This window comes from Tasmannia lanceolata, unplaced genomic scaffold (genome assembly GCF_043159265.1).
Source record: "Tasmannia lanceolata isolate RefF3 unplaced genomic scaffold, GAP_Taslan_0.1 ptg000002l, whole genome shotgun sequence".
Classification (NCBI taxonomy): Eukaryota; Viridiplantae; Streptophyta; class Magnoliopsida; order Canellales; family Winteraceae; genus Tasmannia; species Tasmannia lanceolata.
Genome location: NW_027518679.1, coordinates 45,670,972 through 45,815,150, shown reverse-complemented (window position 1 = coordinate 45,815,150; position 144,179 = coordinate 45,670,972). Strand labels below are relative to the sequence as shown.

The following is a 144,179-nucleotide window of genomic DNA, read 5'->3' as shown; positions in this document are numbered from 1 at the left end:
GCAGATCGCACATGTTACTCTCCTCCGATTTGCAGTGAGCACATTCCTTGCATTCCCCTGTGAAAACAGGGAGGACATGGTCTCCAGGTTCAAGCTCTGTCACACCCTCTCCAACGCTTTCCACAATTCTATATTCATAAGAACACATAAATGAAGGAAATAAGTTGTTTTTTCTAGGAAAAGAAATAATTGGGGACAAGTCTGGACTACATACTGCAGTTTATGAAATTAAGAATTTAAGACCCTGTTTCTTTTGGATTTTGATAACCAATTGGGAATTCTAAACTGATTATTGGACACAAAATTAAATAATCAGTTTCGGACTGACAATCGTGCTCTCAAAATCCGAAAGACAGAGCCTAAAAGTATAATTTAGTGGGATAAGTATAAAAGAGTGACGCTTACGCCCTGTTTTTCTAAGATTATTACAACCTATTGCGAGTGCGAAACCTATTATTGGCCTCAGAATTACGTTCAAATTTGAGTCCAATAATCGCTTTAGCATGCACAATCGTTGTCATATTCTTAAACGAACAGGGCCTTATTGGATTAGCAATAATCACTTAAAAAATCCTGTCATTCTCCCTCAACATGATTTTATCTTTACATTTGCTTCTCAATGCATCTTCATTAGTATCATTTTTATCTTTTTAATTAATATCTATGTAATTTTTATCTTCTTAATTAATATTTTTTTATTTTTGAATTAATGTCTATGTAAATAATTAAAAATAGTAATGGGGACTCAAATATTCATTTCTGTAAATTTAAAAGGAGTTTTGACTGAATAAAAACTGGTAGGAATTTTGATATGTCCTGATCTAAAACGAGAAATTTATGTGACAAAATAATATCAGTAACATTAAGAATAGAAATCCTAAAATTAACAGAAGAAATCCAGCATTCTGCACAGAGACCAATCTTTTCGTTTAAAACATTAGGGACTGATCACGAGTAATACCAACATAGCTAAAACAATCCAAAAAAGTAGCCAAAAAGAAGAAAAATACATGAAAGTGAGAATTTGATAAACACTTAAAAATATCATACCCTCCTGCTTCATGGCCAAAGATGCGAGGAAACATGGGCGTCTGACCCTGCAAAATTCAAAACCAATTTTTTCAGTCATCTAAGCCACAACACAGTAAATCAAACAAAATCAGAGAAATCAAATAGTTTTTTTTTTTTTTTGGTTATACCTTTGCTTCCCAGAAATAGACATCAGTGTGACAGAGAGAGGTGTAGAGGATCTTCAAACGGACCTCCATGGCCTGTGGTGGTGCCACCTCAACCTCCTCTATCACCAATGGCTTCCCTGCCTCCCAAGCAACAGCAGCTATATATGCCACCCACAAAATTACAAAATTACAATATAGAATCAATGGATTGAGGAAAAATATCCATGAGGTAAACAAAACAAAAAACATTAACATGTGAGGACCACTAAGTTGCTTCATAATCGCCACCTTTTCTTACTTGGGACAGCCCCATCTAGTGTAGTTATGAGTCTTATGACTTATGACAATGGTTTGAAATTTCGGTTTCCGCATATATTTCGCCATTTCGGACCTAGCCGAAACCGAAATTTCGGTCGAAATTAGGTAAAGATGCTCGAAATGCCGTTTTGTTAGGCAGAATTTACCGAATTTCGATCGGCTGAAATTTTGTAAAGGAATAAAAAATTAATATTTTATATGAAACTTCTTCTGAAACGACCGAAATTTTGTAAATTTCGGATATTTTGGATTTCAGTCGTTTCGGTGTCGGTGTTGACCGAAATTTCGGATAACGGTCGAAATTTCAAACCATGCTTATGACTACTCCTTTACACTAGAGGGGAAAGGGGCTAATATATCATTTCCTTTTTTTCCCATCTTTCTGTTTGGAAATAAATGGATAGAATCCCATCAATAGAACCCATTTTCAAATGTACCCAAGAAGTAAGTAACATACCCAAACAAATAGAACCCTATTTAAAATGAGAAAACGGTTCCTACACATATGTGTAGAGAGTTCTCTATATACTAGCTTAAAATACAGTGGGGGCCCACATTGTTTGGGTGATCCAAGCCATCCATTTTAAAGGCCCTCACATAGATAGGGTGTCTACGAAAAATCAGATCTATAGGATCATCCCAACCCTACGATTTGTGGAGGTAAAATGGATGTCTTTAAACCTTCACAAATTAGTCCATTTTTTGCCTACACAATTCGAATGGTGAGGATGATCCTATGGATCTGATTTTTTGTGGACACCCTATCTATGAGAGGGCCTTAAAAATGAATGGTTTGGATCACCCACATAATGTGGCCCCCACTGTATTTTAAGCTAGTGTGCAGATAACTTATCTACACATGTGTAGGAACCGTTTTCTCATTTAAAATATGAAGTACCAAATACTAATCCTTCTAAAAATAAAGGGAAATGTTATCAGCACTACTGTATTTTGATGAGGGCACTCCTCACTTTATTCAAAGTACGGTATAGCCCACACCATAGGATGATCCAAGCCGTCCATTAGATGGGCCACAGCCTAAATAGGTTGTGTCCCAAAAATCATTTCCATACGTTGATCCTAACCCTCCGATCTATAGAGGGTTGATCCTAACCCTCCGGTCTATAGAGGGTTGATCCTAACCCTCCGATCTACAGAGGGTTAGGATCAACCTATGTAACTGATTTTTGGGGGACAACCTATTTAGGCTGTGGCCCATCTAATGGACGGTTTGGATCATCCTATGGTGCAGGCCATATCGTACATTTAAAAAGTGAGGAGTATCTATTCGATATACTAACCAAACAAATAGAACCCTAGTTAAAATATGAAGTATCAAATACTAATGAACAATAACAGAAATAGAAACAGAGAAATTGTGCATAAGATTAAAAACCCAAATTAGAAACGATCAACAAAGTAGAGAAAAAAAAAACCTGAAAGTAAAAAACCCATTTTCTTTTGTTTCTCTCACCTCTGCATCGTATCACCTGACCAGCTGTGCTCGACATTTCTTTTGCTTTCTCTTTAGTACTTGTCCTTAATCAGTTCCTAAAAAAATACCTTCAATTTCTCAACTCGAATTCCAGATGAAGATGGATAGAATCCTAGGATATATTTATACTAGAAGCACGAGCTAGAGAATAGCAAATCCGGCACTCTCATACAGCGGCGTTGGGAAAACCATCCCGGTTTTGGAGCCTCCCCGGATTGGGGAGTCCCAGTTTTGTTCTGTTTGTTTTGAAAGTCAAAACCAGTTTTGGTTTTCTCTGTTTGAAAAATTCTCCCTATCCTCGGATTGGGATTCCAATTCCGATTCTTCTTTAAATGGAATGAAAAAATTATTAAAATTAAAGTGTTAACGAAAAAAAACAGATAAACATTCAATTCCTGCTGGGGCGGAATCAGAATACCATCTCTTGAAGTGGGAAATAGATTCCGGCATTTTCCACCCTCTGATTCTGTCCCGATGTCAATTCTGCCTAGATGTCAATTTCCCCCTCCTGATTTTGCTCTTTGTTAGCGAAATACTTGAGTTGGACGGATTGGAATCAGATCATGATTCCAATTCTGACATCGGCAATCCAAACGCACCTGAAGGCCCTGTTCGTTTTGGATTTTGAGCATTGATTTGTTGTGGGGTCCAGCCTCATGATGCGGACCCCACATCCACTCACAATTAGAATCGTATGAAGTATAGGTGTTTACACCCATTTTGGGTTTTACCGGTCATAAATGACCGGATCAATGGGTGACAGTCCACGTAGACCGGGTCAATAGAATTATGTGCCACGATGGCACTTAATGGACACGTAGGGAAATGTGCACAACCCAAAATGCGTAAGTAGGCAGTTGTTGAAGATATTTGGTAGAACATGTTCACCCTAGACGAGACAATCGGTCAAATGGGACTGAATCGGCACAATGCTATCTGTTTGAATGACTCAACGACGTGGCATGTTTGTTGCCATTCATGAGAAGGTGGAAGATGGGCACTTGGGCTATGGAAGACGTGGAAATAAGGTAACCCATCATGGGTAGTTACCAAAAAGTTTCCCTCCAAGAAGAACGTGGTGTGATGAGGAGCGGTTACCAAAATAAAGCTATATAAGGAGGCATATGTCTCCAAGGAATATGTCCCAGAACCAAAAATCAAAACATGTATTAGCATTTTATCATTCCCGTACAAGTACCTTTGACTTTTCCGTAGCTGTAGCTGTAGCTATAACTCAAATTAAGGAAGCAATGGATTCATCTCCCAGGCCAGTCTCTCTCTTTAGTTCGTTTTATCCCCTGCACTGGCGCTGGGTTTGTGCTCGTTTTATCACTTGGTTAGAGTCGGACAGTCTCTCAACCCTGAGGGTCTTCCACGCCTTTTGTGTGTAGGGGCACCCCCCGCCACTTCACTCTCGAATTCCTTTTGTTTTCTTTTGCATTGCATAAGTAGAAAAATGTTGTGTTTCCCACATAAAAAGTCATTTTCATATGTGTAAAGGCAGTCGAACCCAAGGAAGAAGTGTTGTTCCCCTCTTCTTCTCAGTCGCTTGAAATCCAATCACATGGGATGGAAAGGTTTTGGTCTTTTGACCACCCTTCAAATTGAATTTCTTATCCTTGCCGGGAGAGGCTGGCACGCCCGTACATACATGCACACACGATCACACACAAACCCTAGCTCACACCCCGGATCGAAGGAGGCCAAAACCGCGTGCCAACAATAGGAAATCAGAGTTTTTTTTCAAATTGGTGAAAAGGAAACAAGTGAGTGAGTCGGTGGCATCTGTGTGAAGTGAAAAATGCAAAAACATAAAAAGAACAAAAAGAAAAGAAAGTGAAAAAAGAAAGAAAGAGAGAGAGAGAGGGAGACAAGAAGAAGACAGAAGGGTTTTCTTGTGTTTGGGGTTTTGATTTGGGATTCTTAGGATCAAAACTATTGCCTCTGTCTTTGAGAGGGTACTTGTTGTAACTGTCCACTTTCGTTTTGAATTATTCATGTTCCCCTGTTTGAGAATAATTGTTGCCTCCATATTCTGGAAAAATGATAGCGGGCATGCAACTACTTTGATTCCAATGAACAAGTCATTAGTCGATATCTTTCGAAAGAATCCTGGGACACAGAATCCATGCACATCGGACTCAAGTCCACTAGGCCACGATAATGAAAGTTGCAACCACCAAAGAGAGTCGACTGAATTAGGACCGCTTGAGGGAGTCGTTGGATTAAAGGAAGGTTGGGGTTGTTGCGATGAAAGTAGGCTTGAGCACCCATGACCTTGGCTTTTTAGAGAATCCCACCTCACATGACCAATTTTAAAGTAAAAAATGGGTGTAAACATTGCCCTCTACATTTCTTCGATTTATAAAAGGAATCGATGGAATGTCTTCTAAATTGAAATTTAATTGTGCAGGTTGATACACACCAACCTTCACTTAAACTTTTAGGAGCATGAACACGTAGGCCTAATTATTATTCTAGCATTTACATTTATCTCCCTTAATCTTTGAAATTAAAAATCTCCAATGTCCACCCGATCATGCCGTTCTGTATTTAGATTTTGGCAGTATACCCAGAACACTTGTCGTCATGGGATTCAACATGTATCTTCAGAACCTGCAATATATGCTTAGAAGACGAGAAAAATGGAGGAAATCATCATCTTCTTCCTCCAAACCGTGTGTAGCGCTGGTGGGATTCAGTTAGGGTCTCTTTGATTCCAACTTTCGTCAGCCAACATTCCTTTCATCTTATCAATGACACCCTCTTCCCTAGAGAAGGGTGACTCTTTGAAGGACATTGGAATTTATGATGCCGTACATTTATCAAAAACCAAGAAAATTGAAAATTGTCCTCTGTTATCTGCACCTTGTATTTTTGGTGTTCGACCACAAATTCTTTTTAGTTCAAAATTTGTCCAATGAGTACCACACTATTAGATATAGCCGATTTATCCATCCTTCCTACTCACGGTGAGGACTTCTCTGCAAATTTTGATATTGCCAAAAATACACATGGCTTAGAATTTAACAAAAAAATCCTTCTATTCTAGTTTTGCTTCCTTTTATCGGAAATTCAGTGGCTCCATCACCGACCAATAGTATCTCGCCTTCCTCTTAATTTGGGTGTGTAAGTATCTTTTATGCACCAAATCTTGCAAAGTTATCAAAGCAAATTTGAAGATGACATCTCGTTTAATGGTATCTTATATGAAAAAGAGATTTGCCTTTAAAGGAAAAAGGAAGATTATAAAAAAGGAGAAGAGAGAAGGAGGTGGAGTTCTGTCCGGAGATAGGAGTGGTAGAGTAATAAGTATAGTCATCTGAGAGAGAGAGACAGAAGAGATGATTTGAAAAAAAAAGAGGGACGGAGTTTGTTTTTGTCACGCCTCGACACCACTGTGTAAATATTCTTCTGTTCTAGGTTTTCCCACCCTCCCCAGTTTTGTTTTCCATTAGCACTAACTGTGCCAGAACCCTTCCATGGGATCCACCCCTTGGAGATGTTGAAAACACGTCTACACAAGGAGAAGGAGAGTTCACATATATAGACAAGGAACTTTCTCTCGCTTTCTGGTGTGGGATCTTACAATCCACCCGCTTAGGGCACAATGCCCTTGGTGGCACACCGTACCGCGGGACTTACGACTATGATACAATTCTATCACACCTGGCCCCTACTGTGTAAATATTGCCCAATTCTAGGTTTTCCCACCCTCGCTGATTTTGTTCTCCAGTTGCACTAACCGTGACCTATGCATTCTGCTGGACCCGCCCCTTGGAGATGCTGAAAACACTTCCACACAGAGAGAAGGAGAGTTCACATATAGCCCACAAACTTTCTCTCCCTTTTCAATGTGGGATCTTACTGTTTTCACTTCAGTATTGATAAAGTCACCCACTACTTTGTCTCTTACTACAAGGTCAAGTTTTGAGCCACTTTCTAATCGGTTTTTGGACTCTCATCGACAAGACCCTTCGAGGACTCTACCATGGCCTACTTGGGAGGCAGCCAAATGGGGCTAGGTACTGCCAAGTTAACATGTGGAATCTAAGGTGCACCGTTACTTCCTTGGCCCGAACTGACCCAAGGAAATGGCGGGCATGTGTTTCGGGTAAAAATAAGCACCCAATCAGAGGTGGACATGTGGCACGCACGGCTCAAATGTGCAAGGGGTAAAAGGCAAATTTCGCACCTCATGTGAAACTCTTAGAAACCCTGAACTTGAAAGCTGCAACTCTAGAAGGCAGTGACCAAAGGATAAACTTAGAAACTCGTATTTTCAGGAAATTCAATCAATCATGAAAGAGTCCCAAGAGGTAACTTTCCCAAGTCACCAGGACTCTCACTCTATAATAGGAGAACTAAGGCTCTAAGGTACGGATTCTGAATCCATTCTTTGCTTTCGTTGGGGCATCTGAGAGCTTAGCCTACATATCTGTTGCCATTGCTAACTTAAGCATTGGAGAGTTTCTTTGGATTCGAAACTCCAGCTAGTTTTCTGACGATTCGTTGTATTGCGCAGGTTGCTGATCTTCGCCTTAGGGGCCGACCCATCTTCATTCCAGATTTCAGTGGCAACAGAGTGAAAAGTGAAGTTAATGATCGCCTCTCACTAGGCTGTTGCACACTTGAAGAACTCTCCACAACACTCAAAATAGATTACAAAAGAGGCCAAATCCAATCTCTCAAATGGGTTTGCAGGCATGGCACTTGAGATTGAAAGTGAGTGTGCTTTGCACTTAAAAATTGATTCTCAATTGAAAACTTAGAGCTCTTGGGTGTTTGGAAGTGTCAAAGGTTGATTGCAAAAGATCCCAATGCTTAAATTTACAGAAAAAGCCCAAAACTAGCCATTTGAGGTGTTTAATGGTTAGGACGGATGAACCACAGTCGGCCATCAAACTAGTCGTTAGTGATCACACCAATGCAGGAAATCCCTGGCCAGTCGACCGATCTTGGACACATTCGACCGTGTTAGTCGACGCGCGAGAATTGAGAAGGTGCTGCTCATATGGCCTTTATTAGAACTCAAGAAATTGATTAGGGGCTGACAAGCGGCGAATAGTAAACTCAATAAGGTGGGGCTTAAATAATCAGAATAGGGGTTTTCGCGTAAGCAACTAAGCAGGAATAGGAATCGGCCATTCAGGCTAGCCCGAGCAGCAACCCTCCAGTAATCCCCTCCCATCTCTGAATGAAAGGCCCGATTCGCCAAGTCCGGACTGGCCTAACAACAAAGGAAAGTCAGATGGTCAAAGGTAAACCAGTGATGCATTATGAGTCAGATGTCAGAGTCACAGATTAGTTTGATGAGGAAATACATCAGCATGATCAGCGGGTTATGATACATGGACCAATCCGACGTAGATCCAAGATATTTCATCGAATCGTGTGATGAAGGAATTCAACTCGTACCCCGAACCTAATTCTTATAGAAAAGAAAAACTTTCGATCATTTCTCCTCACAGTCGACTTCTCAATTCGACAGTCGTCCATGATGGCCATTCTTGGATTTTTTTTTTTTCTTTCTTCTTTTTCCACAACTTATTGTTGGGTCCACTCTGATTGGTCAGGGTCGATCAGCAGGAATGCCAAATGTGTCCTTAAATATTCTGACTCCTCTTTTGCCTTCAGACTCTTGTGCAAATGATTTTAAGTGTACTTTAGAAGTTTTTACCCATTTTTTGAACTGTGTGTGGTGCCATTAACTTGCAAGGGCACTTGAGAAACTAGTTTACAATATAAAATCTAGGGATCTGCTAGCATCCATCCCAAAAGGCATTTTGCAGATGGTCTGTTGCATGTGACAGCAGCCAAAAAGGCTCACTTATCAGCAAATTTTGTCTTCATTCACAAGGTGGCTGCTGTCACATGGAACAGACCATCCCGCGAAATGCCTTTCGTGATAGACGCTAGCAAGTCCCTAAATCCTTCAAGGATTCTTCACATTTGGACAAGTCTCACTCTTACGCTTCTGTAAAAAGTCTTATTCCATACGTAAGGAGATGACCCATAAGATCGTTAAATATGAGACCCACTGATCTACAGGGTTAACTGATAATGTCACTAAACCTGTAGGAGGTGAATAGGGAGAATTTTCAGAACCGCTCTAGACTTTCAAAACAGACAAAACAAAACCGGAAAAGACAAAACTGAACGCCCCAATTTCGGAGGCTCCAAAACTGGGATGGTTTTCCTAACGCCGCTGTATAAGAGGGCAGGATTTCAACTGAAAATGACAGTATCAGCTGTATTTTCTAGTATAAATATACCCCAAAGAGTCTATCTATCTTCATCTGGAATTCGAGTCGATAAATTGAAGGAAGTAAAGGAGGAGAAACAGGTAAAGAGAATGCAAGAGATGTCGAGTACAGCTGGTCAGGTTATACGATGCAGAGGTAAGAAATACAAAAGAAAATACATTGGTTTTCGTCTGTTAGGCATTGTAATAAGTTTCTTTTACTTTTAGCCTTTTTTCTGTATTTTGTTGATTGTTTCTGAATTGGGTTCTTAATTTTCTTGATGGGTTTTTAATCTTATGCACATTTTTTCCAAAAACTGATCATTTATTCAGTCCTTACACTTTCGTGGACTCTGTTCATTAGTGACTTCATATTTTGACAATGGTTCTATTTTTTTGATGGGATGTTACTTGTGTACTCCTGGTTTTTCTTCTATAAATTTTATCCATTTACTTATTGGTCCTCATGTTACTCTTTTTCTCTTCTTTGCCCCTATGGTTTTTTCCCCTCAATTCAATGAAATGAATGTATTCTGCAATTTTTAGCAAGCAACATGATTTGGGTTCTTAATTTCCTTGATGGGTTTTTAATCTTATGCACATTTTTGCCAAAAAAAGGATCATTTATTCAGTTCTTACACTTTCTTGGACTGTGTTCATTAGAATTTGGGACTTCATATTTTAACAAAGGTTCTATTTGTTTGATATATGACTTATGTACTTCTGGTTTGTCTTTGATGGGTTTTATCCATTTACTTATTGGTCCTCATGTTACTTTTTTTTTCTCTTGTTTGCCCCTATGGATTTTCCCCCCTCAATTCATTGATTGTATTCTATAATTTTGTGGGTGCATATATATAGCTGCGGTTGCTTGGGAGGCAGGGAAGCCATTGGTGATAGAGGAGGTTGAGGTGGCACCACCACAGGCCATGGAGGTCCGTTTGAAGATACTCTATACCTCTCTTTGCCACACTGATGTCTATTTCTGGGAAGCCAAGGTATAACAAAAAAAAAACTATTTCATCTCTCTGATTTTGTTTGATTTACTATGGTGTTGTGCATCATTGGATGACTGAAAATGAAATTGGTTTTGAATTTTACAGGGTCAGACACCCATGTTTCCTCGCATCTTTGGCCATGAAGCAGGAGGGTATGATAGTTTTTACCAATCTATTTAATTTTAATTGTTTTTAAATTTTTCACTTTGATGTATTGTTCTTCTTTTCGGCTCCTTTTTTGGATTGTTTTACGTATGTTGGTATTACTCATGCTCGGTCCATGATGTTTCGATGGAAAATATTGGTTTTTAAATAGGCTGTTGGATTTATACATTAATTTTTAGATTTCTACTGTTAATGCTACTGATATGAATCGTCTGTTTCTTTTCCTATTAATTTTTAACATAAATTTCTTGTTTTAGATCAAAATTGCTGCTGGTTTTTATGCACAGGAAGCTCTTTTTAAATTTACCGAAATGAATATTTGAGTTCCCATTACTATTTTTAATTATTTACATCGATATTAAAGAAAAAGATAAAAATGATAATCATTGCTGTTAATTACTCTGCATGACGAAGATGCTTTGAGAAGTAAATCTAAAGATAAAATCATAGTCACTGTTCAAAAAAAAGAAGATAAAATCATAGTTGAGGGAGAGTTACAGCATTTTTTTTGAAGTGATTATTTCTAATCCAATACAAGTCACTCTTTTATACTTATCCCACAAAAAGAACTTTCAGGCTCTGTTTGTTTTAGATTTTGAGAATGCGATTGTGACTCCAAAACTAATTATTTAATTTTGAGTCCAATAATCAGTTTAGGATTCACAATTAGTTGTCAAAAATCAAAACAAACAGGGCCTTAAATTCATAAATTCTTATAGTAGCTAGTACAGGCTTGTTCCCAATTATTTCTTTGCCTAGAAAATAACTTATTCATTAATTTATTTGTTCTTATGAACTTAGAATTGTTGAAAGCGTTGGAGAGGGTGTGACAGAACTTCAACCCGGAGACCATGTCCTCCCTGTTTTCACAGGGGAATGCAAAGAATGTGCCCACTGCAAATCTGAGGAGAGCAACATGTGCAATCTGCTAAGGATAAACACAGACAGGGGAGTTATGATCGGTGACGGTCAATCGAGATTTTCGATCAAAGGAAAACCCATTTACCATTTTGTTGGCACCTCTACTTTCAGCGAGTACACTGTCCTCCATGTCGGTTGTGTTGCCAAGATCAATCCTTTAGCTCCTCTTGATAAAGTTTGTGTTCTTAGCTGTGGGATCTCAACAGGTGAGAAGCCATTTCATCTCACACCATTTGCTAAATTTCTCTCCCAAATCAAAGCTTTCCATTGAATTGCTTTTTTTTAGGTCTTGGTGCCACTTTGAACGTTGCAAAACCCACAAAGGGTTCAACCGTGGCTGTTTTTGGATTGGGAGCTGTAGGCCTTGCTGTGAGTTTCTCTCTTTCCTCTCTCTCTTATTTATTGCAGACAAACTTATATTTGTATTCATTTCCCTAATATGAAACAATATGTTATGGGATTAAACATGATTAGGCCGCTGAAGGAGCGAGGATAGCAGGAGCTTCTAGGATTATTGGTGTTGATTTGAACCCTAAGCGGTTTGAGGAAGGTAAAATTCTACTACCAATCAATTCCCACTTCAACTATAATTTTTGTGTGTGTGTGTGTGTGTGTGTGTGTGTGTTTGTTTATTCAATATATATTACTAATTATCAATAATTCTCTCTGCGACCAGCCAAGAAGTTTGGTGTTACTGAGTTCGTCAACCCAAAAGATCATCACAAACCAGTTCAAGAGGTTTGCTTCACAACACTGCATTGATAAGAAATATTGTTTCTAATTAGTTTGTGTTAAATGGGTTTTTACCAAAATACATTCAGAACTTGTTTTAGTTTTCTAGATTTTATTAGGTGTATAGAGCGTGATTCTAGGTCCCTATATCAAAAAGGCAATATTTCAGTTATTTGAAGAAGTCTTGGTTTTCATCAGGTGCTTGCGGAGATGACTGATGGAGGAGTGGACCGCAGCATCGAGTGTACTGGCAACATTGACGCTATGATATCTGCATTTGAATGTGTTCATGATGTAACTTTCTACTCTTCCCACAACTTCCCATTAGTTTAAAAACAATCCACAATATATAAGATTTGTTGATGATATTCTCAGGGCTGGGGTGTTGCTGTTCTAGTCGGTGTGCCTCACAAAGACGCCGTGTTCAAGACCCACCCTATGAACGTATTGAATGAGAGGACTCTCAAAGGGACCTTCTTCGGAAACTACAAACCACGCTCCGATCTTCCTTCAGTCGTGGAAAAGTACATGAACAAGGTATACGTTCTATTGAATTTAATAGAATCGCACCGTAATCCACCTCACAAACTTCAGTTAACTAGTTAAATTAAGAGAATAATAGATATTTAATCTTTGCTTTGTTTGCTGGTTGCATGGTGCAGGAGCTAGAGCTGGAAAAATTCATCACCCACCAAGTCCCTTTCTCTGAAATCAATAAGGCCTTTGAGTACATGCTTCAAGGGGTTGGCCTTCGCTGCATTATTCGCATGGATGGATAAGGAAGGTGGAATCAATCTCAGATTGCCATTGAAAGAAATGAAAAAAAAGAGTAGATATAGAATAAGTCTGTATGGATTTTGATATGCTTGTTTTATGTAGATATATAAGCTCTTCATTTGCTGTCTGGAAAGAGGATGTTTGCGCAACATTCAGTGTGTCTTGTGTATAAGAAGAATGCTTAATGACATGTATTTTTTATTAACTACAGTTCCTTTGGTTTCTTCATACTATGGATGCACATATTTCTTCAAATTATTCGCATGGTTGGATAGGAAGGACTACCTCTTTCTCATCCGCTTTTTAGCAGTGTGGAAGAAATGGAATCAATCTCAGATTTCCATTGAATGAAAAGGGGAAAAAGCAGATATGGAATAAAGTCTATACTGATTTTGATGCTTGTTACATGTAAATTTAGAAGCTCTCCCGAAAGAGGTTGTTTGGGCAACATTCAGTTTTTCTTGTGTATTAGGTAGAAGAATGTTTAGAGATTGTAAGTTCCTTCTCCAACTATGACAGTTGGTCAACGGTTAACAAATCATATTTTAGATCATTGATGACAACAACGAGTTAGCATCGTGGTTTTAAATTTCGGATTTAGGTGAGTACCGAAACCAAAATTCCCGAAATTTACCAAATTTTATTCGAAATTTAGGGAATTTCGTTGAAATTGATATTAAAATAATAATATTTTATTGCGTTAAAGTATTTCGAACGAAATGACCGAAATTTTGGGCAAAATTTCGGTGATTTCTATGGAAATTTCGTCCTAAAAAACTGGAATTTCATGAGGGTGTACCAAATTTCGCTAAAATTTCGGTTTCAGATAAGCCCGAAATTTTAGCCGAAACCGAAATTTAAAACCATGGTTAGCATGCTATTCACATCTTCTTAAAGAAATTGCTCATGCCCTACCTTTGAGTTTTTTAAAGTATAAACTAGTAATAAACTCCGAGCGATACGGGAAAGAAAAAGTAAACAATTAATAAAAAAGATGCTTTGAAACGATTGGAAATGGATAAAATAAAGTAGGTGATATGATTGCTTATTCATGTGAAAAGTATAGTCTCGATTTCCTATTGCATATATGGTCAAGTAGCCTCAAACCTATCAATCACTCTAAAAATTTTATTTCATAAGATGTTAATATATTTCAACCAACAAATAGAGAAAGTCTGGCAACAATCTTGTAATATTGGATAATATTAGATAACTTGCAGAAACAAATCATAAAGTTACAAACAGATTTGGACACTGATATAACATCTGGTTGAAGCACTTGTTAGTTTATTCAGCATGAGAGCCTCTACAAATCGGACGGTTAGGATCGCCCAATGAGGATTCTGCTCCTTGGCCCACTCCCAGCAAGGCCTATAAATAAGGGAAATGGTACTGGAAAGTGATAAATTTGCCTTTTTTTTAACTTGAGGCAGCTGTCTCTTGTGTATTTATGACTACTCTTTTACACTAGAGGGGCTGTCCCAAGTAAAATAAAAGGGACAAATATATCATTTAGTATAAAACAAAGGTAGTGCCCCACTTTAACTTTTCCCTCAACTTGAAAAACTTGTGCATCTAATCATCTATCATGTAAGAACCCACTGCACCCTTAATTAGTATGCAAGGAACAACTGGCTTTTATGGGTACATAATATATGCAATCGAGTACGTTCTTTTATGGTAGTTTTTAAGAAGTTATCTTAATAATCAACCATAGTTCCCACGGCTGTAGGCTCCCTACCGGGAGGAAATCTTCAGAGTTAGTGGACCATCTCTCTGGAAAAGAGTCACCACCAAGGTTAAGGCCTATGATTGATTCACATATAAATTCTATGTGCTAATATTCATGCTTCGGCCTTGTTTATTTGAGAGTATGACAACCGATTGTGAGTGCTAAACCAAATATTGGACTGAAATTTAGATGCAATTTCGAGTCCAATAATCGGTTTGCCACTCACAATCTGTTGCCATAATCTTTGTTGAGAAAAATTTGCCGGGCAAATCCAATCCGATCGTACACAAATATCACGGAAAAGTAAAATAAACAAGCCACAAGATGAACACCAAGATTTTACGTGGTTCGGCAAAGCCTACTCCACGGGCGAGAAACACGATCTTTCACTATGAGAAAAACAATATACAAGGATTACAATGGATTTAACTCAAACTCATAAACCCGCAATCATTTCCTTGCTTCTCAAACCCAAGACCGTACACCGAGAGAAACCCGAGAAAAAACCCACAAGAGAATACCCAAGAGAACGCCAAGAGAAAATCCAAGAAGAAAACCCTCTTCTTTCTCCTCTCTTTTCCTCACCTCTCTTTTTCTCACTCTCTATGCCTCACTTTCACACGAGAACCCATTATCTTTTGGTATTTAGGTTTTCCCCAAAACCTAAAAACGTAGCTTTCCTTTTTTACCTCTTGCCTTCCCACCCAAGCAAGCTACGGTGGGTGGGAAATAAGGCAACTTTCCAACAATCTTAAACAATCAGGGCCTTCAATTTTACTTATAATTGTCCAATTATGAGAAACATAGGAAGTTCGTTTGTAATAAATGATGTAACATGCACTTGCCACTATTAAACCTAATTAGAGTCAATGCATAAGAGAAAGTGGTGGCATAATCTATTATCTTGCTTCATGCATTCGACCTCTTAGAGACTGCAATTCGAACTAGAGTTTTCTAATTTTACTACTACATCATCTATTCTCTTGCTTCATTCAAGTGTATCACTCGAAGGAATGAATCCAATACAAGCACTCGGGCTGACAATCACCAAAGCCAAAGAACTGTGGAATGAATGGAAGCTCCATTGGTATGAGAACAACCACAACTCAACTTGTGGCTTCTTGATGCTCAAAATATTGGCCGGAATCAAAGATAACCAAAATCAATCCCAAGAACTAAATTTCAAACCTTAGAAGAAACTTTAGTCAATAGGATCCTTCAGTCGATCAAAGAATTCTAGTGAAACATAGGATAGGGCCTCTTCAATAGGCTGTTAGCACTAGCCACAAGTAATGGAAACTCAGAAATTGGTGGCTAAGCTTTGAGTTAATTCTTGAGGAATTCTCATATCAAACTATCTACTGTAGAAAGAGAGCTTCTCCAAAGAAACTGACCTTACCCATGAACCAAGAACAAGAAGAAAATTTGCAACAACGAACTTCCTACTGCATACACTAATCTGCTGCAATAAATTCCCACTTCAACCTCTAGAAAATAATCCCAATCATCAAAGAAACACCAGACCTTATGTTTAAAGATGCAACAACAACTAGTTCTCTATTTAGCTAAAAAATCACCCAATTAAAACCCTATGAAGGAACGAATAAGATTATCCGTCAAATCTATGTAGTTTTTTAATACAACTCCTCAAATGGACATAAAATAGCAAATTAGTGGTGGGGTCCATTGTTTAGATGGGGTCACCTACACGAACCATCTGGGACCCGAGTTGCACCCCTAGACTGCAAACACAGGTGCTGTTTTTTTTTTTTTTTAAAGCAGGCAGAGACCACTAAATAATGAGGATTAATTTTTCCTTTCCCTGTTTTTCTCTTCTTTAGGCTCTGTTCACTTCTTTTCCCTGGTGCTGTTTTCCCTGGAAAACAACCTCTTTTTCCCTGACAAGACCTTGACAAGACAGAATTTCTGTATTCACTTCTTTTCCAGAGAAAAATATTATCAGATGTGGAATTTCTCATTTAAAAGCTGAAAATGATGTGGAATTGACTTTTTCCCTGTTACTCCAGATTTGGTTTCCGATTAAATATATCGGAAAGAGGCTTTCCAAGGAAAACGAAACCTTTTCCTTGATAATTTCCCTGGATTCCTTTTCCTTCTGCCATGTCACCTGGAAAGGATTTCATTTTCCTTTCCGGGAACTCTGTTCTTTTTTCTTTCTCTGCCTGCATATGTTGAACAGTATCCTAGAGGTTTGTGATGAGTATCATTTTGTTTGATGCTCAGTAGGGGGTATTCCTTTCTTGTTTTGTTTTCTATTATCATTTTTGTTTGATGCTCAATAGTGAGTATTCCTTTCTTGTTTTGTTTTCTACTTGTGGGTAGGGCTTTTGTTTCTTATGGGAAAACTTTTAAGGCTCTATGTTAATTTTCCTCCCCAATTTCTCATGACTGGTCTAATCTTTCATTGTTTTCCATTTTTCACAGATTTTGAGCCAACTGCCTAGCAATTAGTTGGAAAGTTTGATGTAGAACCGATTACAGGAAAGCATAAACTTCCTGGGTACACCTCTTAAGGCTCTTCTCTCCACAACTAAAAAACACACAATAGCAGAAAATCAATCCAGTTTCTTATTTAAGTAAGGACATTGAACGAAGCAAAACATAGAAGCAGAACAGATTAAACAAACACTAAAGGACCGTTTGGATACACGGATTTTAGAATCTTGGATTTCTTCAAAATCATGAATGGGAGACATGAGAAGAAGGAGACCGTCCATTTTGCTTCTTTTTTAGAATCATGGATTTTAAGTAAGAAATCCAGGTTTTAGAAATCTCTCCCCCGTCGAGAGATTTCTAAAACTTGGAAACATGGGATGATCTCCTACTCTCTTGCTGACGGAATGATGGATGAGAAATCAGAAAACGATCTTCTCTCGTCTTCCATCCAGGATTTTGAAAAAATCGAAGATTATAAAGTAAAATCCATGTATCCAAACAGCGCCTAAATCTATGTTTTACTTGTTCTGCTTCAAGGACCGATCTCATGTCCAGGATCTCTCAAAATTGACGCCCACAAAAAAAAACCAACTTCAAAGAGCAGAATTTTCTGTTCCTACGTATAACAAATCATAAAACGCAAGAAGCAAAGGCCAAGTATCAAAGCTTCAACATCTCATCCACCTGGAACCCATGAAATTCATGCTCATCTCTATCGAATCTTCAAAACCCGTAAGAAAAAGATTCATAAAAAACAGTAAAAGCAAATGTAAAAACGTAATAGGACCTTATGTCACATTGCCTCAGATGAATTAAATGAATAAGACAAAATCTGCTAAAAAGTGAGCCTTTGCTGCTGTTCTCTCCTGCAAAAGTGAGCCGTGAAATGGCTTCCCGCAAAATTGCCTAGCAAATCCCTTGTTATAAAACTTTAAAGAACAGGCCACATTGACATTCCTACAAAAATACAAAGCAGCCCATGTAGCGCATATCTTTAAACATGCCACTGTTGATTGAAGCTGAACCTCATGTAGTGCATTTGGATGCCGGAATCAGCAGTCGGAATAAACATCATATTTCGATTCCCCCTTAATGGAATGTAAAAAAAATAATAATAATTTTAATTCCAAAAAATCTAATAGAAATTCCATTCTGACCAAGGCATCATTACAGTACCACCTCCTGGGGCGGGAAACCAATTCCGACATTTGCCCCCCTTTAATTCCGTTCCGGGTTTTATGATGATTCCTGTAATCCAAACACTCCCATGATGTGCTTGGAGTGACCTTCATCATTGCTAAACTAATTTTGCATCCTAACCCATTGAGCTTAATTTGATTCAGAAAGCAAAGAAGTCATGCAGCATCATAAAACCTACTGATCATGAGACCTGCATTTCCACCAAACTAACCTTATTTGCCAATTTATATTGATAAAACTATCAAGATTTTGATTTTTAGCAAGAATTCAAAAGCTATTCCAACATCCAAGGTTTGAAAGCAAGATGGGCTTGCCGGAAAATGGAGCTGAACTAACTTGATTATGTTATGATCAAAGACCAGCTTCAAAAACTCTGTTTTTGAAGGATACTAGAATCTGGGTACTTCCAAAGGCAGATGACTCATTTAATGCAAGTTTAAGAGGAGATTTTAATAGTAATTCAAACATCACCTCTATTCTGAAATATTCCATTCATATAATCCACAAATACATGTCAAGAACAACGATATGCAGATCTTGGAGGAATGTAATAGAAAACAACAATGAAATAGAAAGATAGGATAGAGTTACACAAGGTGTTTGAATACATCTGCATCAGAAAATTGAAAAGAAAAGAATCAAAATCAAAATAGAAATGCAGAGGTTTCATTCTAGTTTTGAGGTTACTCGAGGTTTGTGTGCATTCCATTGAAGCAGCATCCATATTATCGACGTGCCTGATCAAAACAGAAACAAAGTTAGGTGAGCCGGGATCAATATACCCAGAAGAATAAAGTCTATTATATGCAGACACTCGGTAAGCTAGTTATTTCGGCAAAGAAGGATTCCCTCATGGGGAGAAAATCGAGTATTTAGTAGGGTTCCCTGAAGGGTGCAAGTCCAGAGTGTGATAGTGAAGATTAGCTCAATGAACAATTAGTTTGATGAAAATAAAATCACTATTTTTAATGCTAGTGCAAAAGAAGCCCTTCTCATGTGGTAGATCTCGCATGTAAGCTGAGATTGAACCAGTGTACATGCTAACCTTGAAAGGAGATGAGGGGATATTTCTATGTTCTGATATAAAGAGAGATCATATCTGGATTTAACATTGCTTTAATACCATAAGAAGAAATTAAAGATGGAGAAGATGTAGTATGCAAGAGGGGACATCAGAGATGTGAGAAGCCACACAATTCGTGTGGGTTGTCTTGTATTCAATGGTGAATCAAATCACATTGCAGCATATATATACTAATGACATACAAAATTATAAGAATGAACTTCATGGCTATTAATGTTGTCTCTAACAATGAGAATGTTTGTGTTTAATCTGGAATAGAGAATCCTTCATGAGCTAATAGAAGTAGTTGTAACTCAAAAAGGTAACAAAAGAGAATTTATATTTGTGATGAATACTTTATATTCATCACCAAGCCCACCCAGTAGATATTTTACTTGTCATCACCAGTTGGATGAAAGCAAAATTGGGCGAAGACCTTTGGGATGATTGAGGTAGTCTTATACATATGAGATCTCTCGTTGGCAGTTTGGGAGTTTAATAAGGAGGTGTATCATGCAGGCTTTAGACTAACACACATCTTTCATAATATGCTATCCAGAGATCACGAGCAGAGTCAACATATTCAATACTCAGCTAAAATTTCAAGAGAAATGGTAGACTCTCCAAGCTATGATGGTTTGATCCTTGGCTGCCTCCAAAGATGAAATTGAGGATTTCAAATCCATGAAAGCTCTTGTTTTATCCTTATCCATGAACTCCTGCATATTTCTAGACCCACGCGACAATGGTTGATCCACTCAATGGTTGGTTCAAACTGAATTTCAATGGAAGTTCCTTGGGAAATCCAGGTTTGGCAGGTATTGGTAGTGTTGTCCAGGACGCAAATGGCATCATCATCATGTCCTTTTCCGGGCCGGCTATGTTTTGCAATGCTAATGAGGTGGAGGCGAAAGTTCTTCTATTTAGCTTGGTATTTACATCATAATCTTGGCCCTTTGATTATCGAAGGTGACTCTGCCATCGCTATTGCCTGGGCTACGAATCGGAGTTCTTGCCCATGGAGGCTGGCCGGGACTGTGGATGAGATTAGAGATTGGGTTCGCATCATACGCCCGTCGCTAATGCATGTGCGAAGATTCGTAAATTCTTTGGCAGACGGCTTAGCGAAGGACAGTGTTCACCGTGACAATACTGTGATCGTTTTTTATGAGTCCAATATGGTTGTGGCATAGGTCCATCTTTTTATTGTATATGTGATCTGACTGGACATGAGGACATCTTGACCCCCCTGGTTTTGGGATAGTAATTTCCGGATCATTAATTAATCGTTACTTTTCAAAAAAAATAAAATAGAGAGGCACCATCAATACTGTCAGGGGTACCTTGTCATTGAGCTATTGGTAAGATTTGTCCTTTACAAATAATAAAATCATCACTAGGTAGCTTGATTGAAACAAGATGACGTAAGAAAGAGAATGAAGCGAAATAAGAGTGAAGATTAAAAAGATGCTATTGAAAGAAAAGATAAAGAAAGTGAGAGGGTGAGGAAAACAAGGAGGAGGAGAAGATCCATTCTTAATTAGATGAACAAGAGAGAAATGAAGGGAGAGATGTAGAAGCACTAGAGCACAAACAATCTCAGGCACTGTTTAGTGTTTTAGGAAAAAAAGAATGAAGGGGCAAAAATGAAGGAGAAGATAAGAGATTTTTGAAACGGAGAAAAAGTATTTGATGAATGAAATCAAATAGATTATAGGGAGATGGAAAGGAGTGCCTCTATATTAAGATGTGACTTCTGTAGGCTCAAAAAATGCACTGTGACTATGATAGACTACGAATATGAATATGGAAGAAGGTAAAATAGGAGAAGTCTGAGAGGATATTCATTCGTCGCCAAAACATAGGTCATTTAAAGAAAAGTACAGCAATTATATTAGAAATGACACAAATATCATTACATAAGTAAGCACTTTCATTCCAACAAACCAGACAAACCTTAATCAGTTAGTCGAGTTGACTAGGAAGTACAAATAATTTAAATTATCAAAATGAGAATATCAGCCAAACTGTCATGAATATTCATCAAAGAGAACACATTCTTCATAGGTGGACATTTAAAACGAGCTATCTTCATAGAAATGACTAAATCTATTGCCCATATGTTCAACTACGAAGCAAAATAAAAAATAAATAAAGGAGCCTCAAAATAACACGTCAAATAATAGCGGGAAAACTAATACCTGCAAAGATGCCAACAGTCGTCAGATTGGCAAGACTCATTGTCTTATATATGAAGTGTTCACTAAGAAAATGACCAAAGGCATAGATGAATGATAAAAAGGTTGCGATATAAAGTGGCCTGTTCTCGAGGTTGAATGCACACAGAAAGCAGAGAGTGCATGTCAAAAGTGTCCAAACACCAAATGTTCGGCCATGAACTTCGGTCACTGCAAAGGAAAAACATGCTTTAGTTAGAAATGCAACCTCACAAAACACAATATGCCACACGAAAAAAAAACTAAGTGAATTCAGTCAAGCTATTATGGCCGCAAATAAGAAAATCTGTTTTGACATTAGGTAGAGTAGTTGCTCATATGAGAATACAAATAAATCTGCACCACGAATGTGGAATATGCCAGATTTCCAAGGAAATGTCTATAGAGACGAGGTGTGTGTTATGTTGTTTGATATTACAACTGTAATATATGGATAATAATTGATTATGATTAATTTTAACTTGGTCTGTATGATTATTAGTTGGGCAAGAATGTCATTCACCAATCTTATGTTCTCTAAGCAGTATCAACAATGTGGCTGAAGATATCTATATAGATATATCTATCTACATATAGAGAATTTATATGGTGTAAGCCCTTACAGTCCCGTATTTTTCAAAAAGTACTGTAGGGACCACATTATAGGATGATCCAAACCGTCCATGTTATGGGCCACAACATAAATATGGTTGTGCCTAAAAAATCAGTTCCATAGGATGATCCCAACCCTCCGATCTATAGAGGAACTGCATATTATGATTGAGGAGATGATGCGAAGTAGCAGAAAAATATAAGGAAAACAAAAACTCTTTTGAATATATATTTTCTTTCCTCTATTTTTCAACCACTTCTTAACTTCTCGCCACTCATGGCCTCTCAATTCCCTTCCTTGCACACCCTCCTTGCCCCTCTCCCACCACTTGATAACAATATTCCATGGAAAAAAAATATTCATGGCTAAATGACATGACCTAGGGGATGAGTGTACTTTTCCACATAAGTCCCCCTTTACTCCAGTCTTCTTGTTGTAGTTAGATGGGGATTCAATCCTAGGGAGAGGGGAAGAATTAAGAGAACATGATTGAGGAGATGATGCGAAGTAGCAGAAAAATAAGGAAATTTTTTTTTTGAAAGATGGGGGATCCAATGTTTGTTCCTGCAGGGCCCACCATGGGCCCCATTGTAATCTCACGCAATATTGAAAAATAAGGAAAATAAAAACTCTATTTTGAATATAGTTTTTATTTCCCCTATTTTTCAACCACTTCTCACCTTATCGCCACTCATGCCCTCTCAATTCTCTTCCTTGCCCACCCTCCTTGCCCCCCTCCCACCACTTGACAACCCAATAGTCCATGGAAAAAAACTTTCATGGCTGCGAGACATGAACTAAGGGATGAGTGTACTTTTCCACATAATTCCCCCTTTACTCCAGTCTTCTTGTTGTAGTTACATGGGGATTCAATCCTTCAAATGTGTGTTACTGAATAACGAAATAAATCACCTTCTCCATAGTGGAAAGATGGGAGCAAAGAACTTCCACCATCTTCAACACTTGAATCTTCTCTTGTTCTTTATGTTGCTGTATCATTCTTGTTTGTTTTGCATCCATTTAATTTGTGATTTTTGTTCTTATATCACACTCATTTCTCTAAACAAACTCATTTCCAACAACAACCCCATGGTCTCTAAGTCATTCATACTGTTGAGAAAATCTGCAGGGTAAATCCGATCTGATCATGCATGAATAAATGAAAATGTAGAAAATAAAAGCAAGCCACAAGATGAACACCGATATTTTACGTGGATCGGCCAAGATGCCTACATCCACGGGTGAGAACACGATCTTCACTATGAGATAGGAGTATTATAAGGATTACAATGGATTAACCCGAAACCCACAAACCCACCTTTCCCTTGCTTCTCAACAAAGATTGTACATATAAGAGCAACCCGAGAGAAACTCCAAGAGAAAACCCCAAGAAGAACCTTTCTCTCTCTCTCTCCTCTCTTTTTTCTATTACCTCTTTTCTCGTCTCTCTCTTTCTCTTACCACACAGACTTAGCCTCCACACACTGTTCACATGAACAGCATATTCTTATCTTAGGTTTTCCAAAAACCTAAACTAATACTATTCTTTTGATTTTGCCTTCCCACCACAAAACACAATCCTAATTAAAATAGGAAAGTGGTGGTCGGAAGCAAGGCAACTTTTCCAACAATCTCCACCTAGTCTTGTTTTCCAGCCACCTAAAGATTTTCCGTGGATGTTGCCACCGGCCCGTTGCTGCCGCAAACCACCATTGGCCTTCCAAAGTACCATCTACACACCCTCGAATCATCTTGGTTCTAACTTCACCTGATTCGATCAACACTGTCAATGCACATTTGCAGCTACCAACCCGTTGACTCAACCACTCAACATTGGAGAGGGATCACTATCCCTCCTCTCCGTCACAGGTACCGTCACCTCCTCAACATCGTCTAAAACCTGGAAACCCGTCTCTGCACCAACTGCGAAAGAGATCTTAGGAACACTAGTCATTGTATCACCGAGTAGATGATATAACCCCAACACCCAACCCAACCCCCCTCCACACACACACTTCTCTCTTTTCATAAGAACCATATAACCACGTTTGATTTTTATGGCTCCACCAGCAGTTGAATACTAGCAACCCTTGGAGTCCAACAGGTCAAGCAACACAAGATTCTTCTGTATCTTCGGGACATACGCCACACTACCTAAAGTATAAACCACTCTGTCTAACATCTTGGCATACATGAACAGAGCACTCTGAATCTAGAATTCACTCATCATGAAGAGAAGTGTGATTACCTGTGGAGACTGTGAGAACATCTTAAACCGTTTTGCTCTATTCATCTGTTACGGCCACAACCATATTTGTAGGACCAGTGTTCGACTGGTCAGCTCGATTCAAACAAATCCCACTTGATGTGTCAGTATTCCTTGCAACGGTAACATTGTATACTAATGCGAGTGCTTAAGAGAGAAGAAGAAGCAATCAACACACAAGAACACAACAAGAGAAGAAGAACGAAAATGGGAGCAATGTTCAACGTAATTGATGTATCATCAATCACATAAGTTTATCAAAATCCAAAATCCCCTTCTACAGCTAATTTCTATCCCTTTAAATGAAAAACTACAAGACAAAATTCGGGCAAGGTCATCCACTACTAGCTTAGGGGCTTACATATCATAAATTACATTGGAACTCACAAAATTTGACTAGCTTGGGAACCCACAAACAGAATCCATTAAAATTGCCATATCTCTCCAACCACTTGTCTGATTTTCGAGCTGTTATATTCAAAGGACACATCACAAAAAGACCTACACCTTTCTAGTTTACCACTTTTCAAGATTTTACTATTTAGAAGTTCAATAATCAGGTTCAAAATCAAGATGCAACATTATGGCGGGAAACATAGGCATGACATGGCTGCCATGTTGGCACTGCATCATGCACCCTTTCCGTTGACGCTGGATCTTGACTTGCCTTTTCCTGATCCCTTGTCAAACGACCTTCCTATTTGATTCTCTCCACGAACAATCTACGCTTGCTCTTGACCAACATCTTGATTAAGCCTCATTTTAGTCTCATTTGATAAGAGTGTCATCGTGACTTCTTCCATCTTCATGGTATCCTTACCTAATATTAATGTAATCACCAGATTGTGGTATGAATCGGGAAGCAAAGGCCCTTGTCTTCTTTCTTCATCTTTTCTTCAACCTTGTGGAGCCAATCCACAAGCACGTTGAATAGAGTAATGTGTTCCAGAAGATTCTCACCTTCTTGCATCTTCAGCCAGTACAACTACAGCTTCAGATACAATTGGTTGGCCAAGCTTTTTGACATGTAAAGCTTTTCCAATTTCTCCCATAATTTAGGCACTTCTTTTCTTCTATAACGTTGAACATAATGTTAACTGCCAGACATAGCCGAATCATATTGACCGCCTTCGAACCAATATCTTCCCACTCGACATGCATCATCCTCTCCAGCTTTCCATTATTTCCTTTCAACGCCTTAGATAGGCCCTGATGAACAAGAATGTCCTTCACCCTCAGTTGCCATAGGGTGAAATTGCCTTTTACGTTGAACTTGTCGATGTTGAACTCGGTAGGACAAGAATTTACCATCATTTCAAACACTACCTTCTTGTTGTAGGGCTCCACCTTGAACAAGAATCACTTAGATAATCTTTCCACCCTTCGGCGATCACTGTAACCGGAATCCAATCACAATACGCACGATCACTCTATCCGGCCTCAATGATCGCTCCAACCATAGCTCTGATAGCACTTGTTGAGAAAGTCCACTGGGTAAATTTGAACAAATCGTGCACAAATAAATGGGAAAGTAGAAAATAAAATCAAGCCACAAGATGAACACCGAGATTTTACATGGTTTGGCCAAGATGGCTACGTCCACATGCGAGAGCACAATCTTGACTATGAGAAAGCAAAATTGCAAGGATTACAATGGATTAACCCGAAACCCACAAACCAACAACCCTTTCCCTTGCTTCACAACCAAGACCATACACACAAGAGCAATCCGAGAAAAAACCCAAGAGAAACAGCCCCAGAAATCCCCAAGAAGAACCTCTCTCACCTCTTTTCTCTTCACTATTTCTATCACTTCACAGCCCTAGCCGCCACACAAAGTTCACATGATGAAGAGCATCTAACTAACACTATTCTTTCTATTTTTTTCTTGCCATTCAAAAAAAAAGACTGCTCTTTCTATTTTGCCTTCCCACAAGAAAGCACAATCCTAATTAAAATAGGAAAATGTTGGTGGGAAACAAGGCAACTTTCCCAACACAGACATTAAGCAATCAAAAGCAGAGCATGAATTTCACAGCAAAGGTCTTAAATGACATACATTACTAATCATTATCACTGTAAAAAAATATATTTGTTAATTGATATCCGGTCCCCTTACCTCACAAAACTACATTGTTAACATCTGTGGAACAAAAATAACAAAGACAATAACTAAACTAAAACATCAAGGTGAGAGAAAATTGATGAAAACTCACTTGTAGAGTTGGAGAAAACAGCAAGCCTTAATGCCCATATGTCAAAGAATCCGAACCAAACAGAAGAGAGACGAAGCAAACCGAGTAGAATTAGCCACCATCCCAAAGCCTTCATTTCCAGATCAAAAATGCTTTTTTTTCAAGGATGTTTGTCACAGTTTTAAATCAATAAGCAGAAAAATTGAGAGGAGGGTATTATCATTGAATGATAGAAAATATAAAACCCAAGCTGGTGAAAAAAAAAAAAACCCAGTTCAGATGAAAGATCAAAAACCCAAAACCATATCAGAACAAACTAAATAATAGCATGTAAATCCAGAGAGTCTGGTTCTTTTTTGATGAATTAAAACACCCAAATGAACAGATCTTCAAAAATGGTAGCAACCAAATAGAGATTGTGGGGAAGAGAAAGACAGAAAACCAAAAGAAAAGATTGGGAAATGAGGTGAACAAAAGAGTTGGGAGAAATCAGTTTTTTTGGTGTTGATTGGTTTATTGGAATCGGCAGCTGATATCTGTACAACCTTGTTTTGATACTTGCACTAACTCACCTTGTCCTTTTGTTTTCAAATAGTATGAAAGAGCCTTTTGGGAATCGTTAAAACCTTTGACGGCTACCCAGATAATAAAATACAAGGTCAGTTATTGTAATTATTAAAACATGGTAGTGCGGATATCAGAAGCGTGAATGTTTATTCACTAGTAAAAAAAAGTATTCTCTAGGGCGTATGATAATAGAGAAAAGAGAAGGTACTCCCAACCTTAAAATAACAGTTTGAGCTGCATTGTTTGGGTGATCCAAAGCATTCATTTGATGCGCCCTCACATAGATAAGGTGTACCCAAAAAATCCGCTCGATAGTATCATCCTAACCCTATGAACTGTGGCGGCAAAAATGGACAGATTTGTGCAGGTTTATACACGTCAATTTTTGCCCCCACAGCTGTCCATTTTTGCCCCCACAGTTCATAGGGTTAGGATGATCCTATCGAGCTGATTTTTTTGGGCACACCCTGTCTATGTGAGGGCCCATCAAATGAATGCTTTAGATCACCCAAACAATGTGGCCCCAACTGTTATTTTAAAGTATGGAGTAGATAAGTTACTATTCCCTGGGTCAACAAGTAATATTATCTAAACCATTCATTTGTTGACACCTGTCATGGATAGGCCACTTCAAAAAATAGGCCACAAAAAGATAATCCTGACAGTTCAATTTATGGATTTTTTACACTGTACTCTCCATTTTAAAACTTAATTAAAGCGTTACGATCATCCTATCCAGACGTTTTTCATATACGAAGCATCTATGGTGGGACCAACACATGAATGGTTCAGATCATTCATTCATATAGGCCCCACTACTTTTTCCTGTGAGTGTAGCTGTTTACTGTTGGTAAGTGGGTCTCACTATGGCTAGTGGACGCCCCCTAAATCATTCTCATATGGAGATTCTAATCATTAAATTATTGACTTACAGCCAATGAATGGTTATAGGTAGAGATTTAGTATAATCAAGCATGGGTCCTACATGGCACACATGTTCGCAATTGGGACCGTTGAGACGAACAACACGGTTTGGGCCCCACATGCAAAATGCAGTTTCAGCTTCGAAGACATAATACAGATCAAGAGGCTAGATTATCTGATCAAGGTGGGACTAGGACCAGTAAGAATGGATGAGCCTAAGGTTCAGCCAATGGCCCGATTGTGTACAAGTGGGCAGGGGCGATGCCAGAAATTTTGCACAAGGGGGGCAAAAATTATAGTAATATTTTTTCTCCAAACAAATTAAAGCAATATTATAATTTCCAAGAAAAACCCCTCATATATATTCCATCACCAACATACATTGAGGTAAACAAATATGACATCTTACGATAGTAAAATTAAAATTTCAAACTTATTTTCTATCTTAGGAATGATCGGAAAGGGGGGCATATTTTTTAAAAAGGCAGTAAATATAAAAAGTATTAAAAAATAAAGGTATTTTTTTTTCCCAAAAAATTAAGGAGGGAATTGTCCCCCTTCCCTTTCAAGTGCCATCGCCCTTGCAAATGGGAGCCCAGATTTAATTGTTTGACAACTATCTCTATTTAGCTAGTTTCTTTTAAGAGGATTGCTAGCAACAAGCGGTTATACTGCCTTTTGAAGCTACTCAGGTAGTCATTGGCTGCTAAACGCCATGCTAGCGTTCCTTTCTTTCAATACGTTAAATAAATCGTAGTGAATAATCGGGCATTTCCTTTGATGATAATCTATTGTAATATAGCTGGATGGGGGTTTCACTGTTCACGCCCACGTGGACAGCCTCCCCATCCGGCTTAAGATCTACGTGGCAATCTCCCTAAGAAACGCAAAACTCTATTAACCGAGTTTAGAGGGATTTTGGAAACAATATGAGTTTCCTAACAAATTAAATTATGTCCACTTATTACTCTATAAAACTCATACTGGGACCTAATTGTTGCAATATTAAGCGTTGGCAAATAAAAGTTTCCACCTCGTTTCCTAAATGTATGGTTTATAACATATGTTTTATTTATATGACATTTAGATTTGTCGATATTCAACAATTTAAAGACAAGTATATATATTCTTTGATGCTTCTTTTTTTTTTTTGCATCTTCAAAAAATAATAATTATATCATTCTATTTTTCTCGCGCCATGCATCGCACGGGTGTCCCGCTAGTATAATATAGAAAGGAACGCTTTCTGTTTAAATGCCTTCAATAGAATCTCCAAGTAATTGGCAGTTTTTCCTTAATGGCCACTTTCCTATCTCGCAAATCGGTGTTGATTACTAATTCTAAAATTGAAAACTATAGATTCAAAGAAGACGACGATAGAGGAACCAAAGTCGAAGATTTTATGGTTGTTTCAAGGATTTTTACGCCCCCGCTATAATCAGGGGCGATGCCACATGAGAGGAAAGGGGGACAATTGCCCCCCTTAATTTTTTGGAAAAAAAAAATATTCCTTTATTTTTTAATATTTTTTATACTTACCCCCCTTTTTTTAAAATTACGCCCCCCTTTCCAATAGTCCCTAAGATAGAAAATAAGTTTAAAATTTAAATTTTACCATTTTTATCTCCATTTTTTGTGCAAAATTTACTATAATTTTTGCCCCCTTATGCAAGATAGAAATTTTTTCTATCTTAATTTTAAGATAGATAAAAAATTACTATAATTTTGCCCCCCTTGTGCAAAATTTCTGGCATCGCCCCTGGCTATAATAATTACATATTGATCTCTGATTTTTGGGTTTGAGTCATCGTCTTTGTTCTATCCCGTTTAGAAACTACTAAGCAATGGAAATTTTACAATGGATGTAAATAATTACAAGGCCTTCATCACGAAAAATCTTCTTCATAGCCAAATATTCAATCAACAACTGTTGGAGACCTGTACACAAAATGGTACAATCACATTAGGCTGGAGAATTCTCAGAGTGTTTTTTAATGGTATCAAAGCCATACCCAAGTAATTAGTGTTTTCTTTTCATAACTAAGTGGATTCTTTTTTAGCCGAGTAAAACAGGATTAACATTTCGAAAATGCTTTAATCTTACTTTCTTGCATTAGGGATTCTTTTTTTCATAACTAAGTGGATTCTTTTTTGCCCATTACTAAAACTAAACCCTTCTTAGCAGGCAACCATTGTTAAGATGAATCCTAGCAATCAATTTTGGGTCTAACATAAGGACATCCATATGCAATCGTGGTCTTGTAGTCCATCAAGAGACGACCCGCATGGTGTTGGTCCTATGTTGAAAGGACATACGGGTTTAACATTTATACCATCTATAGGCTAGGTTCATCCAATCAAGGTGGGTGCCATAGAAGTAGGCCATGTCAGATGTAGGGTGGCGGGGGTGTATTTTCTTGACTGTGTGAGAGAGAGAGAGAGAGTATTTTAGGTTGCTGTGTTTTTTTGAGAAATGTTATCAGCACTACTGTATTTTGACGAGGGCACTCCCCACTTTAATAAAAGTACAGTATGGCTCACACCATAGGATGATCCAAACCATCCATTAGTTGGGCCACAGCCTAAGTAGGTTGTGCCTCAAAAATTATTTCCGTAGGTTGATCCTATGGGCCACAGCCTAAATAGGATGTGCCTCAAAAATCATTTCCATAGGTTGATCATAACCTTCCGATCTGAATGTTAGAGGGTTGATCCTAACCTTCGAAGATCAGAGGGTTAGAATCAACCTGTGGAAATAATTTTTGGGACACAACATATTAAGGCTTTTGCCCATCTAATGGACAGTTTGGATCATCTTATGGTGCGGGCCATACCGTACTTTTATTAAAGTGAGGAGTGCCCTCATCAAAATACAGTAGTGATGATAATTTCCCGTTTTTTTTTGTTGACTAAGAGAGAGAAGGCGTGTTAGATTAGATAGATGTGTTTTTTTACTGAAATAGCCCCAACAAGTTCACACGTGATAGTGAAAGGAAGAAACTAACTATATATTTATTTCGTCAGTAGGTCCCTCCCAAGGATAACAATGCAACTGGAAAAGCGCAATTCACGCCCGGCAAAAGCGATAGCTACAGTTACGGCCTATTATTCACTACGATTTATTTAGGGCGCTGATATTCCCCACGACCCCCCCCACCCCTTCCCCAAAATTGTAGGCTATTCCCCGCCAGACGCCTGGCAAACGTTTAACGTTAGGATTCAACGTATATGTCACTTTCTCATTATTTGACCGTTCTCTCTCTCTCTCTCTCTCTCCACTAAGGGTGTCAATTTTGGCTTGGGCTGGGAAGCTCGCTCGAGCTCGGCTCGAATCCTTAACGAGCCGAGCCGAGCCGAGCCGGCTTGCAAGGCTCGTTAAGCTTAACGAGCTGAGCCCGATTTTGGCCAGGCTCGGCTCGGCTCGTTAAGACTCGTTAAGAATTTAATATATTTAAATATATATATTATATATTAATATATACACTAAAAGGGTTATTCAGGGAGTGAAAGGGGGAGGCAAAATATGTCACTTTATTTTTGGAACCCCATTTGTTACTTGGACCACCCCCCATAGTGTAAAAAAAGTAGTCAAATTACACTAGATAGGGCTGTCCGAGGAAGATGAGGGTTGTGAACTTAATATAACCCGAGCTCGGTAAGGCTCGCTAGCCTGGCCGAGCCTGACCGAGTCGAGCCGAGCCCGAGCCGAGCTTTTGAGCTTAACGAGCCGAGCCGAGCCTGGCCAAGCTCGGCCCGGCTCCGCTCGTTTACACCCCTACTCTCCACACACACACACAACAGGAACAATTGATGGGCCCAACAGAAACCGTTGGTGGAATGGTGGGCCATCTTTGAACAACGTAGGCCCCGCCCATACCACACCATAGGATAATCCAAACCGTCCATTTGATGGGCCATAAACGTAAATAGGTTGCGTCCCAAAATATCATTTCCATAGGCTGATCCTAGCCCTCCGATCTAAATAGAAACTACATCTTATACAACCTCTATAGATTGTAGGGTTGTGATCATCCTATGGAAATGATTTTTGGGGCACAACCTATTTACATTGTGGCCCATCAAATGAATGATTTGGATCATTCTATGGAGTTGGTCGTAAAGTAACATTAAGGCCTGTCCACAACATAGGACGATCCAAGTCGTCCATGGTTTGGATAATCCTATGGAGTTGGTCGTATAGTAACATTAAGGCCCAATCGTAGGCCCCACCGATATTTTTTCAAATTGAAGCGTACCGTCCACAGCATAGGATGATCCAAGCCGTCCATGGTTTGGATCATCCTATGGTGTGGTTCGTACAGTAACATTAAGGCCCAATTTAGGCCCCACCCATATTTTTGAAAATGAAGTGTACCGTCCAGACCATGGGATGATCCGAGCCGTCCATTTGATGGGCCATAACGTAAATGTGTTGTGCCCCCAAAAGGGTTGGCCCATCAAATGAATGGTTTGGATCATCCTGTGGTCGTATAGTAGCATTAAGGCCCGTCCACAACATAGGATGATCCAAGCTGTCCATGGTTTGGATATTCCTATGGAGTTGGTCGTACACTAACATTAAGGCCCAATCGTAGACCCCACTGATATTTTTCAAATTGAAGCGTACCGTCCACAACATAGGATGATCCAAGCCGTCCATGGTTTGGATCATCCTATGGTGTGGTTCGTACCAATTTAGGCCCCACCCATATTTTTGAAAATGAAGTGTACCGTCCAGGCCATAGGATGATCCGAACCGTCCATTTGATAGGCCACAACGTAAATAGGTTGTGCCCCAAAAATCATTTCCGTAGGATGATCACAACCCTACAATCTTTAGAGGTTGCATGAGATGTAGTTTCTATTTAGATCGGAGGGCTAGGATCAGCCTATGTAAATAATATTTTGGGACGCAACCTATTTACGTTTATGGCCCATCAAATGGACGGTTTGCATTATCCTATGGTGTGGTATGGGCGGGGCCTGCGTTGTTCAAAGATGGGCCTACCATTCCACCAATGGTTTCTGTTGGGCCCACCAAATGTTCCTGTTGTGTGTGTGGAGGGAGAGAGAGAGAGCGGTCAAATGGTGGGAAAACGTTAGCCAGCCGTCGCCGGTGGGGGGGGGGGGGGGGGGGGGGTGGGCGCGGTATCAGCGCCCTTTATTTAACGTATTGAAAGAAAGGAACGCCATCAACATCATGGCATTTAGCAGCCAATGAGTACCCGAGTAGCTTCAAGCGGCAGTATAATCTCTTGTTGCTAGCAATCCTCAATTATATTTCTATTTACCAATCCTTAATTTTGTAGAATATATTTCAATTAGATACCTAAAATCTAGGCCTGCAACATGGGTCGCGTGACCAGGGTCGTCTAGAACCCTGCATTACCCTAGAAACGATCTTGGGTCGGGTCGGGTTTTTTTTTAATTTTTTTCAAACCCTGAGATTCTTAAACCCGACAATTGTTGAACCATCCGTGCAGTACTTTCCTCGATCATCAGATCAGCCTTACACGTGGCGCGGCCTCAACCGTTAAATTGTTGTCAATTTCGTCAACAAACAAGGAGAAATATGGAAGAGAGCAGAGGTTTCTCAAGGAGCTAAATGTTAAATTTTCTTTGTTTGTCTAGAAAAAACGTACACATTGTCATTCAAAATTTCAACTGTGTGCCCTTTTATCTTTTAGTGGAGAATGTATGATATGTCACTTAGTAGAAATGGATATTGCCAAATTAGTGACAGTTTCTCTGTTTACCATGACATTAGAAGGTTTCTATCTTTTGGATCCATTCCGAAGTTTATAATATCTTGGTTCCAGGTGTTAGGGGAAAAATCCATCCTCCATTAAGCACGCAACACTTAGCTCCGCACGTTGGAAGGTTGAACTTGCCAATTATAAATCAGAGTCAAAGAGGTCCATTCACCCCGGCGGTGAAAGGACATTGGCCCTGTCAACTTGTAATCTGAGAAGCACCTCCAACATTGTAGTACTTTGGCACCTACTACAATGTTGGTGTAGTTCGGTACACTAGTCATCTGGTAAGTACGTTGGTACCCATGACTACTGATTCGATCGTATGATCTAAGCCATGCACATGAAATTATTGAAATCTGCAACATTATGCTTGGTTCTATTTTATTTGTAGTATCTGGTTCGACGGAAGATGAGAATTTCTAGAAATATACGTTTTGATCGACACCCATTCTGCTTGGTGCTCAGCTTGAATATTTGTTTTTGCATGTTTTACACTTAATCCCGCTCTGGTATATTTGCATTGTAAAAAGTGAGAAAATCTAAATATACATTTTAGGACCAGCATTCTTGATTCGGCTTTACTCGAATAGCCTGTTATAGCCTCTCTGTTTTTGGCAAGCTTAGACTCAACTAAGGTAGCACCATATTATTTGCTGAGCGTTAAGCTCACTCCGTTATTATCTTATGTGTTTTTTTAGATCCGAGCTAAGAGGAGTAAGACGATAGTGTTGTAGAATTGGGGCTCAAATCAGCCGTCCACGGTGACCCTTTAACGATCCGAACACGAAAGTGTGTTTCCGGATTTACGTGTTAACAATACGCAACGTTTCCGAAGTCAATTTGCAAAGAACGAAATAATAAAGCGCAAGCCAAACCACAAATAAAGCACACAAAAACACCAAGATTTAACGTGGTTCACCACATGATGTGTGTGGCTATGTCCACGGGAGAAGGGTTCAAAAGATTTCATTATGTGGAAAATAAGTGTCATGCTTCAATCACCTTGTTCCTCTTCCCAAGATAGATCCGAAAACTATACCCTTCAAACCCTTGTAAGTGAAGATGTTTTCTCTATTCTTGAAGTCGTACACAAGGCATGCTTGTTCTTCTCTATTCTTGGTTTTCAAATAACGTTTTTTCAAAGACGTATGTTACTAACCTTTTCTCTCGTTGAATGATAACCTCTTGAAGCAATCAAGAGTCACAAGCCAAATATGATAAAATATGGATCGACTTAATAAAAGTCCTAGTAGACTCGTAGACTTGATATCACAAGGTGTTAAAACACTTTACGTAAGCAAGGCTTACAAATTCAAGTAAAAAATAACAGATAGGGCTAGCGTTGAGTCAATTATTTCCCTTGTGTACTTGAGAGATATTTTAATTATTAACTTATTCATAATTACGGTGAACAACTGTTGTTGGTGGATTCATAGACAATACCATTTATGGATTTATTAGTGATTTAATTTGATTGTAGACTTTAGTTCCTTACAAGTGATAGTTGATTAAATGGGCTTACTTGCCTGTGAATTGGACTTCGTGAGTGTGCAGAGCTGTCACATGCCTGACAGTGATCTCATTTCAAAGCATGGCTTATTCTACATGAGAGATTTATCTTTATGTAGGGGATAAGTGTTGCTATAAGGTCCTCAGGCAAAATTGTGTCAGGAGGATATTTCTACTCTCTAATGCTAGACAGAGTGATTTTCAAGGGACATGATAATTCAACCTTCTTTGTTATTTTGCCCATTTTCAAACGTGATAGGAGGATATAATTGGCATAACCATCTATCCTCCATACCTCTGATAACAATGAGGTCAGGGAATCTTTTGATGGGTGACAGCATTTCTACACTATTTGTCATCTTATACATATTTAGAGGGAGGGAGAGAGAGAGAGAGAGCCACTCTCCCCAGGTGCTTGAGTAGTCAAATTGACATCCTTGTAACAAAAGTCATATTTTTTAAAAAGGGAATAGAAAAACACACAACAGGGTGGAACCAACAAACAACCATAAACAACTAAAAAACTAAAGAGCTATCTTTACAATAGAAATCTTAGCTAGGCAGGAATGCCCAATTATTAGAAGGACATATAATCCGAGTTGAAGCATTGGTTCCACTAGTTTTGTTCCTTCTTTTCTGTCTGGACGTGTTGTAGGCCTACCATATCTCCATCTTCATTACTTATATCCGAGCACGACTATGTGTTTTGCTCCTCTTAAGAGAAGACCTCCTCATCATTCACCATTACCATTATATGGTTGTCTTTGAATGCCATTTCCATAATGCAATAGGGAAATAGTGTAGCGCTGACACCAATATCCAATTTAAAAACATTGTGTGATCATTTTCAAAATTGAATGAAAACCAGTAGCTAGAAACAACTGAAAAAATAAAGAACAGAGCATTACAAAAGAAACCTTAGCTAGGTAGGAATGTGCAATTGTTATAAGGTCATATAACCCGATACATTTCTAGATCGGATTTTGGTTTAACTACTATTATTCTCCATCATCTTTATTGTTTATATCCAATCTATCATGTGTTTTTCTCCTTTTTTATTTTTTTATTGAAGGTCATTCAGCATTATACGATTGGCTTTGCACACTATTTCTAGAACCCTGACAAATATCGGAGTGTCACTATCCAATTAAAAAACATTTGGGTATCATTTTAAAACGTGAATGGAGAATACAATTAGCATTGATGGGGAGACGAGACCTATCTAGGTTCTTCCTCTCTACCGTACATAAAGTCTCCCAAATCAAATAACCACTTGATACTTTCCACACGGTGCCTTTACAAATTAGCCGTGAATATTGACCATTTTTTTTAAATTTTTTTGGATTGGTTGTATATTGACCATTGTTTTAACTTAATCATACATACTAGCTGTGCCGACCTCTGGAGTGGACGAATGACATCATTACAAATCTGGTAAGTAATAAGCAGGCAATATAGTAGTTTTGTCAAAGCATATCTAAATGATATTTAAAATGAGAAGTGATAATGAAGTGCAGAGGATGCTTATAAATTCGTTGGTTCGTGGATTAGAAGTTGCATCTCAAAGTTCGACTGGAGTCTTGAATTATGGTTGTGATGGAGAGAATTAAGCTTGGGTCTCAAGGTCTAGAGGTTTCAGCACAAGGGCTAGGATGCATGGGCATGTCTACTAGCTATGGACCTCCCAAGCCTGAGGATGAAATGATCCGCGTCATTCGTCATGCTGTCGAGACTGGTGTAACATTTCTTGACACCTCTGATATTTATGGGCCTTTCACCAATGAGATCCTCATAGGAAAGGTATGCTTTTCTTCGTGATTCAAAAACTCAAAGGCCATGTCAGGCAACCTTGAATATTTTTTTTCCATGATAAATTAGCTTCTCAAGTGGTGAGAGAGGTATAGGGCGGGTGGTGTTAATGTATAAATTTAAAATGGTATCAGAGTCAAAGGTCCCGAGTTCAAACTTCCGCATGCAATGACCAACCCAAAAGAGGGGCCACATGCGCCACATGTAGGATAACCCTAGAAAGAGGGGCTACACGTGAGGGGGAGTGTTACTGTGTTAGAGTGTAAATGTCAAATGTGGGAGGAGAGACTTGAGAGGGCACGAATCGAGCATTGTTAGAAGTGGCTAAACAACAAGAAAAAGATCAATCATATTTTGGGTGGATTTTTTTGTTTCTTGGTTTTTCAGTCTTTTCTTACCCTCTTCTCATTCAGTCCCTCTCGATGTCTATCCATCTCGATCCTACCCTCCCTAACCATTGGGTAAGCTAATATTCCAGGAAAAAAACAATTCATGGTAGTCGAATGTGACCGAAAGCTTGATAAAAACTGGGCTAGCTAGTCTTCCTCGCCCGCAATTCGTCTGCTTTCCTATTGTGAAACATGCTTTTCATAAGAGTACAACATTTTCTTCCAACTTAATAGATAAAGATAACCCGTTAGTGGTTAAGCGCGTTTTTCTTTGTATACAAGTATGTGTGTTAGAATGTTTTAGGTTGGTTTGTTTTTTAATCCCTACCGAGTTGATAGCAAGTCTACTCATTTGGTTGAGTTCCTCTGAATTGGAGCTTTTTTTGCAGGCTCTGAAGGGAATAAGGGATAAGGTACAACTTGCTACAAAGTTTGGTAGCATATTTCTTGCTGATGGGAGGGTTGAAACGAGGGGAGACCCTGCATATGTTAGGTCCGCGTGCGAGGCTAGTTTGAAGAGGCTCAACACAAACTATATCGATCTCTATTACCAGCATCGGACTGATAATAAGGTTCCCATCGAAGTCACGGTATGTCATGAGACTACTTAGAGTGTGGTAATTGCATTATATATATCTATAATATGTGATTAGCGATTTTTGTGTTACTAGATTGGAGCATTGAAGGAACTCGTAGAGGAAGGAAAGATAAAGTACATTGGACTCTCTGAAGCTTCAGCATCAACCATAAGAAGAGCCCATGCTGTTCACTCTATAACAGCTGTGCAATTGGAATGGTCTCTTTGGTGCAGAGACGTAGAGGAAGAGATAATCCCTATTTGCAGGTGAATTTTCACATACCATGAGACAAAATATCTCGGGAAATGATATCCTCCCTCACTCAAAAAAAAAAAAAAAAAAAATCCCCCCCCCCCCCCCCCCCTAAATGGTTTCTGTGAGAATGGTTCACTGCTTGAGGATAAATTCACCCCCTCTAATGTTTTTTTTGCCTTTAAAACTTAACTAATAACGTTAAGGGCGGGAGGATATCATTCCCCAATATCTTTCCCATGAGATTCTATTAAGAATTATAATATGTTCAAGGTCCAATATTGAAATCATTTCCAAGGTTTTCACTTACTTTGTGTCAACCAAAAATTCAATAATATCTCCATTCCATCCAAGTCAAATAGGAATGATTTGATCGAAGCACACTTCAAGTCAAATAACAATTATTCGAAGGACTTCTTTTTTTCATGCAGTGAATTTGACTTGACTAGACTTTTCCCATCTCCTCTTGAACCTCGAAAAATGTTTAGGCTGTTTTTGTTTGGGATTTTGAGAATCAATTTTGAGGCCAAGACTAATTCTTGAAAATATTGGAGGTTAAGTTTCCTGTGTAGAATCAATTTTGAACACAAATAAATTCCACATTCCCGTTGTATATGTAATCTTACATGAAAATAGTTTTGAAGTTGAACGAGTATAGTTTTAGAATTGATATAGTAAATGGCTTCTAAAGAACCCTTCATGTCCCATTTTCAAAAGAGATTAAATTAGATTAAATCTTATATGCACTTTTGGAGGCATCTAAAGAGGCCCTTAGTTTTTCTCTCTCCTTTGGTTATATGGGGATGGAGCATCCATCTGCTTGAGCGTGTTCTTTTTTCTTTTCCTTTTCTATTGGGTGGGGGGTTAGGTAAGTTTATTTCTCTCCTTATAATAAGATGGCTAGTAGCAAATAGTGATTTCGTTTGCAAGAAAAAGACGAAACCCCATGTTGATACATGCGCAAAAGACAAGGAAGTAGGCTTCTATCCCTACAAAATGAAAAAATATACGAGGCATTGACCAAATAGTTGGTTAATTCCACTTTTGTCTTTATTTACCAAGCGAAATTCCCTTTTTCAAGTGTATTCTTTACAATACTTTCAGCTTACATCATTGACATTTTATATGGTCAGGGAGCTTGGGATTGGAATTGTGCCATTCAGCCCTCTAGGAAGGGGTTTCTTTTCATTGGGTCCCAGAGTCATCAATAACTTAGCGGACAACGACCTGAGAAAGGTGTGTTTCTCTTCACATTCCCATTTTCTTCTTTGTCAAATCCATCTAATATCAGACTTGAAGATGGATTATCCTCTGTCCCCTCAATTAGAAATAATGGACAGCATCAGAATTATATTTACCATTTTTAAGTGATCTCCCCTGATTTGGTGAGATTAATGGTTTGGATCATCAAATACGTGATCACCCTAGTTGTATTCCCCCCTCCCTCTAATATTTTCCCAAGTGAAAATAAGAACAATTGTCACACTACACAGCTCATTTTTCTGATGTATTAATGACATTGAATTGTATGTTTCAGAGACTGCCTATGTTCCAAGGAAGTAACATGGACCATAATGCACTCTTGTTTGAGCGATTAGAGGAAATATCAAAGAAGAAAGGGTGCAGTCCGGGTCAGATGGCAATGGCATGGGTTCATAACCAAGGCAGAGATGTGTGTCCAATCCCTGGCACCACCAAAATTGAAAACTTAAACAAGAACATTGAAGCCTCATCTATCAAACTCACAGCTGAAGAGATGGATGAACTGAATAACATTAGCGGAGAGGGCGCAGTAAAGGGTGATAGGTATCCTGAGGCTTTTATGAAGTTCACTTGGGCCAATTCAGACACTCCCCTACTCTCCTCATGGGCAGTTGCGGCATGAATACTTTGTTATGTTTGTTGGTTTGAGTATTAATTGTTGTTTATGTACTTTGGTTTTTTGCTTGGAATTCGATCGAACGGCGATCCATGAAATGGATTCATTTTATGTTACAAATTATGTCTTTGTAGACTTAATCAGACTTATTTTTAGGCAGTTCTATGTCTGGTCCTTTGGGTCTGTTCACCACAGGGATAGAAATCCTTGCGAAAGGCTGTTCTAGGGATTGGCTATCCTGGAAAATTCTATCTTGATAGGAAATTTTATCATGTCTTTCTTTGACTACCAAAAGACTTAAGTGGAGTCAAGAAGTGTGGAGTATGTCGCATGCGAAAGAGTAACATTAATTTTCAAAAATTCAATTCAAGGTGGTAATAAATCCATCCCATGGGATTCAATTTCAAGCAACTGGGAAGAAGAGGGGAACATTGCATAGATGGCTTGGAAGCTGCCCTTGCATTGCAAATCAGCAAGGTCTTTGGTGACAAAGTCGGATCCTCTGTCAAATCAGACGAGAAATTGCTCCCTTACCATGCCTACCTCAAATAGCTTGCCAGGCAATTCCATGGGGTCACGTTTCAATAACTTCCTAGGACCAGGAGCTAGTTTTTTTTAGGGGTGCAACTTGGGTCGGGTCGGGATGAGCTTTTGCTAAAAACTGAATATGAATCAACCTGAGCCCGACCTGATTTCAAGGTAAAAGCTCAACCTGAATTCCGAAAAATTGACCCGAGTTGCTCCCCTAGTTTTTCTTATGCCCTCGCAGTGTTGACCTCCGTGGTACTAATTCTAGTCGGAGCATGACTCCGCCCTCTGACCAACGAGCAAACGAACGCTCTAGCCCAAATCATAGCCCTTGAAATAGTTGTTGGCACCCTGGATGGGAAGCCCTAGTTCTTTGACATTAAACTGTTCATTGTTGAACAAGTCTACCCCGATGGTGCATATAGGAAAGAGAAAATGACACTGCGGAACCTGGCCTCTTTAACTTTTATTCTGTGCGGTGGTAATTTACGAAGGAGATCCTATGACAAAATCCATCTCCTCTGTTAAAATATGTTAGATCTCACCGTTGGATATGGTAGAGATTCACAATTGCATCGTCTTGGTAGCAGATTAAGTTGGTTAGATGAGGCAAGTGCATTAGAAAAAGTAATCAAGAGAGATTAGGAAAGTGTGTAGGATTAGAATTATATCCTTCTAAAATTATCTTGATTTTATTCTATGATTATTATAAGTGCTCTATATAAGCACACATTGATCCTTTTGTAAAGGCATCTAAGAATTAGTGAGATCTCTAATTTTCCATGGTATCGGTGCCAAAAGTTCAAACCTCCTTGATGTTAAAAATCCACATGCAATGGCCAACCCAAAAGAGGGGCCACATGTGAGGGGGGTGTTAAAATATAAAAGATTAAATAACGTCTTCTCCAACAACTTAAGCTTTTGGAGTAACTAGTTGTTTCACATGTGAGGGGGACTGTTAAAGTTTAAATATTAAATAACACCTAGTGCAAAAGCTTATCTGGAGTAACAAGAGGGCATGTGTGGTCCTCACATGAATAACACCAAAGTCCTCTACAGGGACAGGCCACGAGTTTATCCTAGTCGCCATCCATAGAATATTTCACCAAATGGGTTGACGCTTCTTATGCCACCTTGACCTCAGTTGTGGTAGACCGAATCATTTGGACCAATATCATCTGTTGATATAGAGTCCTAAGCGAGCTAATCTCCGATAATGGCTCCCATTACAAGGAGGTCACAACCTTGTGCAACCAGTACCACATCAGACGATACCGGTCCTCTCCATATAGGTCTCAGATAAATGAAGGGATGGAGGCCGCCTACAAAAACCTAACGTCTGTTGACAGTAATTAAAATGACTCAGACAAACGGAGACTGATCTACTGAACTACTATCAAGACGTCAATTTTGAAATAAGAACAGCCTGTACTCATTATTAGTCTATGAGATGTAAGCTATTCTTCTAATAGAAATTGAAATTTTGTCCATTAGAGAGAGACCTGAAAGCGAGCTCCATGAAGAAGCGTAGATCAGGGATTGGCACCAGGAGCACAACCTGCTCAATTAGAAAAGACTCAGGGCATTCCACAACAAACAGACGTACCAACATAGAGCCACCCGAGCCTTCCGCAAGAAGGTGAAAGACCGGTACATTCGAATTATTGACATGGACCTCAGAGAGAACCGGGCTAAATCCACATCCTAGAGATTGAAGCCATACTCCAAGGGCTCAAGCTAGCAAAAATGAAAAACACCAAATAGGTTTGGATTGAATCAGACTCCATGGTTGGGGTTAAAACTATAATAGGAGAATACAAGTGTCCGTGAAGGCGAAAAAGGTAGTGAAGAGAATCCGTATGAACTGTGCAGATCTTGACAAATGGAAAATTACCCATGTTTGGCAAGAAGCTAATAGTGCGGCTGACTATCTATCTAAATGGGACTGCCCCATATATTAAGGGAGAGGATTTTGTCGAGCACTCACCTCCAATGGCTCATGCTATTCTTGATTGTAATTCTTTCCATCTTTTATTTATTCATTTCTGGTAGGCGACTAGCCTAACCCCAGCTTGCCTATAAAAAAAGAACAGAGAGAGAGAGAGAGTCGGGATCAAATCTTCAACCCAAGAGGAAAATCCAAGCCAAAGTGGAGTTGTCCATACATTGTAAAGAAGATACTCCCTGGGAAGGCCGCTCGACTGTTGTGGGTCCAGTCCCATGATATGGGCTCCACACCCACATGAAAATTAGAATCCGATTCTATGTTGGAAACTAGTGTCGTTTCCTAATTGCAAACGAAACAAAAGAAGAAAAAAGAGTGCCGTGAGTAGGTGTCTGTTGACGGTGAGAGAGATTTAGGATGAAAACTTAAGGTAAAGACGTTGTATTACTTATTTTGATTTGTGGATATTTCGTCGGATTCACCCCGTGATTTTTCCCTCTTCATTGAAGGGTTTTTCACGTAAATCTTTTGTGTTCTTTTGTGTGATTGTTCTCTTGTTGATTTGATTTCTTAATCCGCATATTGATTTACTTCGTAATTAAAATGGGTTTTCTTTGGTGAAAAACCCAACATCGACACCAAGACATGGATGGGGTAGAATTTCCGGAAGCCACGGACCTCAAATCATATAAAGAAATAATACACTCCAGTGACCCTGGAGGTGGTCCCTGGCCGTCAATCTCCCTAAAATACCCAAAAGAAAGCAAAACAACTAACCTCTAATTTTTCCCCTGAAGCCTTCATCCTCTCTATCAAACAAAAACTAACCCGCCAAATGAGGGCAAAACCCTTAACTACACTCGGCCTTATCCCGGTGCCGCAAGGGGTATGTAGCCAGTCTAGAAAGAATCCAGGTTAGGTCAAAAATTGAGAGAAACAAACCAAAAGTTCCCTCGAGCCTCAGCCTTTCTTTCAATCACCCTAAAATCCTGACCCCTAGCCTATAAAAGCCCTCCGGGCGCTACAAAAGCAAAGGGAAAACAACAAGAACATAAACAAAAACAAAAATTTGAGGCATAGAAGCATACTCGAAATCCAGAAAAAGGACGACTCCGAAAATGGACGATTCTCACTCACTCAAAGGAACGTAAGAAGACCTTAAAACTAATCCGAGTAATAAAGCCGAGTACAGGAGACAATGAGCCAAACCTAAGGACTAGATTACTCTATGTACGAGTACAATCTAGAAAGGAAAAATGGTTCAAAACTTTTGAAATGAAAACTCATAAGTGCCAAAGTACAAAATTGTCTGACAATCCCACCAGGGGGTAAGCACGCATGCAAAAACACGTAAAAATTGTAACTATTTCCAATCATCCTCTAGACCTTTTCACCTTTTGGCCGTCTCCCCCCATGCCCCACCCCTCTCTCTAGTCATGCAAATCTTCTCCGTCAACTCTCCAAGATCTCTCTCCTACTCTTCTCTACTTTTCCTCCTCCACCATCTTTCTCGTTCCTATATATTCCATGAGTCCTTGTAATCCCAGGTGCAACCAAAGAGGGGGTGAATTGGGTATTTAAAAGCTTTTGATTAATTTTAAGATAAAATTAATTTAATCAAGACAAATTGATTTTAAGGACTTATGTACGAGCAATAAAAGAACAAAAATGAACAAGAGAAGATATTACCAAGCACTAGTAGAGAGATGATCAAAGAGAAGGAAGAGAGATTTAATACTGAGATTTATAGTGGTTTGGCCAGTCCGACTGATGGTGCCAAAATACATCCATGTGATCGAGCGGCTGGTAGAGCTCCGCCGTCTATGGACCTGCGCTCATAGAGAAAGTGTTAGGGGTCCCGGAGCTATGGCTCCGGGAAGCCACTGAAGCCACTCCGATGCTCAAGTCAGAAATTTGCACCACGGGATAAAACCAGCAAAGAAAAAATGACCAAAACAAAGCTACCGTTGCTCGGTATGTTATACCAGACGAGAGGAATTTGACGGTCTGTGGTGATTGTTAGAGAAAATTTGTGTACCGGTTCAATCTAAGAAAATATCAGAAGATAGGAAGATGCTTCAAGGTGCGTAAACGCTTTCCTTAAGACGATATTCGCCCCCACCAGTAGTGTGCACAGGGGACCACGAACTCGCCTCCAAGATACAATGAAGCCCGGTTCCAAACCAATTCTTTGATGAAGTTCTGCACTGAACGGAATCAATCCTGAATCACCTTTGAATTCTACAGAATACTTGATAGCATTTCTAAATTGTAAAAAACAATAACTTTGTAGGGGTTTAGAGAGAGAGAATTGTGCTGGAAATAGTAATTTTGAGTATGCCAAAGTAGAATTCCGAATTCTGTATAGAATGAGTATTCACATAAGGACAACAGCAACATGATGCATTTAGGCTAAGAATATGACTCTATAAAGTCCGATTAAAATGAAAAGAGGTTGGCCAATATTGCGGATGTGAAGTTTCAGGCCAGGAATGAAAACTTTCATTAATCTAATGACCTTATACTAGTTTTATGTTCCAGGGTATCAAGTAAAAATGACCAAATAAATTTCTTGTCTAATGCATTCAACTTGATTTTCACAAGAGGCTTCCAAACAACTTATATTGAAGAAAGACAGAGACATATATTGCAAGCATGCCCATTGTAAATGATCCGGAATGTAAAACTTTTGCAGAGATTGCAGAGATATGAAGAATCTAATTTAAATATTGAAAATACAACGAAATTAAAGTTTGCACAGGTGTTAATTCTTCGTGATTTCAGAATAGAAAGGGGATACCGATAACTCTCTCTCTCTCTCTCTCTCTCTCTCTCTCTCTCCGAAAATCCCTGCCCCTATTCCCCTGTCCGATCCTCCTTATATAGGGAAATGATATTTTTATCCCCGCTTTTTTTCCCCTGGTCAGCCCTATCAAGTGTATTTTGCCTACTCTTTTCTTAAAAGGGGGTGGTTTGGGTAAAGTGAGTGCCTTAAAATAAACATATCCGTCCCCTTTTCTTCTCTTGGTACCTCCGTCAAGTGTAACTTGAAAACATTGGGGGGGGGGGGGGGGGGTGTGGTGGCCGGGGGAGGGGGCGCGGGGGGAGATGAGAATATACTCTTCTTCTTCTTTTTTGAAATGATATTAGCACAACTACGTTTTGATAATTGCACTAATTCATCTGTCTTTTCCTCTTTAAACAACTTTAATAACTGCACCTCCTAGCTTGTCTTTTCTTATTTGCTTTGGGAGATGATATTGGCACAACCTTGTTTTGATTGATAGTATCATTATTTACTTCAACCTGAATAGAAAGGGGATATCAGTACAACCACATTTTTATACTCGCACTATCTTTGCTTGTCTGTTGTGGGTTTTGATAAGTGTAATGAACATTGATAGCTCATTACACGCGAAGACAAGATAGATTGGTGTAAATATCAAAAGATGGATGCAGGTAAACATCAGAACTTGGGGAATTCAAAATAAAGGAGTGCAACTACCAAAACTTAGGGGTGTTTTTGTAAATTTCCAATTTTTGCAAAAATGAAGTAGAAGGTTGGGGCAATTAAACAAAGGGTTCCAATGGGAGTTTAGGTCCACTCGGGCTATGAAAATTTTAAAAAGATTCTGCCAACAGGGATTTTTCAAATTTTTCGAGTTCTTTTCGCAATTAGACCTCGATTTTTGGAAATCGGGACTCGGTTTCGGAACATTCTGGAGTTGGTTTTGGGAACCTAAAATCTAGTTTCGGAAGATTCTGAATTCAGTTTTGGGATTCGGATTTCCAGAACTTTATTCGATTTCGGGATTTTTATTCGATTTTGGGAATTTAGGGCCAGTTCAAAATGGGGTGTCTACAGTGGCTAGCCTCTAGGGGTTAGATTCCAAAACGACAATGTTTGCCTTCCAAAGAGGCTTGGAGCCTTCATCGCCGCTCCTTAGATCTTTGCAAAGAAAACCTCTCCAAAGCATGATTGACCTGGTCTCCTTGGCCAACACCTTCATCAGCTACGAAGAGAGCGCATTCGCGTCCGAGGCCATAGAGGAGCCTGACAAAATTCGTCCCTACACCAGCACGGAGGACATAACACTGGTTCACCTAGAGGGAGAGCCAAGAAGGCTGCCTTGCCGAGAAAGACTTGCCCTTGAACGAGCCGATAATCAGCCTCTGAGGTAGGGGTGCAACTTGGGTTGGGCTCAACCCGAGCCCGATGGGTTCAACCCGATTTTGGCTCGGGTTGGGTTGGCATTTTCTCGGGTTGGGTTGGGTTAGTGTTGGGAAAAGCCAACCATATTTAATTTTAGGATGGGTTAGAGTTGAGGCCTTGGCAACCCGACCCTACCCGAACCTGACCTCCTTCCTCTAGTTTTCTCATGATTTTCTTAGGATTATGTTTTTTTCTTGTACTTTTCTCTTTGGCCCTAGATGAACCCAAACCCAACCCGACCCAATTTGGAGGCGGGTTGGGTTAGGGTTGACAATCCTCAACTCGAGGCTCGGGTTGGGTCGGGTTAGGGTTGAGGGAATGCTATCTTGGGTTGGGTTAGGGTTGGCCTCAACCCGACCCAACATAGCCTGAGTTGCACCCATACTCCGAGGCCAGAGGAGCACACCTCGCTTAACCCCTCCATGGAAGTAATCCTCTGCGCATATGTCAGGAGAGCAGAAGCCTTCTTTGGTGGTCTGAAGGTTACGTTTTGCCAGCAGGAGAGTCGAAAAAAGTAAGTTCGACCAATTCCACCGAGGATACGGCCGAAAACTACTGCCTCTTATGGGACCATATACATGAGCTTATTTAGTAGGGCTTCCTCCATGCGTTCATCGAGAAAGGTCAATCCCCGTCGTAGCCATCCGTATTCTCCCTGGTCTCCCACGTGAAAATCCGGGGGAGTCTCTACTCCAACCACTACAGTCGTCGGATCCTCCTCTTTGATCCTGGTCCCCTCTTGAGAAAGGCACATTACATCATCAACGCATTGAGGGGGGCCTCAACACGTGCTCAACGAGTCGCCACCCCATCGGCTGAGTCGATTCCATCCATCAAGCACATCCTCGTCGCGTCGAGGGGGCTCAACATGCGCTCAACATGTCACCACCTCACTGAATAAGTCGATTCCATCATTCAGGCACATCCTCACCATGTCGAGGGGGGATCAATGTGTCCCCATCTCACTGGTTGAGTTAATTCCATCCTTCAGGCACATCCTCGTCGTGTCAAGGGGGCCTCAACATGTGCTCAACGCACATTCATCTCACCGTCTGAATCGATTCCATCTTTCCGGCACATCCTCGGCGCATCGAGGGGGGCTCTCAACACGCACTTAACACGTCACCACCTCACTGGCTGAGTGATTTCCATTCTTCAGGCACATCCTCGCCGCGTCGAGGGGAGCTCAACACGCGGTCAATTCGTCGCCTCACCGGCTCAGTCGATTTCATCCTTCAAGCACATCCTCATAGCATCGAGGGGGGCTCAATATGAGCTCAACGCGTTTCCACCTCATCGGCTGATTCGATTCCATCATTTAGGCACATCCTCGCCGCATCGAGGGGGCTCAATACACGTTCAACGCATTGCCACCTCAGCAACTGTGTCAGTTCCATCCTTCAGGCACATCCTCCCGTGTCGAGAGGGGTTGAACATGTGCTCAACGCGTTGCCACCTCATTGCTTCCATCCTTCAAGCACATTCTTGTTGCATCGAGGGGGATCAACATGAGCTCAACGTATCCCCCCAAACCCCCCCCCCCCCCCCCCCCCCCCCAAACTCCACACGTATTAACCCCTCTCTTGGTTATGACTCTGCCAAAGCACGAGAAACCTAGCTCGAGCCCAGCGTACCCCAGCCTTATTAACTTGACGGATCAAGGATTTCTCCAGCATCGCGGCCTAGTCAACAACGTCTAGCCTCGCGGGCCTGCCGAGTACTTACATTGAACACTCAGTTGAACCTAGTCTATCCCCTTTGCCCTCTGGCAATCACACTCTCAGGTACGCTTACCAGCCCTCAGTTCACGACGATCTTCTAACCTTTACTACGTTCAGCTCTACTTTCTCCTAGTGCCTCGATCTGATTTGAGTGCCGAAGGGTTTTCCTAGAGTTTCGACTCCGGGTGGTCCTTAATCTTTCGTCTGTGGACACAGATCGCAGGTTGAGCCAACCCACCGTGTAGAGCCCAACATGAGGCATTATCCCGACGCCCAGACTGTTCACATCCAAGCATAGATTCGAGCAGCATCAGCTATAAACAATTTATCAAGAAAGAACAGTGTAAGTTTTTTTTACCCGTTCTATTAGGTGTTTTTCTTACATTGTGAACGGATAGCCAATGTGTTTTTCACTGGAAGAGTCCCTACTTTTCACTCCAGTTTAGAAGGCAAGTGGGGCAACTACAGACACAAAACTTGGTTTCACTGCGCAACGCACTAAAATCAACAGGAAACAGGGGGTGTGGAAATATCAGTGTTTTAGAACTCGGCGACTCGGCCCGGAACTCGGCCAAGTCGATGCTTAAACAAAACGTTTAGGGTTTGTTTAGCCATAAAAAGATGTATTTATAGGCTTTATTAGGAAGCCCTAATCATAGTTAATTTCAAACGGACAAAAATGCTCATCTTTTAAAGAGAGGGACGAAGATTTAAGTGGGGAGTATTTTTGGGTATTTACATAAACACAAACTCATCTTGTCTTATTATAATCAATGGGCTGTTGAGGCTTCTTGGAAATTGTAATAGCTTTTGACAGCTGATTAAATAATAAAAACAAGGTGAGTCTGTCTCATTATTAAACAACAAGTTGCAGACCCGTGCGATGCACGAGGCGAAGACAAAATTATGATCTTGAAATATTTTTCTCAAAAAGATGAAATTTGGAAATGCAAGTTGTGTAAAAAAATATGTAAAAAAAAACATAAAAATATGAAACATATGATAAGTCATAGATATAGAAAACAAAATCAAACGGCCACTAAGATAAGTCATAGACATGGAAAATGGTTTTTAGGTGCAGAAAGAAAATAAGTTAAGAGGTGTAGGAAGTCCAAAATCCCAATGATGAAGAAGTTGCTAGGAGAGACACTTTAGTAAGAATCCTATCCCGGCTAAATAAATGCAAATCATATTATCATTATTATGTACGTATCTTCCCAAATTATAACCACGTATAGGCTAACCCAATGGCTAATGAAACATCCTACAATAGATTTACACAATCCCTTATTAAACAAACATATGAGTTGAAGAATGCCATGAGATACTGAAAGTTGATTAAGAACAACACAGAATATATATATATAGAAAACGGTTCCTACACACGTGTAGATAAGTTATCTACACACTAGCTTAAAATATAGTGGGGGCCACATTATTTGGGTGATCCAAACCATTCATTTTTAAGGCCCTCACATAGATAGGGTGTCCACAAAAAATCAGATCCATAGGATCATCCTAACCATTCAAACTGTGGAGGCAAAAAATGGACTAATTTGTGAAGGTTTAAAGACATCCATTTTACTTCCACAAATCGTAGGGTTGGGATGATCCTATGGATCTGATTTTTTGTGGACACCCTATCTATGTGAGGGCCTTTAAAATGGATGGCTTGGATCACCCAAACAATGTGGGCACCCACTGTATTTTAAGCTAGTGTGTAGAGAACTCTCTACACATATGTGTAGGAACCGTTTTCTCATAAAAATACAGTGGGTGCCCACATTGTTTGGGTGATCCAAGCCATCCATTTTAAAGGCCCTCACATAGATAGGGTGTCCACAAAAAATCAGATCCATAGGATCATCCTAACCATTCGAACTGTGGAGGCAAAAAATGGACTAATTTTTGAAGGTTTAAAGACATCCATTTTACCTCCACAAATCGTAGGGTTGGGATGATCCTATGGATCTGATTTTTTGTAGACACCCTATCTATGTGAGGGCCTTTAAAATGGATGGCTTGGATCACCCAAACAATGTGGGCCCCCACTATATTTTAAGCTAGTGTGTAGAGAACTCTTTACACATATGTGTAGGAACCGTTTTCTCATATATATATATATATATATATATATATATATATATATATATATATATATATAGATGGAATCAAATGGATGAGATGCAAAGATGCATCTTGTAGGAGAGACGTAAGCATGAGCAAGCAATGAACATTAAAAGAAAATGCATTCTCAAGTAATGTAAAAACCCATCTTCAACAAAGAAGACCAACAAAATTAAGAGAAAAAACCACCCTTTGCTAATGTAAATACAAAGAGTTTGACACGCCCAATGGCCCTTAAATATTAAAAAGGAAGAAATATAAGATTTCATCGTATACATAGGTTTGCACATAGTTCGTCCACCATTTAAGGTTCTCTACTAATCAACCTGGAAGCCTTTTGCACTCAATAAATCAAGCCAAACTAAGTAAAAAACAACCAAATGTATGAAGAAGCTATTTCTATAGCATGTGTCCCCAAGGATTCAAACAACAACTTTCCTTCTTCAGTTGTCTGCATCTCGTGAACCCTTACTGTTAGTTTACCAATGCCAGCCTACCAAGCACACAGCTCCAAGGAAAATAATTTTTTATCTATCATAAACTACAAAACTAATAAAAGACAGAAACCAGTCTAAGACATACTGCCTAGATCAAGCATGCTTAGCTTACGAAAACCAGAAAAATGATAAACATAAAAAGCCCATCGATTTTTGAAAAAGTTAGGAAAGGAAAAAAATATCTGAAAAAAAGATTACTTGAACCAAAACAATTCAATTTTTATGTAGACTGAGCTTCAATTTTCGCTGATATCCGTCCAAATTGACCAAACTTATCATTTTCATCTAAATTGTGTAAAGAAAAAAAACATTTATGAGGAAAAAAATCCACCAGAAAAGTTTTTTCTTGCAATCAAACAGGGCCTAAGCTTAAAACCATGGTTTTAAATTTCGAGTCCGAAACCGAAATTTTGATTAGATGCCATTATTTTTTTTATTTTTTTTAAAGTGTTACAAAATTTCGGCAAAAATTTTGGTTTTCAGTGGGGTCCGAAACGGTTACCGAAACCGAAATTTTAAACCATGCTTAAAACTAATTGACCAAATTGACGAAACTTATCATTTTTATCAAATAACTTTTATGAGAACAAATTAATTTCAATAAGAAAATTTTACTTTCAATCCCAACAGGGCCTAAGCTTAAAAGGTTTAGATTGGCAAGCCCTTGGAGGGTTCAATTCAAGAAAACTGGCAACTAAAATATATATGGATTGGGGGAATTTCCAAAAACTCAATAGAGTAAATTGTAGGCCAGTAAACAAAACTTTGGGAGCTCTTCAAACAATAAAACCACAATAGAGATACTACCTGCTTTGAGTTTGCGATTCAGCTTCATTGACTTCTCTCCTAGACCCCGATTGTGTAATTAGAACACCAAACGATTATGGAATTGATTCGCACCCATGCAAGATGGAAAAACACAGTCAATTGAAAAACATGTACAACAGGTCTTGAATGAAAATGAATGAGGTACTAAAAGCTTGAAATATGTAATGAAAAACCAATGGTATTCAAAGATGGATTTGCATCAGATCAATGGTATGAGGAAATGACTTTAAAACAGATCAATGGTATGCAAAACATAGGTTTTTCAAGATCTCATTGGCAAAGCCGTCCCCCTCCCCCGCGCTCTTCCCTTCTTCGCTCTGCCAAAAAGAAGAATAGAGTACAAAAGAAAGTATAAGAAGCAGTCCACCCAAAAAAAATAACAAAAATCAAAATGAAACCCGAAACCCAATTCCCAAACGCGACCTAAATACATCACCCAAAAAATTTAACAATATTAGGAAAACTCCACCCAAATCCCTTTCCCAAAAACCATAAGAACCATGTATCAACAATAAAGCAAACCCATGCATTACCTATCAAATTCTGCAGCTCCGAAACCCATGGACGTGTCTTAGAGGTCAATGATCCCCCCTGCGAAAATTTTAAAATTAAACCAAAATAGAGAACTCTATCCTTTCTATCTTGCGGAATGGAGCCAAGAGATGACGCGTGTATGGTCTGCAGCAGGATAAAAAACGTTCATCAAAATGAGAACATAACATTTGGTGTTAATAAAAACCTGTAAAAAGATGAAAAAAAAAAAAAACAGAATAAGAAAACCCTAAATAAAAGCATGCAAATGCCTTCAAAAAATTTGCATCTAAGATTTCTGCCAGAATTCCCTGAAATTTTAGCCCAAATACTACATCCTCGGCGAAGACTTCTAAAGGGAAGTTCAGAAAATACATCTGAAAGTTTATCCTGGAAAAAAAAATATATATAATGAAATAAGTGCCATATGGGGAAAACAATGAGATAAGTGTGGCACAAAATATTTAGCCTCGAGAGGCCCAACATGGCCTATCTATATACATGCACTTGGTTTGATTTTGGCTAAAACACATATGGTGGGGACCTTTCCTTTCTTATAGAATCATCTTCTTTAGCTGTGTGTTAGATTTGACTCCCTTCTATTCTCGGTGTATATAGCAACATGTGGTATGAAAGAAAATGGAACTAAACATAGGTTTACTTGAATATGCTGCTTCTCTATTGTATCTTGTGCCAGGCCCTTCATAGCTCTGAAGCTTGTATAGATATAATGTAAAGCATCGTTCATCGCAGTCACTGGCGTTCTACCTCTGTTTCAGACAAAACTGGAACATACAATTGATGCAATTTGTAACATTAGTTGTCGACTACATGGAAGACGGCCTCTAGTAAAGAGCCAACCAAGGTATTTATGTCTTTGCGACCAATGGAACTTTATAGCTATTATTAAGCAAATGAATGAAACTTTTGAAAATGTAAATAGGAGTTTAGGACCACTTACATAGTTACATTTCCATACCTTCATAGATTAAAAATTATGTTTTCCTAAATGATGATCTAAATTAAAAAAAATAGATTAAATGTGCTATAATATTTTGCACTGAGCCTGGTACTTCTGAATGGGAGACAATCAACACAGTCCAATGCTTTGATCAGATTATGTGTTTTCCATTAGATAACTAAAACTTAAAAAAAAAATTGATGGGATTTGCTAGCGTCCATCCCAAAAGGCTGTTTTGCGGATGGGCTCTTGCATGTGAGAGCAGCTACCTCGTGAATGAGCATATAATCTGCTGAAAAGTTAGCCCGTGTGGCTGCTCTGACATGCAACAGCCCACCAGCGAAATGCCAAAAGAGAGTTCCACCCATGGTTTTAAATTTCGACCGAAATCCAAAATTTCAGACCGAAATTCAATTTTTCGCCATTTACCAAATTTCGATTTAATGACATTATTTATTTTAAAAAAAAGTGTTACAAAATTTAGGAATTTCGGTCCGGAATTTGGAACCAAATTACCAAATTTCGGACTGAAATTTTGGTTTTTGGCGGCGTCCAAAACAGTTACTGAAACCAAAAGTTTAAACCATGGTTCCACCTATGGGATGCCCCCAGAGCTTTATAGCAAAAGGTAAATGAGATTTTATTTTTTTTTGCACAGAAAAATCCAAGATATAGGGTTAAGGTAAACATCTTTTCATTTAGTTTATATGATTCCATTATGGTCAGTAGCTTCAGGAACAATAAGCCCAGCATAGGTTTTCTCAAAACTTTCCAAACCCAAAAAAACCCTTAAATCCTACCAAAAAGAGAGCAAAAAATTGGAGAAGAGAAACAATGAATAAGAAAAAACCACACTTGCCTCACTCGATCTTCACCTGGAAAACATCCTTCCTTTCTTTCACCTCCAGGACCACGACTTTAAGAATTTGTAGAGATCTGCGTAGATTGCAAAAGCCGTTATGAGGGGCTGCTTTCCTTGATCCAACTGTAAATGGAAAAAATTCAGCCAAAGAGAAATAAAATCAAATTAAAAGTAGCAATTTACAAAAGAGAAATACACCATATGTAAGACATAGATACCTCCATGAAGAGAGAGTCTCAACTATTGAGAAGAAGAAAATACGACAGTAAAATAGAGGGATCTTCTCGAGGGCATACAGAGAGGGGTTTAATTTCGGATTTCATTAGCACAAAAACCTCCGCATCTCTGACAATCAGTTTCTTTCAATCTTTCCTTGCATGACGATGCCTTCAAACTAAATATCATAAAAAAAAAAAACCATATAAAATGCAAACATTTTTTGATAGGGCGTGCTTTTTTATGAAACTGAAAAAAATGGAACTAAACCGAATTACACCCTTCTGTTTACTCTCATAATCTAATTGCCAACGCCCTTTCATCATCAAATTTATCATCGCCCGAACAAATATTGAAAGAGAAGATTTCTCATTCAACAACAACTAACAACAAAAGATCCAACAACTAACAATTACAATATTGTCAATGTAAAATTCTATGACTACATTAGTGGTTGTAAGTCAAATCCTATCCCTTTATAAGAGGAATTTATGATCATGAGATTCTTACTAGGAACCTGATGAAGTTATAAATTGAGATCTTGTGATTCTTACTTGGATGAAGTTATAAACCAATAATGGCATTCAATAAAAAAAGATACAAACCAATGATTATTGCAGGTGTATGACCTAAATCAAAGCAGGATGTGATCTTTTCTGTATGGCCTCCAACCCATCACATGCAATCTCACACACTTCTAATCGTCTAATTTATCTTCAATCCCAACAATCCTCTTATCTCAATCTCTAAAAAAACATTTAATTTGCAATACCCATACACCTCCACAAATTAAAACATGTAGAGATAAAGAATACATAAGAATAAACTTAGAGGTTTCTTTTATATTTGATTGTTGCCTGTGCTAAAAATCCCAAACTTAAAGAGCTGCATTAGTAATAAAAAGGAGGCTTTATTTGCTTTTGAAGTGAAATGAGAAAGGGCACCTCAGTAACTTGGAATCAATAGGATTCAATTTAGAGCTTTCACGTTTCTTGTTGAAGCTGTTGAATTTTTTAATCATTTAAAGCTTTTAATGCTTTGGCTTTAAAGATTTTTTCTTTTGTCTTATGTGAATCAAATTTCAAACGGTTGAAATTTCATCGTTACTATGTAATCTTTAAATGCCTTTGAGTATTTTATACGTTTTTATTTTTTATTTTTATTTTGCAAACGTTGTGTGCATTAAGAGAGATAAAGAGCCGTTGAAGAGTGTTAATATATACACAACAACAGTGTATACAAGAGTAGCTCTCTCTTTTCCTCTGACACACACATGTTTTCCTCTTCTTGAAGTTTTGTTCATTCTTTTCTATTCTTGAGTACTGTTTCGAAAGTTTCAATCTTTTCAAAGCTTTGTAAGTTTCTCTTTTAAGTGGGCAATTTGACTGGCATCGACCGTTGTTCGCAAGGTCCGAGCCGGTGCGTGCACACCGTCAAAGACAAGTATAGTGGTGTTGTATCCTGGAGATAGGTCGCAAGAGAACCCGATTGCATACCATTCGTGGAGGGGGCGATAATCTATCTTAAGGGTAGCGTTAATCCGTAACGTGCCTCTACCACTCATCTCTATTTGAAATTTCATTTCATTTTTATTATTATTTTTAGTTTGGTTCTTGCTAACGGGTTTGAGGTTTACATTCAAGATCATCAAAGGTAATTTCAATTTCATTTTTTCCGGAATACATATTGAATAGATTGTTGAACTAATCTATTTACCCAAGATTATTTCCAACAATCTTAAGATAGATTATTGGATTAGTTCAACATGGCCGGTGAAGATTACACTCGTCCAAAGAAGTTTGACGGATTGAACTTCAAGCGTTGGCAACAACGCTTATTCTTTTGGCTTTCAACTCTTAAAATTGCCTATGTCTTGACCACACCCAAGCCTAGTCCCGAAGAGCATGAGCCCGCTCAATTCGAGGTTACTCAAAAATGGAAAAATTATGGCTTTTTGTGTCGTGGTTATATACTTAGTGCCATGACGAATTCCTTGTATGACGTGTATTGTGGAATGAAAACCACCAAAGAAATGTGGGAAGCTTTAGATAAAAAGTATAAGACCGAAGATGCCGGAGTGAAAAAATATGTAGTTGAAAACTATCTTAGATTTGAGATGGTAGATGGAAAACCCGTCTTAGGATAAGTTCATGAATTCCAACTCCTATTGAATGAGATCCTAGCAGAAGGAATCAAAATGGATGACCGTTTCCATTCGGCGGCCATTATTGATAAACTTCCACCTTCATGGAAGGAATTCGAAAAAAGTCTTAAACATAGAAAAGAGGAATTATCTTTAGAAGATCTCCTAGTAACACTTCGAATAGAAGAACATAGGAATCGTGATCAAAATGACAAAGAATCAGAACTCCTTTCTAAGGCCAATCTTGTTGAGACTAGTGAGAAGAAAACAAATAAAAACTTTGGGTCTCATCAAAACAAGAAGAAGATGGAGAACCGAAACCACTTCAAAAGTAACAAAAAGATAGACAAAAATAAGAAGAAAGAGGGTTGTTTCAATTGCGGAAAACTTGGACACTATGCTAGACAATGTCGACATAGAAAGGGGAAAGACACTTTTCAAAATGTCGAAAACTCTCAAGCGAAACCCGCTCCTCAAGCCAATATGGTGGAATCCGGAACTGTTATTCACGGAACCGAAGTGAAGAAGCTTATAACCGTAGACTCTGAAGTGAACATGGTGTTCAATGTGAATGATTGGTGGGTAGACACTGAAGCTACTGTACATGTCTGTTGTGACAGAAGTGCGTTCGTCACCTATCATCAAGTAGATGAAAGCGAAATGCTTTTCATGGGTAACTCCTCAACGGCTAAGGTCATGGGGAAAGGGAAGGTTGATCTCAAACTCACTTCCGGCAAGGTTCTCACACTGCACCAAGTTCTCTATGTTCCAGAAGTCAGGAAGAACTTAATTTCTGGCTACTTGTTGAACAAGCACGGTTACAAGCTCGTCTTCGAATCTAATAAGTTTATTCTCACCAAGGGTGGGATGTTTGTTGGAAAGGGTTATGCTTGTGGAGGTTTATTTAAGCTCAATGTATCCATCAATGAAATCAATAAAATTTCTAATTTTTCTGCTTATATTATTGAATCGTTTGATATGTGGCATGGTAGATTAGGACATGTAAATTCACAATCCATAAAAAGAATGGTGAACTTAAGTATGATTCCAAATGTTTCTATTGAACAAAAATCAAAGTGTCAAATATGTGTTCAATCAAAATTTAGCAAAAAACCGTTTAAATCAATAGAAAGAAATTCAGAAATTCTAGGACTAGTACATAGTGATGTTTGCGACCTAAAGAACACTATTACTGGAGGAGGAAATAAATATTTTATTACCTTCATAGATGATAAATCAAAATTTGCAATGGTATATCTTCTTAAATCTAAAGATGAAGCTTTAGAAAAATTTATAACCTATAAAACTGAAGTGGAAAATCAGTTAGAAAAAGGAATTAAAATACTTAGATTAGATCGAGGTGGTGAATATACCTCAAATGAATTTTCTGAATATTGTAGAAAATATGGAATTATTCATGAGGTGACGGCACCTTATTCTCCACAACAAAATGGAGTTGCAGAAAGAAAAAATAGGACTCTAATTGACATGGTAAATGCCATGCTAACTAGTTCAGGGCTAACATGTGGGGGGAAGTCTTATTATCGGCTTGTCATATACTAAACAAAATACCCTATAAAAATGAAAATGGAACTCCATTCGAGTTATGAAAAGGTAGAAAACTAAGTCTTAAATACCTTAAAGTGTGGGGGTGTTTAGCTAAAGTAAGCTTACCTCCCCCTAAGAAAACAAAGTTAGGATCTAAAACATTGGATTGTGTATTCATAGGGTATGCACAAAATAGTGCAGCTTATAGATTTCTGGTGGTAAAATCTGAACATAATTCCATAGATGTAAACACTATATTAGAGTCTAGAGATGCAGAATTTTTTGAGGATGTGTTTCCTCTTAAACAAACTAGTGTGAGTCAATTTCTAATACCTCAAACAGAAGTTGCATCTAGTAGTCGTGGTATTCCTCAAATAAAAAACCAAGAACCTAAAGGAAGAAAAAGAGGTAGAGAAGAAGGTAACCTAGAGATAGAACCTAGAAGAAGTCTAAGAGCAAAGAAAGCTACTAACTTTAGCTCTGACTTTTATACTTTCTTGGTGGAGGATGATCCATCTACTTTTAAGGAAGCTATGTCTTCTTTGGATGCAAACTTCTGGAAAGAAGCTATAAATAGTGAAATAGAATCCATTATGTCAAATAACACATGGGAGTTAACGGATTTACCTCATGGGTGCAAACCAATAGGTTGTAAATGGATTTTTAAAAAGAAACTTAGAACCGATGGATCTATAGAAAAATTTAAGGCTAGATTAGTAGCCAAAGGTTTTAAACAGAAAGAAGGGATAGATTTTTTTGACACCTATTCTCCTGTAACTAGGATTGCAACAATAAGAATGTTGATAGCTATAGCAGCTATCTATAACTTAGAAATCCATCAAATGGATGTTAAAACCGCTTTCCTAAATGGAGAATTAGAAGAAGAAATTTACATGGAACAACCTGAGGGATTTGCAGTCCCAGGTCAAGAACGTAAAGTGTGTAAACTTATAAAATCTCTTTATGGTTTAAAACAAGCACCAAAACAATAGCATGAGAAATTTGATAAAGTATTGTTATCAAATGGTTTTACCATAAATGATTCTAATAAATGTGTATACAATAGATTTGAAGGTAATTCTAGAGTTTTGATCTGCATGTATGTCGATGATATGTTAATCATTGGTACGAGTCTAGATGTCATAAATGACACCAAGAATCTTTTGTCAGAGAACTTTGACATGAAAGATCTTGGATTGGCAGATGTAATCTTAGGAATTAAGATAATTAGAAATTCAGAAGGGACTGTATTAACACAATCTCATTATGTTGAAAAGATCCTTAGAAAATTTAACAAATTTGATTGTACTCCCTTGAGTGTACCATATGATCCTAGTTTAAAACTTAAGAAAAATACTGGAAAAAGTATATCCCAATTAGAATACTCCAGAATTATAGGCAGTTTAATGTATCTAATGAATTGCACTAGACCAAATATAGCTTACGCAGTTGGTAGGCTAAGTAGATACACTAGCAACCCTAGTCAAGAACATTGGGATGCACTTATCAGGATTTTAAGATATTTGAAGGGCACAATGGAGTTTGGACTCCACTATGGTCGTTATCCCGCTGTATTAGAAGGATATAGCGATGCAAATTAGATTTCAGATTCAAAAGAAACTAAATCCACAAGTGGATATGTTTTCACTTTGGGTGGTGGTGCTGTCGCTTGGAAATCTACCAAGCAGACCTGTAGAGCACGTTCCACCATAGAATCTGAATTTATTGCTTTAGATAAAGCAGGTGAAGAAGCGGAATGGATTAGGAATCAGTTAGCAGATATTCCTATATGGTGCAAGCCAATTCCAGCTATATCTATTCATTGTGATAGCCAAGCTACAATAGCAAGGGCTAAGAGTAGAACATATAATGGTAAATCCAGACACATACGTCTGAGGCATAATAATGTGAGGCAATTACTTTTTGATGGAGTGATTGTAATTGGCTTTATAAGGTCAGAGAGAAACTTGGCAAATCCACTGACCAAAGGACTAGCTAAAAAGCTAATGGCTGAAACATCAAGAGGGATGGGGTTAAAGCCCATCAAATAGAATCACCAATAACGGCAACCCAACCTATATGACTGGAGATCCCAAGAACTAGGTTCAATGGGAAAAACAAGTTATTTGAGTGATCGGTGAAAGCACTGTACTTAAATTATCAAGAGAATGAAAGACTTCTCTTCGCCTATCCCTAACATGTAAATAGTACTAACTGTAACGATATGGAGGAAGAGCTTTGTTTTGAATGGGTCTATAGCTGTTTATAAGCGGGGTGCGTGGTTACAGGTAACCTTGATGGACTCACCTATATGAGTGTGGAAGGTCGCTTCCTATGAGAATTAAGGCTTGTTCTCTAGAGCGCTCATGAAACAGGACCAGCGCATGGCCGAAATGTGCTACCCCGATAGAACACGGTTACATTGCCGATATCGTGTGTGTAATATATGAAGGTCTATTACTCAAGATTCTTAGTTCAAGACATCGTTCACTTGGAATCTTTATAGACTAGAATATATGAACACTAAGTGGAGGTTCAAGTCCACAAGATACTTTCACCCATTGCATGATATTTCAAATTTGCCCATATTTGATTTAATATATTTAATTTGAATTTTGATTCATGTGGGGGATTGTTGAAATTTTTAATCATTTAAAGCTTTTAATGCTTTGGCTTTAAAGATTTTTTCTTTTGTCTTATGTGAATCAAATTTCAAACGGTTGAAATTTCATCGTTACTATGCAATCTTTAAATGCCTTTGAATATTTTATACGTTTTTATTTTTTGTCTTTATTTTGCAAACGTTGTGTGCATTAAGAGAGATAAAGAGACATTGAAGAGTGTTAATATATACACAACAACAGTGTATACAAGAGTAGCTCTCTCTTTTCCTCTGACACACACACATTTTCCTCTTCTTGAAGTTTTGTTCATTCTTTTCTATTCTTGAGTACTGTTTTGAAAGTTTCAATCTTTTCAAAGCTTTGCAAGTTTCTCTTTTAAGTGGGCAATTTGATTGGCATCAACCGTTGTTCGCAAGGTCCGAGCCGGTGCGTGCACACCGTCAAAGACAAGTATAGTCGTGCTGTATCCTGGAGATAGGCCGCAAGAGAACCCGATTGCATACCATTCGTGGAGGGGGCGATAATCTATCTTAAGGGTAGCGTTAATACGTAACGTGCCTCTACCACTCATCTCTATTTGAAATTTCATTTCATTATTATTATTATTTTTAGTTTAGTTCTTGCTAACGGGTTTGAGGTTTACATTCAAGATCATCAAAGGTAATTTCAATTTCATTTTTTCCGGAATACATATTGAATAGATTGTTGAACTAATCTATTTACCCAAGATTATTTCCAACAGCTGCATATACCCATCTTCGTATGATCTCATCTGTTTATTAAAATGACACATTTTTTTGTTTAGAAAAAAAAACATTTTGAATGTCATATATACCTCCATTGATAAGTCCCGTTACAATTTTGTCCAATACTAAAGTTTGCATGATAATGTAAAGATAAATTCGGTGACACATAAAAGGAACGAAAAATAATCACTTCCACAAAAAACCAAGATACTTCGCAAGATGGAGTCAGAGATCTAATCATACATGTATAAGACGGGACAGGTATAAGATAAATAGTTCTTCATTTATAGTTCTATTACAGTAAGAAGCTTCCAGAACCATAAATATATCCATCTTGATTTGATCGAATTTTAACAATCAAGGGGAAAAAAAACACTTGCCTCCCTCTAAATCTGTCCATCTTCAACAGGAAAACATCCTTCCTTTTCTTTGTATCATGACTTTAAGAACCACTTGTAGGGATCAGCCGCAAATTTTTTTATACAACCGTGATTGTAAAAAAAATTACATAAAGAAAAATTCAAATAAAAAATAGCAATTTACAAAAGAGTACTACTCCCACTTAGATGGCTCCATCCCTCCATCAGGAGAGAGAGAGAGAGAGAGAGAGAGAAGAAAATATGATAATAAATTAGAGGGATCATGTTAAGGGGTGTAGACAAACAATTAAACATACCGTGTACCATACAAATGAGATAGAAATGGAGTAAAGACTAAAGAGAGATCAGGATGAAGGAGAAGAAGGTTTTTGCCAGGATATAAAAGGAAGTAAGAATGCGAATCGATTTTGGAAATGGCCTCCAATTTAAGTATGCATTTCTTGGAAGAGGAGAATAAGGAATTTAAGAGTGGCAGATATGATTTGCTTGAACGTATCCTCATTTTAAGGAAAGCTAGGGAGGCAGGTTCTCAAGGAATTTGGATTCCTAGAATACCAAACGACTTGTCTAAAATATCTCTGTAAATGAATAAGATTTAATTGAGCTAATTTTAAGGAAAGCTAGAGCTGCAGCTTCTTAAGTAATTTGGATTCCTAGAATACATTTGTGGCAGCTTCTCAAGTAATTTGGATTCCTAGAATACCAAATGTATGCAAGCGACGTGCCTAAAATCTCTATGTAAATTAATAAGATTTAATTGCGCTAATTGGAGAAAATCAAGCAGACATGGCGTTTTCAACTCTTCAACTTCCTTCCTTTTAATATCTAAATTACTATCCTGAGAGAAGTTTAGTCTACGTATTATTAAGGGGAGTAAATACTATGCTAATATTCAAGGTAGAGAAAGAGTGACACGTGGCATCACCTGGCTAACACATATTTCTGAAATTTATACACAGAAGTTGCGTGTATATTTTCTTCTTTTAAAAAGAGCTATAAACAGAAGTTAGGTGTATATGAGGGGACACGTGGCAGCCCCACGTTGTCCCACATTCAATAATCAATTTTTTGCTATATTTATGGAGATTAATTAGGGAAGAGAAAAGATACACACGGAAGTAAAATGAATTTTAAAATTTCGGTGGAAAGAGGGGCTGACACGTGGCACAACCATGGCTTAGAGGATTCCGCTTTACTTATATACTAGTAAAGACCCGCCGTGATCGCACGGCGCGACAAAGAAAAGTAAATGATTCCAAAAATAAATGAGGTAAATAATGGGAATATAGATTTTCTAAAGTATTTGTAAAGAAGTGCAACCCTTGATAAGAAACATGGAAAAAGAACAGGAAATATCAAAATAATACCTAAAAGAAATTGATTAGAAAAATACTCATTTTATGTTTTTCTGTTAATAGTAAGATACTCTTCCAAATTCATCGGGGTTTTAAAATCAAAGGCATTTCAATAGTTTTTTCCAATAAAAGAATGTAAATGACCTGATTAAAGAATGTAGATGACCTCAACAATATAACAATTCATCTTATACTCAGACAGCATGGCAGAGGAAAGTAAATGATTAAAACAGTTAGTTTAAAAGATGGAGTTAAAGATTTTTCTGAAGTATTTATAAAGAAGTGAAAGGAAAATACTCGGATGGCATGACAAAGGAAAGTAAATGACTCATAAAAAGCAAGTACAGTTGACGAAATAGAAAGAACATGTTGCATGAATAAGATGTAGACTGTTAAAAAATTGAATTCAACTCCAAAAACCAATAAAACACCTGTGCCAAACACCCATTAACAAATAATGCTAAAATATTCTAAAACCCATGTAACAATATCTTGCTTAAGCATCCCATCAAACACCCGGAATGCATCAAATAAAATCACCATTAACCATAAATAAATAAAAAAGGTATTCCCAAGAATCCCAACAATAACATGCCTATGAAAATTATAAAATCTATGCTAGAGTTTCAAGAAGATACAAAAGAAGCGTGTGTGAGAGAGAGGGAATATCATCCAATTCCCAGAAACCCAAGATGAACATACAACCAAAAATTAGTCTACTTCTCGTTTTTATCCAGAGTTGCTTCAACAATTGGTGTCACAACTGCTCAGACATATTATTTCATTTTGGAATTGCATATGTGAGAGAGTACTTATAAAGAAGTGAAAGGAAAATAATGGTACAATATTCTAAAACCCATGTAACAATATCTTGTTTAAGCATTCCATCAAACACCCGGAGTGCATCAAATAAAATCACCATTAACCATAAAATAAATAAAAAAGGTATTCCCAAGAATCCCAACAATAACATGCCTATGAAAATTATAAAATCTATGCCAGAGTTTCAAGAAGATACAAAAGAAGAGTGTGTGAGAGAGAGGGAATATCATCCAATACCCAGAAACCCAAGATGAACATACAACCAAAAATTAGTCTACTTCTCGTTTTTATCCAGAGTTGCTTCAGCAGTTGGTGTCACAACTGCTCAGACATATTATTTCATTTTGGAATTGCATATGTGAGAGAGCACTTATAAAGAAGTGAAAGAAAAATAATGCTACAATATTCTAAAACCCATGTAACAATATCTTGTTGAAGAATTCCATCAAACACCCGGTGTGCATCAAATAAAATCACCCATTAACCATTAAAAATAAAGGTATTCCCAACAATAACATGCCTATGAAAATTATAAAATCTATGCCATAGTTTCAAGAAGATACAAAAGAAGTGTGTGTGAGAAAGAAGGAATATCATCCAATACCGAGAAACCCAAGATGAAGATACAACCAAAATTTAGTCTACCTCTCGTTTTTATCCAGAGTTGCTTCAGCAGTTGGTGTCACAACTGCTCAGACATATTATTTCATTTTGGAATTGCATATGTGAGAGAATAAAGGTCACCGGATAAGTCTTTGCCCAAAAATTGGAATGTCAGCATATCAGAGACAATCGAACCTTCAATTCACATTCTTACAATTACTAAAGCAAAAAAACCTACAGTTGTTCTTCCCAAACTTCAGAAGAAAATGTCACTGATACCTGCTAAAACTAAAGAAATAGATGTTTTTAGGTTTTGTAAGAAAATTCATCAACAATAGAATTTTAGGATCTTTCTATAAGTGAAGAATTGTGAAGAAATTCATATATGATCCAAAGCAGACTACAACCAACTCTCAAAATAGCACAAATACAAATCTCCTGTTATTCATTAAAATACCAATTTTTTTTTTATCAAATGGGATGCTATGATCCATCTCTAAAATGGTCCAAGACCAAAATGATGATATAAGAGAACCATCTTTGTAAGAAAGTTAGAATCCTAACCTTAGGCAATACATACAAAGAAAATAGTAATGATCTAAGAAAATAGTAGAACATATAGACTATATGAAGAAAAGGGATTCAAAACCTATGTATCAAAATAAGAATATAATAGTAAATGATTCATCAATCAATACATGATTTATTTCCTGGGTGCAAAGTCAGCACCTTCTGAGTCTTCTGCTAGGCAGATTTCGGGTTCAGAAGTAGGTATTGTCAATATAGTATGACTTGGCATGTGAAATGCTAATGTCTCCATGCTGTTTTAAACATGTGGTAATTTATTTGATGAACATACTGCCCACAATTTGCAATCCCAAAAATAATCGCATTCCTTTAGATAATATCCATTCCAGGCATTTCACCAAACAAATGATGTGCAATATTAGCATCCTCACATTTGTGATCAATATCCATCAATGCAAGCAGAAATCACAAAATATAACCAGCAAGGGTATGGATGAATCAAAACATGTTTAATTAGAGGGCCAAAAAAACAAAACCCCTTTGGGAGATGAATCAAAACATGTTTACAAATTGATCAGCTGTAAACACCCCATTTTGATCGTGCCCTAAAATTTTCTTTTTTGTGCAAAACCCCATCAAATCAACTAGGTTAGGGTCCCACCAAGGTCCCGGCAAAATTTTGTCAAAATCCGAGCACGTTTACCTAGTGAACGAACCGAGGCAAATGTATCATCGTAAAATTTTAAATGTGTGAGGGACTCATTCTTCTTATCAACAGGTAAGCCAAAGAGAAAAGAGAAAAAAGACTAGTTGGGTTTGTGTCAACCAATCCGCGGAGGTGCCCATATCATTCCCCTACAAGAAACAAAAAGAAAAAAAATTTTCATGTTCCCCTTGCTTTGCATAGACCACTCCCATACAGGGTAAAGGAGTAGTCACAATGAAGAAATGAGGTCAGACATATCATTTTCCTAGCCATTCATTTATGCCCGAGCACCCTCTTTTGCAAAAGAGTAGTTATAAATATATTAGAAGGTGGTTGTCTAAGGTGGAACAAAGGGAGCTGAATGTATCATACCCTCATATAATCACCGAAGGAGTGCAAGAAAGGGGGATCCCATTTTCAGATAAAAAATCAGAGAGGAGAGGACAAGCTGAATTGGTGGAGTGGGGGTGTGCTGTTATTAATCACTTGTGATTAAGAAAGGGGTGCATTGTTGAGGTAAGGAGGCACTCATGACAGCCCATAAATCAACTAAGCAAGCGGAGAGCGGATTATTTGGAAGGAGAGTGAATTTGGCTGATTTGGGGGATGCTCACTAGAGTCAAAGTAGGTAAAGTTGCACTCATCCTCTCCTTTACCCAAGTCACCCCCTTGAAGAGTAGAAAGAGTAGTCATGAATTACACAAGAGGCAGTCCAAATGAAAAGAAAGTAGTTGACTACATCACTTTTTTTTTAGGGCCCATTTTCACCCCAGCCCACTCCATGGGGTAAGAGAGTAGTCATTAAATACACTAACAGGGGCTGTCCTAGAGATGAAAAGGGATGAGATATATCATTTCCCTTTTGGCGTTGGCTTTTATTCCACCAAGGTCCCCCTTATGAAAGAAAAAGAGCAGTTGAGATACATGAGAGGGCTGACCAAGCAAAGATGGGGGTTGCAAAAATATTACTTCTTTATAAAATGGGTTTTCAAGGAACAGAGGAGTCGTTTATAAAATTGAGAGGGTGCCCATGCCAATTCTTATGTGTATGCAACTAAAGAAGGAAAATTACACATGAGGGGGAGTGCCATTACCAAATTCAGGGTTTGTTAGCATTGACTTATGCTCATCTATAAAAGAGGGTCAAGAGATTCGTTTGAGGGGTTTTTTTCATTTTCATTAAATTAGAGAGAGAGAGGGAGAGAGATAGAACAGGGGATAAAGAGGAAGAAAATGGGCTGAAGCTTCATCTATTCGATTGGATCTAATCATCATCCTTGCTCTATTTTTCCTTGGCCACCTGTAGACACCCCATTTTGACCGTGCCCTGCACCTCCATGTTTTGTGCTTAACTTTTCCAAATCAGTGCGTTATGGTCCCTAATTACACCCTGGGCTAGCTTAGGGTCCCACCAAGGTCCCTGTGAAATTTTGTCAAGATCCGATCACGTTTGCCTAGCGAACGAGCTAAGTGTAGACACCCCATTTTGACAGGACCCTAAACCCGCGTATTCGAATGAAATCCCGAGGTCAGGCGGAAAATGAATGAATGTGGGGCCCGCTGATGTGGGACCCGCTCGTGTGGGGCCCGCCTGTGTGGGGCCCGCTTTTGTGGGACCCGCTCGTGTGGGGCCCGCCTGTGTGGGGCCCGCTTTTGTGGGACCCATTTGTGTGGGACCCGCTGATGTGGGACCCGCTCGTGTGGGGCCCGCTGATGTGGGACCCGTTTGTGTGGGGCCCGCTAATGTGGGGCCCGCTAATGTGGGACCCGTTTGTGTGGGGCCCGCTAATGTGGGATCCAATTGTATTCAACGAGAGAATAAGGACAGTCATCATTTTCTTTGGTTTTAAAAATGGGCGTAATGAGTAGTTTTGGTTTTCGTATGGCATCCGATGCCTTTGAAAATTGTTTTTTATTTTTTTATTTATTTTTTTGCAAAATTTAAGGGAATTAGGGGGGACAAGAGGGGGACAAAAACTATCATTTCCTCCCCTCATGATGACTCATGATGGGGTTTTCTGATCTCTCTCTCTCTCGCGAAGAAAAAGGAGAGGAGGAGAACAGCAAAGGAAAAAAAGAGAAAAAAAACGACAGTGGAGAAGAAAAAATTCGCAGAGAGAGAGATCCCCATTTTTTTCAAATCCTAACCCATGCTTTTCCGATCTTTTTCTTCTTTTCTGGCAAGATCCGACCGCCGGATTTTCTCCACATCACTCCCTTCACCACTTGTTAGCCACCGTACTCCTTCTTCTCCGGTAAAAGCTCCTTCTCCGGTAGAATTTTAAGCTCCGATCCTTCTCCGGTCAGATCCATCGGATCTCCGATCCTTCTCCGGCAACCTCTACACCTCCAATCCTACGGCTTCCATTTTCTCCGGCCGTGTTCCGATCGTCTTCCCCCATTTTCCTCCGGCCTTTTCTGCAAATCTGAGATTCATTTTTTCCGATCTAAGCTCCGATCTGAGATCCTTCTCTGATACTTCTCCGATCCATCTCCGATTCATTTCCGATCCAAACCTTAGCTCCGATCGTCTTCTCCGATCTTTGTAATCCGTCGCGATCTCCTCAATTTACTGCAAACCTATTCTCTTACTGTTGATCGAGGAAGAACCAGAGTAGATTGGACCAAAGCATAGCTAGAATTGACTCAAAAAAAGGTATTTCCCTTCATAATTCTTCTCATTTTTTTTTTATATACTTTCAATGCTTATGCTTAGAACTGGAAATTTAAATCATGTTTTCTCTGGATGTTAGCTTTTCCTGTGTGATTTTTTATTTTTTTTTTATATATACAAAGTTTATGTTTCAGTTGATTGTATTTGAGTAGATTTGAATAGGAATCTGGTTTTGTTGTTTTAATGGATGTTCCTAACAATTTGGTTAAAAATAATAATAAGAGAAAAACTACTGTGAAAGGAAGTCTTCGCTGGATTTTCTGAGATTTTGATTGTAATATTTCTAGTTATGGGGGCCCGTTTGTGTGGGACCCGCTGGTGTGGGGCCTGCTGATGTGGGACCCGCTGTGTGTGGGACCCGTTTATGTAGGACCCGCTGGTGTGGGGCCCGCTGATGTGGGACCCGCTTGTGTGGGACCCGCTGATGTGGGACCCGCTTGTGTGGGGCCCGCTGATGTGGGACCCGCTGTGTGTGGGACCTGTTTTGTGTGGGACCTGTTTTGTGTGGGACCCGTTTATGTAGGACCCGCTTGTGTGGGGCCCGCTTGTGTGGGGCCTGCTGATGTGGGACCTGTTTTGTGTGGGACTCGTTTATGTAGGACCCGCTTGTGTGGGGCCCGCTTGTGTGGGGCCTGCTGATGTGGGACCTGTTTTGTGTGGGACCCGTTTATGTAGGACCCGCTTGTGTGGGGCCCGCTGGTGTGGGGCCCTGTAGACACCCCATTTTGTTTTGTTTTAATCAACAAATAAATTAGTGTGTTAAATCCATGTGAGAACCCCCTCTATCATTGATTTATATGTTTTAGGTCATTAATATCTTGATCTGACTTTACGGATCATCAATCGGGACAAAATAAGCTAGGGTCACTTCATAGCCCGGACCCTGATTCCATTCCGAGACCCGATTTCCGTAAATCGTTAGATCAATGACAGATCTTGACCTGGGTCTCACCATCCAAAACCACCTAACCTCTCCTCTCATCCTAACCATCCAAACCTCACCTAACCTCACCTAACCTCTCCTCTCATCCTAACCACCCAAACCTCACCTAACCTCACCTAACCTTACCTAACCTCACCTAACCTCACCTAACCTCACCTAACCTCCTATCCCATTCTCCTATAAATACCCTCTCATCCCACCATCCAAAGAAAAAGAAGAAAAAGAACCCCTCTCTTAGAAAATTCATCCCTCTCCCTCATCTCTTCAAGGGTTCGGCCATCCTTGCCGGATCGGGTGATTTTATACGTTGGGTGATATATATCAAAAGCAGTCATTATCAAGCAAGGAATCATCTTCAAGGAATTACCATCAAAGAAAAATCAAACACAAAGTGGGTTTCCAAAGAGGTAGGCATTTATTTCAATTCTATGTAGGGTCTGTTTTCATGCATATCTTTTACTTTAAAAGAAAAACCATGTTAGGAAGCATGTAGGGTCTGTTTTCCCCCTGGTTAGCCTCTGGTTAGACCCTGGTTGCACCCAGGTTCGCTGCTGGTTGCACCCAGGTTCGATGCTGGTTGCACCCTGGTTCCCTACTGATTCGCACCCTGGTTCCCTGCTGGTTGCACCCTGGTTCCCTACTGGTTCGCACCCTGCTTCCCTGCTGGTTGCACCCTGGTTCCCTACTGGTTCGCACCCTAGTTCGATATTGGTTCGCACCCTGGTTCCCTGCTGGTTCGCACTCTGGTTAGACCCTGGTTGCACCCAGGTTCGCTGCTGGTTGCACCCAGGTTCCCTGCTGGTTGCACCCTGGTTCCCCTGCTGGTTCGCACCCTGGTTCCCTGCTGGTTCGCACCCTGGTTCCCTGCTGGTTCGCACCCTGGTGCACCCTGGTCCGCACCCTGGTTTGTACCCTGCTTCCTCCTAGTTAGACCATGGCTAGTCTCGGGTTTGCTCCTAACTTAGACCCGACTCACTTGACCCTAACCATTAACCCAATCCAACCAAGTCATATCCCAACACAATCCGAGTCGCATGTCTGAATCCATTTGGCCGAATCTCATAAGCCCGCCCACTTTGAATTCCGAAAATTCAAACCCTTGATGATTCCAATATGCTCAATTCTTTGATGCAAATTCCCAATTCCAAAATCCCATTGCTATATCAATGTTTTTGAATCTCAAGTCCAATGCTCAAATACAAACCCGATTCCTGATCCAAATACCAAACCTGTTTTCCAAAATCCAAGCAACCTCCCCAGCGGAACTACGTGTGGCTTGATCCCCATCGCGGGGTACGTAGGCAATTTGGCACTCCCAAGTTCAGTCGCACCTTTCTCTATCTTTCTCATTCCCTCACACTATTTCATCATCTCTTCCATCCCTTTTTTCACTAACCTCGAGAATTTAAATCGATTTGTCTTGTGTCTTTCAGAACCGTTGGATCACGGTTTCCGTCGTAAGGACCCTTAGAGCCCAATTTAGGAACACCGGTGTCGTGTCGTGTCCTAAGTTTTAGGGAGTCCTAGAGTTAGGAGTCCGGCCTCATCACGGACGCTTGCTATGTATAGCAACCGTGCCATAGGTCTAGTTACACTAGTCACCCAATCTTTCCCTAGGACAAGCCTAGTAAACTAGGATGTAAGGCAAACCTGCATTAGTCTAAGGGACCATTTGCATTTAGATGAGAATCATATAGCATCTTAGATGAAATCCTAAGATAATAAAATCTTCAACTTGAATTAAATAACTTCTCCTAAAACTGTTGAAACAGTCAATCCCGTCTAGGTCGGTGTCTTAGTTGAGTTAGGCATATGTAACTTAGCTTAGGTGCACCGAACTACGTCGACTCTGATCCCAGTAAGGCTTGGGTACGTAGGCAGCTTGGATGTCTGATGGCATACCACCCGCGAGTCGGCACCACAAACAAATTGTGGTGTTTTGTATATTAATTTTCTTGTAAATGCTTAATCAAATCACTTAGGATTTTCCATGAAATTAGAATTCTAGGAGAACTTTCACTTAGAATGAATCCAGACAAATTAATAAATCAAGATACACATCTAGGATTCACATTAAAATTAGATCATAGGATGCATGTCACTTAGTTCGCACATTAACATAGAGTTGAATGAGCCATTTAAAATAAATTTAAAAGAATTAGCTTTTGGAATCGAAGACCGATTATCGGGCAGGAATGGTGCATGTGGCGGATAACTCCCCATACCTTCCATTCTCGTAACCAGGTAGCGAGTCTAGATTTCTGGTTAATTACGGGTCCTAGATCCCACATCTAGGTGGCGACTCTGTCAGTCTCTTTCGTGTGGAATTCGGATTGCCTTAGTGATCCCAAGTTCACAGGAAAGATTAATTCAAATCAACATTAAAATGCACACGCCAATCGCGTGGGTACGAGAGACCAAGAGAGAGAGAGAGCGGCGGCTCGCGCCCCACACCCCTCTCGCGGGATTCGGGTACCACAGTCTGGCGACTCTGCTGGGGATCACCTAACTTCATTAAAATTCCAAAAGATAATTCATTTGAATTTAATTTAACTGGCTCATAAGAACTCTATCTCTTGTATACTTGTCAGATTAGTTTGTCTTGTTTTATTTTCTCATCACATTTTACTCAAACTTAATCTAACAAAACCTGAAGGCATCATAGATCGCGCGAACTTATTGCACACACTTACATCACTTGCATCTAAACCCTTGCATCTCACGTGCACACACGTCCTATTTTAGGAACCCGGAGTGTTATCTAGCATGGTTGACTGGGATTTCATCACCTGGTGCCTCTGTGCTAGAGAAGCATTCCACCCTTAGCCTGGTACCTTTATGGTACGTAAACGGATCTCTTGTTCACGTACTGATACGCCGGACACTGGTACAGTATATCGAGCAGGGATTCGCGCTAAGGGAACTCTTGGCCTTACCCCTAGATTAACCCACACATGCATGTAGTATACGAACACATGTGCATCACGTGTGTGAGCCTAGTTTAGGATATCCTACCCATTGGTGTCTAGATTAGGCCGTGGTCCATCTTCCAATGGTCACGATCGGTCCTTATATACACGAACAAAGTCATGAGTCGAGATTCTCTCTCCACTCCGATAGATTAGGATTAAGGTTGATGCCTTCAGGTAACACTGATAAAATGTGAAAAAAAAAAAAAAAAAAAAATTCCCTTTGAGTTAGGATATAAATCCCATCATTTCCAAAGATCTCATAGGATTAGTCATTCATGATCTATCCGTTGAAAGCAATCTTATGCTATCTCATCTAATCTTTTGATCGTGCGTCTTTCGTTCTTCTGTCATACGATTCGATCGTATCTTCATGCCATCCCCTAACTGGCAGATGCAGAATCTCACAATTTTCGATTATGCGTTCTCATGATCTGATCATGCCTGGTCCAGATAATCCAATCTTGCTTGTACCCCTGGTCTGTTCCTCCTCTAGGGGCTACCTTTTTCAAGATTATTTTGCTAAGTCCTTCAGAGTTCACTCTCAGAATCCTTGAGCTAGGGGCATTTCCCTATGCGAATCAGTCATCATTGTCCAAAATTGAAAGTATCAGCCATGATGATGTTCAGAACGAACCAGCCTTCGCCGAGCCTTCAACGCCAAACAGTTGCAGCAGTTAAAGTTTTAGTCACTTACTATTTTATGTTGAGTCAGTCATCATGGTCAGTATAATTGTTGAGTCCGGTCTTACAGTTAAAGGTCAATGCCTAGTCCAGGCAAGTTATCTTCTGTTTCCCTTTCTTATTTAGAGTTGTGAATCCTGAGCATGTTCAGGATAGGTCGTCTGATGTAATAGCTTTTCTTTAAATAAAATTTCAGTCAGTTCCAAAAAGTTCACTTGTGTCTGTTCTTAAGTGTGCTTCTGATCTTAAAATAAGACTCCCTCTTCAAATGAGGACAAAATTGACGAAACTCCACTTGAGTCACAGCAATTACTTGAACGAGAGGAGGAGCGCCAATCCCAACCTTTCAAAGATGAAATTGAAATGATAAACACTGGCACTGAAACTTTGATTCAGTGAATGCCGATTGAAAATACATTACCCTCTAAAGAGTGTGAAGAATTGATAAAATTATTTCAAGAATAAGAAGATTGTCTAGAAAAGCTACAACCGATACCAGGGGCAAGACATAGATGGAAAGCTCAAAGAAAATGAAGAAAGTGAGAAGATATATGCTATACAAGGGGCATAGAGTGGAAACAACTTTCATATTTCCAATCAATGACCTTGGTTCTCAAATTCATAGCAAAAAGCCAACAAATTCAAGATGAAAAGTTCAAGAGCAAACAATGAAAAGTGATCATCAGATATCGAGAGTACGAATCCATAGATGGAGGATGTCAAAGAACAAGTTTCGCTCTATGAAAGTCGAAAGCACACTTTAGAATCTTGGAAGAAGAAGATCCATTATCTCTTACCTGGAAATGCCGTCAAACTCCGTAAAAAAAAAAAAAAAAAAACAAAACAAAACAAAAAAGAAAAAAATAATCAGTACCAGACGGACTCTAGCCAATCTGAACATCGGAAGGCCCCCTTTGGCCGAATAAATCCCAAAATCAGAACCAATGTCAAAAGAATACCGGTTTGCAAACCCTTCGAGCCTGAATAAAATTTTCTTGAAAACCCATCAAACCAGGGGCATTTCCCCGAACTACGCGAGACCTGATCCCTACACTGGGGTACGTAGGCAACTCGGTTGAACCGAGTTCGGTCGATTCAAAAAAAAAGAAATACAATCGTTCCCGAAAAAAAAAGGGACAAGTTCCAAAAGAAAAGAAATTCAATCGTTCCCAAAAAAAAAAAGGGACAAGTTCCAAAAAAAAAAAAGAAATTCAATCGTTCCCGAAAAAAAAGGGACAAGTTCCAAAAGAGGAGAAGTCAATCATTCTAGAATGAAAGAAAAAAAAAGAAAAATCAATTAACCTTCAAACAATTTATCTTCAAACTAGGGGCATTCGCCTTGACCTACACACGACCTGATTCCTACCTTGGGATATGTAGGCAACCTGTTCACAGGTTCGGTCGAAATCTTTGTTGAGCCTTAAGCCATTCTTTGAAAAACCCTATCCTACCTATAAAGTCCTTCCGGTGTTCAGAACTAATGAGCTAGATCCCGAGACACAATAAAAAAAAATGATGAATAAGAAAAAGAACGGAGTTTGAAGATCTGCTAGACTGAAAACCTGAAAGGGCGGTCTAGGCAAAATTTAAGATCATTCCCCTGCTAAGTTGAAAACCCAAAAGGGAGGCTTAGGCAAAAGCTAAGGGGATAGCCTGCTGGATCGAAAACCTAGAAAGGTGGTTCAGGCAAAAGTTAAGGCTAGCACGGTCCGCCAAGTCAAAAACCCTGAAGAGGTGACTTGGTCATGGTAAGAGAATCAGTATAAGAAGGCTACAGCCGGTATCAGGACTGAAGATCAATTGAAGTTCAAACAAATTCAAGTGACATCCTCAAAACTGGGGGCATTGGAGCTAAGCAATCCTAGGAGTTGTAATTAAATCATTGAGGCATTACTGTTTTAAGGAAAAAGTCCAGTGTTTACCAATTGAAAAAAATATTCCTTGAAAGGATAGACTTACCAAATAAAACGTTAACTAAGTCAGAAGCATTACTGTGTCTGTCAGTGTAGTTAATCAATCGTTGTTATTCTATGTTCACTCCTTTAGAGCTGCTCAATCCTTTGAGTAGTGCCTTTCATCTAAGTTTTCTCTTTAGAAAGAGTCAATTGTCGTTCCTATGTCCAAATGATGTAACTGTCTTGGTGAAGGAGGCCAGGCCTAGGCAGCTCCCTGCAATTATACCTGAAAGAGCTCGAGAATTTAGTCAAACAACTTCATTTCAAAGAAGATCAGCTCAGAAAAATTCAGAAGTAGAAACATCAGAAAGCCCAGCTTCCGTAAAAAGATCATACCCCAGGAAGGCAACTTAAGCTTGGAAGAACCTCAGATGCAATGGTGGTTGAGCCAATTTCTCAGAAAGATGAACCATTCAAATTCATAATTCCCTTCCGGTTAGTTATCCTGGTCAAGAAATGTTTATCTAAACACCTGTCAAGAAGCAGATCCCGCTTTTCCATGTTAATATCCAAGAGAGTCGTTGTTCTAAATTACCAATCTCAAATGTCTTGTTCAAGGTTTCAGTTATCAAAATCCCCAGAAGACAAGACCAGCAGTCTCTTTGAGAAAAATCTTGTTGAAGTTTCATAAAAATGTTCCTAATCCATTCTTGCTAGTAATGGTTCTTCGTTCCAAAGGTTTGCCGTTTCATCATTCGTCAAAGTCCTAGTTTCCAACATCTTTGTCGGGCACGATCCATAATATCCCCGATTTCATTGAGTTCAAAAAAATAAAAAATTCATCAAATCCAATCTTACGTCAAATTCAAGTTCATGGAAAATCTCTAAATTCTTCGAGCCCGTTTGTGAACGGTACCTCTTTTCTCGAGCCCATTTGCAAATGGCCTCGTCTTCTCCTTGAGCCCGTTTATGAACGGTGCCTCATCTCTCGAGTCCATTTGTGAATGGTTTCGTCTTCTCCTTGAGCCCATTTGTGAACGGTGCCTCATTTTCTGAGTTCATTTATGAATGGTCTCATGTCCTCCTTGAGCCCGTTTGTGGACGGTGCCTCATTTCTCAAAAAAAATCAAAAATTCATCAAATCCAATCCCCAATTCAAAAAATCCAATCCTACGTCAAATTCAAATTCATAAAAATCTCTAAATTTTTCATTGTTGAATTCATCAATCAAAGCTATCTTGTGTCGTCGAGCCCGTTTGTGAACGGTGCCTCATTTCTCGAGCCCATTTGTGAATGGTCTCGTCTTCTCCTTGAGCCCGTTTGCGGACGGTACCTCATTTCCCAAAAATAAAAATTCATCAAATCCAATCCCCGATTCAAACAAATCCAATCTTACGTCAAATTCAAGTTCATGAAAAATCTCATGTCCTCTTTGAGCCCTTCTGTGAAAGGTGCCTCATTTCTCGAGGCCATTTGTGAATGGTCTCGTCTTTTCCTTGAGCCCGTTTGCGGACGGTACCTCATTTCTCAAAAATAAAAAAAAAATTCATCAAATCCAATCCCCGATTCAAACAAATCCAATCTTACGTCAAATTCAAGTTCATGAAAAATCTCATGTCCTCTTTGAGCCCTTTTGTGAAAGGTGCATCATTTCTCGAGTCCATTTGTGAATGGTCTCGTCTTCTCCTTGAACCCGTTTGTGAACAGGTTTCTCATTCTCTGAGTCCATTTGTGAATGGTCTCATGTCCTCTTTGAGCCCGTTTGTGAACGGTGCCTCTTTTCTCGAGGCCATTTGTGAATGGTCTCATCTTCTTCTTGAGCCCATTTGCGGACGGTACCTCATTTTCCAAAAAAAAAAAAAAATTATCAAATCCAAATCCTTAATTAAATAAAAAATAAAAAATCCAATCCTACGTCAAATTCAAGTTCATAAAAAATCTCTAAATTCTTCGAGCCCGTTTGTGAACGGGGCCGCCTCATTTCTCGAGTCCATTTGTGAATGGTCTCGTCTTCTTCTTGAACCCGTTTGTGAACGGTGTCTCATTTTTTGAGTCCATTTGTGAATGGTCTCATGTCCTCCTTGAGCCCGTTTGTGAATGGTGCCTCATTTCTCTAGTCCATTGGTGAATGGTCTCGTCTTCTCCTTGAACCCGTTTGTGAACGGTGTCTCATTTTCTGAGTCCATTTGTGAATGGTCTCATGTCCTCTTTGAGCCCTCTTGTGAAAGGTGCCTCATTTCTCGAGTCCATTTGTGAATGGTCTCGTCTTCTCCTTGAACCCGTTTGTGAACGGTGCCTCATTTCTCGAATCCATTTGTGAATGGTCTCGTCTTCTCCTTGAGCCCGTTTGTGAACGGTGCCTCATTTCTCGAGTCCATTTGTGAATGGTCTCGTCTTCTCCTTGAGCCCGTTTGTGAATGGTGCCCCATTTCTCGAGTCCATTTGTGAATGGTCTTGTCTTATCCTTGAGTCCGTTTGTGAATGGTGCCTCTTTTCTCGAATCCATTTGTGAATGGTATCGTCCTCCTTGAGCCCGTTTGTGAACGGTGCCTCATTTCTCGAGTCCATTTGTGAATGGTCTTGTCTTCTCCTTGAGCCCGTTTGTGAACGGTGCCTCATTTCTCGAGTCCATTTGTGAATGGTCTTGTCTTCTCCTTGAGCCCGTTTGTGAACGGTGCCTCATTTCTCGAGTCCATCTGTGAATGGTTTTCTATCCTCCTTGAGGCCGTTTGTGAACGGTGCCTCATTATCCAAGTCCATTTGGGAATGCTTCTTATCCTCGTTGAACCCGCTTGTGAGCGGCGTCTCATCTCCTTCTAAAAACTGTTTGAGAGCGATCTTTGTCCTTTCCCTTCAGAATCCATTCGAAAATGATATCTCATTCTCTAATTGCCCGTTTGTGAACGGCGCCGCATCGAGTTTTTTTTATTATTCAAGTTCTAGGGTTTCATCTAAGGTTTTGCATTATGTTAAGGTGCGTTGTGTCTAGAGAGTCCTTTGTCGATTAAAGCTACGCAAAATGGTTCTGTCATTTTTAACTTTGGTATTCAATGACTACGTCATCTCTACCAAAGAGGGGCATCTGTAGACACCCCATTTTGTTTTGTTTTAATCAACAAATAAATTAGTGTGTTAAATCCATGTGAGAACCCCCTCTATCATTGATTTATATGTTTTAGGTCATTAATATCTTGATCTGACTTTACGGATCATCAATCGGGACAAAATAAGCTAGGGTCACTTCATAGCCCGGACCCTGATTCCATTCCGAGACCCGATTTCCGTAAATCGTTAGATCAATGACAGATCTTGACCTGGGTCTCACCATCCAAAACCACCTAACCTCTCCTCTCATCCTAACCATCCAAACCTCACCTAACCTCACCTAACCTCTCCTCTCATCCTAACCACCCAAACCTCACCTAACCTCACCTAACCTTACCTAACCTCACCTAACCTCACCTAACCTCACCTAACCTCCTATCCCATTCTCCTATAAATACCCTCTCATCCCACCATCCAAAGAAAAAGAAGAAAAAGAACCCCTCTCTTAGAAAATTCATCCCTCTCCCTCATCTCTTCAAGGGTTCGGCCATCCTTGCCGGATCGGGTGATTTTATACGTTGGGTGATATATATCAAAAGCAGTCATTATCAAGCAAGGAATCATCTTCAAGGAATTACCATCAAAGAAAAATCAAACACAAAGTGGGTTTCCAAAGAGGTAGGCATTTATTTCAATTCTATGTAGGGTCTGTTTTCATGCATATCTTTTACTTTAAAAGAAAAACCATGTTAGGAAGCATGTAGGGTCTGTTTTCCCCCTGGTTAGCCTCTGGTTAGACCCTGGTTGCACCCAGGTTCGCTGCTGGTTGCACCCAGGTTCGATGCTGGTTGCACCCTGGTTCCCTACTGATTCGCACCCTGGTTCCCTGCTGGTTGCACCCTGGTTCCCTACTGGTTCGCACCCTGCTTCCCTGCTGGTTGCACCCTGGTTCCCTACTGGTTCGCACCCTAGTTCGATATTGGTTCGCACCCTGGTTCCCTGCTGGTTCGCACTCTGGTTAGACCCTGGTTGCACCCAGGTTCGCTGCTGGTTGCACCCAGGTTCCCTGCTGGTTGCACCCTGGTTCCCCTGCTGGTTCGCACCCTGGTTCCCTGCTGGTTCGCACCCTGGTTCCCTGCTGGTTCGCACCCTGGTGCACCCTGGTCCGCACCCTGGTTTGTACCCTGCTTCCTCCTAGTTAGACCATGGCTAGTCTCGGGTTTGCTCCTAACTTAGACCCGACTCACTTGACCCTAACCATTAACCCAATCCAACCAAGTCATATCCCAACACAATCCGAGTCGCATGTCTGAATCCATTTGGCCGAATCTCATAAGCCCGCCCACTTTGAATTCCGAAAATTCAAACCCTTGATGATTCCAATATGCTCAATTCTTTGATGCAAATTCCCAATTCCAAAATCCCATTGCTATATCAATGTTTTTGAATCTCAAGTCCAATGCTCAAATACAAACCCGATTCCTGATCCAAATACCAAACCTGTTTTCCAAAATCCAAGCAACCTCCCCAGCGGAACTACGTGTGGCTTGATCCCCATCGCGGGGTACGTAGGCAATTTGGCACTCCCAAGTTCAGTCGCACCTTTCTCTATCTTTCTCATTCCCTCACACTATTTCATCATCTCTTCCATCCCTTTTTTCACTAACCTCGAGAATTTAAATCGATTTGTCTTGTGTCTTTCAGAACCGTTGGATCACGGTTTCCGTCGTAAGGACCCTTAGAGCCCAATTTAGGAACACCGGTGTCGTGTCGTGTCCTAAGTTTTAGGGAGTCCTAGAGTTAGGAGTCCGGCCTCATCACGGACGCTTGCTATGTATAGCAACCGTGCCATAGGTCTAGTTACACTAGTCACCCAATCTTTCCCTAGGACAAGCCTAGTAAACTAGGATGTAAGGCAAACCTGCATTAGTCTAAGGGACCATTTGCATTTAGATGAGAATCATATAGCATCTTAGATGAAATCCTAAGATAATAAAATCTTCAACTTGAATTAAATAACTTCTCCTAAAACTGTTGAAACAGTCAATCCCGTCTAGGTCGGTGTCTTAGTTGAGTTAGGCATATGTAACTTAGCTTAGGTGCACCGAACTACGTCGACTCTGATCCCAGTAAGGCTTGGGTACGTAGGCAGCTTGGATGTCTGATGGCATACCACCCGCGAGTCGGCACCACAAACAAATTGTGGTGTTTTGTATATTAATTTTCTTGTAAATGCTTAATCAAATCACTTAGGATTTTCCATGAAATTAGAATTCTAGGAGAACTTTCACTTAGAATGAATCCAGACAAATTAATAAATCAAGATACACATCTAGGATTCACATTAAAATTAGATCATAGGATGCATGTCACTTAGTTCGCACATTAACATAGAGTTGAATGAGCCATTTAAAATAAATTTAAAAGAATTAGCTTTTGGAATCGAAGACCGATTATCGGGCAGGAATGGTGCATGTGGCGGATAACTCCCCATACCTTCCATTCTCGTAACCAGGTAGCGAGTCTAGATTTCTGGTTAATTACGGGTCCTAGATCCCACATCTAGGTGGCGACTCTGTCAGTCTCTTTCGTGTGGAATTCGGATTGCCTTAGTGATCCCAAGTTCACAGGAAAGATTAATTCAAATCAACATTAAAATGCACACGCCAATCGCGTGGGTACGAGAGACCAAGAGAGAGAGAGAGCGGCGGCTCGCGCCCCACACCCCTCTCGCGGGATTCGGGTACCACAGGCCCGCTGATGTGGGACCCGTTTATGTGGGACCCGCTTGTGTGGGGCCCACTGATGTGGGACCCGTTTTGTGTGGGGCCCGCTGATGTGGGGTCCGCTGATGTGGGACCCGCTGGTGTGGGGCCCGCTAATGTGGGATCCGCTTGTATTCAAAGAGAGGATAAGGACAGTCATCATTTTCTTTGGTTTTAAAATTGGGCGTAATGAGTATGTTTTTTTTGTTTTCTTTTGGTATCCGATGCATGTAATGATTTTTATTTTTTTTATTTTTTTATTTTTTTTGAAAAATTAAGAAAATGGGGGGGGACATGAGGGGGACAACCACTCTCCTCATGATGAGTCTCCCTCCGATCTCTCTCTCTCTCTCGCGAAGAAAAACCAGAGGGAGGAAAATAGCAGAAAGAGGAGGGGAAGAGTCCTTGATCTTCTTCTCCGGTAGTTTGGCCGGAGCCAAGACCGCGCCCGATCCAATTTGCGCCTTCACATCGTCCGTTTACTGTGTGAGCTTTCAATCATTTATCTTCAGCTCTGTTGACTCCAACGGAATCCGAACTCCCAACTCCGACGATTTCGTCAATTCTTTAGTCCACGCCTGAGGATTCAGTTTCAGAGTTCCTGTCCTCAAGGATCAGGCTATGACAGAACGTTTCTTGAGCCAACCTCTTCCCTTCCTGCCTTAGAGTTTTTGCAGGTTAAGGGATTTCCTTCTCTTAGAGTATTTAACTAGTTAGAACCCTTCTCAGGGCAATGATAAGGTTACTTGGAGCCCATTTTTGTGTGTGTTTGGGAGACTCGCCCGGTCTCATTCTCTCGTTAGTCCTCTTTGTGTGCCGTTTGGTTTTGGGAGAACACCCTACTCGGCTTGGCTTCATACCCCTACCTTTATGGGTATTGGGTTGCACATTTGTTGCACCCTAGGGCTAGGTAGCTGTCCGGCCCGGCTGGGTGTTTCACCTTTGCCAAATATGCCACGGTCTCTTATTCCTTTTAGACCCGCCCGGTCTCATTCTCTTGCTAAACCTCCTCTTTGTGCGCCGTTTGGTTTTGGGAGAACACCCTACTCGGCTTGGCTTCATACCCCTACCCTTATGGGTATTGGGTTGCACATTTGTTGCACCCTAGGGCTAGGTAGCTGTCCGGCCCGGCTGGGTGTTTTACCTTTGCCAAATATGCACAGGGTCTCTTATTCCTTTTTACGTCATTTGTGTCTCGGAGACAAGCCTCGTCTCATATAGAGAGTTTCCCCTTTAGGAGGCTTACCTAGCCTCATGTTAGAGTGGCCTCCCCTTTTAGAGTTGAGTCTTTAACTCGGTAGTGTTATTAGAGAGTCTCTGACTCATTTGTTCCCCCCCTTTAGTGTTTTTAGTTAGGAGTTTCTCCTTTAGAGTTGTCGTTATTTCATTTTGATTAGAGACTAACTCAGTCTTATTAGAGCTTTGCTTGCTTGGGATCTTGGATCGTTTTCTCTCTTCTTGGGACGCTATCTTTCTTGTTGTGGTTCGTCTCTTTGAGGCGTTAGTTGCTTATTCCGGGTTTCCCCTTTTGGATTTAGGGCTTTGCCCTAGTTTATGGTTGTTCTTGCGTGTTCCCTTTAAGATTGAAAACATTTAAAGGTCCTAAGCATTGGAAAAGCTTTAAAATCCAAAAAACATTAGAAATTTAAAACTCAAAAATATTTGAAAAAACTTTAAAAATATCAAAAACATTTGAAAATATAAAAAACCTTAAAAAAATCTGAAGTGTGAGTGTTTCTTTTAGAAGCGTAGTTTGAGAGTTCGTTTCGAACTACGTTGGCTTGATCCTCTCTCACGAGGTACGTAGTGCAGCTTGGGATCCATATCCCAAGTCCAGCCAAACTTTTTTGTAAATAAATGTTTTAAACCTTCTTCAAAAACCTTTAAAATCTTGTTTTCAAAAGATCTTCCTCTAGAGTTAGGAGTTTCTCCTAGATAGAGAGTTTTAGAGTTAGGGTTTTTCTTTTGATAGGTTGTTTGATTGTTTGTTTGTTGTGTGCTTGTTTTAGAGTTAGGGGTTTGTCCTAGAGTTATAGGAGCGCCTCCGTCCGGTCAGTTGGCGATTCACATCGCCGACCGATGACTAGGTCTTGGATACGTTAGCAATCCTATTGTTTTCCTTAGGGCATACAGCCTAGTTACACGTAGGTTGTAGGAACCACCTGCATTAGCCTAGGGCTAATCTGCATTTAGTTAGGGCATATAGGGTGTCCTAAAATTCACAATTCACTGGAATTTAAATAATCGTACAATAAACTTTAATAACTAGTCCGGTCTTTTAGATCGAGTCTAGGATAGAGGTCTAGGTGTCTTAGGCATCCTAGCTTAGAATAGGCGCGAAGAACTACGTTGCCTTGATTCTCGTGGAGGCGGGGATACGTAGGCTTCTTTGGATGAATACCAGACCATCCGAGGACTCGGGCTAATAATTTAGAGTCTTAGGATTTGTTGTATTGTTATTGTGTGTTTTGATGTGTTTTTCTTATTTTCTAGTACTGATCCTATACCTTTTAGCTATAGCTTGCATGTGATTGCACATCAGAACTTAGACACCCATTAGGCATGTCACTCATAACCTAGCTATGCTTAGGTGCCACATCTTTCATTTTATTTTATGTGTGCTTATTATTTTATCCTCAGGAAATGCATGCTTAGGTAGACGAATCCTGAGGATTGTTCCCATTTCACATGATTTTTACCCAAACTTCTTTGGAGTTAATAATAAATGGCATAAGAGACCAGGTGCTTGCACTTGGGCGAATTGGGGGCGCCTAACCCCTTCCCCATTCGTCATCAGGCACGGACCTTTTGTATCTCTGGTTATCCATTGCAAACAGAGCATTTGTTTTGGTTCCATGGCATGTCCATGGATGGCGACTCTGAGTTATTTTCAGATATATCTTGGTTTCGAGCCCTGGCTCCGGATCAGGATGCATCTCTTTCTTTTTATATCGCCACTCATGCTATGCTGTGAGGGTGGCATCCGTTTCGAGAGTTCCTTGGTAGAGCTCTCCTTCACGTTGTGGAGATCTTAGAGGATTGCGGGTGGGATCTCGCGTCCCTCGGCACTCGTCCTCAGGATCGGGGTCCACAGGCTGGCGACTCTGCTGGGGAGTTCTTGAAACATTGCCTAACTCTATAAAAATGCCATTTTTACTAACTTCGGAGAAATTTGAGCTAAAATCATTTTAAATGGGAATTCTATCGTTAGAATCCAGGGGCACCAGATAGGTGCGTAATTAAAACAAGGGATTCACACACTGCACATCATATGTTATCATATTGTTTATTCTTTACTTATTTCATTGTTTTTCATTATTATTGGCTCCACGGGATAGATTGAATGCGTGCCCGACTGGGATGTCATTACACCCTGATGGTACTGTTGAATCTATTTCCAAGCTATGCGCCGGTGCTGCAGCCGTAAACACTGGGCGTACTTGTGTTTACAGCAGCCGATGAGCAATGAAGCATACTATGTATAACATTGGGCGTACTTTTGTTATACATATTAAGTATGTTTCATACGCATAGTACCCATTAGATTGAGTCCGGAGCCCTATTTTGTTTGATATATTATGTATATACTTACTGACTTAGTGAAACCTAACTAGGAAGTACCCGTGTTTATATAAGTATATTACATTCATATAGGGTCGAACATGTGTTGCTCACACATGTGGAGCCTAGAGTTAGGAGCTTTGTCCTATTTGTAGACTAGGGTAGCTCATTTTACATGGCTACAACACGGTCCTAGTTCACTCATCAGTCTGTCTTGAGTCGAGACTTCCTTGACTCCGCTAGATTAGAATTAGGGCTGGTGCCCCTGGTTAGGATTTGTGTGTATGTATATATGCCTATATATACTGATTATGTATATTAGGGTTCTCCTCTTAAGTTAGAGTTCCTTATTCATTTCAATTGGTTATATCCATTCGTTATTCGGATTTAGATCTAGTCAATGGCTTTTGCTTGCCATATCCTTGACCTGGTTTTGTCCTTTGATCTGTTGATTATAGGATTTGACCCGTTGTCATATATGCTCTCACCTTTGGTCGGTCCTTCATTTGGTCACCTTTCTCTGGTAACCATATTCCGAATTTATCCTACCACCGTTGTTCATATATTGAGTTGTGGGAATCCTTTGTCTAGCCGTTATGCTGCCGGATTTTATCCAGAATATTTTGAGCATGATCGCTATCTCTTTGAGTTAGGAAATCCATGAGTTTACCCTACCTTACTTCCTTGTTTAGCGTCGTTATGCTGCCGGATTTGGTCCAGAACATTTTGAGCATAACCGCTATTTCTTAGAATTAGGAAAACCATGAGTTTGCCTTACCTTGACTTCCTTGTATAGCCGTTGTGCTGCCGAATTTTTCGCAACACATGTTGAGCATGATTGCTATCCTTTGGAGTCAGTCTACTTTGTCTTGATTCCCATATATACATTGCTCAGTAGGATTAGATCCTTACCTGTTTTGTCTTGAGATCTGGCCGATAGCTCGTTCGCTGTCCTTATGACCATGGTCTAGCATGATTGATCCTCTTGATCGTACAGTTAATGGTATTCATCACCAGATTTAGATCCGGTTTATGACCTACTTCTGTCATCTTATGGCCGTGGTTTATTTTTCTGATCTATTGGCTACCTCTCATCTTTGATGAAAAATTCATTATCACAGAGTTCATCTTTTTAATGAAATTGATTTTCAGATTACCCTGGTCATTTGTCTATGCAAAGTTATCCCCATTCTCTCCTGATCTTTGTCCTATCTGAATTTTAGGTCTGATCATGGCGAATAATTTGTTAGACAAGTGGATAGCTGAGACTGTTAAATCTTTTCCGTTGAGATGTGAAGAAAGGAGTGTGGCCGAGCGTTTCATCAGTTCTTTTACCCATCTGAATAGTCGTGGTATAAATTGGAAGTTTCTTCAAGCAGCTGCTGGATTTTGGGACCCTGTCTTCCATGTCTTTCGATTTGGATCTTTTGAACTTTGTCCTGTATTTGAAGATTGGTGTGCCTTGCTAGAGCTTCCTCCTGAGGGACTTTGGATCCGACCTTCGAGCATAGACTCTCCTCATGATCTCTTTCGCAGATTATTCGAAAATAAGGTTGTGAAAACTCTGCATTGCTTAACAGAGAGAAATGTGCAATTTCAGACCCTCATTGAGTTGTTTTCCAAAAACGTCGATCCTACTGACTCCCGTTTTCAGGAGTGTCGACGTAATGTGTTAGTCTTTGTTGTCTTTGCACGCCATGTCCTTCGCAGAGACTCTAGTGCCGCCCCTTTCACTTTGTTGGCGATAGTAGATCAGATAAATGAGGGGAGAAATCCTGTCCCTACAATGCTAGCCGAAACCTTTTATGGCTTAGACCTCATTGCTAGTAAAAAGGTGCAGGATAATTTTTTCGGATGTGCTAAGCTGTTATATGTGTGGCTATGTGAGAAACTCACTATCCTTCAGCCACAAAACAGCATTGAGTACACTCTTAAGAGTTTTCATTCTTGGAAGACAAAGGTTAAGCAATCTCAGCTTAATGAATGGCGCCATTGGCTGCAGAATGTAAGGGAAAACCAATTTCATTGGGTGAGTCAATCATGTCCACAAATTATCACCAGCACCTACCCATACTCATTTGTTTATCTTATGGGTTTAGAGAAATCATCTTTCTATGCACCTTTGTGCTTCCCTTGTCAGATTACCGCACACTCTTGTACTCCTAAGGTTATCACACCACCTAGCTGTGAAAACCTTACTCCTGATCTCATTGCATCCATAGTAGCTGCTTGGAGAGACAAAATCGCGGAGAGGAGATCTGCTTTCGCATCTAAACTTCGGAAGGGAGAAATACTGGAGGAGCCTGCAAACAAGAGAGCTCGGATCGAAGAGCTTTGAAGATTCCTTTTCATGAAATTGTCATTTTAATTTCTTCAAATTTCATTGTAAATGGTTACTTTCATCCAATTGTTAACAAAGACTAATGTTTTGATTGTAACTACATTTTGACTATTGATCAATGGAATAGCATTTATGTCTTTCTCTTATCTTATTTGGTACAGAATACTTTATCTCAATGCTTATCGTTTTAATTTAGTATGTTAATTTCCAATACAGGATTCTAAAATCGAGCAAACATCGCTCCCTCAGGTGTCAGTCAACCTGCATGGTCTAGACAGTCAACCACGTCTAGACTCATTCGTCAATTTGAACCGTTAACCTTACCTGAACAATCTGCATCCTCTTTATCTGAATCATCTGAATCCCTAGAGTCTGTCCAAATGGCTGAACCCAATGATGCGCTAACTAAAATTCAAGAGATGATGGTGAATCTTACCCGGGATATGGCCTTTATGAAAGAGGAGATGGCCCAAATGAAAGCCCAGTCTAATGAAAAGGTCTCTACTTCTAGAGCACCTACGGTTCAACCCCCTCCCGCTATACCGGCAAATCCGAGCCCTGCAAATTTGAACCACCCTTTCATTTCACCAGTAGACGTCGACCTAGAGGAAGGGCAGTATGCTGAAGAATATTGCATTCCAGATGTGGCCCGATATAATAAAGAAAAACAGGTAGCTGATCAATTGGAGAAGCTGACAAAAGAAATGGAAGGCTTGAAGCATCAAGGCCCAAAGCAGTTCGATATATCTGAGCTGATAATGTCTCCGGGAGTCACCATGCCCCCTAAATTCAAAACCCCCGATTACGACAAATATGATGGGACTGGATGTCCCCGGAATCATATGAGGTGGTTTATTGAGATGTCGCAGCAGTGTGGGCTATCTCCTGAGCAAATGGCCAGGGTCTTTCCAATGTCTCTTACTGGGGTGGCGAAGAAGTGGTTTCTACGTCGAAAGCCCGAAGAGGTGAAGACCTTACAAAGCATCTCCAACAAATTTGTAGAGCAGTTTTCTATGGAAGAGGGGATAGAGGTTACCAAAAGGGATCTCAAGCAGTTAAAGCAAGGTCCTCTGGAGACCTTTACTTTTTTCATCCGTCGTTGGCGTCGAAAGTCTGCCCAGCTAAGCGAGAGGCTATCAGAAGAAGATCAGATCAAGCTGGTGATCAAGGGTTTGTCGCCGCAGTATTTCCATTTTTTGTCCCCTCAGCATTACACCGATTTTGACCATCTAATTAAGACTGGGACGAGGACTGAGGATGCAATAGCTAAGGGTCTGAGGGCCAGGCTCCCATCAGAGATCAGGGAAGGAAAGAGACCCGTGGTCGCACAGAAAGAAGTTGACCACGTAAACTATGTTCGCCCGGAGGCCAGGACTGTAACAGAGGTGGCGAGACCAGCCCCAGCCCCAGTAGAACAAAAACCTCTGAGACACTTTGATCCGCTCCCATACCCTTTACCTCTGATTCTGAAAAAGTTGATAAGGGATAAGAAAATCAGGCTACCTGAAATTAGGCCAGTACCTAACCCGTTACCCCCATATTGGAGAGCAGACCAGTATTGTGAATACCACAGAAATTCGGGTCACCTCACTGAAAGATGTCTGGCCTTAAAGCATGCGCTCCAGACTATGTTAGAGAACGGAAAGCTTGAGGTGGAAAGGCCCAATGTAACTCGGAATCCCCTTCCCAATCATCGTGCAATTCCTCCTCCTGCGACGAATGCCATTTTTGTCGAGGAGCCAGTTCTTGATCCATCCATTCTCATTTGTGCAATCACTCCTGATGAACCTTATATTCTAAGATTTGATCCTGAAGAGATCGAGGAGATGGAAAGAGAAAGGTCTTATGCCCTCTGGAGGGGGAGCACCAGCTTGGCAGAGGCGTCCTCTCCATATGTCCTTCGATGTGAAGATGTCGAGGCAGAAAAGGAAACGCCTTATGTTCTAAGGATGGGTGATTTTGAAGAAGAGGAGGTAATTGAAACTCCGTATGTTCTGAGAATGGATGCAGATGATTTGCTTCTGTTAGAAGATCAGTGTGACGAGCTTCGTCATGTTACCAGGGGTGGCCGTGTGTTCAAGCCCGCGGAATTGAGAGCAGAAAACCCTGCAGAAGCAGTAAGAGCAGCTGAGAATCAGGGGCAGAGTAGGCCGAGTGCAGATGAGGAAGAAGATAATCTGTTGAAGCAGCTGAAGAAGACCCAAGCAAACGTTTCCATTTGGGGCCTACTTATGTCTTCGTCTAAGCACAGGAAGGTTGTACTCAAGGAGTTGAATGCTGCTCAGGTGTCAACTGAGATCACTCCCGATGAGTTAGTAAGCCTAGTCGCGGTAACTAGGACTTCCAAGGTAATATCTTTCACGGACGATGATTTACCTCCTGAAGGGAGTGACCATGCCCGTTCACTCAAAATTACTGTGATCTGCAACAAGAAAAGGGTACCCGAAGTGCTAGTCGACAATGGGTCCGCTCTGAATATTTGTCCTCTAAGTACTGCAGCAACTTTGGGCTTCGGGCCCGGGGATTTCATTCCTTCTGAGCAGGGTATATTAGCGTATGATGGCACCCGGCGAGATGTCATCGGAACCCTGGCCACTGAAATCCAGATTGGAGGAGAAGACTTCGACATCGAATTTCAAGTATTGGACATTAAGGCTTCTTTCTTGCTGTTATTGGGTCGACCTTGGCTGCATAAGGTCGGAGTTATCCCTTCTACCCTTCATCAAAAGTTGAAGTTTGTTCATAACGGCAGGGTAGTGACTGTAAAGGGTGACCCGGACTTAGAGATTGGGCAGATTTCACAAGAGCTAGTAGTTGGGAAGGAAGCCGATGTCAGCTTGACAGGTTTTTCACTGGAGGTGTCGGTCATATCCATGAAAGAAGCCATGGGCGAGGAAGTTTTCTTCTTGACTAGCACCAACTCGAATGTAGTCAGGATGATCCGTAAACAAGGTTATATTCCGGGCGCAGGGCTGGGCAAATATCATCAAGGCCCTACTGAGTGGCCTGTGATCAGAACTTTCAATGGTCTCTTTGGCCTGGGATATGAGCCGACCGAGCAGGAGGTCAAGGAAATGAAAAGATACATGCTGAAATGGGCCGAGTGCCGTCGCCGGGGACTAGAATTGCCTATGGGATCAATCAGTCTGGTCAGAAACGGCATTTTCAGAAAAGAGGGGGCAGATTTTCCATTTTGCGGGTTTGCTGAGCCGTGGACCGATGATGTGACAGGGCAGAGGTTTCCAGGTTTCGAAATTTTCTTTAACCTAGAGTTATCAGAAGCGCCAATGGGTGCACAGATTACTGAGGCAGCACCGAAAACTGATTGGGCCGATGTTTTTGAACCAGGCTGTCTGAATGGCATGTTTCAGATTGAATATCCAGTGGCAGCAGTAGTTGGCAGTGAGACCGAAGCATCAGAGGTGGCAGTGATAGGCAGAGATGCATCCATTCTGAACCCTGCAGAGTTAATCACCCCAGCCGAGGGACCCTTGACCAACTGGACCTCCCAGGTTTTACCTCGAGTAGTCTTTCAGTATAGTCCCGTTTCCCCAAAAGAGTCAGTAGTCTCTAAGTATACGTCTACTTCCCAGTCTGATATTGAGTTTGTTTATTCTAACGATTCTTTTGATGCAGGTACCGTAGAAGTTGGATCTGGTTCCGGAGTCGGTGACAAGTCTCTTTCTAATAAGGTCGAGTCCAAGAGTACTTTAGATGATGAGTTTATTCCTTCAACTGCACATATGCCAGCGTTGGTTGAGTTCAATGTTGAGTTGTCTGTTGAGTCTTTGAATACATCGTTAAAGTCCAATGCAATGCCTGCTGTGGGCTATTCCATTCTTGATGTAACCAATTCTATGAATGAAATGAAAGACTCTTTTACATACATCCCTGTTTCTGTTTCTCCTGTTTCCATTTCAAGTACTGAATCTGCTCTTAAAACTGATAATATTAATAATGATAATCAAGATTCCTCCTCTGACGAGGATGCCGACGAAACTCCCCTTGAAATCAAACATATGATTCAACAAGAGGAGAGTCGCCGAGCAAGACCGCTCGAAGAGGAAATTGAAACCGTAAATATTGGTGACGAAACCTTAATTCGGGAAATACGAATTGGCAAAACTTTATCTCCCGAAGAGCGTGAGGAGTTAATCACTTTACTTAAGGAGTTCAAGGAGGTCTTTGCTTGGTCTTATGATGACATGCCGGGATTGAGTGAAGACATTGTCCAGCATCGGTTGCCTTTAATCCCTGGCGCGAAGCCAAAGAAGCAAAAACTCCGAAAACTTAAAACAGAATGGGAGTTAAAAGTTCATGACGAAGTTAAAAAGCTATTAGAAGTAAAATTTATTCAAGTTGTTGAATATCCAGAATGGCTAGCGAATATAGTGCCGGTGCCCAAAAAGGACGGAAAGGTCAGGATGTGTGTGGACTTCAGAGACCTCAACAAGGCGAGTCCGAAAGACGATTTCCCGCTTCCGAACATTGATCTTCTAGTGGACAATACAGCTGGTCACGCTCTGTTATCTTTTATGGATGGGTTTTCGGGATACAATCAGATTAAGATGGCGCCGGAAGATATGATCAAGACAGCGTTTACTACTCAGTGGGGAACTTACTGTTACAGAGTAATGCCTTTTGGGTTGAAGAATGCAGGCGCTACTTATCAGAGAGCTGCGACTGCTCTTCTTCATGATATGATCCACAAAGAAGTCGAAGTCTATGTAGATGATATGATCGTCAAAGGAAAGACTCGGCCGGAGCATACTGTCTCTTTAAGAAAATTCTTTGAAAGAATCAGACAGTATCAGCTTCGTCTGAACCCTAGCAAGTGTGTATTCGGGGTTACTTCAGGAAAGCTACTGGGATTCATGGTGAGCGAAAGGGGAATTGAAGTAGATCCTCAGAAAATCAAAGCGATCCAGGAGATGGAACCGCCGAAGACCGAAAAGCAGATCCGAGGTTTTCTCGGAAAAGTTCAGTATCTGAGACGGTTTATAGCTCATCTAACTATGACCTGTGAGCCTATTTTCAAGCTTCTAAAGAAGAATTCATCGAAGAAATGGACCGAAGAATGCCAAGTGGCTTTTGAAAAAATCAAGCAGTGTTTGTCCTTACCTCCTGTTTTATCCCCTGTCATCCTGGGTCAGCCATTGTTGTTGTATTTATCCATCACGGATACGGCGATGGGTTGTATGCTTGCTCAGCAAGATTCAGGGTTTAAGAAGGAAAGGCCAGTATACTACATCAGCAAGAAGATGCTAGAATACGAAGTGAAATATACAATCTTGGAGAAGACCTGTCTAGCATTAGTTTGGGCAACTCAGAGGCTCCGGCACTACTTGTTATCAAGTAAAGTACTTCTGCTTTCACGAATGGATCCGTTGAAGTATCTGTTTGAGAAGCCTGCTCTTACTGGAAGAACCGCAAGGTGGCTATTATTGTTATCTGAGTTCGACATTACTTATGTCACTCAGAAGTCTGTTAAAGGGCGGGTCATTGCAGAACAGTTAGCTGATTCCCCTGTGGAAGAGAATGCATTCCTAAAGGTTGAATTTCCCGATGAAGAGATTATGGATGTTGAAGAAGATACTCCAAATACCAGATGGACAATGTATTTTGATGGTGCAGTCAACAACCAGGGTCAGGGAATAGGAGCAGTACTCGTATCCCCTCAGAAGGAGTATATTCCTATATCTATCAAGTTGCAGTTTGAGTGCACCAACAACATGGCCGAGTATGAAGCTTGTATTGCCGGACTGGAGGCAGCCTTAGCTTTGCAGATTCAAGACATTGATGTGTTTGGAGATTCCATTTTGATCATTTGCCAGACTAATGGAAAATGGAAGACTCGGGAAGATAAATTGATCCCGTATAATGCATATCTCGAATCTTTGGTCCAGAAGTTCAGGAGCATTACGTTCACTCACTTGTACAGAACAAAGAATCATTTTGCTGATGCTTTGGCTACACTGGCTTCTATGTTAGACATTTCAGCAACAATGGAGGTCCAGCCGCTTACAGTGCGATTGCAATGGGAGCCAGCGCATGTGAACGTTATCGAAATAGCGGCCAGGTGCCCAGATGGAAAGCCCTGGTATACAGACATCGGGAATCTCATATCTGGTGAAGGGCATCCACCTGAGGCTTCTGGAAAAGAGCGAAGAACCCTTCAGAAATTAGCTGCCAATTTTGTTATTTGTGGTGATCAGATATATCGCAGATCCTTTGACGGAATCCAGCTTTTGTGTGTTGATGAAGACAAAGCAGTTGAGCTTATCGAGCAGACCCATGAGGGAGTTTGTGGACCTCATATGAATGGGAAAATGTTGTCAAGAAAGATTTTGAGACTTGGATTCTATTGGCCCACAATGGAAGCAGACTGCTTCGCATTTGTGAAGAAATGCCATAAGTGTCAAGTCTATGCAAATCTTATTCATGTACCTCCTTCGGAGTTGCACTCTATGACTTCTCCATGGCCGTTTTCAGTATGGGGAATTGACATAATTGGGAAGGTTCATCCGAAGTCCTCGAGCGGGCATGAATACATTCTGGTCGCAATTGATTACTTTACGAAATGGATTGAAGCCGCTTCGTATGCTTCCATTACTTCGAATACAGTTGCAAAGTTCATCCGTGCCAACATTATTTGCAGATATGGAGTACCTCATGAGTTAATCTCAGATAATGGTTCTCACTTCAAGAAGGAAGTAGCGCACTTGTGTGAAGAGTTTAAAATAAAGCATCACAAGTCGTCTCCTTATAGGCCGCAGACGAATGGAGCCGTTGAAGCAGCAAATAAGAACATCAAGGTAATCATCAGCAAGATGACAGAAACTTATAAAGACTGGTCAAACAAGCTTCCTTATGCTTTGTGGGCTTACAGGACGTCGATCAGATCTTCTACAGGTGTCACTCCGTATTCTTTAGTGTATGGAATGGAAGCAGTTTTGCCTGTTGAACTCAGAATCTCATCTCTAAGAGTGATGATAGAGGCAAGCTTGCCAGAATCTGAATGGGCGAAGGCCAGACATCAAGAACTGCAGATGATAGATGAGAAGAGGTTACGAGCTCTGTACCATATCCAGGGGTATCAAAGGCGGATTGAAAGGGCGTTCAATAAGAAGGTTCGTGTCCGAGATTTGAAGCCAGGGGATCTTGTCTTGAAGTCCTATAGGGCACCGGTATTTGATCCGAGAGGGAAGTTTCGTCCAAATTGGTCTGGTCCTTATATTGTCGATGAAGTCCTGCCGGGAAAAGCCGTAAGACTCCTCGATGAAAATGAAGAAAAATTAACAGAACCTACAAACCTGGATCAGTTAAAGAAATATTACGCCTAAAACACTGGAAGGCCATCTTTGGACGACTTGAGCTTTTTAAGCCAGTAGCCCAGATTTCAAAAATGAAAACCCTTTTTTGCTAAACTCCTTTGAGCCAAAAACAAAACCTCTTTGTCAAACTTAAACCAGGGGCATCTTTTATGTCTTTCGTCATAAAAGATATTAACCTCGAACTACGCGGGACCTGATTCTCAATTTCTTTGGGGATACGTAGGCAGTCTGGATGGTCCAGATTCGGTCTAGTTGCTCAAGACTTACCAAATGTTAACTTGTTTGAACCCAAGCCTACCTAAAAGTCCTTCTGGTGTTATTGGCCCAGGTTTGTAGAGAAATAAAAAAAAAAGAGAAAAGAAAAATGATGAAGTCTTGGACCCGCTAGACTGAAAACCCGCAAGGGCGGTCTAGGCAAAAGTTAGGGCCATTCACCCGCTAAGTTGAAAACCCGAAAGGGCGGCTTAGGCAAAAATCAGGGTGCTGAGCCTGCTGGATGGAAAAGCTGCAAGGGCAGACAGTCCAGGCAAAAATTAAGGCGTGCGGTCCGCTGAATCGAAACCCTAAAAAGGGCAATTCAGTATGGCAGTGATTTCGCAAAGGACCAAGCTTTTGAAAGCCGATTGTGCTTCCGTTTTTGGCATTACTTCATAGTCTGAATAAGCGCCAGCATAATCTCTTTCGATACTTCTTCAAGTTAAAATGGTTAAAACTAAGTAATCCAAAGGAGATAATAACCATGACTGAAATACCGAAAAGATGAATGAAACACTTTTAGATGCGGTATTCAAAAGATCCTCAGAGCGGTAGACTGTTACCACCTTAAACATTTATCAAATTAAGAAGCAGATTCAGTCTCTTTTAGAGTCTATGTTGTGCGTTTGTCAAAGCTTTCGTCCGTCATTTGTCAAAGTCTCGTTTATCGTGTGTCAAAAATCTTTCATTGTCAAGTCAAAGCCAGGTCTTTAAGGTCAAGTTTAGCCTTTACTTCTCTTGAGGCTGGGGCGATAAACTTTAAAAGCAAGAAGTTGCATCTCCTGCGGACAGAGCCGAACAGAGCAGAGTTCAGAAGGGGCAATTTTTCAAGTTTATTCGGAATGTTATCACGAAGTGCAGGAGGAAGAATGCTTTGAGCAGAACCCATTTTCCTGTATTTGTAAAAGCTTTGTAGCCTCAAGTATTTCTTTGAAATGAAAGCCTTCAGTTGAACCCTTGCGTTTGGCTCTCTTATGAATCTTGTAATGGAAATAAAATCATACTAGGGGCATCTTTTATGACTTGGTTTCCCAAGTCATAAAAGACGTCGAACAAAACTTTAAGGTTGAGATGGCTATTCTTGTCAAATAAAGATAAGAAAAGCTCAAACATCCCTTTTCGAGCTAGGCTCCTTGATCAGTTTTTTCAGAAAAAAAAAATCCAATCCTCGTTGGAATTTAAAATTGAGTTTTTTTTTTTTTTTTTTTTTTTTTTTTTTTTTTTTTTTTTTTCAAAATATAGGCAGAGTTTTGGTTTATTTGTTTAAAGAGGCCAATGCCCGCGAGATTTCATCGAATGCCTTTGAGTTATACCTGTGGCAAAGGTTGTGATTTCCAGATCTATTCCAGCTGTGCTATGTCTTAACTATCTTTCCTCCTCTCTGACCTCTAGGAGGTTAAGTTAGGAGAGACCTGATCGTCATTTTCAGAATAAAAAGCTTGAGATATCATCCTCTCCGGTATTGAAAATTTGGGTCTTCTCAAATATTCTCTACCCGTCTTGTAATCCGGTATTGAAAGTTTGAGTCTTCTCAAACATTCTTTACCCGTTTTGTAATCCGGTATCGAAAATTTGAGTCTTCTCAAATAATCTTTACCCGTTTCGAATGATCTGGCTCTCGATTCCAGGATAAAAACTCGATGTATCCGGTATTGATAGTTTGAATCTTCTCAAACATTCTCTACCTGTTTTGTATCCGGTATTGATAGTTTGAGTCTTCTCAAACATTCTCTACCCGTTTTATAATCCGGTATCGAAAATTTGAGTCTTCTCAAATAATCTTTACCCGTTTCGAATGATCTGGATCTCGATTCCAGGATAAAAACTCGTTGTATCCAGTATTGATAGTTTGAGTCTTCTCAAACATTCTCTACCTGTTTTGTATCTGGTATTGATAGTTTGAGTCTTCTTAAACATCCTCTACCCGTTTTATAATCCGGTATCGAAAATTTGAGTCTTCTCAAATAATCTTTACCCGTTTTGAATGATCTGGCTCTCGATTCCAGGATAAAAACTCGATGTATCCGGTATTGATAGTTTGAGTCTTCTCAAACCTTCTCTACCCGTCTTGTATTCCGGTATTGATAGTTTGAGTCTCCTCAAACATTCTCTACCCGTTTGTATTCCGGTATTGATAGTTTGAGTCTTCTCAAATATTCTTTACCCGTTTTGAATGATCCGGCTCTCGATTCTAGGATAAAAACTCGATGTATCCGATATTGATAGTTTGAGTCTTCTCAAACCTTCTCTACCCGTCTTGTATTCCGGTATTGAAAGTTTGAGTCTTCTCAAACATTCTTTACCCGTTTTGTAATCCGATATTGAAAGTTTGAGTCTTCTCAAACATTCTTTACCCGTTTTGAAATCCGGTATTGAAAATTTGAGTCTTCTCAAATATTCTCTACCCGTCTTGTAATCCGGTATTGAAAGTTTGAGTCTTCTCAAACATTCTCTACCCGTCTTGTAATCCGGTATTGAAAGTTTGAGTCTTCTCAAACATTCTTTACCCGTTTTGTAACCCGGTATCGATAGTTTTGGTCTTCTCAAACATTCTCTACCCGTCTTGTATTCCGTATTGATAATTTGAGTCTTTTCAAATATTTTCCACTTGTTTTGTATTCCGGTATTGATAGTTTGAGTTTTCTCAAACGTTCTCTGCCCGTCTTGTAGTCCGGTATTGAAAGTTTGAGTTTTCTCAAATACTTCTTTACCCGTTTTGGTAATTTCATAATCCGGTTTTGAGTCTTCTCAAATATTCTTTACCCGTTTTGGCTCCCGATAATTAGCCAAGTGATTCTTGGTTTAATTTGTCAATCAAAATCTTCATTCTTCAATGCAAGCACCGAGTTAAGAGTCAGTGAGAGGTTATCTCCCCTTTGCTTTTAGTCTTTGAGTTTCATAGTGTTACTTTGATATTTTACCTTTGTGAATACCATTTTAGAATCAAAACCCAAAAAAATTATTTTGTTTTGACAATCGGGTCGGCCAAAATGTGTTGTCTTGTCAGCTTTGCCAATCGTGTGACAAGCACACTCTGCCAAAGAGGGGCATCTGTAGACACCCCATTTTGACCGTGCCCTGCACCTCCATGTTTTGTGCTTAACTTTTCCAAATCAGTGCGTTATGGTCCCTAATTACACCCTGGGCTAGCTTAGGGTCCCACCAAGGTCCCTGTGAAATTTTGTCAAGATCCGATCACGTTTGCCTAGCGAACGAGCTAAGTGTAGACACCCCATTTTGACAGGACCCTAAACCCGCGTATTCGAATGAAATCCCGAGGTCAGGCGGAAAATGAATGAATGTGGGGCCCGCTGATGTGGGACCCGCTCGTGTGGGGCCCGCCTGTGTGGGGCCCGCTTTTGTGGGACCCGCTCGTGTGGGGCCCGCCTGTGTGGGGCCCGCTTTTGTGGGACCCATTTGTGTGGGACCCGCTGATGTGGGACCCGCTCGTGTGGGGCCCGCTGATGTGGGACCCGTTTGTGTGGGGCCCGCTAATGTGGGGCCCGCTAATGTGGGACCCGTTTGTGTGGGGCCCGCTAATGTGGGATCCAATTGTATTCAACGAGAGAATAAGGACAGTCATCATTTTCTTTGGTTTTAAAAATGGGCGTAATGAGTAGTTTTGGTTTTCGTATGGCATCCGATGCCTTTGAAAATTGTTTTTTATTTTTTTATTTATTTTTTTGCAAAATTTAAGGGAATTAGGGGGGACAAGAGGGGGACAAAAACTATCATTTCCTCCCCTCATGATGACTCATGATGGGGTTTTCTGATCTCTCTCTCTCTCGCGAAGAAAAAGGAGAGGAGGAGAACAGCAAAGGAAAAAAAGAGAAAAAAAACGACAGTGGAGAAGTGTAGACACCCCATTTTGTTTTGTTTTAATCAACAAATAAATTAGTGTGTTAAATCCATGTGAGAACCCCCTCTATCATTGATTTATATGTTTTAGGTTATTAATATCTTGATCTGACTTTACGGATCATCAATCGGGACAAAATAAGCTAGGGTCACTTCATAGCCCGGACCCTGATTCCATTCCGAGACCCGATTTCCGTAAATCGTTAGATCAATGGCAGATCATGACCTGGGTCTAACCATCCAAAACCACCTAACCTCTCCTCTCATCCTAACCATTCAAACCTCACCTAACCTCACCTAACCTCTCCTCCCATCATAACCATCCAAACCTCACCTAACCTCACCTAACCTCACCTAACATCACCTAACCTCACCTAACCTTACCTAACCTCACCTAACCTCACCTAACCTCCTATCCCATTCTCCTATAAATACCCTCTCATCTCACCAAAGAAAGGAAGGAGGAAAAAAAAGAAAAGAGGAGAGAACCCCTCTCTTAGAAAATTCAAGCCCTCTCTCTAGACCAAATCCCTCTTCTCCATAAGTTTGCATGGAATATCGTCTACAAAAAGGTATGTCTTTTGGAATTTTATTTTCTTTTCTATATTTGTAGGATTGAGTGTTGTTTTGCGGATATTTTGGTTGATGTCATGTTTAATTTTGTACTAGTTTGGCCTTGGTCATGTTCTCACTTATGCTAAATATAATTAATGTGTTAGGGTCATTAGAACCTATTTGCAATGGGATGTTGAAATCATTGGCTTGTTAGGGAATTTAGATTTCTTTTGGGAAAACAATTCATTAAAAATTTTGAACATTTACAAGAAAGAAAACTTGAATTTTACATGAATTATCAAAACCCATTTAATTTGGCTTACAAAACCTCCATCTTTCAATTGATAACAACAGCCCCCACTCCAATTTGATAACAACAGCCCCCACTCAATCTCAAGAACCCAATATCCATACCCCACCTTGCCAAGTAGATAAAAACAACCCCTTTTTCAAACATCCCATTTGAATCTAATCTCAGGCCCATTCAAGCCATTTTTCATATTCACCGTCTTTTAATCACTAAAAAAATAAGAACTATCAAAAGAAAACATGGGGGTGCCAATATCATTCCCGTCATAGTGCTAGCTGTTAGACTTTAAACAGATTTTTCGACCTCTAAACAACAGAATCGTGGGAAATGGTTAACTACAAAGTCGTAGATATTTTCGTGCCGTTTCCAACGAGTATTCGTGCTAGATCAGACAGCGAGCGGTTAAAAAGTTAAGTCCAAAATGGTTGCGGCACACCTTTAGGCATTTCCAGTTTAATGTTGCTGTCCTTTTGTTTGCAACACAAATTCGAACCTCTAAATCACAGATTTACAAACAATGGAGAACTACAAAGTTGTAGCCCTATAAAAGATCTTTCCAACGCATGTTTGTACGTTGAATTTGGCCAAGCGGTTAAAGAGTTACGACAGTTTTAGTGGGCTGCATTTGTCAGATCTTTTAATGGTCAATGGTTTGTCGAATTTGTGCAATTGTCAAAACTTGGTTGTGTTAACGTCATTTTCCAAACCAAAATCGAAAGACATTAATCTAAAGTACATCCAACCTAAAATTAACAAAACTAAAATTCACCCATTTAAAATCCACTGATAAAAATCCGTTAAAAGCCATTAACCAAAAGACCACTAAAAATTTCAAATGAAACTAAAACCTTCTAAATAAACAACTTTAAAAGCTACCAAACACACTAAATACCTTCAGATAATAAAAGCTTCAAGAAAACTCTAAAAGTTTCCACAAACCCAAAAGAATTCGAGATTCCCAAGAGCCGGTGGATTCAAAATTCCTTTAGGAACCCTTAGAGCCCAATTTAGGAACACTGGTGTCGTGTCGTGTCGTGTCCTAAGTTTTAGGGAGTCTTAGGTTTTAGGGAGTCCTAGAGTCAGGAGTCCGGCCTCATCACGGACGCTTGCTATGTATAGCAACCGTGCCATAGGTCTAGTTACACTAGTCACCCAATCTTTCCCTAGGACAAGCCTAGTAAACTAGGATGTAAGGCAAACCTGCATTAGTCTAAGGGACCATTTGCATTTAGATGAGAATCATATAGCATCTTAGATGAAATCTTAAGATAATAAAATCCTCAACTTGAATTAAATAACTTCTCCTAAAACTGTTGAAACAGTCAATCTCGTCTAGGTCGGTGTCCTAGTTGAGTTAGGCATAAGTAGCTTAGCTTAGGTGCACCGAACTACGTCGACTCTGATCCCAGTGAGGCTTGGGTACGTAGGCAGCTTGGATGTCTGATGGCATACCACCCGCGAGTCGGCACCACAAACAAATTGTGGTGTTTTGTATATTAATTTTCTTGTAAATGCTTAATCAAATCACTTAGGACTTTCCATGAAATTAGAATTTTAGGAGAACTTTCACTTAGATTGAATCCAGACAAATTAATAAATCAAGATACACATTTAGGATTCACATTGAAATTAGATCATAGGATGCATGTCACTTAGTTCGCACATTAACATAGAGTTGAATGAGCCATTTAAAATAAATTTAAAAGAGTTAGCTTTTGGAATCGAAGACCGATTATCGGGCAAGAATGGTGCATGTGGTGGATAACTCCCCATACCTTCCATTCTCGTAACCAGGTAGCGAGTTTAGATTTCTGGTTAATTACGGGTCCTAGATCCCACATCTAGGTGGCGACTCTGTCAGTCTCTTTCGTGTGGAATTCGGATTGCCTTAGTGATCCCAAGTTCACAGGAAAGATTAATTCAAATCAATAATAAAATGCACACGCCAATCGCGTGGATACGAGAGACCAAGAGAGAGAGAGCGGCGGCTCGCGCCCCACACCCCTCTCGCGGGATCGGGTACCACAGTCTGGCGACTCTGCTGGGGACCACCTAACTTCATTAAAATTTCAAAAGATAATTCATTTGAATTTAATTTAACTGGCTCATAAAAACTCTATACTTGTTAGATTAGTTTGTCTTGTTTTATTTTCTCATCACATTTTACTCGAACTTAACCTAACAAAACCTGAGGGCATCATAGATTGCGCAAACATATTGCACACACTTACATCACTTGCATCTAAACTCTTGCATCTCACGTGCACACACGTCCTATTTTAGGAACCCGGAGTGTTATCTAGCATGGTTGACTGGGATTTCATCACCTGGTGCCTCTGTGCTAGAGAAGCATTCCACCCTTAGCCTAGTACCTTTATGGTACGTAAACGGATCTCTTGTTCACGTACTGATACGCCGGACACTGGTACAGTATATCGAACAGGGATTCGCGCTAAGGGAACTCTTGGCCTTACCCCTAGATTAACCCACACATGCATGTAGTATACGAACACATGTGCATCATGTGTGTGAGCCTAGTTTAGGATATCCTACCCATTGGTGTCTAGATTAGGCCGTGGTCCATCTTCCAATGGTCACGATCGGTCCTTAGATACACGAACAAAGTCATGAGTCGAGATTCTCTCTCCACTCCGATAGATTAGGATTAGGGTTGATGCCTTCAGGTAACACTGATAAAATGTGAAAAAAAAAAAAAAAAATTTCCCTTTGGGTTAGGATATAAATCCCATAATTTTCAAAGATCTCATAGGATTAGTCATTCATGATCTATCCGTTGAAAGCAATCTTATGCTATCTCATCTAATCTTTTGATCGTGCGTCTTTCGTTCTTCTGTCATACGATTCGATCGTATCTTCATGCCATCCCCTAACTGGCAGATGCAGAATCTCACAATCTTTCGATTATGCGTTCTCATGATCTGATCATGCCTGGTCCAGATAATCCAATCTTGCTTGTACCCCTGGTCTGTTCCTCCTCTAGGGGCTACCTTTTTCAAGATTATTTTGCTAAGTCCTTCAGAGTTCACTCTCAGAATCATTGAGCTAGGGGCATTTCCCTATGCGAATCAGTCATCATTGTCCAAAATTGAATGTATCAGCCATGATGATGTTCAGAACGAACCAGCCTTCGCCGAGCCTTCAACGCCAAACAGTTGCAGCAGTTAAAGTTTTAGTCACTTACTATTTTATGTTGAGTCAGTCATCATGGTCAGTATAATTGTTGAGTCCGGTCTTACAGTTAAAGGTCAATGCCTAGTCCAGGCAAGTTATCTTTTGTTTCTCTTTCTTATTTAGAGTTGTGAATCGTGAGCATGTTCAGGATAGGTCGTCTGATGTAATAGCTTTTCTTTAAATAAAATTTCAGTCAGTTCCAAAAAGTTCACTTGTGTCTGTTCTTAAGTGTGCTTCTGATCTTAAAATAAGACTCCCTCCTCAAATGAGGACAAAATTGACGAAACTCCACTTGAGTCACAGCAATTACTTGAACGAGAGGAGGAGCGCCAATCCCAACCTTTCAAAGATGAAATTGAAATGATAAACACTGGCACTGAAACTTTGATTCAGTGAATGCCGATTGAAAATACATTACCCTCTAAAGAGTGTGAAGAATTGATAAAATTATTTCAAGAATAAGAAGATTGTCTAGAAAAGCTACAACCGATACCAGGGGCAAGACATAGATGGAAAGCTCAAAGAAAATGAAGAAAGTGAGAAGATATATGCTATACAAGGGGCATAGAGTGGAAACAACTTTCATATTTCCAATCAATGACCTTGGTTCTCAAATTCATAGCAAAAAGCCAACAAATTCAAGATGAAAAGTTCAAGAGCAAACAATGAAAAGTGATCATCAGATATCGAGAGTACGAATCCATAGATGGAGGATGTCAAAGAACAAGTTTCGCTCTATGAAAGTCGAAAGCACACTTTAGAATCTTGGAAGAAGAAGATCCATTATCTCTTACCTGGAAATGCCGTCAAACTCCGTAAAAAAAAAAAAAAAACAAAACAAAACAAAAAAGAAAAAAATAATCAGTACCAGACGGACTCTAGCCAATCTGAACATCGGAAGGCCCCCTTTGGCCGATTAAATCCCAAAATCAAAACCCAATGTCAAAAGAATACCGATTTGCAAACCCTTCGAGCCTAAATCAAATTTTCTTGAAAACCCATCAAACTTGGGGCATTCCCCCGAACTACACGAGACCTGATCCCTACACTGGGGTACGTAGGCAGCTCGGTTAAACCGAGTTCGGTCGATTCAAAAGAAAAAGAAAAAGAAAAATCAATCGTTCCAAAAAAAAAGAGGGACAAGTTCCAAAAGAAGAGAAGATAATTATTCCAGAAAGAAAAGAAAAAAAGAAAAATCAATTAACCTTCAAACAATTTATTTTCAAACTAGGGGCATTTGCCCTGAACTACACACGTCCTAATTCCTACATGGGGATATGTAGGCAACCTATTCACAGGTTCGGTCGAAATCTTTGTTGAACCTTAAGCCATTCTTTGAAAAGCCCTATCCTACCTATAAAGTCCTTCCGGTGTTCAGAACTAATGATCTAGGTCCCGAAACAAAAAAAAAATGATGATGAATAAAAAAAAATGGAGTTTGAAGATCTGCTAGACTGAAAACCTGAAAGGGCGGTTTAGGCAAAATTTAAGATCATTCCCCTGTTAAGTTGAAAACCCGAAAGGGCGGCTTAGGCAAAAGCTAAGGGGATAGCCTGCTGAATCGAAAACCTAGAAAGACGGTTCAGGCAAAAGTTAAGGCTACCACGGTCCGCCAAGTTAAAAACCCTGAAGAGGTGACTTGGTCACGGTAAGAGAATCATTATAAGAAGGCTACAGCCAGTATCAAGACTGAAGATCAACTGAAGTTCAAGCAAATTTATAAGAAGGTTACAGCCGGTATCAGGACTGAAGATCAATTGAAGTTCAAACAAATTCAAGTGACATCCTCAAAACTGGGGGCATTGGAGCTAAGCAATCCTAGGAGTTGTAATTAAATCATTGAGGCATTACTGTTTTAAGGAAAAAGTCCAGTGTTTACCAATTGAAAAAAATATTCCTTGAAAGGATAGACTTACCAAATAAAACGTTAACTAAGTCAGAAGCATTACTGTGTCTGTCAGTGTAGTTAATCAATCGTTGTTATTCTATGTTCACTCCTTTAGAGCTCCTCAATCCTTTGAGTAGTGCCTTTTATCTAAGTTTTCTATTTAAAAAGAGTCAATCGTCATCCATATGTCCAAATGATGCAACTGTCTCGGTGAAGGAGGCCCGGCCTCGTCAGCTCCCTGCGATTGTACCTGAAAAAGTTCGAGAATCTAGTCAAACAGCTATATTTCAAAGATGATCAACCCAGAAGAATTCAGAAGTAGAAACATCAGAAAGCCCAGCTTCCGTAAAAAGATCATACCCCAGGAAGGCATCTTAAGCTTGGAAGAGCCTCAGATGCAATGATGGTCGAGCCAATTTCTCAGAAAGATGAACCGTTAAAATTCAGAATTTCCTTCCAGTTAGTTAAATACTTTCCTGGTCAAGAAATGTTTATCTAAACACCTATCAAGAGGCAAGTCCCACTTTTCCATGATTATATCCAAGAGAGCCGTTGTTCTAGATTACCAATTTCAAGTGTCTTGTTCAAGGTTTCAGTCATCCAAATCCCCAAAGACAAGACCAGCAGTCTCTTTGAGAAAAATCTTGTTGAAGTTTCATAAAAGTGTTTCTAATCCATTCTTGTTAGTAATGGTTCTTCGGTTTGCCGTTTCATCATTCGTCAAAGTCCTAGTTTCCGATATCTTTGTCGGGCACGATCCATAATATCCCCGATTTCATTGAGTTCAAAAAAATAAAAAATTCATCAAATCCAATCTTACGTCAAATTCAAGTTCATGGAAAATCTCTAAATTCTTCGAGCCCGTTTGTGAACGGTACCTCTTTTCTCGAGCCCATTTGCAAATGGCCTCGTCTTCTCCTTGAGCCCGTTTGTGAACGGTGCCTCATCTCTCGAGTCCATTTGTGAATGGTTTCGTCTCCTCCTTGAGCCCATTTGTGAACGGTGCCTCATTTTCTGAGTTCATTTATGAATGGTCTCATGTCCTCCTTGAGCCCGTTTGTGGACGGTGCCTCATTTCTCAAAAAATCAAAAATTCATCAAATCCAATCCCCAATTCAAAAAATCCAATCCTACGTCAAATTCAAATTCATAAAAATCTCTAAATTTTTCATTGTTGAATTCATCAATCAAAGCTATCTTGTGTCGTCGAGCCCGTTTGTGAACGGTGCCTCATTTCTCGAGCCCATTTGTGAATGGTCTCGTCTTCTCCTTGAGCCCGTTTGCGGACGGTACCTCATTTCCCAAAAATAAAAATTCATCAAATCCAATCCCCGATTCAAACAAATCCAATCTTACGTCAAATTCAAGTTCATGAAAAATCTCATGTCCTCTTTGAGCCCTTCTGTGAAAGGTGCCTCATTTCTCGAGGCCGTTTGTGAATGGTCTCGTCTTCTCCTTGAGCCCGTTTGCGGACGGTACCTCATTTCCCAAAAATAAAAAATTCATCAAAACCAATCCCCGATTCAAACAAATCCAATCTTACGTCAAATTCAAGTTCATGAAAAATCTCATGCCCTCTTTGAGCCCGTTTGTGAACGGTGCCTCTTTTCTCGAGGCCATTTGGGGATGGTCTCGTCTTCTCCTTGAACCCGTTTGTGAACAGGTTTCTCATTCTCTGAGTCCATTTGTGAATGGTCTCATGTCCTCTTTGAGCCCGTTTGTGAACGGTGCCTCTTTTCTCGAGGCCATTTGTGAATGGTCTCATCTTCTCCTTGAGCCCGTTTGCGGACGGTACCTCATTTTCCAAAAATAAAAAAATTTATCAAATCCAAATCCTTAATTAAAAAATAAAAATAAAAATCCATTCCTACGTCAAATTCAAGTTCATAAAAAAATCTCTAAATTCTTCGAGCCCGTTTGTGAACGGTGCCTCATTTCTCGAGTCCATTTGTGAATGGTCTCGTCTTCTCCTCGAACCCGTTTGTGAACAGGTGTCTCATTCTCTGAGTCCATTTGTGAATGGTCTCATCTTCTCCTTGAGCCCGTTTGTGAACGGTGCCTCATTTTCTGAGTCCATTTGTGAATGGTCTCGTGTCCTCTTTGAGCCCGTTTGTGAACGGTGCCTCATTTCTCGAGTCCATTTGTGAATGGTCTTGTCTTCTCCTTGAGCCCGTTTGTGAACGGTGCCTCATTTCTCGAATCCATTTGTGAATGGTCTTGTCTTCTCCTTGAGCCCGTTTGTGAACGGTGCCTCATTTCTCGAATCCATTTGTGAATGGTCTTGTCTTTTCCTTGAGCCCGTTTGTGAACGGTGCCTCATTTCTCGAATCCATTTGTGAATGGTCTCGTCTTCTCCTTGAGCCTGTTTGTGAATGGTGCCTCATTTCTCGAGTCCATTTGTGAATGGTCTTGTCTTATCCTTGAGCCCGTTTGTGAATGGTGCCTCTTTTCTCGAATCCATTTGTGAATGGTATCGTCCTCCTTGAGCCCGTTTGTGAACGGTGCCTCATTTCTCGAGTCCATTTGTGAATGGTCTTGTCTTCTCCTTGAGCCTGTTTGTGAACGGTGCCTCTTTTCTCGAATCCATTTGTGAATGGTATCTTCCTCCTTGAGCCCGTTTGTGAACGGTGCCTCATTTCTCGAGTCCATTTGTGAATGGTCTTGTCTTCTCCTTGAGCCCGTTTGTGAACGGTGCCTCTTTTCTCGAGTCCATTTGTGAATGGTTTTCTATCCTCCTTGAGGCCGTTTGTGAACGGTGCCTCATTATCCAAGTCCATTTGGGAATGCTTCTTATCCTCGTTGAACCCGCTTGTGAGCGGCGTCTCATCTCCTTCTAAAAACTGTTTGAGAGCGATCTTTGTCCTTTCCCTTCAGAATCCATTCGAAAATGATATCTCATTCTCTAATTGCCCGTTTGTGAACGGCGCCGCATCGAGTTTTTATTATTATTCAAGTTCTAGGGTTTCATCTAAGGTTTTGCATTATGTTAAGGTGCGTTGTATCTAGAGAGTCCTTTGTCGATTAAAACTACGCAAAATGGTTCTGTCATTTTTAACTTTGGTATTCAATGACTACGTCATCTCTACCAAAGAGGGGCATCTGTAGACACCCCATTTTGTTTTGTTTTAATCAACAAATAAATTAGTGTGTTAAATCCATGTGAGAACCCCCTCTATCATTGATTTATATGTTTTAGGTTATTAATATCTTGATCTGACTTTACGGATCATCAATCGGGACAAAATAAGCTAGGGTCACTTCATAGCCCGGACCCTGATTCCATTCCGAGACCCGATTTCCGTAAATCGTTAGATCAATGGCAGATCATGACCTGGGTCTAACCATCCAAAACCACCTAACCTCTCCTCTCATCCTAACCATTCAAACCTCACCTAACCTCACCTAACCTCTCCTCCCATCATAACCATCCAAACCTCACCTAACCTCACCTAACCTCACCTAACATCACCTAACCTCACCTAACCTTACCTAACCTCACCTAACCTCACCTAACCTCCTATCCCATTCTCCTATAAATACCCTCTCATCTCACCAAAGAAAGGAAGGAGGAAAAAAAAGAAAAGAGGAGAGAACCCCTCTCTTAGAAAATTCAAGCCCTCTCTCTAGACCAAATCCCTCTTCTCCATAAGTTTGCATGGAATATCGTCTACAAAAAGGTATGTCTTTTGGAATTTTATTTTCTTTTCTATATTTGTAGGATTGAGTGTTGTTTTGCGGATATTTTGGTTGATGTCATGTTTAATTTTGTACTAGTTTGGCCTTGGTCATGTTCTCACTTATGCTAAATATAATTAATGTGTTAGGGTCATTAGAACCTATTTGCAATGGGATGTTGAAATCATTGGCTTGTTAGGGAATTTAGATTTCTTTTGGGAAAACAATTCATTAAAAATTTTGAACATTTACAAGAAAGAAAACTTGAATTTTACATGAATTATCAAAACCCATTTAATTTGGCTTACAAAACCTCCATCTTTCAATTGATAACAACAGCCCCCACTCCAATTTGATAACAACAGCCCCCACTCAATCTCAAGAACCCAATATCCATACCCCACCTTGCCAAGTAGATAAAAACAACCCCTTTTTCAAACATCCCATTTGAATCTAATCTCAGGCCCATTCAAGCCATTTTTCATATTCACCGTCTTTTAATCACTAAAAAAATAAGAACTATCAAAAGAAAACATGGGGGTGCCAATATCATTCCCGTCATAGTGCTAGCTGTTAGACTTTAAACAGATTTTTCGACCTCTAAACAACAGAATCGTGGGAAATGGTTAACTACAAAGTCGTAGATATTTTCGTGCCGTTTCCAACGAGTATTCGTGCTAGATCAGACAGCGAGCGGTTAAAAAGTTAAGTCCAAAATGGTTGCGGCACACCTTTAGGCATTTCCAGTTTAATGTTGCTGTCCTTTTGTTTGCAACACAAATTCGAACCTCTAAATCACAGATTTACAAACAATGGAGAACTACAAAGTTGTAGCCCTATAAAAGATCTTTCCAACGCATGTTTGTACGTTGAATTTGGCCAAGCGGTTAAAGAGTTACGACAGTTTTAGTGGGCTGCATTTGTCAGATCTTTTAATGGTCAATGGTTTGTCGAATTTGTGCAATTGTCAAAACTTGGTTGTGTTAACGTCATTTTCCAAACCAAAATCGAAAGACATTAATCTAAAGTACATCCAACCTAAAATTAACAAAACTAAAATTCACCCATTTAAAATCCACTGATAAAAATCCGTTAAAAGCCATTAACCAAAAGACCACTAAAAATTTCAAATGAAACTAAAACCTTCTAAATAAACAACTTTAAAAGCTACCAAACACACTAAATACCTTCAGATAATAAAAGCTTCAAGAAAACTCTAAAAGTTTCCACAAACCCAAAAGAATTCGAGATTCCCAAGAGCCGGTGGATTCAAAATTCCTTTAGGAACCCTTAGAGCCCAATTTAGGAACACTGGTGTCGTGTCGTGTCGTGTCCTAAGTTTTAGGGAGTCTTAGGTTTTAGGGAGTCCTAGAGTCAGGAGTCCGGCCTCATCACGGACGCTTGCTATGTATAGCAACCGTGCCATAGGTCTAGTTACACTAGTCACCCAATCTTTCCCTAGGACAAGCCTAGTAAACTAGGATGTAAGGCAAACCTGCATTAGTCTAAGGGACCATTTGCATTTAGATGAGAATCATATAGCATCTTAGATGAAATCTTAAGATAATAAAATCCTCAACTTGAATTAAATAACTTCTCCTAAAACTGTTGAAACAGTCAATCTCGTCTAGGTCGGTGTCCTAGTTGAGTTAGGCATAAGTAGCTTAGCTTAGGTGCACCGAACTACGTCGACTCTGATCCCAGTGAGGCTTGGGTACGTAGGCAGCTTGGATGTCTGATGGCATACCACCCGCGAGTCGGCACCACAAACAAATTGTGGTGTTTTGTATATTAATTTTCTTGTAAATGCTTAATCAAATCACTTAGGACTTTCCATGAAATTAGAATTTTAGGAGAACTTTCACTTAGATTGAATCCAGACAAATTAATAAATCAAGATACACATTTAGGATTCACATTGAAATTAGATCATAGGATGCATGTCACTTAGTTCGCACATTAACATAGAGTTGAATGAGCCATTTAAAATAAATTTAAAAGAGTTAGCTTTTGGAATCGAAGACCGATTATCGGGCAAGAATGGTGCATGTGGTGGATAACTCCCCATACCTTCCATTCTCGTAACCAGGTAGCGAGTTTAGATTTCTGGTTAATTACGGGTCCTAGATCCCACATCTAGGTGGCGACTCTGTCAGTCTCTTTCGTGTGGAATTCGGATTGCCTTAGTGATCCCAAGTTCACAGGAAAGATTAATTCAAATCAATAATAAAATGCACACGCCAATCGCGTGGATACGAGAGACCAAGAGAGAGAGAGCGGCGGCTCGCGCCCCACACCCCTCTCGCGGGATCGGGTACCACAAGAAGAAAAAATTCGCAGAGAGAGAGATCCCCATTTTTTTCAAATCCTAACCCATGCTTTTCCGATCTTTTTCTTCTTTTCTGGCAAGATCCGACCGCCGGATTTTCTCCACATCACTCCCTTCACCACTTGTTAGCCACCGTACTCCTTCTTCTCCGGTAAAAGCTCCTTCTCCGGTAGAATTTTAAGCTCCGATCCTTCTCCGGTCAGATCCATCGGATCTCCGATCCTTCTCCGGCAACCTCTACACCTCCAATCCTACGGCTTCCATTTTCTCCGGCCGTGTTCCGATCGTCTTCCCCCATTTTCCTCCGGCCTTTTCTGCAAATCTGAGATTCATTTTTTCCGATCTAAGCTCCGATCTGAGATCCTTCTCTGATACTTCTCCGATCCATCTCCGATTCATTTCCGATCCAAACCTTAGCTCCGATCGTCTTCTCCGATCTTTGTAATCCGTCGCGATCTCCTCAATTTACTGCAAACCTATTCTCTTACTGTTGATCGAGGAAGAACCAGAGTAGATTGGACCAAAGCATAGCTAGAATTGACTCAAAAAAAGGTATTTCCCTTCATAATTCTTCTCATTTTTTTTTTATATACTTTCAATGCTTATGCTTAGAACTGGAAATTTAAATCATGTTTTCTCTGGATGTTAGCTTTTCCTGTGTGATTTTTTATTTTTTTTTTATATATACAAAGTTTATGTTTCAGTTGATTGTATTTGAGTAGATTTGAATAGGAATCTGGTTTTGTTGTTTTAATGGATGTTCCTAACAATTTGGTTAAAAATAATAATAAGAGAAAAACTACTGTGAAAGGAAGTCTTCGCTGGATTTTCTGAGATTTTGATTGTAATATTTCTAGTTATGGGGGCCCGTTTGTGTGGGACCCGCTGGTGTGGGGCCTGCTGATGTGGGACCCGCTGTGTGTGGGACCCGTTTATGTAGGACCCGCTGGTGTGGGGCCCGCTGATGTGGGACCCGCTTGTGTGGGACCCGCTGATGTGGGACCCGCTTGTGTGGGGCCCGCTGATGTGGGACCCGCTGTGTGTGGGACCTGTTTTGTGTGGGACCTGTTTTGTGTGGGACCCGTTTATGTAGGACCCGCTTGTGTGGGGCCCGCTTGTGTGGGGCCTGCTGATGTGGGACCTGTTTTGTGTGGGACTCGTTTATGTAGGACCCGCTTGTGTGGGGCCCGCTTGTGTGGGGCCTGCTGATGTGGGACCTGTTTTGTGTGGGACCCGTTTATGTAGGACCCGCTTGTGTGGGGCCCGCTGGTGTGGGGCCCGCTGATGTGGGACCCGTTTATGTGGGACCCGCTTGTGTGGGGCCCACTGATGTGGGACCCGTTTTGTGTGGGGCCCGCTGATGTGGGGTCCGCTGATGTGGGACCCGCTGGTGTGGGGCCCGCTAATGTGGGATCCGCTTGTATTCAAAGAGAGGATAAGGACAGTCATCATTTTCTTTGGTTTTAAAATTGGGCGTAATGAGTATGTTTTTTTTGTTTTCTTTTGGTATCCGATGCATGTAATGATTTTTATTTTTTTTATTTTTTTATTTTTTTTGAAAAATTAAGAAAATGGGGGGGGACATGAGGGGGACAACCACTCTCCTCATGATGAGTCTCCCTCCGATCTCTCTCTCTCTCTCGCGAAGAAAAACCAGAGGGAGGAAAATAGCAGAAAGAGGAGGGGAAGAGTCCTTGATCTTCTTCTCCGGTAGTTTGGCCGGAGCCAAGACCGCGCCCGATCCAATTTGCGCCTTCACATCGTCCGTTTACTGTGTGAGCTTTCAATCATTTATCTTCAGCTCTGTTGACTCCAACGGAATCCGAACTCCCAACTCCGACGATTTCGTCAATTCTTTAGTCCACGCCTGAGGATTCAGTTTCAGAGTTCCTGTCCTCAAGGATCAGGCTATGACAGAACGTTTCTTGAGCCAACCTCTTCCCTTCCTGCCTTAGAGTTTTTGCAGGTTAAGGGATTTCCTTCTCTTAGAGTATTTAACTAGTTAGAACCCTTCTCAGGGCAATGATAAGGTTACTTGGAGCCCATTTTTGTGTGTGTTTGGGAGACTCGCCCGGTCTCATTCTCTCGTTAGTCCTCTTTGTGTGCCGTTTGGTTTTGGGAGAACACCCTACTCGGCTTGGCTTCATACCCCTACCTTTATGGGTATTGGGTTGCACATTTGTTGCACCCTAGGGCTAGGTAGCTGTCCGGCCCGGCTGGGTGTTTCACCTTTGCCAAATATGCCACGGTCTCTTATTCCTTTTAGACCCGCCCGGTCTCATTCTCTTGCTAAACCTCCTCTTTGTGCGCCGTTTGGTTTTGGGAGAACACCCTACTCGGCTTGGCTTCATACCCCTACCCTTATGGGTATTGGGTTGCACATTTGTTGCACCCTAGGGCTAGGTAGCTGTCCGGCCCGGCTGGGTGTTTTACCTTTGCCAAATATGCACAGGGTCTCTTATTCCTTTTTACGTCATTTGTGTCTCGGAGACAAGCCTCGTCTCATATAGAGAGTTTCCCCTTTAGGAGGCTTACCTAGCCTCATGTTAGAGTGGCCTCCCCTTTTAGAGTTGAGTCTTTAACTCGGTAGTGTTATTAGAGAGTCTCTGACTCATTTGTTCCCCCCCTTTAGTGTTTTTAGTTAGGAGTTTCTCCTTTAGAGTTGTCGTTATTTCATTTTGATTAGAGACTAACTCAGTCTTATTAGAGCTTTGCTTGCTTGGGATCTTGGATCGTTTTCTCTCTTCTTGGGACGCTATCTTTCTTGTTGTGGTTCGTCTCTTTGAGGCGTTAGTTGCTTATTCCGGGTTTCCCCTTTTGGATTTAGGGCTTTGCCCTAGTTTATGGTTGTTCTTGCGTGTTCCCTTTAAGATTGAAAACATTTAAAGGTCCTAAGCATTGGAAAAGCTTTAAAATCCAAAAAACATTAGAAATTTAAAACTCAAAAATATTTGAAAAAACTTTAAAAATATCAAAAACATTTGAAAATATAAAAAACCTTAAAAAAATCTGAAGTGTGAGTGTTTCTTTTAGAAGCGTAGTTTGAGAGTTCGTTTCGAACTACGTTGGCTTGATCCTCTCTCACGAGGTACGTAGTGCAGCTTGGGATCCATATCCCAAGTCCAGCCAAACTTTTTTGTAAATAAATGTTTTAAACCTTCTTCAAAAACCTTTAAAATCTTGTTTTCAAAAGATCTTCCTCTAGAGTTAGGAGTTTCTCCTAGATAGAGAGTTTTAGAGTTAGGGTTTTTCTTTTGATAGGTTGTTTGATTGTTTGTTTGTTGTGTGCTTGTTTTAGAGTTAGGGGTTTGTCCTAGAGTTATAGGAGCGCCTCCGTCCGGTCAGTTGGCGATTCACATCGCCGACCGATGACTAGGTCTTGGATACGTTAGCAATCCTATTGTTTTCCTTAGGGCATACAGCCTAGTTACACGTAGGTTGTAGGAACCACCTGCATTAGCCTAGGGCTAATCTGCATTTAGTTAGGGCATATAGGGTGTCCTAAAATTCACAATTCACTGGAATTTAAATAATCGTACAATAAACTTTAATAACTAGTCCGGTCTTTTAGATCGAGTCTAGGATAGAGGTCTAGGTGTCTTAGGCATCCTAGCTTAGAATAGGCGCGAAGAACTACGTTGCCTTGATTCTCGTGGAGGCGGGGATACGTAGGCTTCTTTGGATGAATACCAGACCATCCGAGGACTCGGGCTAATAATTTAGAGTCTTAGGATTTGTTGTATTGTTATTGTGTGTTTTGATGTGTTTTTCTTATTTTCTAGTACTGATCCTATACCTTTTAGCTATAGCTTGCATGTGATTGCACATCAGAACTTAGACACCCATTAGGCATGTCACTCATAACCTAGCTATGCTTAGGTGCCACATCTTTCATTTTATTTTATGTGTGCTTATTATTTTATCCTCAGGAAATGCATGCTTAGGTAGACGAATCCTGAGGATTGTTCCCATTTCACATGATTTTTACCCAAACTTCTTTGGAGTTAATAATAAATGGCATAAGAGACCAGGTGCTTGCACTTGGGCGAATTGGGGGCGCCTAACCCCTTCCCCATTCGTCATCAGGCACGGACCTTTTGTATCTCTGGTTATCCATTGCAAACAGAGCATTTGTTTTGGTTCCATGGCATGTCCATGGATGGCGACTCTGAGTTATTTTCAGATATATCTTGGTTTCGAGCCCTGGCTCCGGATCAGGATGCATCTCTTTCTTTTTATATCGCCACTCATGCTATGCTGTGAGGGTGGCATCCGTTTCGAGAGTTCCTTGGTAGAGCTCTCCTTCACGTTGTGGAGATCTTAGAGGATTGCGGGTGGGATCTCGCGTCCCTCGGCACTCGTCCTCAGGATCGGGGTCCACACCACCCCATTTTTCTTACTTGCACCACTACTTTCTAATACAAAGCAAAGGAAAATGTCAATTAGGGGGTGCCTTGAGGTAGCTTAAGAGAGGCTAAAATGAGCCCCAAACCTCTATAAATAGGAGTTTAGAGCTCTAATTTAGGGATCTCTTTCTCATTTGCTGATTTTTGTCTTTTTAAGAGTGAGAAAGAGTGAGAAAGAAGAGAGGGAAAATGGATCTTGTTACAAACCCTAACCATTTTTTTTTTCACCGATCATCTTCTTCTCCGGCCGTTTTCCGGCAAGCTCCAGCTACGTCTCCGGTCGTCTAACTTGATCTTTGGCTAACATCTACCCTACGGATTCATCATCTTCTTCTTCATCCTCTGCAAAGTTTCTTGGATCTCACTTAAACCCAAGCTCATTTTTTCGATCGGAATTCTATCTTCTCCGGCAAACTTAACCGGATTCCGGCCACAATCCGACCGGTCATCGGCCAACATCATCCTCGCAGATCTCTTTTCTTCCTTCTAACCTCTACATTTGTCATTTTCTTAGTTTGAAAACTTAGACTTTCGCTCCAAACCCTAACCGAGTTTTATCCAAACCCTAAACTTCAGCCAAGATTCATTTTTCCGGTCAGCATCATAGATTCCGGCCATTCGAAATCAGATCCGGCGATCTTTTAAAATCCGGTGAATCTTGCTCGTTTCGGCCACGTGCTCACATTTTCTAGAAATTTATTCCGTCCGGTAATTTCACGGCTCTTTTTCCGGCAATTCTCCACGAAATCCGGCGGCAGCTCCTTGAAATTTCATAGAGAAAGAAAGTGAGGTTACTTTCTCCGATGACTTTTCTCAGAGAAATTGAAGATACAAATGATTTAAGGTCTCGAGTGAGGGAATTTGGAGCAGAGAAATAAGGAGGAGTTGATTTGGAAGCTCTTTTGATTTAGAGCTTTGCATATGTAAAAGAAAACGAGGAGCAAATTCCAACCATCTAAAGGTCAGCCTAATGATCTAGTTCAATTATGAAGGAGCAGTTCTTAGAAATCTCATTGGATTCAAATGTTTATCCTTCATTAGTTTCATCGGTGAGTGATCATTGTCATGACTTGATTAGTATAGAGCATATTTGTGCAGGCATCTAAATATTATAGTGTCCTTGTTAATTCTCTAGACAATTTTACACATGTTTTCAATGATGGTATGAATCTAATTCATTTAGATATGTAGTTGACCTTATTTGAATAGAGGATGATTGAGTTATATGTGTTCTTAAGTATAATAGTATACCTAGCATTATTCTTTAGATGCTACAGTTGAGAATCATTGATTTTGTCCCATTGCTGAATGATGTTTGAGCACATAATTACTTTCTTCTTTGCATTTGCTTGTTCTGTTTCTTATTGTCTGTGGTACAACTGCTCAATGGCCATATTTTACATATGTTTATTTTTGGGATAAATCCTCAACTTACATAAAAAAAAAACTGCTTTAACCAACTCATGTATGGTCCATGTCTAAACCAGGGCTAGCATTTTGCCTAATGGTGTGCTGCCACTCAATTTAAACTGTCGTAATCATCCATGCCTTGTGTAAAATTGTTGCCCCTTGCTGCCACATGGTCTGAAAATGTTATTGTTTTGAATGCTGCCTTGTTTGAGCATCTTGTCTACATTCATATCCTTTCATATAATCTTGGATTACATATTGTATATTTGGTGCACTTGAATATTCAGAAACTTGTTTCACGTTTCACAACTGCTTTTATCATCCGGGGTGTAAGTGTTTTCTATCTTCACCTGCTAATATAAAAGAGAATAGGGTTGAGAGATTGTGCAATTATCAGTAGAATAAAAGAAATATGCTCACATTATTTTATTCGCTTTAAAAGGTTTTGATCTTGTTTTTAGAATAAATAATAGGGCGATGAAGGCGCTAGCCCAAGCCCATCCTTAGGGGACTTGCACAGTCCAAGTAGCCGTCCCCTCGTTTATTTTTAAGGCTTGCCCAGTCTTTTAGATATCCTTAAGCATTAGGAGCCTTATCATTGCAAGGGCAATGGAAGAGCTATCTAGAGCCCTTCTTAGGAGACAGGCCTTGTCTCATTTATCCTAGTGGTTATCATCTTTTTGAGGAGACAGGCTTTGTCTCTTTTGCTTTTCTCGTCATATCTTTTAGGGAGACATGCTTTGTCTCATTAGGTGGTCATTCTCATATAGATTCGCCCAGTCTTACTAGCACCCTTCTTTATTTTTTCTTCTTTTAGGAGACTACCCTAGTCTCATTAGCACTCCCCTCTTAGGTTTATGCGCTGGGAGTAAGTCTTTTTCCACTAGCATAGGAATCCGTCTTTAGTGTAGGGAGTCAGTCCTATCATCATAGGGGTTAGATTTCTTTCCAACCTCTTATCATATCATGTTTTTTCTATCCGCTCTTGCAAGGTATAGGATGCTGTCCAACCCTTGCAGAGTCGTGTTTCTGTCTTTTTCCCCCGCAAAGCATAGGATGCTGTCCGACCTTTGCGGGATTCCAGAAGTCTGTCCTCCCCTTATGATGATAGTTTTCTATCCTCTAGTGTCAAAAATATCAAAAACATCTAAAAAACTAAAAATCTCAAAAATCTTAAGTCATTAGGAGAGTAGTTAGGAATTCTATTTCCGAACTACGTTGGCTTGATCCCTTTCAACAGGGTACGTAGTGCAGCTTGGGATTCACATCCTAGGTCCAGCCAAACCTTTCAAAATAAACATTTCAAACCTTTCAAAAAATTACAAAAATATTTCAAAACCTTTTTCAAAAAGATCTTCCTCTAGAGTTAGGAGTCTGTCTTAGCTGTTTGCAGTGTTTAGAGTTAGGAGGCTGTCCTGATTTGTATTGATATGGTGTGTCCTGTCGTGTGAGTGTCCCTAGAGTTAGGAGGCCTCGAGTCGATCGGTTAGACATTTAGTCGAACCGATGGCTAGACTAGGAAGCATATAGTCAGCCCATGGTTTTCCTTAGGTTGCACAGCCTAGATACACATAGGATATAGGGCCCACCTGCATTAGCTTAAGGCTAATCAACTTGCATTAGTTAGGGCATATAAAGAGTCCTGAAAATTACAATTCACTCGAACTTAAGCAATTGTATAAAAAGCTTTAAAAAATCAGTCGAGTCTAGTGGATCGAGTTTAGGATAGCGGTTTTAGATGTTTAGGCATCATAGTTTAGAATAGGTCATCGAACTACGTTGACTCCGATTCTTCCCGAGGCCGGGATACGTAGAGCAGCTAAGATGGATGGCCATCTTGGTCCGAGTCAATGCATTAGAGTTTTAGGACTCATTTTTTGTCCAGTCATGTATAAAATTGAATTGTGTTGTATGTTTTGCTGTGTTTTCTTACTTTCATATACAGATCCTATACCTTTAGCTGAAGTATGCATGTGTTTGCACACCAGAACTCAGACACCAACTAGGTATGACACTCATAACCTAGCTATTTTTAGGCGACACTTCTTTCATTTATTTTGTGTGTGTTTATTAATCATCTCCGAGACATGCATGATTAGATAGACGTCTTCTCGGAGATATTCGTTCCCATTTCATATGACTTTAGCTCAAAACTCTTCAAAATCAATTATAAATGGCATAAGAGACCAGATGCTTGCACTTGGGCGGATGATGTGCTCTTTAGACCTTCCGATTTCGTAACCAGGCACGAACCTTCTTTTTATATCTCTGGTTATCCGTTGCAACAGAGCATAGTATGGGATCCTTGGCCCACTTCCTTGGATGGCGACTCTTCTTTGTTTAAGGTACACCTCGAATCTGGGCTAGTCCCCGAATCGAGAGGTATCTCACCTTTGCATCGCCACTCATGCTGTGAGAGGCACATTCTTTCGAGAGTTCCTTGGTAGAGCTCTCCATTCACGTGGATGATCCATAGACTGCGAGCGTGGGGGTACGTCTCTCACCGCCCCTCTCTCCGGATCGGGGTCCACAGGCTGGCGACTCTGCTGGGGACATCTTTCGAGATATTGCCTAACTCTGTTAAAATGCCATTTTTATTAATTTTGAAGAATTTTGAACTAAAGTCATTATCAATGGGAATTTAATCGATTAGAATCCAGGGGCACCAAATAGGTGTTTAAAACAAGGAATTCACACATTGCACAGCATACATCATTTTTATTTTATTTTTTCTTTTATTGATTTTTATTATTATTGGCTCCATGGGATAGATATAATGCGTGCCTCATGGGATATCACTATCCAGATGGTGCTGTTGTATCTATTACCAAGCTATGCGCCGGTGCTGCAGCCGTAAACACTAGGCGTACTTGTGTTTACAGCAGCCGATGAGCAATGAAGCATACTATGTATAACACTAGACGTACTTGTGTTATACATTATAAGTATGGATCATAAGCATAGTACCCGATATACTGAGTCCGGAGCTCTACTTTCATTTTACATATATTATGTACATGAATATATTTGCTGACTTAGTGAAACCCCAATTAGGATCTGCATGTGCTTATATATATATATATATATATTGCATTCATATAAGGACGAACATGTATTGCTTATACATGTTGAAGCCTAGATTTAGGAACCATATCCTATCCATAGATTATTGTAGCTCACCCTATGTGACTACAACGCGGTCCTAGTACACTCACATGTCTGTCTTGAGTCAAGCTTCTTGACTCTGCGGAATTATATTTAGGGCTGGTGCCCCTGGTTAGGATATATATGTATATGTGTATATATTGATTATTAGATTACGGCTTACTCCTTTGTAATGTTTCCTATCTAATTCAATCAGTCCTATTCTTTGAGATTTAGATTTGGTTGGTGACTTCTACTTGTCATCGTTATGACCATGGTCTTTTTTCTGATCTTTTGATCATAGATCTGATTCATACCTTGTATCATTGATCCATATTCCATATATTTAGATTAGGGCCTACCTCTTAGTTAGGTTCTCCCTCGTAATCTAATCAATTCTTTCTATTTTATCCATTATGTGGATTATCATTAGATTATTGGTTCTTTATCCATAATCTATTCCTTGATCTATTGGTCTTAAAATTGATCCGTATTTTTCATTATTATATTGGGGTTTACCTCTCAGTTAGGTTTTCATTCCTAATCTAATCAATTATCCCTATCTATTCATTCTTTTAGATTATGATCAGATCGATGGCTTCTAATCATCATTCTTATGGTCACGATCTATCCTTAGATCTTTTGGTTGCAAATTCAACCCATCTCTAAATGTCGTCATTCATGGTCAGTCCCTCACATCCCTCCGATGACCATATTCTGTTTTTCACTCATGAGCCTATCTTGCCACCATCATTTGAGTGCAAGTATCCTTGCTGGGAGTCCTATACTACCGAGTTTATCCATATACCCTTATGATGACTTGTGGGGTCCCTTTGTGTGGCCGTCAGGCTGCCGAATTTTACCCAACACATTTTTAGTGTGATTGTTATCCTTTAGACTTGCTGACAAACTCTATGTGCTTATCTTACCACATCTCCTTGCATAGATGTTATGCTGCCGGATTTTATCCATGGGAAAGATATATTCGCATCATCTCTTGTTTCAACTTGCATATGAGATTTTCATTTGATTACCCTATATTGAACTATAGTGTTTGTCAATTCCATGACGGGAGTCTGACCTTGTTGACTTCACTCATTTGCAGTACCTATTTCTATTCAACCCACACTAGAACCTATGGCTGAATCCGGAAATACTCTGGCTGAAATGAATGAATTGATGAAGACTATGCTTCAACAGATGAATAATATGAGTGAGGAGATAGTCCGTCTGAAAAGTGATAGAGGTTCTGCTTCTGAAAGACTTGCACCTCAGCAAATTCCGTTTATACCTCCTCCACCCCCGGTGGCAGCTAAGCCTGTTGTATTTCCAGTTGAGGATGACTTTGATGAAGAGCAGTACGCAGAAGAAAACTATCTTCCCCATCTTGATAGACCAGACAAGAGTAAAGGGATAGCTGACAGGTTGGATATGCTCACCCGAGAAATGGAAAGCATGAAGTTCCAAGGCCCTAAAAAGCTGAACATGGACGATTTCATGATAGCCCCAGGTGTTGTTCTTCCTCATAATTTCACAGTACCTGATCTTGATAAGTATGATGGGACGGGATGCCCCACAAGCCATTTGAAGTCCGTCATTCCTATTTTGCAACAGCATGGCCTCTCTCCAGAGCAGATTGCCCTCGTATTTCCTCGATCTTTAGTCGGAACTGCAAAGAAATGGTTTTTGAGTTTGAAGTCTGATGAGATCAGAACCCTAGAAGACGTCGCCAATAGGTTCGTTGAACAGTTTTCCATGGAAGAGGGAATCGATGTAACCAAAAGGGATCTGAAAATGTTGAAACAAGGACATGATGAAACCTTCACTTCCTTCATCCGCAGATGGAGAAGAAAAGCTGCTCAGATGACCCACAGATTGTCCGATGAAGATCAGATCAAGATTGTGGTTAAGAATCTGTCTCCACAGTATTACCATCATATGGCTATCCAATACTTTGTCGATTTCAATCACCTCATCAAGACGGGAACCCAAGTAGAGGATGCACTGGCCAAAGGCCTAAAGACAAGGACCTCAACTGATGTTAGAGACGGAAAGAGGACTATGGTAGCAGCTGAAGATGTCAGCAATGTGGAAACCTCTCGTCAACTTTTCAAGAAGGTAGCTCAGAAAGGAAGCAAGCTTATTCAGAAGTCAGATAAAGAGATTCCTCCATTGCCAAAGAATCTTGAAAAAGCTTTGAGAGAATTGGTCGGAGTGGGTAAACTTGAACTTCCTGAACCTTCTCCTCTTCCAAACCCTCTTCCTAGCAACTTTTATGAACAAGACTTCTGTGAATATCATAGAGTTCATGGACATTCATCCAACAGTTGCCAAGCCTTGAAACATAAGATCCTAAAACTTATCAAGGATGGTAAGGTAGTTGTTGGAGAACCAGGTGCTACCAGAAAAACAATGCGAAGGTCAGTTGGACCTTTACCGATGGTAGGAGCTATCTCTACGGATGAACCATTATTGGATCCTGCATCCCTCATTCGTCCTATCTCAGAAACACCACCTAGTCTATCAAACTCTCGACCAATGGGAGAATCTTTTGAAAGGTTGGCCCTCATCAGAATGGAAAACTGGATGGTTAAGCTTTTTGGTCAGATGGCCATGTTAACTGAAGAAGTGAGGGAGATGAAAACTCAAATACGATATCTGTCTACCGGATGTGATTCAGCTCCTAAGCAGTTTGCCGATATGGGTACTATGACAGAAGAAACATCAGTTCAGAGTTTAATTCTTGACAGATATGTTGATTTGCATAGTGTGACAAAGCCTGCCATTGTTCCTAGTGAAGTTAAGAATGTTGGACCCTATCGTCAACCCTTTAAAAAGCCAATCACAGAAGTGGAAGAAAGGATGGGTCAGAAACTGAGGAGGGAATACGCTCAACTACCTTGTTCTCAGGAAGTCATCATGAAGAAATGGGTCAATGAAGGTCGTTTGACACTTTTAGATCCGAAGCTTCTTCCTAACCCAATCCCCAAACACTGGAGAAGAGATCAGTATTGCGAGTACCACGGAGGTATTGGTCATACGACAGAAAAGTGCCTGGTATTGAAACACAAAATTCAGGACGAGATAGATGGAGACTCTTCCCTTCTTCCTGAACTCTATGCTTCAGTGAATTATGCACCGGTTAGACCCATTCAACCTTTCAAAGGTTCCACCACATTTGCTTATGCCACCTCAGAGCAGGGAAATGAATCGAAAGGAAAAGGAAAGATGTCAGAATTTGAGCCTCCGAAGAATGTCAGGGCAGAGGGCATGATGCCACCAGCTGGTTTTCAAGGGCAGTTTGGGCAAGGTAGACAGAACTACATGGGACCGCCTCTTCGAGATTCCTATACCAAGATCGGAACCACTAGCCGACAACATCATGGAGGAAGGCGTGCTACTCGAGAATTTCAGTGCCAAACCCTTGTCTCTGTTTAAAAGTCATGTTTCAAGTGTCATATTTCAAGATGTTTCTATCAAGTGTATACCAACTTTTGTGTTGAAAGTTGGTGAGTCATAGTGTCAATATAAAAAAAAAAGTGTGTGTCATGCCTGTCAGTCTTTCTCATTTAGAGTCAATATTTTGCTTTCTCTCAAGTCTGATGTAGAGCCCAGTGAGGCGTGTTGAGAACTATTGATGTACTTGAAATTTTTCAATTCAATAAAGCTGTTGATTTCATACCTTTGATATTCTATGATTCACTCTTGATCTAATGTTTAAAATAACTAAAGACACCCTTCTCGGATGAGAATGCAGACGAAATTCCCCTCGAGATCTGAAACATGATCAAACGAGAGGAAGAGCGTCGAGCGTAGCCACTCAAAGAAGAAATCGAAGCTATTGATAGTGGTATCGGAATCTGAAACTCGGGAAAGATGGATTGGCAAAACTTTATCTCCCGAGGAGCGCAAAGAATTGATAAACCTATTTAGAGGGGGTTCGAGGTAGTCTTGCTTGATCCTATAAGGATGAACAGGGTGAACGCCCTGTTGTTGTGCAAAGCAAGACTCCATCGGCTTTAGATATCAGTCATAAAGCAAAATTCAAGAGAGTGAAGCATCAGACATCCAGTCGAGCTGATGAGAAGTTTAGAGAAGACTTTCAGAAAATGAAGTCATCAATTCGAGCCCGAAAAGAGCACTTAGGCTACATGTTTTCAATGAGATTCCGAGGTGGAATGCTTCAAAAGTAAGGACATTCCTAATGTCCAAGAGCATGAAAAGATAAGAAGGAGAAGGGAATGTATCCCTAAAACAACTCCTTAAGAATATAAAAAATCCAGATGATGGAGTCTGTGAGACAGATTGTATATGAGAATCATCTTTAGCATTTGGAGATTCATGAGAGTTGTGGAATCTGGAAGATGGATTCAAGATCTCCGAGATGAAGAGTAGAACATTATGGTTGAAGTCTTGCTTGCAAATACCGCCAGATTCTCGATAAAAAAAAATTTTCAATGCCTTTGAACCTTATTTCTCAAAAAGCTTGTATGTCAAAACACCAGGAGGCCATCCTTGGACGTTTGAGCCTTTATAGCCAAAATCCCAACGTTTTTTTTAAAAAAAATCCTTTTGTGAGCCCTTTGAGCCAACATTTTAAGACCAAACAATTCTTTCAACCACATTATAAACCAGGGGCATTTTATGCACCCGAACTACGCGGACCTGATCCCCAACTCTTCGTGAGTACGTAGGCAACCTGATCAATTCAGGTTCGGTCAAACCTTGGGGATAAAAGCTAAATCATCCCCCTTCCAAAATTTTGAAGCTAAAAAGCTAAACCATTCTTTGTAAACCCCAAAGTGAACTACGCGGATCTGATCCTCCATTTTTGGGGTACGTAGGTAGTCTGGCAAGACCAGATTCGGTCCAAATTCTTAGAACCTTAGATATCCAACCTTTTTGAATCCAAGCTTACCTGGAAAGTCCTTCTGGTGAAACGAGCAAAGGTTCAAGGCAATTGAATACAAAAACAGAAAGAAATGAGAAGAACGATAGTCTGAATACCTGCTAGGTTGAAAACCTGAAAGGGCGGCCTAGAGAAAAGTGAGAATTATTTTTTCTCGCTAAGTCAACAACCAAAGAGGTTGACTTATGCAAAGTAAGGGTAGCGGTTTGCTAGATTGAAAAATTCAAGAAGGCAATCTAGTCAGTAGCAAAGACTTCCCACAGACAGAAAGTTGGTGAGATACAAAAGTAGCTCCTCAGTTATGGAGAATTTCAGAAATTGAGTTTAGAGTGAAAACTCAAGAATGCAAGCAGTGCAAACAAGAGTTGAGACAAGCAGTCTGCAAGACTGAAAACCTGGAAGACATCAGTTTGACTTCCTGGAAAGAAGGAGAATCAACGAGATGGAGAAGCGGTCTTCAAACAGGGCAGGATCCCGGAATCTGAGTAGTGTCGGTGAGACTTACTTTGATACCCTTCTAAACTAGGGGCATTAAAACTGAGCAATCCGAAGGGGGGTAATAACCATGACGGAAATACCGATGGAGGAAATTAATGCCTTTTGACATGGTTTTCGAGATTACTCTGAGAGCGGCTAGCCTTACCCTAAAAAATAATACATTGGATCTAAGGGTGAATCAAAAGTGAGTCATCCCTTGAATCGTATAAATTTTCTTTGATCGAGTCATTCGAAGTCTATTCCTCATTCTTATCCATTTTTCTCTCAAGGTGTAAAGTTGTCAAGGTCTAAAGTTGTCTGGCACTGGAGAGCGAAAGTACACCTTCCAAAATGCGAAGAAAATTCAAAGAAAATCCTGGTTTAGGAATCAAAGAGAGGCAAGAGACATCTTGTTCAGACCTGCCAAAGACATCAAAGCCTCAAGCAGTGAGCAGTGACAGAAGGAATTCTCAAACCCAGCCATTGTAGAGATTGTTCTTCCTATTTCAAAGAAAGAACCCATACAAATTCAAATTTCCCTTACATATCCTGGTTCTGAATCCTTAAGACTCTTGTCATGGAATCACAACACACTAGGGGCATCTTTTATGACTTGCGTCATAAAAGATATCAAGCACACAAAAGACAATCAGTGTCAATGTCTTCAGTAAGTTGAGATAAGAGATATACGAGTATATCTCGAACCAAATTTCTAAACTCCTCAAACGAGTCCACTCTCCTGAAGAGTCAACTTCCCAAGAAAATCAGTTTCCCAGTGGAGTCTAGAATTTGCTCCCCAGCCTTCAATCTCCAACAGAATGCAGTTCTCTTGGTAAAAACAAAGAGAGAAGAGAGACACCCAAAATCTAACAGGTTATCTGAGTCTGGTTCTCAGCAAAGAACTCGCACTCGCAATGGTTCTCGGCAAGAGAATCAATCACTCAGTGGAATCGATCAAAATTTTCGCATCCAAAAGCAAAATTATTGTTTGTACCTCCTAGCAGTTAGTATAGAGAACAGCCTTTCCATAGGTCCATCTAACTGTTATTCTGGTGAAAGCCTTTTCACAGGCCCGTCATACCTTTGATTCTCGTACTGTCTCATGTAGACTTTTGCTTGATCAAGGTATCTTCAACTTTTCGGTTCATTCGCAACCAAGTCGATCCTTTGAGCCTTTGACTCATTCGCAGTCTCGCTCATATCCTCGACCGTTCGGTTCATTCACAACCAAGTCGATCCTTTGAGCCTCTGACTCATTCGCAGTCTCGCTCGTATCTTTGACCTTTCGGTTCATTCGCAACCAGGTCAATCCTTTGAGCTTTTGACTCATTCGCAATCAAAGCTTTTATCCTTAACTTTTTGGTTAGTCTGTAACCAAGTCTATCTTTTAGTGTTTGATTCATTCGCAGTCAAGCTTCTATCCCCGACTTTTCGGTTAATCTGTAACCGAGTCAATCCTTCAACTTCTGATTCTGTCAGGTTATTATTATTTTTTGGTTCGTTCGCAACCAAGTCATCGTTTCGACCTTTTCGGTTCATTCGCTACCGGGTTAATCCTCGACTCTCTGGTTCATTTGCAACCGAGTCGATCTCTGAGCTTTTGACTCTTTCGCAGTCAAGCTTTTCGGTTAATCTGTAACCGAGCTAATCCTTTAACTTCTGATTCTGTCAGGTTATTACCTTTCTGGTTCATTCGCAACCAAGTCATCATCTCGGTATTTCGGCTCATTCGCAGCCAGGCCAAAATCTTAGACTTTTCGGCTCATTCGCAGTCAGGTCTATTTTCTAATTTCTTGACTCATTCGCAGTCAAATTAATCTCTTTGACTTCGGTTCGTTCGCAACCAAGTCATCATTCCGGCCTTTTTGGTTCATTCGCAACTGGGTCAAATTCTTAGACTCTTCGGCACGTTCGCTGCCAAGTTTCTTGCTGATTTCTTGATTCATTCGCAATCAAGCTAATCTCCCCAACTTCGACTCACTCGCAGTCGAGTCAATCTTCCAATTCTTAGCTCATTCGCAGTTAAAATCAAATTTCTGACTTTCTGGTTCATTCGCAACCAAGTCAATTATCCGGTCTCATAGTTCATTCGCAACTAGGCCAGTATCCCTGACTTTGGCTCCTTTGAAGTCAAGTGAGCCCTTTGCTTTTCGGTTCGTTCGCAACCAAGCAAATTTCTGACCTTCCGACTCATTCGCAGTCAAGTCCATTATCCAATCTTCTGGTTCGTTCGCAACCGAGATAATATTCCTGATACTCTGACTCCTTCGCAGTCAAGTTAATTATCCGGTCTTCTAGTTCATTCGCAACTGAGCCAATTTCCAATTCTTCGACTCATTCGCAGTCAAGTATTCCAATTTTTTTGTTCATTCGCAACCACGCTAATATCCATGATTCTCTGACTCCGTCGTAGTCAAGTCAGTTCCCCGTCTTCTGGTTCAATCGCAACCAAACCAATTTCCTTCCCGGCTCTCTCGCAGCCAAATCAATCCTTCAAAGTTTTACAAGAGAGGCTATCTCATCCATACATCCATCGTTGAGTTACGAGTTGGAGAGAGGCTATCTCACCAACGTTTGCAGAGTCAGAGTCCGGTGAAAGGCTATTTCACCTTGTTATCTTTGTGAATATCTTTTTCAAAAACCAAAATCAAAATTAGATTTGCTTCTTTTTCGGGTCGGCCAAAATGTGTTGTCTGTTCAGCTTTGACATTCGCGCGACAAGCACGCTCTGCCAAAGAGGGGCATCTGTAAACACCCCATTTTGATCGTGCCCTAAAATTTTCTTTTTTGTGCAAAACCCCATCAAATCAACTAGGTTAGGGTCCCACCAAGGTCCCGGCAAAATTTTGTCAAAATCCGAGCACGTTTACCTAGTGAACGAACCGAGGCAAATGTATCATCGTAAAATTTTAAATGTGTGAGGGACTCATTCTTCTTATCAACAGGTAAGCCAAAGAGAAAAGAGAAAAAAGACTAGTTGGGTTTGTGTCAACCAATCCGCGGAGGTGCCCATATCATTCCCCTACAAGAAACAAAAAGAAAAAAAAATTTCATGTTCCCCTTGCTTTGCATAGACCACTCCCATACAGGGTAAAGGAGTAGTCACAATGAAGAAATGAGGTCAGACATATCATTTTCCTAGCCATTCATTTATGCCCGAGCACCCTCTTTTGCAAAAGAGTAGTTATAAATATATTAGAAGGTGGTTGTCTAAGGTGGAACAAAGGGAGCTGAATGTATCATACCCTCATATAATCACCGAAGGAGTGCAAGAAAGGGGGATCCCATTTTCAGATAAAAAATCAGAGAGGAGAGGACAAGCTGAATTGGTGGAGTGGGGGTGTGCTGTTATTAATCACTTGTGATTAAGAAAGGGATGCATTGTTGAGGTAAGGAGGCACTCATGACAGCCCATAAATCAACTAAGCAAGCGGAGAGCGGATTATTTGGAAGGAGAGTGAATTTGGCTGATTTGGGGGATGCTCACTAGAGTCAAAGTAGGTAAAGTTGCACTCATCCTCTCCTTTACCCAAGTCACCCCCCTTGAAGAGTAGAAAGAGTAGTCATGAATTACACAAGAGGCAGTCCAAATGAAAAGAAAGTAGTTGACTACATCACTTTTTTTTTAGGGCCCATTTTCACCCCAGCCCACTCCATGGGGTAAGAGAGTAGTCATTAAATACACTAACAGGGGCTGTCCTAGAGATGAAAAGGGATGCGATATATCATTTCCCTTTTGGCGTTGGCTTTTATTCCACCAAGGTCCCCCTTATGAAAGAAAAAGAGCAGTTGAGATACATGAGAGGGCTGACCAAGCAAAGATGGGGGTTGCAAAAATATTACTTCTTTATAAAATGGGTTTTCAAGGAACAGAGGAGTCGTTTATAAAATTGAGAGGGTGCCCATGCCAATTCTTATGTGTATGCAACTAAAGAAGGAAAATTACACATGAGGGGGAGTGCCATTACCAAATTCAGGGTTTGTTAGCATTGACTTATGCTCATCTATAAAAGAGGGTCAAGAGATTCGTTTGAGGGGTTTTTTTCATTTTCATTAAATTAGAGAGAGAGAGGGAGACAGATAGAACAGGGGATAAAGAGGAAGAAAATGGGCTGAAGCTTCATCTATTCGATTGGATCTAATCATCATCCTTGCTCTATTTTTCCTTGGCCACCCCATTTTTCTTACTTGCACCACTACTTTCTAATACAAAGCAAAGGAAAATGTCAATTAGGGGGTGCCTTGAGGTAGCTTAAGAGAGGCTAAAATGAGCCCCAAACCTCTATAAATAGGAGTTTAGAGCTCTAATTTAGGGATCTCTTTCTCATTTGCTGATTTTTGTCTTTTTAAGAGTGAGAAAGAGTGAGAAAGAAGAGAGGGAAAATGGATCTTGTTACAAACCCTAACCATTTTTTTTTTCACCGATCATCTTCTTCTCCGGCCGTTTTCCGGCAAGCTCCAGCTACGTCTCCGGTCGTCTAACTTGATCTTTGGCTAACATCTACCCTACGGATTCATCATCTTCTTCTTCATCCTCTGCAAAGTTTCTTGGATCTCACTTAAACCCAAGCTCATTTTTTCGATCGGAATTCTATCTTCTCCGGCAAACTTAACCGGATTCCGGCCACAATCCGACCGGTCATCGGCCAACATCATCCTCGCAGATCTCTTTTCTTCCTTCTAACCTCTACATTTGTCATTTTCTTAGTTTGAAAACTTAGACTTTCGCTCCAAACCCTAACCGAGTTTTATCCAAACCCTAAACTTCAGCCAAGATTCATTTTTCCGGTCAGCATCATAGATTCCGGCCATTCGAAATCAGATCCGGCGATCTTTTAAAATCCGGTGAATCTTGCTCGTTTCGGCCACGTGCTCACATTTTCTAGAAATTTATTCCGTCCGGTAATTTCACGGCTCTTTTTCCGGCAATTCTCCACGAAATCCGGCGGCAGCTCCTTGAAATTTCATAGAGAAAGAAAGTGAGGTTACTTTCTCCGATGACTTTTCTCAGAGAAATTGAAGATACAAATGATTTAAGGTCTCGAGTGAGGGAATTTGGAGCAGAGAAATAAGGAGGAGTTGATTTGGAAGCTCTTTTGATTTAGAGCTTTGCATATGTAAAAGAAAACGAGGAGCAAATTCCAACCATCTAAAGGTCAGCCTAATGATCTAGTTCAATTATGAAGGAGCAGTTCTTAGAAATCTCATTGGATTCAAATGTTTATCCTTCATTAGTTTCATCGGTGAGTGATCATTGTCATGACTTGATTAGTATAGAGCATATTTGTGCAGGCATCTAAATATTATAGTGTCCTTGTTAATTCTCTAGACAATTTTACACATGTTTTCAATGATGGTATGAATCTAATTCATTTAGATATGTAGTTGACCTTATTTGAATAGAGGATGATTGAGTTATATGTGTTCTTAAGTATAATAGTATACCTAGCATTATTCTTTAGATGCTACAGTTGAGAATCATTGATTTTGTCCCATTGCTGAATGATGTTTGAGCACATAATTACTTTCTTCTTTGCATTTGCTTGTTCTGTTTCTTATTGTCTGTGGTACAACTGCTCAATGGCCATATTTTACATATGTTTATTTTTGGGATAAATCCTCAACTTACATAAAAAAAAAACTGCTTTAACCAACTCATGTATGGTCCATGTCTAAACCAGGGCTAGCATTTTGCCTAATGGTGTGCTGCCACTCAATTTAAACTGTCGTAATCATCCATGCCTTGTGTAAAATTGTTGCCCCTTGCTGCCACATGGTCTGAAAATGTTATTGTTTTGAATGCTGCCTTGTTTGAGCATCTTGTCTACATTCATATCCTTTCATATAATCTTGGATTACATATTGTATATTTGGTGCACTTGAATATTCAGAAACTTGTTTCACGTTTCACAACTGCTTTTATCATCCGGGGTGTAAGTGTTTTCTATCTTCACCTGCTAATATAAAAGAGAATAGGGTTGAGAGATTGTGCAATTATCAGTAGAATAAAAGAAATATGCTCACATTATTTTATTCGCTTTAAAAGGTTTTGATCTTGTTTTTAGAATAAATAATAGGGCGATGAAGGCGCTAGCCCAAGCCCATCCTTAGGGGACTTGCACAGTCCAAGTAGCCGTCCCCTCGTTTATTTTTAAGGCTTGCCCAGTCTTTTAGATATCCTTAAGCATTAGGAGCCTTATCATTGCAAGGGCAATGGAAGAGCTATCTAGAGCCCTTCTTAGGAGACAGGCCTTGTCTCATTTATCCTAGTGGTTATCATCTTTTTGAGGAGACAGGCTTTGTCTCTTTTGCTTTTCTCGTCATATCTTTTAGGGAGACATGCTTTGTCTCATTAGGTGGTCATTCTCATATAGATTCGCCCAGTCTTACTAGCACCCTTCTTTATTTCTTCTTCTTTTAGGAGACTACCCTAGTCTCATTAGCACTCCCCTCTTAGGTTTATGCGCTGGGAGTAAGTCTTTTTCCACTAGCATAGGAATCCGTCCTTAGTGTAGGGAGTCAGTCCTATCATCATAGGGGTTAGATTTCTTTCCAACCTCTTATCATATCATGTTTTTTCTATCCGCTCTTGCAAGGTATAGGATGCTGTCCAACCCTTGCAGAGTCGTGTTTCTGTCTTTTTCCCCCGCAAAGCATAGGATGCTGTCCGACCTTTGCGGGATTCCAGAAGTCTGTCCTCCCCTTATGATGATAGTTTTCTATCCTCTAGTGTCAAAAATATCAAAAACATCTAAAAAACTAAAAATCTCAAAAATCTTAAGTCATTAGGAGAGTAGTTAGGAATTCTATTTCCGAACTACGTTGGCTTGATCCCTTTCAACAGGGTACGTAGTGCAGCTTGGGATTCACATCCTAGGTCCAGCCAAACCTTTCAAAATAAACATTTCAAACCTTTCAAAAAATTACAAAAATATTTCAAAACCTTTTTCAAAAAGATCTTCCTCTAGAGTTAGGAGTCTGTCTTAGCTGTTTGCAGTGTTTAGAGTTAGGAGGCTGTCCTGATTTGTATTGATATGGTGTGTCCTGTCGTGTGAGTGTCCCTAGAGTTAGGAGGCCTCGAGTCGATCGGTTAGACATTTAGTCGAACCGATGGCTAGACTAGGAAGCATATAGTCAGCCCATGGTTTTCCTTAGGTTGCACAGCCTAGATACACATAGGATATAGGGCCCACCTGCATTAGCTTAAGGTTAATCAACTTGCATTAGTTAGGGCATATAAAGAGTCCTGAAAATTACAATTCACTCGAACTTAAGCAATTGTATAAAAAGCTTTAAAAAATCAGTCGAGTCTAGTGGATCGAGTTTAGGATAGCGGTTTTAGATGTTTAGGCATCATAGTTTAGAATAGGTCATCGAACTACGTTGACTCCGATTCTTCCCGAGGCCGGGATACGTAGAGCAGCTAAGATGGATGGCCATCTTGGTCCGAGTCAATGCATTAGAGTTTTAGGACTCATTTTTTGTCCAGTCATGTATAAAATTGAATTGTGTTGTATGTTTTGCTGTGTTTTCTTACTTTCATGTACAGATCCTATACCTTTAGCTGAAGTATGCATGTGTTTGCACACCAGAACTCAGACACCAACTAGGTATGACACTCATAACCTAGCTATTTTTAGGCGACACTTCTTTCATTTATTTTGTGTGTGTTTATTAATCATCTCCGAGACATGCATGATTAGATAGACGTCTTCTCGGAGATATTCGTTCCCATTTCATATGACTTTAGCTCAAAACTCTTCAAAATCAATTATAAATGGCATAAGAGACCAGGTGCTTACACTTGGGCGGATGAGGTGCTCTTTAGACCTTCCGATTTCGTAACCAGGCACGAACCTTCTTTTTATATCTCTGGTTATCCGTTGCAACAGAGCATAGTATGGGATCCTTGGCCCACTTCCTTGGATGGCGACTCTTCTTTGTTTAAGGTACACCTCGAATCTGGGCTAGTCCCCGAATCGAGAGGTATCTCACCTTTGCATCGCCACTCATGCTGTGAGAGGCACATTCTTTCGAGAGTTCCTTGGTAGAGCTCTCCATTCACGTGGATGATCCATAGACTGCGAGCGTGGGGGTACGTCCCTCACCGCCCCTCTCTCCGGATCGGGGTCCACATCAGCAAAGTTAATTTCAAGTAGAAGACGGATTCTTACTGTCTAATATAAAAAATGCTACCCTAACGATCTTTAGTAGGAATTTTTCTAATCCAACATCGTTACAGAAATGGCATTTATTAAAATAATAAAAATAAAAGATAAATGCCAAAACTTGAAAAACAGATCTAAGCTTCTATGGAAACCTAGAAAAACCAATAACCCACAAAAACCAGCACAAAAATCACAAAAAAAATACCTTTAAAAGGAAGAGGAAGAAATCATGCCATAAAAAAAGGAAACCCTAAAATCTGCAGGTTGAAGAATGGAATCGTGTAGCCGCATAATTGCCGATGCCGTTTTCGTCCATTCCGAAGAAGAGAGATGGCCCAAATCTTATCAAAATTTCTTGTCCAAGGAAAAAAAAGAAGAAGTAGATTAGATGAACCATTCGATCAATAAATCATTTAATATCATATAGCTAAGAAGAGAAGTGCCTTTTGAAGGTGGGAATAGTCTAGAAGACGTGTGAGTAGGGATAATGAGAGAAACAGAGGAGACATATCTCTAAAGAAATATCTCCCAAAAAAAATATCTATTCTCTGCAACAACCTTGACGTGTTAAATTACATACATTCTTTCAAATAAATGCAAAATAGAAATCAAGGCCTCTTTCTTGTCTTGTGTTAATAGAGACAAAAAAAATGAAAAATATCTCTAGAATGACTTGACACGTTGAATAGAAAAGGAAAAATATCTCTGCAACAACCTTGACGTGTTAAATTACATACATTCAGTATTTTTCTCCTTTCAAATAAATGCAAAAAACACTCATGGCATAGATGGAAATTAAAATTTGTTGGAGGGTTCAACCGGAAAGAAGTCCAAAGAAAGAGATGGGGAGTAAGGGACGACGACACGTGGCGGGGGAACAGTAAAAAAATCCTTCCGACTTATTACAGTAGACATAGGATAAGATGGTAATGTGAGTATCATAGCTAGTAGCTTCCACATGGTGATGATCTTTACCATTCATTTGGTGTGCCCTACATGGTTTGGATTTTTGTATTTTATTCATTTAAAAATTACGACTCATTGACTGCGTCAACGCGTTACTAGCCGTGTCCACGCTGAGTCGACAAGGATTTTCTTCAGCCGTGTTCCATATCACATCTGCGTTTTTAAACACGGGGAAATATCAAACAAGGGTGTGTTGCGCAGGCTTCGTAGTTCCCTTCTCAATCTTTCCCCTTTCTCATACCAGACCAACATGGCCTCGACTCTGAATCAATCCAAATCCTCTAACGAGGAAGAAGAAGCATGCATGTTCTCCATGCAATTGGCGTGCGCATCTGTCCTGCCCATGACTTTGAAGGCAGCGATTGAGCTGCAGGTGCTAGAGATCATAGCAAACGCTGGGCCAGGGGCCCATCTCTCTCCATCCCAGATCGCCTCTCACCTCCCCACACAAAACCCAGATGCTCCCGCCATGCTCGATCGGATTCTACGCCTCTTGGCTAGCTACTCCATCCTTACATGTTCTGTTGTAACCCAAAACAATGGCAAATTTGAGAGACTTTATGGTCTTGCACCTGCCTGCAAATTCCTAGTTCAAAACCAGGACGGTGTCTCCATAGCCCCTTTCCTTCTTTTGATCCAGGACAAGGTCTTCATGGAGAGTTGGTAAGATGATAAAGATAAAAGAAAAAAATATTTCAACATGTTTTTTGGATGTAGGTGCTACAAAATATTAATCATTTATTGGGTTTTGATATTTTTTCACTTAGGTACCACTTGAAAGAAGCAGTTCTAGAAGGAGGGGTCCCTTTCGAAAAGGCTTATGGAATGGCTGGCTTTGAATATTCAGGCACAGATCCCAGATTCAACAAGGTTTTCAATAGGGCCATGTCGAATCACAGCACCTTATCCATGAAGAAGATTTTGGAGACATACAAGGGGTTTGAAGAGTTGAAAGTTTTGGTGGATGTTGGGGGTGGAGTTGGAGCAAGTCTCAACATGATCATTTCAAAGTATCCTCATCTCAGAGGAATTAATTTTGATTTGCCTCATGTTATTGCTGATGCCCCTGCTTCTTCTGGTATATGGTTCTTTTCTTCTTCTTTCTTATTGTTTTGTTCTTTTTATATTTTTCTTCCATTTTTTTTCTATTTTCTTCTTGATTTTGTGTTTTAAAGTATGAATAGAGGGCATGATTTTGTTGCAGGTGTAGAGCATGTTGGGGGAGATATGTTTGTTAGTGTTCCAAGGGGAGAAGCCATTTTCATGAAGGTGAGTGTGGTTGCTTGTGACTTTGTGAGAAGCCATTTTCCACTGCCTTTTTGTTTGACTATTTCTGCCACCGACAAAACTCTACTTCTACACTAAGCATTTTCGGAAGAAAAACTAACAAAAGCTTGCGATATTTCTACTCCCTTCGGTTTGTCTTTTTCTGGAATTTACAAAATTTCCAACTACTTTATCGTCTGATCGATTGTTTAGGCCTGGTTCGTTTTTAGATTTGGAGATTTGACAACAAATCGTGGGCCCCTACCCGAATTATGGAGTCCCATAATCGCTTTGGGGTGCACAATCGATTGACACAATCTAACAATCAGGGCATACGGTGGCTATGTTTGTTTAGAATAAATAGTGACAAAATCGATTCTCCAATAATCCGTTTTGGACACACAATCAGATCTCAAAATCCAAAACAAACATGGACTAAGCATTTTCAGAAGATCAATTGATTTCAGATAATTGAAAGTACAAGTGTGGCCACTTTCTAAATAACCTAAACCTTTTGTTTCCTGGGATTTACTATGGAGCAAAAATCCATTTCCAATGATCCATAGTGACGATTCTAAGGATAAAACCATCTCCATTGGACGATACAAAGCCTCCAATTTACAGAGGGTTTTTTAGCCCCTGTTCATTTTGGATTTTGAGAATTGATTTTGTCCAAAACTGATTGTTGGACTCAACATTAAAAGCAATATTGAGTCCAATTATGGGGTATTTGTTTTGGATTTTGAGAACCGATTGTAACTACAAAACTGATTACTAGCGTATGTTGAAGTGTGAAAAAAAAATGTTGGAACCTATATTCCACCCCGAGAGATTATATTTTGATTTCACCCGATTAAACGAGGAATCACAATAGGAGTCCGATTCTAATTCTAATTCTGATTCTAATTCTGATTCTAATTCTGATTCTGATTCTGATTCTTGATTCTAACAATCCAAATGCAACCTTTGTATATTATACAAATTGAATGTTTTTATTACAAAAAATAACCACTCATTATTTATCAAATCACTAATTTCTCAATGGAGTTAACTCAACTTGGCTCAAATTCGAGTATAGTGGTTTTTGAGTTTTTGAAGTGGTTCAATAGGGGGCTGCAGCTATCTATTTAAGAAAAGCGTGATTAATGAACTGTAAATGAAACTTGCAGTGCGTACTTCATGATTGGAACGATGACCACTGCTTGAAACTTCTGAAGAATTGCTATGAAGCCCTACCAGACACTGGAAAGGTGATCATCGCCGAGTGGATTATCCCAATAACCCCAGAGATGGATCGTGCCAGTACCAATTTCTTTAATACGGATATGCTCATGTTGATTTCTACTCCTGGAGGAAAAGAGAGGACAGAGAAAGAGTTCGAAGCTTTGGCTAAGGGAGCTGGGTTTGCTGGTCATAGAGTTAAATGTTCTTGTTATGGGTTTTGGATCATGGAATTCTACAAAAGCATGTGATTTTTAGCATGTCCAAATTAGAGAGCATCTTTCTGTTTGTCTTTGAGTTGGAGGAACTTTATACTTTGTTGTAATTTTATTCCTAGTTGGAAGATGAAAACATGTTATCACTCTTGTTTTAATAACTATTTCAGGGATTATGTTAAGTTTGCATCCCCATTAGCATATGTCAGCTTCTAATATATGCAGTCCAAAATCTTATTAACTGAGTGATGACGGCCCGGCATCGGTTGCATCTGGTCTTAGGAATGGCGGCTGTTTTGTTTTTTCAAAAAAGAACCACACCAATGAGGAGGAAATTTTGACAAAATTTGATAGAAACTCTGTTTTGCATGAGTGCAACTCTTTCCTGGATACTAACGGGTGATTTTTTGAAGTATGTGGCAAATTATGTGATTTGGGTTCCCAAGTTAGTTACTAGCTTTAACAACCCCAACAAATGTTTTGAGTCATTTTTATCAAAACATGTGTAGAATTCCTTTCCCTAAAGGCACTCCTTAACAAAACCCAAAAATATTTACTAGCTTTTTGTTGTTGGATTATGAATTGACATGGGATTGTTTTGTTCTGGGATTCCCAATTGGTGCTCCATCCTGACAGGTTAGCATATGCAGAAAAGTCACTAATCGTCCACAACACAGCTGCATGCATCTGAAACGTCTCATTCCTCGAAACATCAAATGTCTGAAAACCAATATCCCATAGTTCTTTCAACTCTGCAATCAAAGGTTGTAAATAGACGTCTAAGTCATTTCCAGGTCCAGATGGTCCGGGAATAAGCAATGAGAGCATCATGTACGGTTGTTTCATGCACAACCATGGTGGCAAGTTATATGGAATAAGAACAATAGGCCACGTGCTGTGAGCAATACTCATCGTCCTAAAGGGATTGAACCCGTCACTTGCTAACTCAAGTCTAACATTATGAGGATCTGATGAAAAGTTTGGATATCTACTGTCTAAATCCTGCCACGCTGGGGAGTCTGCAGGGTGCCTGAATATACCATCATTTGTTCGTTTATCATCATGCCATGTCATGGAAGCAGCTGTTTTCTTCGACATATATAGTCTCTGCAATCTTGGTGTTATGGGGAAGTAACGCAGAATCTTAGCAGGAATTTTTGGGTCTTTTCTCGATGTCTGAGTTATTACATCGTCTGGATGCAATGCATATGTCTTCCACCTGGAAGCCCCACATATACGACAGTCTCTTTCGCGTCTTCCTTCCAAAACAACATACAATCATTGGGGCATGCATCTATTTTATCGTAGTGGAGGCCTAAATCACTAATGATCTTCTTCGTTTCATAAAATGACTCTGGCACCGATGCTCCCGTGGGAAATGCCTCTTTCAACAACTCAAGTAACATGGTGAAAGATTTGTTACTCCATCCATTGAGACACTTTATATGAAAAATTTGAACAACGAAAGACAATTTTGAGAGCTTGCACCCTGGGTATAGTTCTAGCTCGGCATCCTCTACTAATTTGTAAAATTTCTTTGCATTTGCATCAGGCCCCTCTCTACTTGTTTGATTCGGCCTTTCCCCATTACCTGTTGGCAAGTTGTCCTGATTATGGTTCAACCTTGGCCTTATGTCTTCTAACAAATCATGCATTTCGTCTTGTATCATTGGTTCTTCGTTCATTTGGCGATCACTACTAGTCATATCAACCACCGATGACCCAGCTTCCCCATGGAAAACCCATCTGGTGTAGCCCTTCATGATGCCATCGATAATCAGATGATCAAAACAATCTTTAACACCAACCAATTGAATGTTGGCACAATTAACACATGGGCATTTGAACTTATTCCCATAAACTCTATTAGCAAGTGCAAATTTAATAAACTCCACAACGCCAAGCGTATACTCTGGTTCATTCCTAATTAAAACATAGTTGAAAAAATGTGAGATCTGTATCTTCAAGTAATGGAAAAATTAAATCTAACTATGAAAAGGTAATGTCACTTTTGAGGGCCATACCTAGGCAGTTGCATCCAACTTTTGTCCATTGCTTATTTCCTGAATTTTTTAAGAAGAAGATGAAATTTATTGAAAGGATGGATACATATGGAAAGCAAACCCACGTTGCTAATTCCATATTGAGAACAAAGGATGGATACATATTGAGAACAAAGGAGATGTTGAGCTAGTGAGCACGGAAATGTTTACTAGCCTAGAAGTAGAAACTGAAAAGCAAGAAGTGGAAGAAGAGATTGGGATTCTACAGGGAAGTAATATTTCCTTTGCCATAGTTGCAACAGAACCAATTGCAGACATTTACAGCTATGCAACCAAGTCTTGCTGACTTTTATGATGAGTTTATGAGTTATTCCTGACTGGTTTGTGTAGACACCCCATTTTGACCGGACCCATGTTCGCTGTGCTTGGGCGAAACCACATCCAATCACCAAGCTAGGATCCCAAAGTTGCATCACAAGTTAGGTTAGGGTCTCACCAGGGCCCCCGCCAAATTTCATCAAAATCCGACCTGATTTGTCAACTAAGATGAGGCAAGAGAATAAGAGCAATGCAGGCCTAAAGGGGGATATTTTATCCATATCAGGGGGTGACTCAGGGAGATTGAGTGATCAGAAGTGGGCTGTTCGGAAGCATGAAAATGGTCAAATATACCCTTATTTTTTCTAAGGTTGTTTTCACTTGGGACCACCCTTGTTGGTATAAAAGAATAGCCCTAAACACTATAAGGGGGCTGTCCAGGTAGAAAAAGGGGGTTTCAATATATCGTTTCCCTTTAATATATAAAAAAAAATCAAAAGGAAGAAGGGGATCTGTTTATTTTGGTGAAAAATCACAGAGAGAGAGCGAGAGCAGAGGAGACTTGGGCTTTTTTTCTTTTTTTTTCTCTCCTCCACCGATCGTCTTCTCCGACCATTTGCCGGAGATCCTATTTCCGATCGGAAGTTGTAGGGGAGAAAGAGAGAGGGAGGGAGACTAAGAAAGAGAGAAGGGAGAGAAAGCTTCTTCATCTTCTCCGGCGGATTCTTGGAGTTCCGGCCACCAACTTCCGTAAGTTCATACACTCGCACATATTTTCTTCATTGCCGATCACAATACCTTTTTTTTTTCTCCCAATCTCTAAGCCCTAACTCCATATTTCTGCCTCAAATCCTAGATCTGAAGCTTTGTTTTTATAAAATCCTAGATTTGTGTGTTTATTTCGATCCTCTTCTCTATTTCCATTAATACTAGATCTGTGATTTCCCCCAGATTTACACCACAGATTCATCTAGATCATTTAAAATCCTTAAATTCCTTAAACCCCTTTTCTCCGATCGTTTCATGCCGGAGATCCGGTCAATTTCCGACAAGACTTTGTTCTCATTCCTTTAGTCTTTCTTCTCTCTGTTATTATCCCTAACTTTGAACCCTAACCCCTTCTCGAACCCTAGATCTCCTACCTTATTGCTTAAATCTGTGGTTTATAACTGAGATTTGCGAGAGATAGAGAGAGAGAGAGAGAACAAGCATTTGTCTCATCAATTAGAGTTGTGGAGATCTATGATAGAATTTTGAGATTTGAGGAGTTTTCATATCATCCGATCGGTAAGGAGCTATGTTGGTAATTTTAGTGATAGTCGCAATCAGTGTCGTTTGGGTGTCTGGAGTTACAGATCTTGATTGAATAATGAGGAGTCTGCACCACCACTCTTGTGGGTAACTGGGGGCTTTTATCTTTTAATCTGAAATAATATCCATTAGTCTTGTCATTTTCAGCTTATTGATAGGTTGCTATTCTAATGTAATTTTCCCTATGTATTCTTCATGCTTAAAGAAGCAGGGCAGTAGTAATACTCTATGAGCATGTAAAATGCTTGTTTAGGTCTCAATTTTTGCTTGTGATCTGTTATTCCTCAAACTGATTTCATTCATATAGAATTTTAAGAATATTGAGTTGAATTTGAGGCATAAAATTTCAGTTTCTTGTTGGTGATAGATGGTGTGCCATATTACAGCATGTATTGGAACCTGTTAAATTTTTGTAATGCTTATTCAGGTATTGAAATGTTAAGGGTTATTAGAGTTCTCCCTCATTACGTGGGCGATGAAGGCGCTAGCCCAAGCCCATCTTTAGGGGACTCGCTCAATCTAAGTAGCACTCCCCTCTCTTGTTTAGTAAGCCTACTCAACCTTTCAGATATGCCCCCTGTTACGCACTACAATTTGTATAAATTAGAATTATCATAATCTTTTGATTTCTTTTTTATATATATTCTTCTCTTGTACTAATCTTTGAGTTAGGTTTTGAAGATGATAATAAATGGACTGCTCAGGTGAGACTCTCTTAAGGTTCATACACTTGTCTTTTATTTAAATAAATTGTTTTAGGAAAGAAGGAGATCAGATGACTACTCTATTCGATATTATCGATATGAGTACTGTCTGATCTCAAGGCGGGCATAGAAATATTATCCTGTGTATTTGTGATATCAGATGATTACTTTAGCATCATCTGATTTCACCCCCATATTGGGGCAGTGGTACTTGTGGTTGGGCATAAAAGTGTTTAATGTTGTTTCTTGCTTTATTAGGCTATCCAGCGGCTGGTCTGGACTAATTAATGTTGTTTATCATTGTATGATTGCTATTATTACAGATTGTGCACTCTTTAGTTGTAGATCATATTTTGCTGATATTTGATTTGTTTTTATAATAATTGATTGGAATTTGCGATTATCTGGTAGCATTTTCCTCTCTCTTTGATTAGACTAGCACAGTCTTTTAGATTTCTGTTAAATTTCTTTAGATGCTATAACCTGTACTAGGAGACATACTCTGTCTCGTTAGGCAACCCTCCTTTGGAGGCAAGCCTCATTTGTAGAATCCTCTCTGAGACTACACCTCAGTTTGTTCATTTGTTAATTAGAGACCAATTTGGTCAATTAGTTGTCTTAGCCTTGCTTCCCCCTTTGCAAGGGCAATGATAAGGTTGCTTAGAGCCCATCTTTGTGTGTTTGGGAGACCCGTCCGGTCTCATTCCCTCGTTAATCCTCTTTGTGTGCTTTTTGATTTTGGGAGAACACCCTACTCGGCTTGGCTTCATACCCCTACCCTTATGGGTATTGGGTTGCACATTTGTTGCACCCTGAGGGCTAGGTAGCTGTCCGGCCCGGCTGGATGTTTTTACCTTTGCCAAATATGCACAAAGTCTCTTATTTCCTTTTAGACCCGCCCGGTCTCATTCTCTTGCTAAACCTCCTCTTTGTGCGCCGTTTGGTTTTGGAAGAACACCCTACTCGGCTTGGCTTCATACCCCTACCCTTATGGGTATTGGGTTGCACATTTGTTGCACCCTGAGGGCTAGGTAGCTGTCCGGCCCGGCTGGATGTTTTTACCTTTGCCAAATATGCATGAGGTCTCTTATTCCTTTTGCTTGTAAGCTTCTCCTTAGTCGATAGTCCATTCGCATAGGAGTCAGCCTTGATTAGAGAGTCTTTGACTCATTCATCCTTTAGATAGTGTTATTAAAGAGTCTTTGACTCATTCGCCTTTTAGGTGGCGTTATTAGAGAGTCTTTGATTCATTTGTCTTTTCAGTAGTGTTGTAGGAGAGTCTTGGATTCATTTGTCTTTCAGGTGTTGTTATTAAAGAGTTCTGACTCAATCTTTCTCTTTTAGAGAGTCTTTGACTCATTTATCCTTTAGTCGGTGTTTTTGGAGTCTTTGACTCGTGATTCTATCTCTTAGAGAGTCTTTGACTCGTATATCCTTTAGTCGGTGTTTTTTGGAGTCTTTGGCTCGTGTTTCCATCTTTTAGAGAGTCTTTGACTCGTATATCCTTTAGTTGTTGTCAGTGGAGTCTTTCACTCATGTTTTCTCTCTTAGAGCGTCTTTGAATCGTGTTTCCGTTTCTTTCAGAGAATCTTTGACTCATTCGTCCTTTGGTTGATTTTGCTGGAGAGTCTTTGACTCGCTCGTCCTTTAGATAGTGTTATTAGAGTCTTTGACCTAGTTGTCTTTATTGATCTTGTCGGGGAGTCTTTGACTCATTCGTCCTTTGGGTGATTTTATTAGAGAGTCTTTGACTCATTCGTCCTTTTAGTAGTTTTATTAGAAAGTCTTCGACTCTTGTCTTTCTTAGCGGTGTTATTAGAGAGTCTTTGACTCATTTGTCCTTTTAGGAGTGTTATTAGAGAATCTTTGATTCGTTTACCTTTGCTTTTGATAGTGTTATTTGTTTAGGGGTTTCCCCTATTTGCCCTAAGGTTTAGCCCTAGGGTTTTGCTTTGTGTATTTCCCTTAAGTCTTTGACTAAAAGGGTGAAAACAATTAAAATCCAAAAACATATTAAAGCATTTAAAAATCCCAAAACATTAAATATTTTAAAACTCAAAAAACATTCGAAAAATCTTAAAAAAGCCTAAAGTGTTGAGTGTTTTAGAAGTATTAGTTAGGAGAGTTCGTTTCGAACTACGTTGGCTTGATCCTCTTCCGAGGTACGTAGTGCAGCTTGGGATTTACATCCCAAGTCCAGCCAAACTTTTTTTGTAAATAAATGTTTTAAACCTTCTTCAAAAACCTTTAAAATCTTGTTTTCAAAAGATCTTCCTCTAGAGTTAGGAGTTTCTCCTAGATAGAGAGTTTTAGAGTTAGGGTTTTCCTTTTGATAGGTTGTTTGATTGTTTGTTTGCTGTGTGTTTGTTTTAGAGTTAGGGGTCTGTCCTAGAGTTATAGGAGCGCCTCCGTCCGGTCAGTCGGCGATCCACATCGCCGAGTGATGACTAGAGTAGGATACGCTAGTCCACCTTTGGTTTTCCTTAGGAAATACAGCCTAGTTACACATAGGTTGTAGGAATCACTTACATTAGCCTAGGGCTAACATGCATTTAGTTAGGGCATATAGGATGTCCTAAAAATTCACAATTTACTGGAATTTAAATAATCGTACAATAAACTTTAATAATTGGTCCACTCTTTTAGATCGAGTTTAGGATAGAGGGCTAGGTGTCTTAGGCATCATAGCTTAGAATAGGCGCGAAGAACTACGTTGCTTTGATTCTCGTGGAGGCGGGGATACGTAGGCTTCTTTGGATGAATACCAGACCATCCGAGGACTCGGGCTAATAATTTAGAGTCTTAGGATTTATTATGTTGTTATTATATGTTTTGATGTGTTTTCTTACTTTCTCGTACTGATACTATACCTTTTGCTGTAGCTTGCATGTGTTTGCACATCAGAACTTAGACAACTATTAGGTTTGTCACTCATAACCTAGCTATGCTTAGGTGGCACATCTTTCATTTTATTTTATATGTGTTTATTATCTTTATCCTCAGGAAATGCATGCTTAGGTAGACGATTCCTGAGGATTGTTCCCATTTCAGATGATTTTTACCCAAACTTCTTTGGAGTTAATAATAAATGGCATAAGAGACCAAGTGCTTGCACTCGGACGAATCGGGGGTGCTCTCAGACCTTCCCCATTCGTAACCAGGCACGAACCCATATATATTTCTGGTTATCCATTGCACAGAGGATTTGATTTTAGGGTTCCATGGCATATCCATGGATGGCGACTCTGAGTTTATTTCAGGTATGTCTCAG

At 40.0% G+C, this 144,179-nt stretch overlaps 5 protein-coding genes and 3 long non-coding RNA genes across 11 annotated transcripts in view; 5 read left to right on the top strand and 3 right to left on the bottom strand.

The window, feature by feature from the left end:
- The window catches only part of LOC143875519 (alcohol dehydrogenase 1-like), a 5,246-nt gene extending 2,006 nt beyond the window's left edge, over positions 1-3,240 (bottom strand). Inside the window, exons 1-4 of the mRNA XM_077377092.1 lie at positions 2,971-3,240; positions 1,200-1,336; positions 1,051-1,097; positions 1-128 (exon numbers count right to left, since the gene is read on the bottom strand). The exon at positions 1-128 is cut by the window's left edge and continues 198 nt beyond it. Coding sequence (XP_077233207.1) covers positions 1-128; positions 1,051-1,097; positions 1,200-1,336; positions 2,971-3,007 — 349 coding nt within the window. The 5' untranslated portion in view covers positions 3,008-3,240. The remainder of the gene's footprint in view (positions 129-1,050; positions 1,098-1,199; positions 1,337-2,970) is intronic.
- Positions 3,241-9,049: 5,809 nt separating this feature from the next.
- LOC143885507 (alcohol dehydrogenase 1-like) lies at positions 9,050-13,038 on the top strand. The gene is made up of 10 exons (XM_077389708.1): positions 9,050-9,392; positions 10,097-10,233; positions 10,339-10,385; positions 11,200-11,525; positions 11,606-11,688; positions 11,794-11,869; positions 11,996-12,057; positions 12,250-12,345; positions 12,427-12,588; positions 12,714-13,038. Exons 1-10 carry the CDS (start codon positions 9,182-9,184, stop codon positions 12,828-12,830), a joined length of 1,317 nt encoding a protein of 438 aa, XP_077245823.1. The 5' UTR covers positions 9,050-9,181; the 3' UTR covers positions 12,831-13,038.
- A 5,638-nt stretch (positions 13,039-18,676) lies between these two features.
- On the bottom strand, positions 18,677-27,094 carry ERG28 (ergosterol biosynthesis protein). Its single transcript, XM_077389705.1, has 3 exons — positions 26,592-27,094; positions 21,482-21,688; positions 18,677-18,954 (listed from the first exon to the last, which is right to left on the bottom strand). Exons 1-3 carry the CDS (start codon positions 26,704-26,706, stop codon positions 18,884-18,886), a joined length of 393 nt encoding a protein of 130 aa, XP_077245820.1. The 5' UTR covers positions 26,707-27,094; the 3' UTR covers positions 18,677-18,883.
- A 9,763-nt stretch (positions 27,095-36,857) lies between these two features.
- LOC143875512 (putative aldo-keto reductase 2) lies at positions 36,858-40,392 on the top strand. The gene is made up of 5 exons (XM_077377082.1): positions 36,858-37,126; positions 37,914-38,114; positions 38,196-38,368; positions 39,488-39,590; positions 39,892-40,392. Exons 1-5 carry the CDS (start codon positions 36,914-36,916, stop codon positions 40,237-40,239), a joined length of 1,038 nt encoding a protein of 345 aa, XP_077233197.1. The 5' UTR covers positions 36,858-36,913; the 3' UTR covers positions 40,240-40,392.
- A 10,547-nt stretch (positions 40,393-50,939) lies between these two features.
- On the bottom strand, positions 50,940-133,474 carry LOC143875496 (uncharacterized). 4 transcript variants are annotated; one of them, XR_013250135.1, is made up of 6 exons: positions 133,154-133,474; positions 54,665-54,840; positions 54,460-54,569; positions 52,896-53,408; positions 52,626-52,770; positions 50,940-52,409 (listed from the first exon to the last, which is right to left on the bottom strand). It is a non-coding gene; the product is annotated as an uncharacterized LOC143875496 (long non-coding RNA). The 4 variants fall into 4 exon arrangements; XR_013250132.1 differs by having other exon boundaries at positions 52,626-53,013; positions 53,285-53,408; XR_013250131.1 differs by having other exon boundaries at positions 52,626-53,408.
- Positions 69,556-76,415, top strand: LOC143875489 (uncharacterized). Its single transcript, XR_013250130.1, has 2 exons — positions 69,556-70,141; positions 73,098-76,415. It is a non-coding gene; the product is annotated as an uncharacterized LOC143875489 (long non-coding RNA).
- On the top strand, positions 98,907-103,694 carry LOC143875483 (uncharacterized). Its single transcript, XR_013250129.1, has 2 exons — positions 98,907-99,013; positions 102,265-103,694. It is a non-coding gene; the product is annotated as an uncharacterized LOC143875483 (long non-coding RNA).
- Positions 133,475-134,026: 552 nt separating the features above from the next.
- On the top strand, positions 134,027-136,754 carry LOC143875475 (caffeic acid 3-O-methyltransferase-like). The gene is made up of 4 exons (XM_077377040.1): positions 134,027-134,533; positions 134,638-134,948; positions 135,075-135,139; positions 136,306-136,754. Exons 1-4 carry the CDS (start codon positions 134,121-134,123, stop codon positions 136,606-136,608), a joined length of 1,092 nt encoding a protein of 363 aa, XP_077233155.1. The 5' UTR covers positions 134,027-134,120; the 3' UTR covers positions 136,609-136,754.
- Positions 136,755-144,179: the final 7,425 nt, after the last annotated feature.

What these genes read in the sequence shown, in the direction of transcription:
- ERG28 (XM_077389705.1), bottom strand. Translation starts at nt 26,706, where the DNA reads ATGAAGGCTTTGGGATGGTGGCTAATTCTACTCGGTTTGCTTCGTCTC. An exon ending in TGTTTTCTCCAACTCTACAA is followed by an intron (nt 21,689 to 26,591) that starts GTGAGTTTTCAT and finishes TTTCCTTTGCAG; the next exon opens with TGACCGAAGTTCATGGCCGA. An exon ending in GACTGTTGGCATCTTTGCAG is followed by an intron (nt 18,955 to 21,481) that starts GTATTAGTTTTC and finishes TGTTTTGATCAG; the next exon opens with GCACGTCGATAATATGGATG.
- LOC143885507 (XM_077389708.1), top strand. Translation starts at nt 9,182, where the DNA reads ATGGTTTTCCTAACGCCGCTGTATAAGAGGGCAGGATTTCAACTGAAA. An exon ending in TCTATTTCTGGGAAGCCAAG is followed by an intron (nt 10,234 to 10,338) that starts GTATAACAAAAA and finishes TGAATTTTACAG; the next exon opens with GGTCAGACACCCATGTTTCC. An exon ending in TGGAAAAGTACATGAACAAG is followed by an intron (nt 12,589 to 12,713) that starts GTATACGTTCTA and finishes TGCATGGTGCAG; the next exon opens with GAGCTAGAGCTGGAAAAATT.
- LOC143875512 (XM_077377082.1), top strand. Translation starts at nt 36,914, where the DNA reads ATGGTTGTGATGGAGAGAATTAAGCTTGGGTCTCAAGGTCTAGAGGTT. An exon ending in ATGAGATCCTCATAGGAAAG is followed by an intron (nt 37,127 to 37,913) that starts GTATGCTTTTCT and finishes CTTTTTTTGCAG; the next exon opens with GCTCTGAAGGGAATAAGGGA. An exon ending in AGGTTCCCATCGAAGTCACG is followed by an intron (nt 38,115 to 38,195) that starts GTATGTCATGAG and finishes TTGTGTTACTAG; the next exon opens with ATTGGAGCATTGAAGGAACT.
- LOC143875475 (XM_077377040.1), top strand. Translation starts at nt 134,121, where the DNA reads ATGGCCTCGACTCTGAATCAATCCAAATCCTCTAACGAGGAAGAAGAA. An exon ending in TGATGCCCCTGCTTCTTCTG is followed by an intron (nt 134,949 to 135,074) that starts GTATATGGTTCT and finishes ATTTTGTTGCAG; the next exon opens with GTGTAGAGCATGTTGGGGGA. An exon ending in GAGAAGCCATTTTCATGAAG is followed by an intron (nt 135,140 to 136,305) that starts GTGAGTGTGGTT and finishes TGAAACTTGCAG; the next exon opens with TGCGTACTTCATGATTGGAA.